This window comes from Barbus barbus (assembly GCF_936440315.1).
Source record: "Barbus barbus genome assembly, chromosome: 13".
Taxonomy (NCBI): domain Eukaryota; kingdom Metazoa; phylum Chordata; class Actinopteri; order Cypriniformes; family Cyprinidae; genus Barbus; species Barbus barbus.
This window is the reverse complement of record NC_136741.1, coordinates 5,686,394-5,830,572: the sequence shown is the minus strand read 5'-3', so window position 1 is coordinate 5,830,572 and position 144,179 is coordinate 5,686,394. Positions and strand designations below refer to the sequence as shown.

The following is a 144,179-nucleotide window of genomic DNA, read 5'->3' as shown; positions in this document are numbered from 1 at the left end:
CTAGAATCTGTGATTGCGAAGTACAGTAAACATCTACACCGGTGCGGTGACTGACTGCCACACATTCATCTCAAAATATTAGATTCATCCACGCTGAAGCCCTGCCAGAGGACATCCCACGCAAGGAAGATAATTCTGCAAGTAACTGCAATTCCAGGTTTTCAAACAGAGATGGTGACAAAGAGGCAAAACTTACGGACTGCAGCTTTAAGTAAAAATCTATTTTACTTAAATTCCTTGGTAACACTTTATTTTAGGGTCTCTTAACTAGTTGCTTATTAGCATGCATATTAGAATATAGAATATAAGCCATTTATTAGTAGTAATTAAGCACATATTAACGCCTTATTCTACATCCCTAATCCTACCAATACCTAAACTTAACAACTACCTTACTATCTATTTGTCACGAATCTGGTCCATGCTCTCCCTGTCAACCACCACTAGAGGTCACCCGTTCACCACAGTGACTTTTACACTCACAGCACATTGGACTCCATTTCCCACAATCCATTGCACAGATCACAGCTGTCACCATTCACACATCACACACACCTGATCACCATTTTCCAATCACCACCACACACCATATAAGCCTGGGACTTGCTCTTGCTCAGGGCCGAGTACTGACCTGCGTATAGTGCTCTCCTAGCGCTAGCTGCTTTACCGTGCCATTCCGTGTTTCTGTTTTGTTCCTGTAATTGTTAGCGTTTATCACTCCCCAAGCGATAGCAACTTTACAGAGCCATAGCCTTGCCTTGTTTTCCTGCCGTGTCTGACCCTGCCTGTGTTTACTGGATTTACCCTTAGCCTCTGCCGTTTGGACTCTGTTCGCTCCCCGTTTGGATTTATTGCTCTCGTCTCTGGATTCTCTCTCTGCCTTGCCCCTTTGGATACTGTTCGCTCATCGTTGACCCACGCTTGCTCCACGGATTGCTCTGTCTTGCCCTTGCCATACCTGTTTGCCCCTGTCTAACCCTGCCTGTTTTCTGACCATGTTTAGTAATAAAGCCTTGCATATGGATCCGCACGTCTCACGTCTCGTCAGCCCCGTAACAGAATACTCGGCCACACAAGGATCCAGCAGCTTTTCCAGAGGACATTGGCCAGGTATGGACACTGCACGACTGTTGTTAACCCTCGAGCAGGGTTTGAGACCGCTCGAGGAATACATACAGGAGTACTTAGACCTCGCCTATTTTTCTGATCTGCCAGACTATGCACTAATAGACTTTTTTTGTGAGGGCATTAATCAGCCGCTCAAGTCTCAGTTAATCCGCGAGGGTCCCCGTTCATCTCTCAGTAAATTTATGGACTATGCTTTGCTGTGTGTGGGCTCTCCGTTCACTGTGGGTGTCGCGGAGGAACACGGCACCGCACTCACTCACAAAATGGCGGCAGCAACAGCACCCCTTCACGTCATTCCTGCCAAGCCAGAGTCTGCTCACGTCATGCCTGCCAAGCCAGAGTCTGCTCACGTCATCGCTGTCAAGCCAGGGTCTGCTCACGTCGTCGCTGTCAAGCCAGGGTCTGCTCACGTCGTCGCTGTCAAGCCAGGGTCTGCTCACGTCGTCGCTGTCAAGCCAGAGTCTGCTCACGTCGTCGCTGTCAAGCCAGAGTCTGCTCACGTCGTCGCTGTCAAGCCAGAGTCTGCTCACGTCGTCGCTGTCAAGCCAGAGTCTGCTCACGTCGTCGCTGTCAAGCCAGAGTCTGCTCACGTCGTCGCTGTCAAGCCAGAGTCTGCTCACGTCGTCGCTGTCAAGCCAGAGTCTGCTCACGTCGTCGCTGTCAAGCCAGAGTCTGCTCACGTCGTCGCTGTCAAGCCAGAGTCTGCTCACGTCGCCGCTGTCAAGCCAGAGTCACACCACGTCTCCGCTGTCAAGCCAGAGTCACACCACGTCACAGTGCTCCAGCCAGAGTCTGTCACACCCAAGGATTCAAGGTCGGTCCTTCGAGTTCTTATATCCAGTGTGATGGACCCACCACTGATGTCGGTGCGAGTAGCTGGCATTCCCAGGGCCTCAACCTTGGCTATTACAGAGACTGTTCCCCTGACCTCAGTGCTTCCCGTTATGGCGGTTGCCATTTTGAGTGTGTGGGCTGCACACTGTGCTCCTGAGGCCTCTCCTGTCCACGAGTCTGCTCCAGTGCCTCCAGAGGTGGCGGCTTCTGCTGCAGAACCTTCCGAAGTGGTGGCACCCGTCCCTGAACTCGCTGTCTGCCCTGTCACGGCCATGGAGGCCGTTCCTGACGTCACTGTCTACCCTGTCACGGCCACGGAGGCTGTTCCTGAACTCACGGTCTGCCTTGTCACGGCCATGGAGGCCGTTCCTGACCTCATGGTCTGCCCTGTCATGGCCATGGAGGCCGTTCCTGAACTTACGGTCTGCCCTGTCACGGCCACGGAGGCCGTTCTTGAACTCACTGTCTGCCCCGTCACGGCCAAGGAGGCCGTTCCTGAACTCACTGTCTGCCCCGTCACGGCCATGGAGGCCGTTCCTGAACTCACTGTCTGCCCTGTCACGGTCATGAGGGCCGCCCCTGAACTCATTGTCTGTCCTGTCACGGCCAAAGAGGCCGTCTGTGAGCTCACGCCCTGTCCTGTCACGGCCAAGGAGGCCGTCTGTGAACTCACGCCCTGTCCTGTCACAGCTAAAGAGGCCGTCTGTGAGCTCACGCTCTGTCCTGTCACGGCCAAAGAGGCCGCCTGTGAACTCACGCTCTGTCCTGTCAAGGCTAAAGAGGCCGTCTGTGAACCCAGATCCCTGGTCCCGTCCTGCCCTGCAACGAAGACTCTCCCAGTGTTGTCTGTCTCTGCTCTCCCTGTGTTGTCTGTCTCTGTTTCCCCCAGATCTCAGACTCTGCCATGGTTTCCTGCCCAGTCTGCTTCCTGGCTAGGGTCTTCTGCTCGGGTCTGGTGGTCATCTGCCCCGCCGTGGTGGTCTTCTGCTCGGGTCTCGTGGTCGCCTGCTCCGCCATGGGGGTCTTCTGCTCGGGTCTGGTGGTCGTCTGCTCCGCCGTGGTGGTCTTCTACTCCGGTCTGGTGGGCTCCTGGTCCGTCTACTCCGCCCTGGTGGGCTCTAGCTCGGGTCTGGTGGTCGTCTGCCCCGCCATGGTGGTCTTCTGCTCGGGTCTGGTGGTCGTCTGCTCCGCCGTGGGGGTCTTCTGCTCGGGTCTGGTGGTCGTCTGCTCCGCCGTGGTGGTCTTCTACTCCGGTCTGGTGGTCATCTACTCCGCCCTGGTGGGCTCCTGGTCCGTCTGCTCCGCCCTGGTGGGCTCTTGCTCTGTCCTGGTCTCCGGTTCCGCCTGGGTGTCCTGCTCTGCCGGTTCTGCCTCAGTCCCCGGTCTTCCCACTTCCTCATGGACCTGGCCCTCCGTCCCTCCCCCTGTTCCGCCTCCGCTCCACCGCCCTCCTGGACTATATAAGAGCGTCTGGAAGCCGCTCCTTGGGGGGGGGCTATGTCACGAATCTGGTCCATGCTCTCCCTGTCAACCACCACTAGAGGTCACCCGTTCACCACAGTGACTTTTACACTCACAGCACATTGGACTCCATTTCCCACAATCCATTGCACAGATCACAGCTGTCACCATTCACACATCACACACACCTGATCACCATTTTCCAATCACCACCACACACCATATAAGCCTGGGACTTGCTCTTGCTCAGGGCCGAGTACTGACCTGCGTATAGTGCTCTCCTAGCGCTAGCTGCTTTACCGTGCCATTCCGTGTTTCTGTTTTGTTCCTGTAATTGTTAGCGTTTATCACTCCCCAAGCGATAGCAACTTTACAGAGCCATAGCCTTGCCTTGTTTTCCTGCCGTGTCTGACCCTGCCTGTGTTTACTGGATTTACCCTTAGCCTCTGCCGTTTGGACTCTGTTCGCTCCCCGTTTGGATTTATTGCTCTCGTCTCTGGATTCTCTCTCTGCCTTGCCCCTTTGGATACTGTTCGCTCATCGTTGACCCACGCTTGCTCCACGGATTGCTCTGTCTTGCCCTTGCCATACCTGTTTGCCCCTGTCTAACCCTGCCTGTTTTCTGACCATGTTTAGTAATAAAGCCTTGCATATGGATCCGCACGTCTCACGTCTCGTCAGCCCCGTAACACTATTAATAAGCAGCAAATTAGGAATTTATTGAGGGAAAAGTCGTAGTTAATAGTTAATAAGTGTTCCCTATTCTAAAGTGTTACCGAATAATTTCTGAAGGATCACGTGACCCTGAAGACTGGAGTAATGAAACTGAAAATTTAGCTTAATATCACAGGAATAAATACATTTTTAATCACATAAATGCCGTGTTTAGTGAGCATAAGAGACTGAATAATTTAAAGAAAAATATATTTAATAATTTTTCTAATTATTAGAATAACATGGTTGAAGAGCTGAGTTTGATGACCTCTGAGGTCAAATAGGCTAGAATCACAATTATAAGGAGGGAGAGAGAGGGAGATACCAAAGTGTACCCCTCTTGTGAAAAGTGCCACCTACAAAGCTAAGAGGCTGAGAGTGAGAGAGCTGATGAGTAAAATTGCCAGAACTTCACATATCCTTGTTTTCTTGCACCTGCTGTGCTTTTTCAAGCCTTCCTTCACTGATGCTTGCAGGAAAAGAACACTCAGTCCAATACTTTATTTCTCAAGTGCACACTGGCCTTTAAGCCAGATGGGTCCTGATTGGGTTTGTGATACCCTGAGGCCATCTTAATCACTACCAAATACCAAACACACACACACACACACACATCCTAATGAGAAGTACTGCGAGCAGAGTCTTCTGAGAGGGATAATGACCACTAAAAGAGGAGAACAAAGAGATACAAATCACACCATCAGAAATTAGCCATCCTATATGTCCTGATTAGCTGCTCTACCCCAGAAGAATTCAGATATCAGCACCTGGACCTGCTCAAACACCATTTAGAAGTTAATGTAGATGTGAATAAAAAGAACTCAACTTCCTCAGCATGTTAATGGTGCATAAAGTGGAAATGGATCAAAAGTACCTCAATAATTTCTTTCACAGTTTGTTCCCTCAACAAGCTGTCAGACTGTGTTTTAGAGACCATTTATCTGTCAAATTATAGGCTGATGGAGGTGAGGGGTGAGGATGTGTGTGTGTGTGTGTTGGAATGAATCGGTGTGTCTGAACACACTAAATATTGCTGAGGTAACATGCCGTTAGTACAGTTTGCCAAAGCAATGCAGTGTTCACAGTAATTAAACACACAGTCAAATGCTCACACACACACACACACATATAGTGAGAGAGGTAAATTATTTCATAGCAGGATGAAAGGAAAAGGCTGATGTAGTCTTTAAACTGAAAAATCAACAACAACAACAAAAAACGTTGAGTGTTGTGGACAATCATTTTGAAACATTAACTGCAGGTGAGATAGATTTGTTGCGTATTTGCATGTATTAATGAACATTCGTTGAACAGATTCACAAAAAAAAAATAATAGCCTTTTTTATTTATTTAACATGCTATTTGTCAGGGATTCACAGTCACCTCGGTCACCGGCCACAACAATCACCAGATCACCTGTTTATTAATCACCCACACCTGCTGCTGCTCATCAAGATTCCCTATATCTGCACACTCTCCACACTCCCTCCTCATCTGGTCTACCGTTCACTACCCAGAACTGTTTCCAGACCCAGTGTGCACTTACCTGTGTATACTTACCTTTCAGTCTTCCAACAATCTTCCAACGAAGGAGTTCCTGGTTCCCGCTCTCCTCCGATCCTGCAACAAAATACTCTCATCAGTAAACAGCTCAGACTATTTGAACTGACACAATCTCCAAGACTCTCACCTGCCATTTGCTCCTCACAATCTGCTTCCCCATTTCCCTCAATAAATCATCCTGTTATTCTACTTACCTGTTTTTTTCTGGCTCAGTTTGTGGCACTATTCTTGTATATTGTCTAAGATTCTCACAGAAGTGAGTACACACCTCACATTTTTGTAAATATTTTATTATACCTTTTCATGTGACAACACTGAAGAAATGACTCTTTGCTACAATGTAAAGTAGTGAGTGTACAGCTTGTATAACAGTGTAAATTTGCTGTCCCATCAAAATAACTCAACACACAGCCATTAATGTCTAAACTGCTGGCCACAAAAGTGAGTACACCCCTAAGTGAAAATGTCCAAATTGGGCCCAATTAGCCATTTTCTCTCCCGGGTGTCATGTGACTCGTTAGAGTTACAAGGCCTCAGGTGTGAATGGGGAGCAGGTGTGTTATATTTGGTGTTATCGCTCTCACTCTCTCATACTGGTCACTGGAAGTTGAACATGGCACCTCATGGCAAAGAACTCTCTGAGGATCTGAAAAAAAGAATTGTTGCTCTACATAAAGATGGCGTAGGCTATAAGAAGATTGCCAAGACCCTGAATCTGAGCTGCAGCACGGCCAAGACCATACAGCAGTTTAACAGGGCAGGTTCCACTCAGAACAGGCCTCGCCATGGTCGACCAAAGAAGTTGAGTGCATGTGCTCAGCATCATATCCAGAGGTCCTATTTGGGAAATAGACGTATGAGTGCTGCCAGCATTGCTGCAGAGGTTGAAGGGGTAGGGGGTCAGCCTGTCAGTGCTCAGACCATACACCACACACTGCATCAACTTGGTCTGCATGGCTGTCGTCCCAGAAGGAAGCCTCTTCTAACGATGATGCACAAGAAAGTTGTCAAGCGTGTGTGGCGGCAACCAGGTGAGGAGTACAAAGACAAGTGTGTCTTGCCTACAGTCAAGCATGGTGGTGCGAGTGTCATGGTCTGGGGCTGCATGAGTGCTGCTGGCACAGGGGAGTTACAGTTCATGGAGGGAACCATGAATGCCAACATGTACTGTGGCATACTGAAGCAGAGACTGGGCCGCAGGGCAGTACTCCAACATGATAACGAGCCCAAACACACCTCCAAGACGACCACTACCTTGCTAAAGAAGCTGAGGGTAAAGGTGATGGACTGGCCAAGCATGTCTCCAGACCTAAACCCTATTGAGCATCTGTGGGGCATCCTCAAACGGAAGGTGGAGGAGCGCAAGGTCTCTAACATCCACCAGCTCCGTGATGTCGTCATGGAAAAGGTGGCTCCAGTGGCAACCTGCGAAGCTCTGGTGAACTCCATGCCAAAGAGGGTTAAGGCAGTGCTGGAAAATAATGATGGCCACACAAAATATTGACACTTTGGGCCCAATTTGGACATTTTCACTTAGGGGTGTACTCACTTTTGTGGCTAGCAGTTTAGACATTAATGGATGTGTTTTGAGTTATTTTGAGGGGACAGCAAATTTACACTCTTATACAAGCTGTACACTCACTACAATAAATATATATATATATATATATATATATATATATATATATATATATATATATATACACACACACATATTTATATACACATATATATATATATACACATATATATATATATATATATATATATATGTTTTTCTTATAGTTGATTCCGAGAGGTGCTTACTGGGATATTAACAATGAAATAATAAAAATGATAATGGAGCATTCGATTATTTCCTTAGTTCAAGGAATATAGTTTTTTTTTTTTTTTTTTTAGTAGCATGCTGGAAATAGCTTTTTAAAACACCAATTTCGAAAACTGTCATGAAACTGATAAATGCAAATAAATATACACTCATCAGCCACAACATTAAAGTCACTGATAGGTGAAGTGAATAATATTCATTATATCATTCCAATGACACCTGTCAAGAGGTGGGATATATTGGGCAGCAAGTGAACAGTCAGTGCTTGAATTTCTTGTGTTGGAAGCAGGAAAACTAGGTGAGTAAGATCTGAGTAACTTTGAGAAGGGCGAAAACGTGATTGCTAGATGACAGTGTCAGAACATCTCAAAACAGCAAGTACCTAACAAAAGTAGTGCAAGGAAGGACAACTGGTGAACCTGCATCAGGGCCGTAGGCACATGTCTGCTCCGGTCACACAGAAGAGCTACTGTATCTCAAACTGAGGAAACTTAATGACAGAAAGATGTGAAACACAGTTTCCAGTCAGAGTGCTCATGATGTCCACCGCCAAAATTGCCATGAAGCTATGAAAGAAGGTTGCCTGTGTCACACACTGGATGGAGAGGCATACGAGGAAGAGTAAGGTAAATCTGCATCAGTTTGCATTCGGGTGTTATTACAAATCATACAAATTGGCTACATTTTTACCTAAATTTGAATTTAATGTTTTTTTTTTGTTTTTTTTTTAAGTAATAAGCATTTTTCTTACAGAAAGTAATTGGATGGTTTCGGATGTTGATGCAGTGGAGCAGAAATTGGCAGACCCCACCTTCCAGAAACAAGAGGTATGTTCTAACATGACCATTTAGCAGGTTCACAGGGCTGAACGTTAACGGTTTGGCACTTACAGTACTGTGCAGAAGTCTTAAGCCACCATTTTATTTCTTTCTGTTTTTTAATACTGCCTATAGGTTTCTTGTATTTTTTGGTTGTATTCTAATAAATTATAATTATAATAATTATATAGTCATTATACCATTTCTAACACAACAAATATAATGGTGGCCTAAGACATTTTCACAGTCCTGTAGCTTTTCTGCTACAGAGGCGGAACGTTTTTGTACCACAGACAACACAATTGTAGTACAAGTGTAAAATATCTGTTACAGAGGCAACTGCATAGGAATTATAGGAGTGTTCCGTATGCAAACAGTTGTCCATACTTCGACAAACAATACCCCAAATTATGAGAATATGGACCAGGTGCACTGCTTATTTTAATAAGTAACTGTTAATTTGTGGTGTAGCGATCACAAAACTCAGTTTATAATAAATAATAAAATTCAAACTTTATTAAAGACAAGTACACTCTTTAAAAATGCTGGGTTAAATACAACCCAGCGATTGGGTTACTGCTCCGAAGGTTGGGTTAATAAAATAAGAATAAATGAAGACAGAAGATGCAAAAACAGTCAGAAATTTTCTTCTAAAAACATTTTTATCAGGCTCTTATGTTTATGTTCAGTTATTTCACTGTAATGGCAATGAAAAGGACCTATATTTGCCTGATAAAAATTATAATTGTTTGAAAGAACTTCAGATTCAGATTTTTTTACATTTGTAATTAAATGAGGCATTTAATTTGTGTGAACTATGCCTTTAAATGTTGCCCTGTGCCCTTGTTTACACAGAAATCATTTATGATAGAATATTATATCCGATACCATTATTGTATTTCCTGAAAAAAAAAAAAAAAAAAGTAAAAATAGATATGACTGCTTATTTATTGCAACAGCTTAAATAAGGAATTTCATCCAACTTTGCTCTTTGTGTTTTACAGCTTGACAAAAATCTCTTACAAAGCAAATTACCAGAAAAGAGGCAGAAAAGTCACTGTCAAAGTGGTTAATCAGTGACGGGAGGAAGCTGTTCTGCGAAGTCATGTAGTGGAGAGCAAGATGGGTAAGTCTTAAGATATTCTTGATTTTTAAATGGAAATACAATCTTTAAAAAGACAAGAAACATCTGTTTTTACTGAAAAAGTTGCACAGTGGTTGATCATTTGTTGTCTTTTCAAAGGGCCGTTGTGAGAACGAGGAAAGAGGAGCTGCACTGTTGGTTTGTGAAATGCATTTTTTCAGATATGAATATACAAAGATACAAGTTACGCCAAATAATATTTGTCAGGAGCTTCACTTTAACTTTAAGATACTTGTGCTTTTTAAAGTTGTAAATGTACAAGTTATGATAGTCATGTTTAAATTATTCTCAAACTTTGCTTAAAAGCATGAACTACGGTCCTAGTTTCTGTTTATTGAATACCTTTAGCATTTTAGTGGATTTAATATAATGTTTGTGTTTAGTGGTTTACTGTAAAATAAGGTAACCCAAGCAGACAAATGTTAGCCCATGTGAATACCTGTTATGGCCCATAAGAGACCTACATAAGACCTAGCTGGGTCCCATCACTAACCCATGTAGGCACCAAATGGGAGCTACCTGGTTAATCAATATGGGCCCTATATGGAGCCCATCAAGGGCCCATCATCAGCCCATCTGGGTTAACCCATGTAGGGCCACCATGGAAACAGAACAAAATTAGCTGAGTCCCAGTTGGTTAGCCCAGGTGGGCTCCAGATATCGGCCCAATTGCAATCCCTATGGGCCCCACATGGATGTGTTGGCTGGGGGTCTTAGTTTCCCCACGAACGGCGGGCTTGATTTTGGAGCCACGGACGGCGGTTGGCTTGCGTGAGATGGGGCCGTGGGTTGTGAGCGGAGGACCGGATTGGCTCAGGGAGCTGAAAACAGAGGGTGGAAAACAGATTTCAGTGCTGACCGGATAGATGTTATAACGGGGTCTGCAACATTAGCCCCCCAGGTCAGCGCTGTTTGAAACCCACTACCGGGCTCATGGAAACACAGGAGGACTGGTGTGGCCTGGTCCATTGGCCAGGCATATAGATTCTGGACTGATGGGCTTAACAGGTGATGACTTCGGTGAGGCTGGGTTGGTAAACGGCCGGCAGACTTGCCTTGAGATGGATGGGACTTACGTTCCATTCACATGGCAGACAGTAACTCTCCAACAGTGAAGGAAGAATCACTTAGCCACAATGCATGTTCATAATATTTGTTGCAGTTTTTTGGTCTAGTCTTCTGTCACACACTGGATGGAGAGGCATACGAGGATGAGTAAGGTAAGAGCTTCTTTATCAAACAAACTGAAGACAACCCCAACAGGCAAGTGCAATAACTCAGATTTCAATGAAGCTCAATAAACAGGAATTAATCATCCTTATCTTTCCCTTTAGTAGAATCAACTGGAGAAAGACATCCACAGAGCCACTGGGATCCAGCAGATAGGTGATAGGACAGACAAAGAGCTTGTAACCTCAAGACCAGACAATGAGGGAATGGATTGAGTGCAGTCTTATAGGGAGCTTGATTAGTGGCATCAGGTGAGGAGGATTCCCTGATGGAGGTCAGGTGTGAGTGATTACAGATGGAGTGCAGGTGAGTGGCAAGAGGGATGCTGGGAATTGTAGTGCAGTTCGACTGGTGACTGTGACAGCCTGGTTTGTTGAATCACATTTTCTTTTAGATTAGGTTGACATCCAGATGTATGTCATTTACCTGGGAAAGAAATGGCAGCAGGATGCACTATGAGAAGAAGCCAGGTTGGCAGAGATAGTGTTACGCTCTGACTAATGTTCTGCTGAAACCTTGGGTAAATTTTTTAGGAATGGTTTGAGGAACATGACAGAGTTCAAGGTGTTGTCTTTGCCTCCAAATTCCTAATCTCAATCCAATTGAGCAACTATGGGATGTGCTGGACCAACAAATCTGATCTAATAAGGTCCACCTCACAACTTACGCTGAATGGGGGTGGGAGTACTATACTGATAGTATGCAATTGGAACACAGACAAATTTGTATCACCCGAACACTTGAATCATTAATTACCATGCAAGTATTTAATTACACCAGCATATCACCAATGCCTTTATTCGTTATTGTGATTCTTTTTCTTTCTTATGCGTGTGAAAGCACAAGTTATTTTAATGCAGTTCTGACCTTCAAAAAACATTAAACAAAATCTATTAGAAGTCTGAAAAAACCCCCAGCTATGTTTGAAAGTTAATGGCTGAAAGCTCCAGGAAACAAAATCAACTACAGAGGAAAAACAATGAAAACATTCATGAAAGGATTTGTGTCAGTAGGCATCATATGTGTGCGTGGAAAATGCACTGAATCAAAAAAAATAAATAAATACTGAAGAAATCAGCAAAGATGAGAACAAAACCAAACAAATGTAGGTAAGTGAGAACATGAAGTGTTGCACATATGTTTCATCATGTCTTCCAGTATATATTTTTATGAATTATTCATTTCTTCCCTTGCACAGCTCTTCATCTTTTATTTTATGTGGTGTAGTGGGAGTTAAATATTTCTTTGATCGTGTTCTAAATGTGGGCACTTAGTGTGTAATAACATTTTTGGTTCAATTAAGTGGTCAAGAGCTTGATAAAATTTCTCTCTAGTTAATCTTGAGGATGTGACAGAAACCACATTTGATAATGATAGAATTATGAACTACCCTGAAAATCCATCAGAAAATTCTGCCCTGTGGTGCAAACACATGATATAACATCCACCATCACTGAGAAACTGTAGCCATAAAAGGATAGAGATGCACAGTGTCCTTCACCATCAGTACAAATACAAACAATCTAAAGGAGTGTGCAAAGGAAGGCAGAGACATATCTGAATGCTTTCAGAGTAAAGTATAAGACTGAAAACAGGACTCAAACTTGCAGATGGAAAGCTGGAAAATATAACTACATCAGCATAATTTACCCAGAACATTCTAAACATGCTTCTGTTCTGAGGTTCTGAGAGTCAAAATAAGGCAGAAATATTATATGGTCAGCAAAACAATAATAGGTAAAAATGAAATTCCTATAATCATGTCATTCCAAACATGGAACATGAAAGGTGAAATTTAGCAGAATGTTCAAGCTGTTGTTTTTCATATAGAACAAAATTAGATGTGGACCAGAAACAACCTGTGTTCAACATAAGGTGAAGCAAATGATAAAAGAAGTAAAAATTTGCTTAAATTTCAAGGACAAGGAAGGATGTTCTGAGCATGTGCATTTTGTATGTGTACTTGAAATGTTTGTATTCGATCATGTGTGTGTGTGTGTGTGTGTGTGTGTGTGCATGCTTGTGTCCCTGCAGTAAATCATTCATCATTTGATTTTGCCAGGAGGGATGTTCATCACAAAAACCAACTGAGAAAACCCCTCCAAATCAAATAGCTCAGACTCCCCACCTTTAGACATGAATAACTCCATACTGCTGTGACTGATAATATTTTATTTCATTGCCTTTGTACCAATCAATAAATATCTATTTTATGAAATTTAACAAAAAAATATTAATGATGTTATTTAGGGCCGAAACAGAAGATAAATGAAGACATTATTCCCTCATTTTATGAACTGATACAAAATTATAGACTATTCTGTCTCTGTCTTTGTCATTTTCCTTTTCTTTTCAAATAAAAGTAGTTTTATAATTAAAAATGTGAATGTGAACAACTAAGTAGTGCATATAACCTTGAAAACAAAAATCGAAATTCAATATACTGTAATGTTTTGATCAGAATTAACAGTTTACCCATAACAAGGTAATGAAATAGAGTTTTTTGTTTGCTATAATGTATCACAGTGATGAAAGAAAAGGATATAATTAGGATGGAGGAGGAATATTTGATAGAGTGAAGCCTGAATGCTTGTTGCAGACAGAGAAAAAATGAATGTATAGAGACTCTGAAAAGGGTGTATTGTTTCTGTTGGCTCTGCATAAAAACCTACCATATCTTCAAACATGTGATACATTGTTTTCCATAACTGTGATCAGAGTCCTGCACATGGGCAGATACCTGACGGGTGAACCACTGATATTTGATTTGCTGGGTGCAAAAATATTTACATTGTCATTTGCATTGCAGGTGTGGCTTGGGAACCAATAGGCATGGGCGAACTGCAGGTCAAATATAAAAAATAAGTCATATAATGTTTGATATCTTACAGTACATGACTGAAGTTTATCAAGGATGTTTTGATTGGTTTTCCTTCATGAGGGGTCATGTATGTGCATCATTGTCTTAGATGGTATAATTTCCAATGCTGCTACTGACAATGAGTTCCCCCCAGCTCTATTGCATTAAATTGAGATGCATTCAAACAATGGATAGGGTAAATTTTCATTACATGCCAACTTTATTGTTTATAAACAAATTCAAGCTATGAAATTAATATTTTTTATAATGTATAATTATGTAAAGCCAGGTGCACACTGGACAATTTCTAAATTATTCCTCTGATCCTAGATCACAATCGGTAGTATTTGATCGTTAATTTGATATGTTCGTCATCAACTGATTAATGACCACTGAGATCGAATTTCACCTACAATTAAAGTCTGCCAGTGTCAGAAGTTTTGAGGCAGAGTACTGCAGTATGGCTTCTCCCACAACAAACCACCACTTTTTTCAGCTTTCTTTCTAAAGACAATCTATGATCAAAAGTAATGCAATATAGTTTTTGTTGGCTAGCCAGTCGGCTCGCTGTCACAGAAAATAACACAGATTCATCATATAAAACGTCCCAGGTTACATATGTAACCATGGTTCCCCGAAGGGAACGAGACGCTGCGTCGGAGAACGCTATGGGAACGCCTCCAGCGTGAGCCCGTTCTGAACCACATGTGTAAACTCTCCAATGGATGGGCGAGACGTCACGGGCGGGTGACATAATCGACCAGGAAGTTTAAAAGTACATGCGGTGGAACCGGCATAAGCTTCTAGGAATGAAGCAAGCGTTCGCAGGGATGCTGGAAGTGTGGCCTCGAGATGCAGTGTCTTGTTCCAATCGGGGAACCATGGTTACATACATAACCTGGGACGTTCCACTCCAGGAACTTGAGCTGCGTTGGAGAACGCTATGGGACCGAGATGCCCATGCCGCCAGACTTACAAATCCCTGCCTAGTGTGGATGGAGCACAGCTAGGGCGAGAGAAAAAGGGCCACGAGTGGCTAAAGTGAGCGGGGCCTGTGTCCCGAAAGCCAGAAGAAAAAGCCCGAAAGTCTTGATCCCCAAGAAGACGGGAGAGCAGAAGACTCGAGGCTATGGAAATAGCATCCTGATCCACCACATAGCACAAGCCCTCTGGCCTCAGCCTCTGGAGGAAACATGTAACCAGGGGGTGTTTCCTTGTACTCCGGCGAGCAGAGGCCTCTAACTCTCTGTAGCGAGAGGAGGCCTGACGACACTCGCCAAGACAGCCGAGCTCTTAGTGCGGAGGCCTCAGCATGACGATTCTCTAGAACGAGAGGAGGCCTACTATGCTCCGTACTCTGGGCATCCTGTGAGGAGGCTCACCTACCATTCACACAACTGCCCCAGTGGAGCTCCACTGTGGAGGAAATGTGTAACTAGGGGGTGTCTACCCACTGACTGGCCACCGAGAGGGACGCGGTAGGCCGGTAAAGCCGCCACGTAGACCTTCAGGGTGGAGTGGGTTAACTCTGCGGAGGAACAGGCCTGCACGAACTCCAGAACTGTGCCAATCGGGCAGTTGGCTGGGTCGAGCTGGCGACCTCCGCACCATGAAGTGACACTTCCACTTCAGGGCGTACAGTTTCCGCGTGCTCCGAGCACAGCGGAGGTCTCTAAAACTCTCTGTAGCGAGAGGAGGCCTGACGACGCTCGCCAAAACAGTCGAGCTCTTTGGAGCGGAGGCCTCAGCATGACGACTCTCTGGATCGAGAGGAGGCCTCAGAGGTCTCAGTGACTCTGAGAGCGAGAGGAGACCTGACGACATTCACCGAAATGGTCGGGCTCTAGGAGCGGAGGCATGATGACTCTCTAGATCGAGAGGAGGCCTACTACACTTCACCCGGAGCTCTGGCAAGCGGAGGCCTCGAGAAACTCTCAGCAGCGAGAGGATGGCTACAACGCTTGCCATGACCGTTTCAAAGGGAAGAACCCGATATTGGAACGCTTTGCCTCCAAAGCAAACCTCAAAAACTCCCTTGTTTGATTTCCAGAGCTTGCTCGGGGCCCACAGTGTGGGAGAGACCATGTTGAAAGCGGCGACGAAGCACCGAACTGCTTCTACAGTGTGCAGGATCCATGAAAACACATCTGGCAGTAGTTTCCACGCTGCCAATGGATCTGCTAAGGGAACCAGTCTCCCGAACTGGTCTCTGGTGTGCTTAAAGCTGCTAGCTCTGTGCCCTGAAGCGGAGGACCGGGAGGAGATGGCCGAACCAGCTGCTCTATAGACTCCCGGAGGGCTGGCAGGCCTCTCAGCTCCGCTACATTTCCGGGCGGAAGTAACTGAAAAAGCGCTCGCTGGAGACCACTGGCAGGGTTGGCAGACCGATCTCCTGAGGGCACTGAGGAGAGACGGGCACTGTGTAATGCAGTGTACACCACTCATCCCCAAAAGGGCCGGCCCTTAGAAGTCCTGGGCCATGGGCATCAGGACTGCCTCAGTTGAAGCCTCCTATTGAAATGACGGTCCTCAGACCCACGCCATCTGCTAGAAAGACTAGACTGATAGAACCAGAGCCTGCTCTGGCAGGACCCGATGAGACACGCTTGGCAGGGGCTCCCACAACGCCAGGTACCGCACTATGGGATCCAGTCTCTCGAGACTAGCCTCTGAGACTAGAGACTGAGAGAAGTGCTCGCTGGAGACCGCTGCGCCCTGGAACACTGGCAGGGTTGGCAGACCGATCTCCTGAGGGCACTGAGGAGAGATGGGCACCGTGTAATGTGGTGTACACCACTCTTCCCCAGAGGGGCCTGTCCTCAGAAGTCCTGGGCCATAGGCAGCAGGACGTTTAAGCCAAAGATTATCCAGTGAGAATGACGGTCAGCAGATCCGCCTTCTGCTAGAAGCCCGTCTCCAACCTGTCCACCAGATCCACGTGTGATCCCCGCGATCTCAATCACCACCGTGCCTCAGCACCAGTGGGACTGGAACCGCGAGATCACAGGCACAGACACACTCCTTGGAGCATGCCCGGCAGGAGCGGAACATTTGCACAATCAGCTACCTTTTTTCTTCTAGAGCTGACAGCGGGAGCTCCGCTCTGCAAGAACGCTGCTCATAATGATATTCTCATTCATAATATGCTTGTGCAAACAATGCTTGTGAAAGCTCATCGATGTCCTCCACGTCCACCTCCTCGGAGGGAGACAGGCGAAGCGTTGAGCCACCTCCCCAGGGGGAAGAAACCGCAGAGCAGGCTTCCGATCCCAGAGAGCAGCCGCTGGATCTGGTGGGTGAGGAAAAAGATAGGGACTCACCTGTCTCCATTCCCTCCGCCAGATCCATCTGCGATCCCCACGAAAGCAGCCGCCGCTCTGCCTCGGCGGCAGCGGGACCAGCACCACAGGGAACGCTGGCGAAGGCTCCCTCGTGAAAGAGAGCCTTCTGGGAGCGAAGTGAACACAGCGGGGAGACGCTTCCAATGTGGGCAGTCGACTCCCTCGAGAGCCAACTCTGAATAACTTGCTCACAAGCAGACCACACACAGTCTGTGTGGATCCCCAGCAGTGATATAACGTTTGCAGGGAGGAACACACAGTCTGTAGTGCGATCTGCTCTTTTCCTTAAAGTGCAAGTTTTAGATGCACTTTTAGACATAATGGAGCTTATTGTGATGAGGACAGACAACACTAAATAAGACTCACAACAAATAGCGACAGACACAGAGTAGTGGTTGCTGGATGACAAAAAGCTGACACCGGTTCCACCGCACGTGCTTTTAAGCTTCCTGGTTGATTACGTCACCTGCCCGTGATGTCTCGCCCATCCATTGGACAGTTTGGTATGACGTGGTTCAGAGCGCTGGAGGTATTCCCATAGCGTTCCCCGACGCAGCTCAAGTTCCTGAAGGAGAACTTCAGAAGAGTCTTCTTCTGTGTGTCTTTTAGCTGGGATCATGTTCGGAAAGCAACTATCATAAAGGGCTATTATAAACTGTACAATGTTCAGTCTGGAATCTGAAAGAGAGATCAGAACAGAGAGTATGATATGCTTTTACTCGCTTTATGACTTAACGTGAAAATGTATCTTGCAGCCATATGTCATTTTGACAGATGAAGAAGAGGCGTCAAATCCTTCTGTATGGGATAAAGTTCCTTGGTGTATGAATACTATTCAAAAAATGTACAGTATACATTGTTTTTGCAATTTTATTTGCACTTTTATTGCATACTATCTCTACAAATCATTGAAGGTCAGTTCAAAGACTGAGAAAGCTTACCAGAGATAGCAGCAGTTAGACTGTTATTTACACTATAAACTGAAGAGAGAGGGCTAGAAGAGGCTTTTTTAACTTATTGTTGTGCTTGTTGTGCCAGACAAGGATCTCATTTGTGTTTCTTGAGGATCTAGGCCAGAAACGGGAGATAATGCCAGTTTCACTGCTAATTTGCCAGAGTAAATATTGAACAGTGCACAACCACAGATATAACCCGTGTGGTACTCCTTTTTTCCAAACATAGTTTTTTATTAATTTGATTAGGTTTTTAATGCATCTTTAAATTACAGAATATTTCATGCAAGTGTAAATATAATTTTTTATTTTTATTTCACACAGTTTATGATTACATCAATATCTTGCTTGCAAGGGATTTTTTCTCGTGTTCAGAACACACTGTGTCAGCACACTTAGGAAAGTTTAATCATTTTAAATGGCATTAAATTATCCCCTAGCCTCCTTTTTACACAAATGTTTCTGAAGTTGCAAATTCCAAGTTTTCTTTGCTTTTCTAAAGTAGGGCACTGAGCCACTGGCTCCAGATATTAGAAAGCAATCTGAAGAACAGATGCTGAGGCATAATTTGAGCACCGGCTTCTCTCACTGTGATTAGCTCTTTTTAAATATCTCAGCTCTATTTTAGGGCCAGGAATTCCAGATAATGTGAAGTAAAGTTGGCATGAGTGCAGGTGTAACCAAACCCAGGTATTGTCAACCTCCCACAGGAAATTTCTATGTAATTTCTTCTAACTGAAGTTCAAGGTGTGCTAAGTTATTTAGTATGGTCGTGTCGTTGAGTCATTGGGAGATTGTTTACTGAGGCGTATGCACAGCGAGTCCCAGGAGGTTCTATATTGCTCAGCATTTGTCTTGGCATCGATTCTGTGCCTATGCTCTTGTTCCGGTGTGTTATGGTGATCACTGTATACTCTGCTGTGTCTGCACATTTAATCTGACACCGTGGGAGTTCATTAGGAGAGCTTCTCTGGGATCAATTCATCATACATTTACAGTGGTGGCCAAAATGATTAGAACACTAGTAGTTTCACCAACTAAAAAAAATATTTTTAAGTCAGTTAATTCTATCTTTTGCTGTAGTGTGTCAGTAGGAAATATCAGTTTACATTTCCAAACATTTATTTTGCCATTCATTTTAATAATCCAGTGAGATTTTTGTTTGATTCTGACATCAGCCAGTGCTCCACACAGAGATCTGATCTGATCATCATCCAGTCTGTCTGGAATGACATGAAGAAACAGAACAAACTGAGACAGACTAAATACAGAAGAACTGTGGCAAAAAAAATAAATAAACACACAAGTGCACCTAGGGCAAAAGCTGCTTTAAACGTCACACCAAATGTTGATTTAATTTAGTTAATATGTTAATTGATAAAGAAAATCTATGACTTTATTTTTGACAGCATCTTCATTTTACAGAATTTTTAACAGTACTGTAGCTTTGCAGATAGGTCTCTTGAAAAATCTTGGAGACGTTGCCAGAGTTCTTCTGGATTAAGTCTGTCTCAGTTTGTTCTGTTTCTTCATGTCATTCCAGACAGACTGAATAATGAAGAGATCAGATCTCTGTGTGGAGCTCTGGCTGTTGTCAGACTACTGATGCAAACAAAAATCTCACTGGATAATTACAATTAATGGCAAAATTAATGTTTGGAAATGTAAACTGATGACACACTACAGCAAAAGAAAACCATTTTTAGCTGGTGAAAATACTAGTGTTCTAATAATTGTGGCCAGCACTGTATACATTTATACATCATAAAATATATTTTATGTATATATAGTTTTTTTATTATTATTTCCTTTTTTGCACATGCACTGATAAGTTTCTATTTTATTTAAATTTTTTATTAAAATGGAGAATTTTTAATAATATGGAGAACAAAGGGAAATTGTGTGCGTCACAGCATCCTTAAAGTGGGCCCCTTTATTATTTTAATAAATATTTTATACTATTTAGTACTACTATTAAACTAAATTACTACTACTAATAAAAACATTCTTTACAAGACCATTACAGGGAAAATCTATTGTCATTACTTACCCTCCACTTGTCCCAACCCTGTATGAGTTTCTTTCCTCTGCGGAACACAATAGAAGATATTCTGAAAAATGTTGGTAACCAAACAGTTGATGGAAGCCATTGACTTCCATAGCATTTTTTTTCTATACTATGAAAGTCAGTGGCTACCATCAACTGTTTGTTTACCACATTCTTCTTCATACCTTATTTTGCGTTCAACAGCTGAAACAATGCCAAACAGGTTTAGAACAACTTGTAGGTGAGTAAAAGATGACAGAATTTTTATTTTTGGATGAACTATCCCAATAAGGTCTTAAATAGCATTTTCAGGTTCAGAATCTTATAAAAACAGTTCTGATATTACTAAGCTAAAGTATCCTAATCTGACATTGTATAAAATCTAGAGTGTTAATTTTCTAATACTGTGAACCATAGCAACACAGAATAGCAATGTGCTAAAAAACACTCAGAACACCTCACATAGTATTCATTCAGGTACAACCACCTACAGCACCATAGGGGCAAACACAGCTTTTGTTTTCTTCAGAAAATGTACACATGTACAGGGCTCGCAAAATCGCTAGCACGACGTCCCGGGGCTATTGTGTTTTCCAGTTGGGCTACCAAAATGTATCACAGCCCTGCCCGACGGGCTACCTTAAATACAGGGCTCCCACGCAGTGTTCCCTCTAAGCTGAGCGCGCTCTTCTTCCGCCGCGCAGAAGAAATAATGTGCCTCGCGCACACAAAAATTAGTTGGGAAGCCATTTGATTGAATGCCGTCAGTAAAAGGGAAAGAATAGCAATGCTCGGGCAAACCGCTATAGAGCTGATGTCACGACAGAGTTAGAACCGGTGAATGCGGTTTACAGGTTTCATAGAAAGAGAACAATATGCACCAAATGAGTCGCTGTAGAAACTCAATACTTCATTGGTTGTGGTGCGCTCACACGAGAGACAACGCAAACGCAATGACATGTGAAATAAAACGTCCTCAGAAGAGTGGCTTGATTAAGTGCTGGAAATAGCAGAGGATGAGCAAAGAACGGTAACAAAACTCTGAAATATGTACAGTCACACACAAGAGTATTGTACAAACTGTACTTCATAACGATGTTTAGACAGCTATAGAAAAATTCATATGTTCACGTTTTTTATATTTCACTTACAGATCTCAGCTTAAGTTTTGCTTCAGTTTCATTTCATTTCTATTCTATTCTATTCTATTCTATTCTATTCTATTCTATTCTATTCTATTCTATTCTATTCTATCAGTTTAAATAGTTTGTTTGGATAATATATTATGTTAGGGCTATATTATAAACCTGATAAATAATTGACCTTGTTTTTGAGTCTTTGACTTTGAGTCTCTTGCTCATTAAGGCAGTATTCATTTCAAAAATACAGAAAAAACATTGATATAGTGAAATATTATTGCAGTTTCTAATATTGGTTTCCTATTTTAATACCTATACTATAAAATAGCATTTATTCCTGTGATCACAGCTGAATTTTCAGCATCATTACTCCAGTCTTCAGTGTCCCATGATCCTTCAGAAATCTTTCTAATATGATGATTTATTATCAGTGTTGAAACTATTGTGCTGCTTAATATTTTTTTTGGAATCTGTGTTACTTTTTTCTTTGATTCTTTGATTAATAAAAAGCTTAAAAGAACAGCATTTATTCAAAATATAAATATTTTCTAACAATAGAAGTCTTTACTATCAATTTTATCCATTTAACACATCCTTGCTGAATAAAGTTTATTGCACTTTCTTTAAACTTTTTTTAAAGTATCTTTAAAAAAGAAAGAAAAAAATTTCTGACCCCAAACTTTTGAATAGTTTATATTGTAACACCAAATCTCTATTTTGACTAAACACTGTTCTTTTTTTAATATCACAGGTCCCAAAAAATACAGTATAAAAAATAAAATAAAATAAAAAAGCAGTACAACTGTTTCCAACATTGATTAAAAATCAGCATATTAGAATGACTTCTAAAGAATCACGTGACTCTGTAACGGGGTGAACGAGACGTGAGACATGCGGATCCAAGTGCAAGCTTTTATTTATAAACATAGTCAATAAACAGGCAGGGTCAAACAACAGCAAACAGGTATGGTACGGGCAAGACACAGAGCAATCCTAGGGCTAGCGAGAGTCGACGATCGGCGAACAATATCCAGCAGGGCAAGGCAGAGAGATAATCCAGGTATACGAGCAGTAGTCCAAGAGAGGTGCAAACAGAGTCCAAACGGCAAGGCAAAGGGGTAATCCAGGAAACACAGGCAAGAATCAAAACACTAGAAAAACACATAAGGCAAGACTATGACAACAAAGAGGGTTCCGTATCGCAGCTAAAACTAGGAGAGTTATAAATGCAGAACAATACTGGAACTAAACAGAAAAACACAGAATGGCTCGGTAAGGCAGTTAACACTAGGGGAGTGATAAACGCAATACAATACTCGGCAGAAAGGAAGAGGAAGTCCAAGGTTTATGTAGGGTGTGTGATCAGTGCAATCAGCTGTGTGATCAGTGCAATAAGCTGTGTCGTCAGTGCAATGGATGATGGGAATTGTAGTCTGAGGTGGCATGCAACAGTTAGTGTGGTGCAAGAGTCCATGCGGTGAGCGAGTGACCTCTGGTGGTGAGCTAACAGAAGTTCATAGACCAGATTCATGACACTCAGAAAATACTGCTTTGCTTCACAGGAATTAATACAATTTTAAAGTATGTTAAAATAGAAAACATTTATTTTAAATTGCAATAATATTTCACAATATTATTTTGTGAAATAATATTCAGTATTTTTATCAAATAGATACAGCCTTGATGAGCATAAGAAACTTCTTTAAAAAAATGTATTGATCCAATCTTTTGAACTGCAGTGTATTGTACAGTAAAAATGTTTTCTCAGGTAACCTAAAATGTACATCATTTAGTTACATTAAGGGTCAAATCAAATATAAATAGCACATTAAAGTTAAAAGTTACACACTTTTTTGTGTGCATGCTGTACAGGTCTGGTATAAAGAATGCTTTTGCTCAGGTGCCCGGAAATGTCCACCCAATAGAGAAAAGTTTTGCTCAGCAAGAAAAAAAATTAGAGGGAACATTGCTCCCACGGGTCCTTAAATTTGATACAACTAAACTGAAGAGTTTTTAAGGTATAAGAAATAATCTTTCAAATTGCCTTAAATTAAGAATTCTGTAGATATCTTGTAAATAGTAAAATAAAACTCTTTCCTTGATATTCGTGTATTGAAAATGTTTTTGATTGACATTTATGGTCTTTATTTTATTTGGGCTAGTTAAATTAATTTTCGGGCTACCAAAATCTGAAGAGTACCTGCCCGAAGGGCTACCAGGGATTTGCCCTGATGTAGTTCTTTCTAATCTCTTCTTTACCACACATCACACACACAAAAACGCACACACAGACAAACTGCTGACATAGACCATCCTGTTGTCAGTGACTTTCAAAATGATAAATGATAAAAATGTAACCGCAACAAATAAAGAAGAAAAAAATCAAACCTTCTCCTAAACTTTGTCTCATAACAGTTCTTGAATTATACAATGCTTCAGAAGGGGCCAGTGTTTGGAGGAAAGTAGGTCTTAGAAACAAATAAGATGGCAATGCCAAAGTAGCACACACAAAAAAGATGTTTATTCACAGTGATATTTTCATTTTTGAAATCTGAAGTTGTTCTACTGCTACTATCTTATTACAGTACAGTTAATCTATTCCTCAACAGCTTTTGGCTACTAAACTGGTACTAAATTACTAGTTCCCCCTCCCAGTCTGTACAAAACATGATTATGCTGTACAATAACACCACAGTGGAAATTCATTTTTATAATAAAAGTACAATAAATACTTGCTGCACTCAAGTTTTGCCAGGTATCGTGTATTGTCTTGTGTTATATTATCAACATAATTCATCATACTGTATTTTATCAGTGGGAAAAGTTCGCTGGTGATGATTGATGTTTATTAATCTAGCCTTCAATTCAGTCTCATTACATGTCAGTCAGCAGCCTATATTGGGCCTTTGGGTTACTGTGGAGGGAATCAATCTCATTAGACTCAAAATATTTGTTTACTTTACCCTTAATGAAAATCTGTAGCGAACATACATGTTTAGAAAGCCGTCCGTCTCGACTGCAATTTTCTTAAAGATTATATTTTATTCAATTGACAGACAAAAAAATAAAACACAAAACCATACCGCTGGTATATAATGCACTGCTGACTATGTCTAGCACTGTCAGTAGCTATTTTAAACGAGGCGATTATTTTAATTGTAGTTATCATTTAGATTTCAGAAATAGCTAGGGAGATACGTATAGCTGCAACTAGAGGGTCTCAGCCCCTTTTAGCCCACCTGTAATTTGAACGCTCTTTAATAATGTTCTCAAATTGCAGAGAGGCTGAGAATTTGGGGTTAATTACATCTCCAATTCCTCGTCCATCTCTCCATCATCTCTGCCCTCTGACTGCACGGCATAATAATGTAAAGTACTGAAGATCATGATATCATCACCAATTCCACTGCACATTCATTCATTGAGTAACAGATCTGCTTATAATGCCCTGTGCAGTCTCTGGCTGTGACATGCCTACAGCACACCACAGATCTTTTATATAGTATCTCCCTATCAGTTTTGTTTCCTTTCATCTCTTATCTTCCTACAGAGGAAGAAGAGGACTCTGTGTTCCACTCGAGTGCTTCCATATTCTCCAGATGCAGAAGTGTTTTGAGGTGCTCTTAATGGAAAGCAAGGGAGCTCATAATACCTGTCAACTGGCCTCACGGGAAGATGGTTTTACATATGCTCAAGCATCCGTTTTTGAAGTGCTGTTTTATAATCTGGCAACCAGGGGCTGTTTGCTTCATCTGTACTTCACACCTGAGAGTTGGTCATAAAGAGAACCGATCTTCACTTGATCTTAGCCACGGGGCTGAAAATTATATAAAAGAAGGTTCTCGCTCACTTTATCTGGACTCCCATATATTCAAAGAATTCAAAGACTCACAATATTCAAAGAAAGCAGTTTTGCTGTAACTGATCTTTCACTTCTAAAAATAAAGGTTCTAATGGTTTTTTTTTTTTGCAATGATACCATTGAAGAGAGTTATTTTGTATTCCCTAAAGGATGTTTCAGTAAACCATACTTGAAGGAATAGTTCACCCAAAAAGGAAAATGTGCTGAAAAGTTCTCACCTACAGGCCATCCAGAAAAGCATTACATCACTAGCTCACCAATGGTTCCTCTGCAGTGAATGGGTGCCGTCAGAATGAGAGCCCAAATAGCTTATAAAAACATCACAATGTTCCACAAGTATAATCCACGCAACTTCAATCCATCAACATAAAGTCTTGTAAAGCAAAAAGCTGCTTGTTTGTAATAAAGAAATTCATTATTAAGATGCTTTTAACTTCAAACTGTTGCTTCCAGCTGAAGTTGTTTAGTAATAATATTGCTTTCTCCAGTAAAAAGGTAATTTAGTCTAAATCAGAAGAGAAATATGCACAGATCAAGTTGGTGGATTTGGAACTGAGAGGACAACAGGGGATTGACTTTTTCACAGGAGGAAGCATTATTATGAATTATGGACTGGTATTTTGGCCAGATGCAATGGTTTAATGTTAAAATGCCTTAATAATGGATTTGTTTCTTACACAGTTTTTCACTTCACAAGACATCAGTTGATTAACTGGAGTCATGTGGGTTGCTTGTACATAAGTATGATGCTTTTATCAGCTGTTTGGACTCTTATTCTGACGGCACCCATTCACTGCAGAGGATCCATTGTTTAACAAGTGGTGTAATGGTAAAAATCCATTCATCCATTATCTCAAAAGACAACATGTAAATTACTCTATTCATCTCTAATGTGGCTTGCAGTGACAATGTTAGATTGTCTTTTGGAAATGACAAAACAAAAGCAAATTGTGTTGATTTTGGTCCAGATTCAGTTTAAAAAGGAAACGACAGCATCCAAATGCATAATGAATCTGAGCGCTTATTGATTATAAAGAAAACAGACTGTTTGGCTTTGAACAATGTCTGGCACACTGCTGACAGACAGTGAGAGAAGAGGAAAAAGGAAGAGAGAGAGATAGAAAGAGAGGCTTTTACAGGAGAAGACCTATGTACAGCCTCTGCTGATCTCTATCTACACAATTATGAAATCTGCCAATATCTTCACAGTTATTTTACTGGCAAATTAACTGACAAATTAAACTGAAAAAATGGGGAAATGATGTACATGTATTTATTGTGGTATTGTTGAAAAAGCTATTTATCACATTTGTCATGGAGCCTGAAGGCAGAAGCAATTACAAAAAGCTGCACAAAAGTTCATAATGTATTTACAACAGCTGTATTATATCAAAAACACAGCAGTTTCAAAATTCCCATTTGAGTTAGGACAACATAATTTATGTAGTAGAACAGAACTGCAAGGTCTCTTCAAGTAATGTTAACCACAAATCTTATTTTATTCATAAACCCTAAAACAAATTCTCATAACTGCAAAATCGCAAAGGAAATTCTAGAGAGACCCCATGGTTTAAAAATGCTAATTCTCTTTTTACAAACTAAACAGCTACATTAAATTCAGTTTTTTTGTATGGCTTATATGTGAATCATAATATAACTCAATTCTCTTGAATTGCAGTTTAGGCCTTGACCACTTACATTGGAGCAGTTATTACCATATCACTTCCAAAAGCAATACAGAGTGGAACACATTTCACATTTTGGTTTACTGTAAAATAAGGTAACCCAAGCAGACAAATGTTAGCCCATGTGAATACCTGTTATGGCCCATAAGAGACCTACATAAGACCTAGCTGGGTCCCATCACTAACCCATGTAGGCACCAAATGGGAGCTACCTGGTTAACCAATATGGGCCCTATATGGAGCCCATCAAGGGCCCATCATCAGCCCATCTGGGTTAACCCATGTAGGGCCACCATGGAAACAGAACAAAATTAGCTGAGTCCCAGTTGGTTAGCCCAGGTGGGCTCCAGATATCGGCCCAATTGCAACCCCTATGGGCCCCACATGGATGTGTTGGCTGGGGGTCTTAGTTTCCCCACGAACAGCGGGCTTTACTTTGGAGCCACGGACGGCGGTTGGCTTGCGTGAGATGGGGCCGTGGGTTGTGAGCGGAGGACCGGATTGGCTCAGGGAGCTGAAAACGGAGGGTGGAAAACAGATTTCAGTGCTGACCGGATAGATGTTATAGCAGGGTCTGCAACATTAGCCCCCCAGGTCAGCGCTGTTTGAAACCCACTACCGGGCTCATGGAAACACAGGAGGACTGGTGTCGATTGTGAAAGATTCATTGTGCATATGTTCATTGTGTTATAACAGAGCTTTATGAGATAGCGATGAACTGAGATGTCTTACGGTGGCCGAGAAGTGCAAAACAAATCACGATTCTGAAAACAAAATAACAAATTACAAACGCAAATGCAAATCTAAAAAACAAAATAACAATTCAGAAAACACAACAACAATTCAGAAAACATTATAACAATAAGAAAACACAATGACAAATCCCAAACAAATTAACAAGTCAGAAAACAAATTAACAAATCAGACAAAACGGAAGAGGTAGGTATAGTTTGAGACAGCGCCATTGGTTTGGGAATAGATTACTCATCGCTGATTGGACAAGATATCTGTCAATCAAGGTGTACAGGAAGAACGAGAAGAAGAACAGCAATAAAAAAATATTGTAATAAAAAAACCAATATGCAATAATAGCGTATTGAGCGTAAATTATAATTTTAATTCAAATGGATGCCACCCTATTGGTACAATAAAGCTCTCCCTAGACCTACACCTAACCGATACTTTATTTTCAACTTTTGGATTATTTCCTTAATTTTTATTGAAAACTTTTCATTTGACAGCACTAATATGTATATAAGCTGTAAGACTTGAAATTGCCCTCATTCATATCATGGTGCCTCCAATCAAAAATAAAATTCAACATGAAATAAAGACTTTGACAAGGCACCTGTTATATACATATTATCTGTGCTCAGGGAAAAAGTGGTTGACAGATTGTCCTTTAAATCCTCGAAGTGTGTGTCTAGTGAGAGAATATACATGTGATAAGACCACCTGGAAAATCCATCACCATTGCAGATATTCAGGCATGTTAGAGCACAGAGCAGTGCTGTGTTTTAGTAAGATACTGACTCAATCCAATTATACCTCACTCACATCTGGGCTGCTGACAAACACAGGTGTTTGCCCTCATCAATACTACCTTTAACTTTCTGAATTATTTATTGCTATTATTTACTGAATTATAATATGAACTTCAAATTTCAATTTCTATCTTGTATTTGAATTTGAATTGCAGTTTTGCATCCTGTTTTCTTTCCTGATTTTAATTCTGAACGGCTTGCAACCCCACTATATATAATATGTTTATAAGAAAATATTATTTCAATTTCAATTCAAGGTGTTACTCACCATTTCTTTGTAATCATTAGTGAAATTTACTAGCAATTTCTGAGAGAAAATTGTTTCTACAGCTATTTTTTTCTGTGCCTGTTACATCATTACGGCAAGCAGAAAAAGCACAAAAGGCTTACCACAAATGTAACATTTGAAGGAGTACAGTACAACCCTTTTTTAGTACAATGGTTGATTGACAAGCGAGCAGACAGTCATCCGCTGTTGTTCAGGAAGCTTTAACGCTTAGAGACTATGATTGTAGATTGAGTGAACACAGTTTACACCTGTATTTTTTGCTGTCCACTTGTGACTGGATGTGTAAGTGTAAGGTTCATGACACTTCCAAACCTTTGGATGACACTGAAATGGACACTGTTGGACATTCAATTGACACAAATATTCATGGAAGAAAAGAGTCTTTGCATAGTGTTTTGGTTAAAAAAGGCTATTATGATGAATGAAAAAACATGGGGCTCTTTTGAATTCGATATTGATTCTATGAAAAGTCCATAAACACTCGAATCTGATGATCTGCATCCCTGCGTAGAGCAAATGTGCTCTCTCATGTTTGAGAGTGGAGTGATTGCATTGCTTCAGTCCTTTTTATTCTCTCCTGGCCTCCTCTTTCCTCCCTTGAGTGATGATTAGCATGCTCGCTAATGCCTGCTAATGCACTTCTCTTCACTCAAGCCCCTTATCCTGCTTGCTCCTGCGTGGGTCTAAATAAAGATGTATTATTGAGCTCCCAATATCACCCTGACAATCATCGGCCAGCGCTATCGTTCCATTAGCATCAACAACAAAAGACAGGAGCCGTCTAATTCACCAATCGCCAAGCATCACTTTCAGGGAACTTGCCAATGGATCGTAGCCCTAATGGTGATCTCAGCTCTGAGCTCAATATCATCAAGTTGGCATTTGTGATTCAGAGCTAATGGAAATGTTGCTGTCTCTGACCGAGAAAGACCTCAGGAAGCTATCGCCTGCTATCGCTAATGATACCGACGCTAGTTTGTGTAACAAAATAAGGTTGTAGGCAAAAACATCTTACCGATTCAAACTGGTGGACATGTGCATAATTTCAGAGACTTCTTTCAAAAACATACTGACCCCAAACTTTTGAATGAGTGCGTATCTACGCTCCATATATCACGATGCATGCCATGTAAATGTATTATATTATTACCACAGCACACCTCTACTCTATCTTTTACAAGCCCAGTTGAAAAGAAAATTGCTTAACAGACCAGTAATGTCTTAATCGGCTTAATTGGCTAATGACTAAGCAACTGTGTATAGCAAACCAGAACTAAGATAATAGTGGGAACACTTTAAAGCTTAAGTTTTCATTAAGGTTATCCTAGCAAGTACAATCTAGGTAGTATCCATTTAATGTACTTGGCCATTTTGTCACTATAATGCTAGAGCCAAAGGCGACTTTGTCCTCGTCCAGTGAGCTCGGCTGGTAAGTGAAGCAAGCTAATGCAATTATGAACTCAATTAAGTCACAGTAACAGAGTTTCCGTGAATGGGACCTGTTAATCCCCCGAATGAAGTGTCTGATAGTGAAGGGCAATAGTCACACTGAGAATGAGGGTAAAAATGAAGTGTTGTGAATCTGATGGAAGTTTTCCTTTGAGAATCCTTTCTGCAACCTACGGGTAAGTTTACATGACACCAATTGTACTAAAAACTGAAATGTTTTTTCTTTATTGAAAAGTTTTGAGTACAGACAACAGCGTTGTCAAAACAATCCCCATGCACACGAATCTGTGAAAAGTACTAAAATTGCTGTATATTACTCATCCTAGGCCAGTCACTTTTTAAAGAAACACAACGTGTCACATACTGAAAATGTAATGCATATGCGTGAGACTTCATTTTAGCTTGCATAAAGATGATAACGTATCGTTTTCAAAAGCTTGCCTTTCAGGCCCTCAAAATGCTGTTGCCATGTAAATGAATGACCAAAACTCATAAAAGGTTTTGGTTACACTTTATTTAATGTGTACTTGTTACATTGTAAATATACATTTTAGTACTGATTAATATTAATTAACTACATGTACTTACTATATGGTTAGGATTTTGATTTTTCTTAAGGTTTCTTGCATGTAATTATGCATAATTTATTGTTATTATAATAGTAAGTTTATGTAACGTGTAACAAGGACACCTTAAAATAGTTGAAAATTGGACAGTTACAGTTACAGTTTCAAAAACAGTTACAGTTTTTCACTGTTTATGGTAAAGTAACTTATACAGTTAGCAATTAAAAAGAGCTATTTTTAGTTTTATTTTTCTTTCAGCATAATTGAACTGTGAAACGTATTTTGTCTTTATCAAAAGGTGACATCTACATAAAACAAAAGTGAAACAGCTGGACAGAAAAGCCTGGGAAAGATTTATTTAGACTCCCTGCATCCAGAAAACAAAGCAGATGTGACGAATGCAATAGGAATCCTTGATGAGGCACTCAGCAAGCAGACATTTTGCTTTTGTTTATCCGTCCTCTCGTCATCAAACCGAGGCCTTGCTTGAAATACCACAATTTGGGAGATGTGAGAATTACTGCACATCAAATGCAACAGCTTCCTCTCAACCCCCCAAAGATCTAAGAATAGAGATTAGCAAACGCAGAAGACACAGAGCGGATCTTTATAAGCACTTCCTCAAAGTGAACGAGACCCCCAGTGCTCTAACAGACTGGAACAAATAGGTTACTCCATAGCCCCGAGAAATCTCCCATCAGACACCTCTCCCTTGGAGCAGATCACATGATTGGCCACATCTATCACAACGACTATGTTTGTGGGCACAGAAATAGCAGTTTGACTTAATACAATTCAGACCCTTCAGAAAGGGAACAGAAGACACACATGCTCACATACACACTTGAAATTGAACAGATCCATCTACACCAGTGCAAAACGCGGTCATGGGACTGATGCTCTCAAGTCGAAGACAATAGAGAACAGCCTTTACTCTGTCACCGACTACCGAAATACAGCATGCAGAGCAGCCATACATTTTTTGCCAAACCACATGTCCCAAGTCATCAAGACTGGCTGGTTAATGTGACCCCGTTAACCCCAGCTGGCAGATGCCACACTATCTGTCTAAACCCTTTTCTCTATATCACTGTCTCATATCATACATGTTTTTGAATGGTTCCTGAAAGCTCAAAGCTCATTGGATTATATTTTTCCCTGTCTGCTGTCTTTCACCCCAAAACTACCATTTAGATTAAAGAAATGGTAAACCAAAAAAAATTTTAAATGCTGAAAATGTTGTCACCTTCAAGCCATCCAAGATGTAGATATGTTTGTTTCTTCATCGGAACAGATTTGGCAGAAATTTTAGAACAACAGAAATTTTGCATTATATCACTTACTCACCAGTGGATCCTCTGGAGTGAATAGGTGCCGTCAGAATGAAAGACCAAATAATCCACAAGAATCCACATGGCTCCAGTACATCAATTAACATCTTGTGAAGTGAAAAGCTGTTTATAACAAACAAATCCATCATTAAAGCGTTTTAACTTTAAGCCATCGCTTTTGGCCAAAATACAAGTCCATAATCCATAATATAATTTCTCCAGTGTTGAAGAAATGTGTGTTTTCTTGTAAATTTTGATTGATCTGTGAAAATTGCTCTCCTTATTCAGATTATGCAACTTTTTCACAGGAGAAAGCAATATTACAGAGAACTCATATTTTAGTCCGAAGAAAAAGTTTGAAGTTAAAGGTGCCATAGAATGAAAAACTGTCTTTACCCTGGCATATTTAAATAATAACAGTTCTGTACATGGAAATGACATACAGTGAGCCTCAAACACCATAGTTTTCTCCTTCATATGTAAATCTCGTGATTAAAAAAGACCACTGAAAAACAGGCGAATCAGAACATAACACCGACTGTGACGCAACAGTCGGGATCACTACGCCCCCAACATTTGCATAAACCCGCACTTGTTCTAAGCCGGCCGAAGCATCAGAAGCTCTGCAGGTATTGTAAATAAACAAGCGCGGACAACAGCGAAAATAACACAATAAATGTTATGTTCCAGGCTGTGCAGGGGATGTGAAGTGCAGGGATGGGTTGGTGTCTGTATTCAGAAAGGCACAGAAAGCAAATAACGCGAGCCACTAAAGGGACACGGTTAGCTCCTTGCTAGCGGTAGCCTGTTACAGTACATACGATTTCACTCTCAGTAAGGAGAGATGAGGATGATGGCGAATGACTTACAGATCCTGAGCACCACTGACAAGCATCTGATCTTGTGAAATGTGTGGTAAGTACTGTTGCTCCATAATGTAAACATAGTTTGTGTGATCGCGTCTCTTGAAAGTGAAACTATAACGCGATCGATGGATCGTTCAAAAGCAGTTTCAATGCCTCGCATATTAATAACGGCTCCCTGATGCCCGCGTTTTATATACAGTATAATTACCCGACCATATAACTGCGAGAGAAAGTATTTAAATATATATTTTCCTCCCTGTGCGTCCTTCTTGCTGATGAGCCGTACTGTGAAACAGCCAATCAGAGCAGAGCTCATTATTATTCATGACCCTGCCAAATAAGCCAATAACAGACCGTTTCATTCTAGGGAGAAATCCTAGGGTTGTAAATGGACATGTAAAATCGTTTCTGGAGATTTTTTGCCCTTACCTAAGCCACATACCTTCTGTGTAGATATCAGAGAACAATTTAAAATACTGTATTAAATGCATTCTATGGCACCTTTAAAAATATCTTACATACATCTTTTCATTTCACATGACATTAATTGATGGATTGAAGTTGTTTGAATTATTTGAATTAAAGTAATGTTTTTATCAGCTGTTTGGACTTTCATTCTGACGGTACCCATTCACTGCAGAGGATCATTTGGTGAGCAACTCTTGTAATGATAAACTTCTCCAAATCTGTTCTAATGAAGAATAAATGAAGAAACGAACAATCTACATGCTAGATAGCCTGAGGGCGAGTACATTTTCACCTTTTTGGGTGAACTATTCTTTTAATGTAAATGCTTCTTCAGGTATTACAGATCTCATGGCTTGTGCACACCAATAAACACTCATTTATCATAATCAGACTGAGTTCCTATATTTCAAAAGCAGACATTTAGTTATGAAAAATGAACATAAAAATGCACATAAGAAGTAGGAGCTGTGGCATGACTGGTATTCACGATGGACGTTTCCTTCACTCTCATGCACTAGTTAGTTTTCTGTTGGCTTCTTATCTCCTGCAAATTAAAGGCAGATATTAAAAAAAAATAAGTCATAAAAAATAAGTAAAAATATTAATCACAAAAAAACACCCATAAATATAATATCATTGCTTGTTTTGAAAATATTAAGCTTCCTCAAGAGAGGCAATTTATTTTACATGATCAGACACTTTTCTCAGGAGGCACAGATAAATGTCAAAACCATCAGAAAATAAATAATAATAATAAATTAAACATCTGGAAGCCATGGCAACAAAGTCTAAGGCGGTTTGGGTTTCTCGAAATTTCCCTTTTTAAAGTATTTTTGGGTAATTGCAATGTCACTGTCTCAGCACCAAAAACAAAGGGCAAAAAAACTGGGTGATTTCTGTTTTTGTTTGTCAAAATACATGCAGTAGGAGTTGTTTGTTAGCATTAAAACAAGGGAATTACTGGCTGTTTCCAGTTTACTTATGTTACTCATGGGATTCCAGATTGTTCTACCATTCAAGGGTCACAAAGCTTTTCCCTAACACCTGATTTAATTCAATATTATGCATTTCATGAGCCAAGTCGCATATTAGCTGAGCTCCGTGTATATTACCGTCTTTTACTGTTGTTCGTCTTCTTTTTTTTACATTTGGGGTAGTTTTTTCGTTTGTTGTTGGTCTGGAGATGTCACACAGTCGGAAACTTGCTTATCTTTCACCATCATCCTCGGCAATTAAGAAGAAAACAAAACCAACAGCCACGGCAGGCCGAGCCGACATTGAAGACAATATGGTGGTCACTATAAAGCGATTTGAGGACATTTTGAAGGCTGAATTAGCAGCAATGCTAATAGCAGAATTCGCCTCAGGGAGATTGTAGATGGCTGTGATTCATTGTATTGCATTAATAGAAAGCCAAATAATATAAAGATTTGTAATACAAAGTATTTTTCCAAAACTAAGTTTTATTAATGTTTTTGTGCCGTGACGGTGAGGGCGGGAACATATGTGGCGTAGCCACGCACACTTACTAGATCTTCTCATTCTAGAGTTTATATGCCGATGCTCTGAAGGACTGAACTAGGAAGGACGCAACCTCGGTAGGATGCAGCCTTCCGCTTGAGAAACACCCACTCACTCTTTGTCAAAAACAGACACGTGAAAGGGGTGTTACCTCTTGCAGAAACAAGTAAACACCCACCTCTGTGATTGACTAAAACATTGTACCATATCCACGCCCTCACAGCATGTTAAGTGTTTGATACACTGGATGGCCAGTGCTGGGATAGAGCCATATGTGTTTGAACCCCAATCAAATCCAGAGGCAGAAGAAATTGAAGCAATGCAATCACAACGATTGTCTGTGTCATCATGGTAATTGCTTTTGCTTGCTTAATTGCTTAATTATATAGTATTAAAAGTATTATAATTAATTGTCGTGTTACAAAAGATGTTACATGTATGAGGATATGTACTGATTTTATTAGTAGCACTCAATGATACGCTTGGTGTCTTAATAGCCTTAAAAGCTAGCTTGAAGTTTATTAAAAAAATACATAAAAGGTTAAAAATAAATGTACTTACCTGTGTAGTCTCTAAGGATAAAATACTTGAATTAAAAAATATATGATTCCCCACAATGTGAAGAACAAATGAACTCAACTCGTGCAGATTATTAAAAACTTAATAAAAAACTTTAACTATGCATTAATAATTCTCCTGATTTTTAGGAAGGCTGTGCAAAGTTTTAACCTCTTGTATGTGTAAATAAAAACATTTAGATTCTGGACCTTTAAAAAAATACCTAACTGTAAATGTAAAATTCTGTAGGTATGTAATCATTGATCAACCGTAATTATACTGATTATATAAGTTATTAAATTTGCAAACATTATATAAAAATCTATGAATAATATTTAATAATTCCAGTTAATCTATATAAAATTGTAGTGGACAGCACATTCCAGGGCCCAGTTTATGGTAGGGCCCCTCTCTGACCATAAGAGTGGACAACGGTTTGCTACATTTTGATTGGATCTTCGTGGACTAACATAAGCAAACTGTTCAACGCCATCAGATAAAGATGCTAGGACAACAGCCAGACACCTCTTAGAGGGCAAGAAGAAGACCCCGGGAAGGACAGGACTTCTCATTGGTTAAAATGCAGTTTTAGCCCTTCACCCACCAACAGACTGATCCATAAGGTTTTGGCCTGTGACCACCATAAAAATTTCTTAGGACCTCCAGGATGCGGAATCAGTGGATGAAACAAAGAGAGATCTCAGAGATTCATCCAAATCCATTCATATGTTTTCAAACCTTAAAACAAATTGCGCTCTCCTCCTCATCGGGAAGGGATAAAGGTACCCTTCCAAAAGACACTCCTTGTTCTGAGTCTCCGGCCTGCAAAGGTGAGACAATAGTAATTGAACCTCCATTCTGAGTCTCCGGCCTGTTACAGGGAAGGCAGCAACAGACACAACCGTTCTGAGCCTGCGGCCCTCTACAGGTGAGACGGCAACCGATACACTCGTTCTGAGAGACTGTAACAGACACAACCATTCTGAGTCTCGGTCCTGTAAGGAGAGACACTAGCAGCTTGGTAGTAGATAAAAAACCCATCAACAGACCATGCTCTGAGTCTCCAGCTTTGAGGCAGCAACAGATACGACCACGTTCTGAGCCTCCATACTCTACGTTCAGAGTCTTCATCCAGCAAGACAACAACAGATGCAGCACGTCCTGAGTCTCCATCCTAGAGAGACAAACAGGATTGACCAAGTTCTGAGTCTCTAGCCCAAAGAGGAAGAAGACATACAGACATTTGCAACAAGGTTAACCTCCGGCAAGCAAACCTTCACTTCAAGCTACTTTTACTTGTGTGTTCCAGGCAAGGACCTTCTGCATCTACTGCAAGGTCACATCTGCATCTTCCAGATCTTAGGTGCTCCCCTTTGGTGCTCCAGGAGATCAGCATCCTACAGTGCTTAGTGTTCAATGCTGTTGAAACAGATCCCTGCTCCTTTCCCCACTGCATTGTTACCAGCACAACCAGTGGATGAAGTCACCGCCACCGGACTGCTCGCTCAATCACAGAGAATGTAAATATCACTTATCCAAACCTCTTAAAAAGACCTTGGCATTGTTGTGTATTATCAGTATATGATTTTTCTAATTTACATTAGATATTATATAGCTGATAGCAGTTAATAACAAATAATCTTTCATCTATTTGTTTGATGCATAATAAGGTTCTTCACATTATTTGTTTCAGAGTAGCAACAGTTTATCTTTCCAGATAATGTAGCTCTGACATAGCAACACCCAACATAATCACTTGTATCTTATGCACTTTATTCCTTTTTCATTCATGGTATTCATTTAGCAGTTGTTTATTACTCTTGTCTATCTTTTGTTAACAAAATCTATTTTATTACACTTGTGTCTTCCTTGTGTTGATGATACAGAAAGAGGTTCTACAAGTTATCTTTCTTATGTGATATAACCACACCTTAAGTGACACTTGATCCAAAAATCATAACGTAATTGGTGAAGTGAGTACCCATCACTACACTATTTAGCCTCCCTAGGTTGGCGAAAGCAAATTCACTACAAAATCAAATGCATTTGGAGGTTGCCCTGCTCTCTGTACCACAATTCTATTCATCCTGTCACTGCTAAATACAGTATATTAGTTATTTATTCTTAATTAGTATTTATTGTAATTCTCAGGGGAAGGCTTAGGTTTCTTTGTTAGTTTTTTAAGCCCAAATGGTTTTCTCTTTCTTTCTTTCATTTTTGCAAACTGTGGCTAAAAGACTCATGAATATTCTTTGAATAAAAACACAAACACACTCCAATTCATCCTGATATTTCCAGAGGAAGGTCTTTGTACGGACACAGCATGCATAAAGATCTGACAGTGAAAAGCCACTTAAAAATCAAATAACAAAGATTCTAGACTAACTTCTGACTTTGTACTTCTCACACTGCTGTGATGGATATTATAGAGTATTATTTTATCTCATTCTCTTCAAGCCACTCAATAAATATACGCTATATTTTATGAACCGCAATGACAAATGTTCTTCATCCATAACAGAAGATAAACCATGGCATTATTCCCTTATTCGAGACATTAATACAGAACTAAGTGACAACTCTGTCTCTCTCCTTCCTCACACACTTGCTGTTACTCCATTCCTCAGACAGATGAGCCTCTCATTTATGAGCTCAAAAAAAAAAGCCACTTTTGTCTATGAATGACAGAGATATTATTTTCTCTGGGTCTGCGTCCTGCATGCTCTAATCTGCCTTTCTTACCGGAATTGATTTATTCAGATATGTATCAAGCTGAGCCATTTTTGAACACTTCCATATTGCTTCATGTTCCTTCCCCTCCCTCTGCATTTCTGTTGTATTTCTCTTTGTTTTATTCATAAGCAAAATCAGCAGTAGTCATGATCTCAGCATAAATGCGTAGCTTATTCTTTCACCTTCCATTGTACGTTTTTATTTTTTCTTATTGTATCACCCTTTTATGCCTGACCTGCTTTTACGCGGGAACATCAGAGATCTAGATTTGCATTCAGCTTTGACAAGTACCCGTGAAATCTACTATGGCCTTCAAAATCTTCTCATCTTTTTATCTGCTTCAACCCTCACACGTCGGTATGAATAGTTGAATGCTATGATAAATAAAGGACTGTGTTGTGCATTTGACTGCTAAAGACTCATGCTGATCGGCCACTTGTGAATATTATGGACATGTTACTTTTACAACTCTGCACTCCAAAAATACTTGGACTTTAACTTGCTTCAGTTGTGGATATATAAAACAGCACTTAAGTTCAACAATTACATTCTCTATCCAGTCCAAAAGCATGCTGATTAGTGATAACTGAGAACAAAAAGCAATGGTTACGGCCAACAAATTTAACCATATAAAGCCAACAATTTAAAAGTAAAAGGCCTTTTATTGTAATTATAAAAATGCCCACCTCCAGGCCGTGGTACACGTCTTTTTACTGTGAGATTTTTATAAAGTAAATATAAGAACTGTTAAACTGTAAGTATAAAATATGATACATCAGGCTTTTGAGGAACGTTTATATCTCTCACTAATCATTATATTCAATTGGATTATATGTTTTTCCACCTACAAAAATAAAGAAAAAAATATAGCTCTCATCATAAATCAAGACATTTAAATATCACCTTACTAAGAAATATTATTAGGAGACTGACAACAATATTAATATGTATATTATTTAAGTAGTCTGCTATACTTTTATAACCATCATGGATTTACATTACAAGCTATCAGAATTTTATCTTTTTGGCCATATGAATATCAGCAACTGCATAAAATGGGAATTTTTCCTCCCTGAGTATGAGCTCTGTATCTTCAGTATATCATATTGTATGGGCCAGGAAAACCTGATATGTAAAATAGACTCCGCAAAAGCACATATGCAAACTATTTTTTAAAGATTTTAACAAAATTTTCAATTAAAGGGATAGTTGGCCCAAAAATGAATTATTCCATGTTTTACTCCCCCTCAAGGGATCCTAGGTGTATATGACTTTCTTCTTTCATACGAATCCAATCTGAGTTATATTAAAAATTGTCCTGGCTCTTTCAAGCTTTATAATGGCATGGGAGGGTGTTTTTGTTCAACAGTCTAAAAGTTGTCAAATAAAACGTATCCATCCATATTAAAATGTGCATCACATGGGATATTTGGAAATATGGATATTTGTCTCACAGAAACGCATTGATTTGCTACAGGAGGCCTTTATTCACCCCCGGAGCCATGTGATGCATGTTTTGATACGGATGCGTGCGCTTTATTTGACTACTTTGAACAAAAACACCTGCCTATGCTTTTAGAAAGCTTGAAAGAGCCAGGACCATTTTTAATATAACTATTAGCAATGTTGGAAATATTTCTGTTTTAAACCATGAAGGCGAGCCAATGGATATCACACATGCATGCGTTTGCACCAGGGTTTGCACACGTGCAAGATTTATGCTGGTGAACGTCTTAATCTCAGTCAATTCACTATAAGCAGAAAGTGAAAGTAAAAACGTAATGACGGAGCTCTTATTCTCTCAGAGACGACGAGAGTCGAATCTACTTCAACATGCTGATAATGGTATAGCCTATAGCTATTTTCATTTATTTCCTTTATATTTCTCTTGTGGCTCGCACATAGTGGAAAAAATTAAACATAAATTGAGAAGAAACGTATTTCGTGTTAAACAGGTTGTTTTTGAAAGTCGGTGCTTGAAATAAAGCTTTTTATTTCATTGATTTTTATTGATGACTGCAGTGTTAATATTTTAATTATAGGACTATAATTCATTGTAGGTAGCCGTAGCCTATAGCTCAGTTGTTACATGTATGATCTGTTTTAGTTTAGTTTCTATGTCTCCGTCTTCCTGCCTTGTTTGTTTCCATGGTTTTTGACTAATTAGTTACACACCTGTTTTCTGTTCCTCCCTGATGGCGTCCAGTATTTAAAGCCTGTGTTCTCCTCTGTTCCTTTGTCTGCTATCGTTTTGGATTTGTGTTTGGTTGTGCCCTGTTAAGTCTATGGATAATTAAAAGAACTCTTTATTATACTCTTTTGTCGTGCGTTTTGCTGTACACCCCAGACACGTAACAATAGCCTAATAGACCTGTTTTAAAAGATCTTTTTAAAAAAACATTTTAATTGAGGAGTAAATATAATCGTATCCTTGCAGCGCGTCAGTTATGCGGTAGCCTTATTGCGGGGCAAATTAATTGTACTTTTAATTTAATTATAAAAGTAACTTCATATTAATACCAGGCCTAATACAAATAAGAATGTAGCAGGCCTACATTAATTGGAAATACCAAATCCTCTTAATATTGCCAATAATTGATGTTTTGACAATATCTCTGGCTATCGTCATCTTTCGATGCACCCCAGCAAGGGGAGGTTATCGCGGGGCAGACAGCACGTTGCCTGTTACGTCGTTTGGTATTTCACACACTTTAAGCTCTTTTATTTTCCAAAAGTAATAGGATTAGTCCAACAAATCGTTCAGTTTGTAATGCGTACCGAACCGAAAGCCTCATACCGAACGGTTCAATACGAATACGCGTATGATTACACCCCTACTTGATGGTGAGTAAAATATGGAATAATTTTCATTTTTGGGTCAACTAACCCTTTAACTTACTATTATTTCATTTTTCAGATTTTACAGGGTCAAACAGCCTGCAAGCAATGACCAGGGTATCTGCAGGATTTTAAAAAACAAACAAATGTAAGACTTTTTTTGGGAAGGGAGGTGGTGTGTGGCCAAGTATGGTGACCCATACTCAGAATTTGTGCTCTGCGTTTAACCCATCCAAGTGTACACACCGTAGTGAACATACACCCAGAGCAGTGGGCAGCCAATGCTGCAGCGCCTGGGGAGCAGTTGGGGATTCAGTGCCTTGCTCAAGGGTCTCACCACAGTTGTGGTATTGAGGGTGGAGAGAGTGTTGGTTATCACTACCCCCACCTACAATCCCTGCCGGACCCTTCAGGTTACAAGTCCAACTCTCTATCCATTAGGCCACGACTGCCCTTGAGACCTTCACAAATATATAAGTGGGGTAGGGTAATGTCTATGGTAACATATCAAACTGCTAAAATGTATCCACCGGTTCACATTTACAAGTGTGTGTTTGCTGCATCAAAATATCAGTCGATTTTAGTTTTGCATTCTTTCCCAGTTTCCCCAGTAACGGCAGTACAGCCGATGTAATGTGCAGCTCTCATATTTGTTAAATTAAATCATAGTCCTTTGAAGTTTAATTGTCACATTTAGGCCATATCGCAATTCCTGTCTTTCCGTCCCCAAATTTAAGACTTCTTGAAATCATAATTAAGACTTTCTTGTACCATTTAACTTTTTATGGCCTTAAATTTGATACAACTAAATTTAAGACATTTTAAGTACCCTGAATTACGCTGTGACATAATGTGTTGCAGAAGCTTACGGTAAAATGATCAAGAAGCAAAAATCTCAGTTGGACATTGTGGAATGTTGAAAAGCCTGTTAAACACATTTGATGTGATTTTTTAAAATTGAACTACCTTCGAATCCGGTGTCCTTGTGAAGCAGCCATACTGAACGTGCTGGTTAGCAGGTGAATATGTGGGCTGTTGAAGACACAGTCTGTTGTCTGATTTGCCCTTGCCTGGATCCACTCTTCGCTTAAACCATTCATATTTTGTCCTGAAGAGAGAAAGGAAGGGGCATATACGGATAAAGACAAACCCTGAGGTCTACAGGCATGATGAAGTCAAGATTTATAGTCATTCAAGAGCTATATAAAACTCAATAGTCACAGTCAGGTCAAGTTGACAGATGAGAACACAGACACGCAGAATCAGGTTAGATATACCTTGAGGGAGTCATCGGATCGGTTTGTCTTTTATTGCTGCCCTGAATGCAGGCAGAGCAGGGACAAACCACAGATGCACTCTTGTGGTTTGGAGGTGCATGGCCCGTCTGTACAACTGCAATACAATCTAAAATACTATCACAAGGGTAAAATGCATTCCGAATCTTTTCCGCAAGGGTGCATTCAACATTAATTCATATTATATATTATATATTGTCGGGAAAGGCTGACTGTGATTTATGATGATTCTAAATTGTATTTATGACATGTTTTCTTTTAGAAGTAATGTATCTGTTTGCAATGTAATGAATATGTCAAATTATGTTTTATACTTGCAGAGTCATTTATACTATGTAGTACATTTTCATGTGCGCATTATATTAAACAAAATATTAAACTCACACTTGTTATAGATGCTAAATCATATTAGTTAATTTTCTTTAATCATAATATCATAATTAAATGCAATTATTAGTAAATTATTAAAAAAAAATGGTGGATGGTGCCAGTTTTTTTTTTTTTTTTTTTTATTAATTTATTTTATTTAAAAAACACAATTAAGCAGTAAATTACATTTTAAAAATAACTTCTAAAAAAATCTAAAAACCTTTAAATATAAAATGTAACTAATGTGACTTTTCAGCTTTTTATTCTTCAATGTCACATGATCCTTCAGAAATCATTCTCTCATTTGGTGTCAATGTAACATTTCTTATTATTTTTAATGTTGAAAACAGATGTGCTGCTTAACATTTTGTGGGAAACCGCTTTCAAAAAGAAATAAAAAAATCTTACTGACCCCAAAATTTTAAATAGTAGTTTGCTGTTCGACAAACTTTTCCAAATGCAAGTCAGTGTCAGCAAATGACATTTACAATCTATTTTAAATATACTAATATGCAATTATGTGATTTCTGCACTAAATGGAGGAGAAACTCAAGCATTGTCTTCCAATTTAAACGTAACGTTACTGCCCCAAAGCTATTGGCTGCCTCTGATCTGCATAAAGTTTTTGTCCCTCCCACCTCTCTTTCTGCGCCAGTGGACACGTACAGTATAGTCAAGAAATGCATTCAAGTGCGTGACTGTAAATGCAGCCAAGCATCATTTAGTAAAAGTTACAGTTCAAAATGCACTGCATAACAGAAGCGACCCTGTAAATATTCCATTTATATTCACCAGATAACACTAATCTTTCCGTTCATACCGAATACGAGCGTGCTTCCCAGAAAAACGTTTTCTTTATGCATGTGTTGCTGTTACTTTCATAGCAGCTTTACAAAAGTTTTCAATTAACCACATGACTCTAAATAAGTACTTTAAAGGTCAAGTTCAGCCGACCAAACTCATTCCAGTAATGAAAGCAAATTTCTTTCCAGTTAAATTAAAGAGATCTAGATGAAAGCTCAATTAAAGGAGCTCATCTGAAGAACACAATAGGAGTGCTGACAATGTGAGATGAGGACACCGAAGCGCTGTGTGCAAAGGAAAGTGTAAGACAAAGGCCTCTTTAGCCATAATTAGAATATGGCCTTCTTGGAGAATTAGTGGAGGAGAATCTTTTAACGGACTACATTCTACCATTGGCAGTCATATTAGTGCTGCAACAAAGACAGTCTTGGGAGCCCTATTTTCAGTCTGTTAATTGAATTGTGTGGGAATTGTTTTGCTGAAACAGTCTTGAAATAGGCAGCTGGCGGTGTTAGACAGTAACAGACATGTGAGTTGACACTGCGGATTACACAACAAAAGAAAAGGAAAAATAGCTTCTTGCTCACAAGCGTCCAATCATACACAAGTCTGCATGCTTACATTCCCCCGTCTGCACAAACACTGACACACACCATTAGCTCAAACACTCTCCTGTTCTTTGTCTTCACCTCTGAGCAGTCTCAAAGAACCGCGGATTCCACTCCTTGCCGAGATCCTCGTACAATCCCAAAAAATCCTGCTGCTATTGAGCAGAACTTCCGTCCAATCCCACCAGCTCAGAAGTGCATTACTGCACAGCTGGATGGAGAGCAGGGAACACCGAGTTCTCTAACAGGACGTGCAATGCCCTGGTCTGAGCTGTGAGCCTGTCGAAACGTCTACAAAAGAGACAGAGAATGAGAAAGAGGATAAGTCTGAGGCTTAATGCTAATGAAGGATTAAATACAACCATTGACTGCTGTTAAAATAATTAGAAAAAAGTCAAATAGAACATAAAGTGCAGCAGTAATCTGATAAAGCAATGCCAGCTGTACTCTGATCTCTGTAATCAGGTTGTGTCAGTCACACCGAATAATATTTTATGTCTTTAATAAAACCAGGTCATTTATATTTTAATCAATGCCACACAAGGTACTTTACAAAATATTTTTTGCACTTTGAAGTAACAGATCACTAATAGTCTTATATGATCAACTTAAGTTCACAATATTTTTGGGAAATGTGGCCAAGTCACTGTATTTAATCACAAAAGACTGATTTTGTGGTTTTATGATTTAACGGATGCTTTTTTTTTTACATTTAATTATCATAATTTAATGATCATATATTTTGAAAGAAAAAAATTGTATGACTAAGACTTTTTTAATAAACTTACAGTGATCATGTTTTCTTTAATCTCCTTAATTCTTCACATTTTCTTTAATCTCCTTAATTCTTCAATAACTTTTTCATCTATTGCTTTTCTGCCCCAAATAGAACCAGCCTCTGAGGATTTAGACGAAAACAAGTTGACACTATAAGACAGTGATTCTCAAACTGCGGTCCATGAAGGATCCCAAATGTTTCATGAGTTGATTGACAAATTTGAACAAATCCACTGATTAATAAACTCATAACAATGAATTAACAGGTTATGTGACCATTAATCTGTGATAAAGCATTTCTGTTTTCTCACTTCACTGTAAAAAAAAAAAAAGTTGAGCCGACTTAAAATTTTAAGGCAACCAGCTTCAGCAGATTTTTGAGTTCTCTCAACTTATTTTTGTAGGAGATTCTCAACTTTTTGTTGTATAAATTTAAAACTACAAGTTGAGAAAACTCAAAAATCTGCTGAAGCTGGTTGCCTTAAAATTTTAAGTTGGCTCAACTTTTTTTTTTTTTACAGTGTTCAATAATCAATAACTCACAGTTAAACACAACTGACTGTATTTTAGTGTTTATTCAATATTCTTATCTAGCGAAAGTAGTAGCAGTCTTAATATCAAATAATTTCACTACTTTGCATTGAGTGGATGTTGCCATTTACTTGTTTGTCTGTTTTATTAAATATCATTGTCAATTATTTTAAGAATTTGAGTTATGGGAGTTGCCATGTTTGATATTTTCTTACTGTCTGATTTTTTTTTTTTTTTTTTTACTGCCTCTGGTTACATGCAAGAAAAGCAAAGGGGCTTGGTTTTATTTTTTATTTGTTCATGCCAGACTGTTATATGAAGAGGACAGTTTGTGAATCACACCTGATATGGTATCTGATACAGACAGTACCCGATATGAATATGAAAAAATCTGCTCAATACTGTCTGCCACTTTGGAGGCATGTCTGTAAAATGTGCAGTGAGTGTGTATAGTTTATGATTGCTTTCAGTAATAAATGATCATAAACCTTTCAATGGTTTGGGCTTGGTTTTTATTTATTTCAATTTTTTTAAAGAAGTCTCTTATGCTCACTAAGGCTACATTTATTTGACCAGAAATACTGTAAAAAGTAATGTAATGAAATATTATTAGAATAAAAGATAACTGTTTAGTATTTAAAATGCAATTTATTCCTGTGATGGCAAAGCTATTTTAGACATTGGGTATCAACGAGGGATCATTTGGACACTACTTACTGTAAAACTATCGTTTACTGTGGTAGGTAAGGTAAGTGGTCAGCAAGTTGAAAAAAGTATAAGAATCACTGGTCAAGGATATAGCTCTTTATAATGATTGCAATACTTGTCTGAAAGTAACCAAGAGTATTAGCCTAAGTCAACAGGGTTATTAAAAACAAAACTGAAGGAACATCTAGAGAACACAAATAATGCACATCTGAGTGGCGCTTAAGTGAATAGATGGGTAACGAATTTAACTGACTTTAAAGGTTTGACAGAGTCCTGTGTCCTTATCCTGAGAACAAACAACAACTGGGTGTGACAGGAGAGGAGAGCTGTGAACAGTGTGTGCTTTGCTTATTCTGTTCTCAAGCTGACGGGCAGATAATTATGAATGACACGCCGCTTCACTCAGCACTCGCTCATGAAATGAAACACAGAGAAGCACGCAAGCTCATGCGTGGCAGTTCATTTAGATGTTTGACAGCACACACAGGGGTGAGAGAAGAAAAGTACCTATGCCGGAGACCGGAACCTGCACTGTGAATGTTGATCGGTAAACCGCTGATGCAAAACAAAATAATAAAGCAAACAAAAACAATTATGCTGCAACACACCTGAAATAAGTATAACACACACAAATATTTTGTGTCCCTGTGCTCTGGAAAATGCATGACTTGTTGGGTTTCCAACAATGATGCCTTGCAGTTGCATGCAATATAAGTGACACACAGGATGATGCATGTTTTCCCAGTATGCATTGCAATTGCTGGTTTTATAATTAGTGGTGCTTGCTAAGGCAGTTATCAGTATTATTATTGCTTACCCCTGCGGGATGACCCAGAACACCCTAGAAACAGCATACATTAGTTAAAAACCCCTGAGCACACCTTAGCAACTGCGTAGCAACACCCTGGCAAGCACCCAGACCATGCTAACAAGCACACACAAAATATCGTTTTATTGTGACACTGTTTAAAATGTCTTTATATTTTATAAGCTATGTAATCTTTGCACTAAAAAAATAAATAATAATAATTATATGGTGTTTGCTCATTTTATAGCCTACCCATGATGATTGATTACTGCTCCATTACAGGTTAAACGAGTTTTGCAGACATGTAAGACTACCAAGATTCGGATATTAAACATATGGCTCAAATGTCATTTGTTTTGCCTCGCACGCGCTAAATAGGCCTATCACTGCTAATATGTGCATTAAATATGAACAGTTCTTTGGTAGAATTCTGTCACATGAACAAATCAAACAATTTTTCACAACGCTTCAAATGACAAAGCCAAAAACGTATCAAATTAATTTATTTTAAGAAGATTAAAGTTTACATGAAAGCTCTTCAACCTTTTGCGTGTTCCAGAGTTTTTCTCTTGTGATTTGATTCAGACTCGCGATTCACAAAACGAATTGTTCAGACCGCTTTGCGAACCCGCATGACAGGTAAATGTAAAAGAGTCGACTCATATGATTCATTCAAACGAATCGGACATCCGCGAGCAGATTATATTTGTGTTATTCAGGCACAAAAGTAAGAAGTACGTCTGGAGAAACAAGTTAACGTATTAAATCGAGTAAAAGTCAACAGAAACATTTGTACTCAAGTAAAGTTAAACTGTATTTTTTGTCAAAGCTAATGACTTGAACAGTAAGTAAACATTGTAGGCTATTTCCCTTTACCGCCCGAGGTACTCTTGATATCTGCTTGTGATGCTGTATTACACGGCTCGGTACCCGCTACACCCTCTACAGCCAATCCGCGCCGCCGAAGCGTGTGCCCACCTCTCACCTTCATCATCCTCATCCTCACAGTCAGAGCCAGACAGTAGCCGAGCAAGACACTCTCAGACAGACCTCATATTTCCTCTCTCTAAAAGAGAGAGAGCGAGAGACAGCCTACTGAAGCCTCAGCATTTTTTTCTCTTCAAAGAAAGGAGTGATGAACATGATCAACTAGTGGCTCCGGACAGCTTTTCCAGGTCCATGCTTGGATCTTTATATCTTTTCATCTCAGCTTTGAGTTTCATCACTGCAACCGGACACTTCCACTTATCAAGTCAGTCCAACCGCACCGGTATCAGAGCACATACATACATGGGGATCATCGCAGCATTGCCCGGAAGATGTGTATCTCTGCCCCGCGGCTGAGATCTGTGTCGCCTGCGCTCGTCGTGGGATCGGATCCCTCGGTTCATGTCCCCGTGTTATTCCCGGTGAACTGAGATGGCTCTTTGCGCTGTGCTGCGACAGACACGCAGACCGCGGCAGGAGAATCGGGCACATGTAGTTTTAATTACAACCTATTGCTTTTTATGTATATTGCCAGTGAAGCAACTTTGCGCGTTCCCATCCTCGCTGAGCGACTGTCAAACACCCACCGGGTGGAACTGCTCCGGTAAGAGACCTCAACACGCTGCTCTCTTAACTCCCTCCAGCGCCCGTGCGCCTTATTTGCGCGCTTAGGATTCTAGCAAGTTTATCTTTTGCTAATTATTAATTGAACTGAGGCTTTTATTCAGAGTAACTCAACGCACACTTATTAGACGTTGAGTCTGTCTTCTGCAACCTGAGGTGTCTTGGTCAAGATTTATCACCCAGGAAAAGTAGCCTATAAATTGAGAGTTTGTGATGGAAATTGATTGTAATGAGATATAATAATAATTGCAAGAAACCCTCACCGTCATCAAGCAAAAACTAACATGCAACACCTCAAGTGTGTTGTCCTATTAACGAACAAATGACTCTTTCAATGAATCGCTCAAAAAGACTCACGAAACAAGTGTTATCGATTTTGCTCATCTTGAGTAAACTCACTGAATTGTTCAGAGCAGGTACAGAGTCAACATATGACTCACTCTCTGAACTGCAAGTGATTTAATTCAAACATAATTAGCACAAAACGTGTGTATTTATGATTCCTGACATTTAAATCAATATTGTTACTGACTGCAACATGTAGTAGATAGGCCTACATAGAGGGTGTCTTGTGTTTTTGTGATAATTCTATTTGAATTAAAATATATTAGAACTAATATTCTGCAAAAATAGAATTCAGTTCTGGGATCTATGCGATTTGAGCCCATTATAAAAGATCTACCTATTTTAAAATTACAACATTGGTAGCACATCTTATCAGCCTACTTATGTGTACTCTGTCAAGAATAATAAATAGCATCTTTGAGGCTTGTCACTATGTCAGTATCCTCAAAAGTACATCTTTGTACCTGTTTTAACCCTACATGGTGTAGACTGTATTAATAGTCCACCTTGAGAGTGCATATTAATACCTTAATCTGCTCATATGAATTCTTTTAGAGTAGAAGAGTGCTGTCCCAGTGATTAGCTACAGGTACTATTTTTAGTGTGGATTGGTTGTTGTAAGAGGTATAGCTCAGATTTTCAGTAGACATGCATGTTTTGAGTTAATTATTTCCAACCCCTATGTTTTCCCAGTAGGCATGTGTGCATGTGAAATCGGTGAGGGCAATTATCTGGCCCCAAACAAGTACATCTGGTGCTACTTTACACTATATCAGTGGAATAAATGTGGCACTGAAAGGGAGCGCTTGTCAGAGATACTTTGGGAACAAAGGGCCCCGCTGTGCAATTATGCTTCTCTTTAAATAGCTGTAGGGGGGCAACAGTCTACAAGAAATGACAAGAAACTCTACAAGAAACTTTAAAATTGGTAATCCAATTGAAAACCCAAATATTATATGAATTAATTAATTTAGAATACAGTGGCATTTTAACTAGTAACCTTTGGATTTCACTTAAAACAACCCACATTATCTTACACATTTTTTCCTCTCATGTAAATGTTGTTTTGAAGATGATTACATATTTTTACTGGAAATCAACACAAAAATATAAAAAAAGAAGATGATTTTTTTGCAGGTCTATGTAACTTCTATGCAGGAGTAGAGCACCTGACTTTGTGGGCCTTTCATCTGCAAATTTCTCTCTCCTTCACACTGTGAAAGACCATAGGGATTAGTTTAATCCTGCACCTCAGCGCTTTATTTCTCATTCCTTAGACACTCTGTACACTAGAGCCTATTTTGATTTTTGGTTGTGTGTGTGAGAGAGAGGGAGAAATAGAAAGACTGCGAGAGGGGAAGGTCTTCTGGGAGAGCTTGTCTGAGCTCCTGGGCTAATGAGGAAGTTGTGGTGCCCTATTTTGGGTTTCTTGGGGTTTTCCGTTCAGCTCTCTCTGTTTTATCCCACCTTTAATGCCATTATTGAGATTTAATCCAGTAGAGCACAGGAAGGATGCCACTACACAGTCAAGAAAAACGAGAAGGAAGAGAGTTCTCTCCTCTATTTATCTCGGTTCTGCCATCATTAGTTGGCTCAGAGGAGGCATGACTAATGTATGCCACCAGGAAGATGTTGCCGGGCTAATTGAATGGCTAACGCAAGAGTGTTTGTGATAAAATAATAATGCCGCTTGGCTCGTTCAGGGAGATAGAGCGAGTTGGTATTGAATGGTCGAGTGTGAGTTGTGTACCTGGAGGTGAGCAGGAGAAATAAAGGACAGTAATCAGAGACGTCCCTCCAGAGTGCACACTCATAAAGCTGAGTGGTTAGGAAGAGCACCATGTTTAAATATGCATGACGGCAGATGTTTCTGTTTTTCATTCTGAACATTGTTATTTCCTCTGTTCTACAATTCCTACACATAGAAAACAGGCAACGGTAACATGCTCACACACCTCAACAACATGCAGATGTAGAAACTTAGACATTAACAGGGAATCGAAATCTAAACGTGTAAATAAACTATTTTTGGTATCGTTATGATGTAAAATAAGAAATATTTGAGATTTTGCACTATTTCTATGTACTGTAACTAATCAAAATGATGATGTTAACCATGAGCAATCTTCTGTAAAAGTAGATATTTTCCGATCAGTTTGCTGGATGACTTTCCTTTTAAACCGAATCTATTTGGGCCCAAAGCCACAGTTTTATGTTCTTCAGATAATTACAAAAATTTTTGATGTATTTGCGCCAAACAGTAGGCAGCTATGCAGGATATCCCAGGGGTGCGAAAGATTGAGAACACAGCCCACAAATTTGGATGGGGCTGGAGTGGCCAGCTGCACAGAAACAAACACCAAATTCAGTGTTTGAACAATGATCCCTGCGCACAACAAGCAATGAACAAACACAGATGCATTGGTGCATTTCAAAACTCGGATGATCTTTTAATGGAAATTATAATAAATTACAAACAGACCTGAAACAATAGTGACTGTTATTATGGTATATTTAATGTATATACAGTAACCTACCTCAGTTTAAAATGAATATGCATTGCACACCCATTCACAAACTTAGGCCGGATCTTCCGAGGAGAAGAGTCACAGCTTCACTGAGACGATTTTTGTGTTTTGGGTGTAAAGCTTGTCGATGCATCTCAATGAGAGATTTGATGCTTGGCGTAGCTTTAAAACACAGTAAACTGTCAAATCACTTGCCTTGTATAGCGTTATTCTCAATGGCTCACACTTTGCGTAGTAAAAAGGCTGGTTGGCGTAAGCTCCTGGCAAAACGGTTAGAAAGTAAATGAATAAACCTCAAAATATTTATTTTAAGGTTTATTGCAGTCATGTTGCATATTTATGAAAATCAGCTAGACTTTGTGAGGCAACAGTAACACACTGAAAGTATAATATTTAAGTACACCAAACACAGCTTAATCAAAATGACAATTTAAAAATATGAATTATTCCATTGCTCTGACTAAAATTGTACTTTTAATGAACTTGTAAATTCACATACCGACATGCAGGCCCAAAACCTGCAATCTTTTGCTCTGATTTGGAATGAAAATCATTGGAATGGTAATTGCATTGTAAAATCTGACAGTGCTAAGCTCTTATTGGTAACTGTTAGCATGGTAAAATTAGCCAAATATCTAAACACCTATTTGAAAGGCTAGGGATGTGTAGAAGTTTGAGAATGATGGATTTGCCAGCTTTCTGTGATGTCCTGTGGGCACAAATTCAATTTGGGACTGATAATATCAGGTAGGTCAGGTTTGGATTTGGACAAGATTTGTTTCATAATAAAAACAGAGGTTTTCTAAAGCAGAAGTGAGTGAAACCAGATGAATAAAAGGGGAAATACCTTCCAGTTGAAAAACTCATCACGTCTTTAAGGTCAGAGGCAATGTTTTCTCTCCATTTTCAATGTGGTAAAAAGATTACTCTGCTTTGGAATGTGTGGGATTCATGTGGGCGTCTTCATTTGTTAAATTAGCACATGTAATAGAATTTTATGCATTCTGTGAAACAAGTTATGCCATTGAAACGTTTCAGATATTAATTAATGTGTGTATTTTTGTCAGCGCATGCGCTCTGCCATCCGAACTCACAATGTGACATGATTCTCCAGATAAAATCTTGAGCGAATGTGATTTGTCTGGCTACACGAGACACACAGGAAACGCTGTTCATTCGATCGGTACTTATGGGCAGCTGCCACATGCAGCCATATGGTGGTGAAAGCGAGCTCGACTCCCAGGAGCTTTGGGTCGTTCCTCCACAGGTGTGCCAGAAGGTGCGAAGTTCAGTCCTTATTAACCTTGTGCACACCAACACGGTACTCCAAGGGTACCTCCAAAAAAGTCACAGACAGAGTTACGTCCTTCATTTAACATGGGTTCTGCTCCTGCTTGTCTATTTTGGAAAATGAAAGCCAAAGAGCTCAATGGTAGATTAATGATGAGAGTATAAATACTACACTAATGGCCGGGCTATTCTTACTGGACCATCTGTTACGAGAGACAGGGTAGTGCTCACTTACATGCATTTGTTACCAACATGGCTAGAATCAACAATCATCAGTGACTGACCCACAGCTCAAAAATCACTTCTGAAATAACGAGATGTTACTGTATGTGAAAATTTGTTTAGTACAGTTACTATTTCTACTAATTTGCGGACAATATTCTTTGATGATCGTTGGGTATTGGCTCGCATAAAAGCCTGTGGATTCACCTAAGCGGAAACATGGTTAGTGTAACATTAGCAACACATTATTAGCTGTTTGATAGCGTAGTCAAGCCAATGGGTAATGACAAAGACTAGAAATACAAAGACGGTTCACTCCTATACTTATGAATGGGAGAAACGAAGGAAGCTGGAATGTGCGGCTTTATACCTTGTTGCCATCTCCGTTACGTCTAAAACTCAAAGAAATACGTGTACTAGCAGTATATTGTGTTTTTCCGCTTGACTTGCACTTTGCAATGACACAAGCTTGTTTCTGCAAAGATGTTCAGCATGTTTTCTGCAAAAACGTCTGATATGTTTACGTTTTACGCGGCGTGAGGACGTGAAAAAGCTTCGCTAAATCCGATCTGACAGGTCAGACTGAAACGGATTTCCAGAAATGCGATTTGAATAGGATTCCAAACCACATACGAATGTAGCTCGAAACGGATTTGCGCAAATCGCATTTCATGTAGTTCGTTGCCGTTCAGACTATCTAAATAGGATTTGCACAAAAATCGGATTTGGGCTGACAGTATGAATGAGGCTATTAGTGCGTTGGAACTACGCATTCACATTGGCTGGTCTAGCCTGAAAAAATAGCTTTTTAAATGCTATTTTAGCATAATAAACAATATTCAGGGAACAGTTCGTTTCAGATTTTGTTGCTGATTTGAAATATGTAATTTAATCGCGAGTTCAGCGAGCAGTTTTTGAGATTTCAGGATTCCCCCATTTATTTAGATAAGACTTGGTTTTGTTTGAGCTGACCGGAGGCTTTCCCTGAAAGAGACTTTGGTAATGATGTCAATTATGTGCCAGATGTTGTAGAGAGCGATACATAAAAAGCATTATGATAAGTAATGAAAAGATGCATGGGATATTACATTTATTTCCATGTAGAAAATAAATCTTTTTAAATGCTTTCTTTACCCTCCATTTATAAAATATTGCACATTGCACAGCGTAATATAATGTCTCTGTTCATACAACAGCGGTCTGCTAGCAGTAACTCACATTAGTGTGAGCTTTAGGTAATACTACTGCAGATGCTCAGTAGCTTTTGCACCCTGCGGGTTAACGATACTCAACCCATTTGCATATTCATTTATTCATTTAGCAGATGTTTTAGTTCAAAGAAACTTTGCCCCGAGTTCATTAGCACAACATATGCAAGCACAGATTTCTTGTGATGTCTTGTTTGTCAGCAAATGTTCGGATATCTCTGGTGTTATCTTTGGTATACTTTCAGGTCTGTTGTTGTCACTATTTCCTATGCCACTTCCTGTGTGATGTTCAATGTTGGTCAACCTATAAGCAATGTCACGTGCTAAGCTACCAACACTATTTGTTTCTTTGAAGAAAAATGAGTTAAGCTAAGAAGAAAGCTTTGCAGAAAGTTGCTAGTTAGGTTGCACTGTTGAACTGTAGCACCACAGTAAATAAAAATATGTTAGCTATGTGCTTGAAGGCTGAATTAAGACAACAAGGCTGCAGTTTAAACTGAAAGTTAGTTCTTTTTAACGAGTCAATCAAAATGAGTCACACACAAACTCTAAAAGGTCTCACTTACACACTGAAATAGTCAGAGTGGTTACAAATTAACATCTGACTCACTTGCTGAACCACAAGCCATTACTTTCAGTCATATTCGATTCGAAATAAGAGATGCAACGTACCCTAATGGACAAATATGTTCTTCTGCTTGTGAACATTGACCTACAAACAGAATATTGACAGCTAAAGCTTGTTTCTTTTTCTACTCAGTGCTGTGTAATTTCTTTTATCAGCATATATGTGATTAATCATTCTATCATGTAACCAATTTTTTATTAGCCGTGTTTACAAACTCTCTCTCTCTATATATGCTTCTTTATAAAACATAATAAAAAGCTAAAACATTAATAAAAAGTAAGCTTGTTTTGATCCTGCTAAAACTGTGTGATTTGCATAACGTAATACACAACATAAGTTTCAAATATTTTGTCTGTTTTAAGCTTTTCTCATATTTACTGAATTGTGCTGATGAGAAAACCATGCTATGCTTTGACAACAACAACACAAATACTATTAAAATGGAATGTTTATGTTACTGATTATGCAGGATTATTCAAATTATTTTAAAATGAAGGAAAACCTTGTAAAAGATGCATAATATATAATTTATTTATATGTGAGCATGGGTATACCACACACACACAAATACACACACACACACAGTTCCATGCTTTCTGGGGACATAATGGGGCGTAATGATTTTTATACTGTACAGACTGTATTTTCTATCCCCTTTACCCTAAACCTACCCCTCACACAAAACTTTCTGCATTTTCAGATCTTCAAAAAACATCATATACTGAATGATTTACTTGTTTCCTCATGGGGACCATATATAGGGAATACTAGGCACACACACACACATCTCAAAACTACTATACTACATTATGGAATCATTAAGCAACCGGAATCAAGAGACATTATGTTTTTCATACATTTCTCTATAGTAAATTGTGATTGTACTCAAAGCACAAAATCTGAGAGCTGATTTTTTCAATTGAACCACTGAATGTGATGAATGGATATGGAAGTGACCCCAGTGCTGGAGTGCCACAACTCCTACTCTGAAATTCTCTATTGTGTTTGCGTTTGCAATGTCATATGGTGTGTGTGTGTGTGTGTGTGTGTGTGTAGTCTTCTTCTTCCACTCAGCCTGCTTGTCTCTGGTTCATTATCATTCCTCACAGACTTACTTATCCTGAGACTTTGGCTGCTTGTCTTGTTTCAGCACCGCTGTATCACTCTGTGCCACCTCCCTCCCCATCTCTCCCTCTCTCTCACACACTCGCATACCCACTCGTTTGTCTCGGCTAGTAGAAGTAGTCTGCACCATCACTGATGATGATGGACTGCACAGCCAGACACGACTGATCCGGCAATATTTAAATTTTATGCATCTCTCATCTAAGCACGAGAAATCATACTGCCCATCTATTGATCTGCGCTCACTTTCTTCCTTATGTATCTTATTTTCTATTTTTCCTCTTCTCATTAATTTGGGCACAGGTCAGTTTGTCTATATGAGTTTTGTGTATTTATCTGCATCAGCGTCTTTTGTTTTTCTGGATCTCACAATCGTTCCAATAATTCTGCACAACCAACCAGACAAAGGTATTCAGTTATTTACTGTTTTTTGGAAAGTTTTGAGCATAGCATAATTTTCTCTTGAGAAGTATTCAGTAAATATAAGAAAAAAAGTTAACTATACAAAGAAACTTATTTGTGATGTGTATTAGACTTACATAATGTTTTACAAATCACACAATGTCAGCAGGATCAAAACATGCTAAAAATATGACAGTTATATATTTATTTATATTTTCAGGGTTCATACTTTATGCATACAATACCAAAAGTTCAAAGAAAAAACATCTCTTATGTTCACCAAGGCAGCATTTGTTGTGTCAATATGTATTGCAGCTTTGTATTTAAGGACTATTTAAATAGAGTTGAAATGTATCTTATGTGTAAAAGTTTCAACTTCTGAGTGCTTTTTCAACCCACTTCAAGTAAATGTATGTAATTTGTAACAAATTACAGTGAAGCTTTAAGAGCCCCTTGTGAGTTTCTGTCAAAATAAAAGTTTGATGAAGACATTAATAATAATGTAATTTCACAGATATAAACCAAAATTATTATTATATTAATTTTCTTAAATACTCAATATTTTGATTTAGTAATAACAATACCCCCCCCCCCCCCCCCCCCCCCCCCCAAATCATCCAAATCATGCATCGGCCCATCCTGTTCTTTGATTTGCAGATGGTGGAGCTTATGAAATATTCATCCTGGATCATCCTGTACGTCTTTGTGTTTTCTGGGAGAAGCCTTTGAGTTCAGTTTTGGCTTAAGGCATTGTACGTAATAGACAGATATGGAGGTGTATTTGTGAGAGGTGTCACACAATTAAGGGTTTTGGAACTTGTCTCATTCCTAATCATGCTAATGGTATATCTGTCTGGGTCTTACTTTTATTTGTAGGTATGAGAGATTTCCCTTGGAAGACGATTCAGCAATATTGTGAACAGGTTATTTGTTGTATGTCTGCATTAACTCTCCATTTATGTTGACAGACAAGGTAAAAACCTCAGTCCATTAAGAGACATCCTGTCCACATTCTATACAGAGGGCTGTAAGCTTCATACCCTGGGCTGTTATGATCTCAAACCAGAGACACGGTCTATTTTATCAAAGCAGCTTTTATAACAGAGTATCTGTTGTTTGCAACTGCAGTCATGATAGGCTTTAGCTTGAATATCCTCTATCCAGCTTTGAACCAAAAGTCCTTTTGTCCCGAGGAAGTAATTCTGTGAGGTTGTTTCACACCAATGATGTGTTTATTCAGTTTTAATGAACTACAGTGCTTCATCTGACCGCTGGTGCACTTAGGGAAAAGACTGGAGATGTTGAACTGATATGAACCAATTATAAAACATTCAGTTCCATTTTTGAGACATTACACGCAAACTTGGCCGCTAAACAAGATCCTGTGAGCCGATTTCACTGGTATGGTCAAATAATAACCAAGCCTAAATTTGTCTGGAAAATTTGTTTTTAAAAAGATAAAATTAAATATGTGAAATGCTAATTAATAAAATGAATGATGAATGAAATGTTTTACAGTACAAAATTAACATTTGAAATGTATACCCTATACAGGTTACATAATGTTATTATATTTTTTATTTGTACCAAATGAACACATTACACGTACACATTATACACACCCACACAAATATACATATAGTGTGTATCTAGATTTATATAGATATCTACACATTTCATATATTTATTATCATATTTTAATTATTTTTGTAGTGTGTGTATATATATATACATATATATATATATATATATATATATATATTCATATTAGTAATATGTGCAAATATAAAAAAGTGTTTATTATAAATTGTAAACGTATTTAATGCTTACCAAGGCTGCATTTATTTCATAAAAACACAATAAAATATATATATATTTAAATTCATGAATTGTTTTCTATTTTAATATATTTTCAAATGTTATTTATTCCTGTGATGGCAAATTTTCGGTAGCCATTAGTCCAGTCTTCAGTGTGACATGATCCTTTAGAAATCATTATTATCGTAGTTATGTATAGATATATACATTCTTTGATGAATAGAAAATTCAAAAGAAGACCATTTATTTGAGATAGAAAATAAATCATTTTGATAATAATTAAACAAAAATAATTTTTGACGGCAGAACTACTTTTAGTATGTAGCATGTTTTGTGCGATATCTGTTTGTAATCTATAACCTATACTATAACCTATATTTGTGTTTGTTTCATGACAGGGTTTGAGGAGCAGGACACTGATCTTTTTCTGTGCGACACCAACACGTGCAAGTTTGACGGCGAGTGTCTGCGAATAGGGGACACGGTGACGTGCATCTGTGATTTTAAGGTAGGAATCAGTGCTCCACACGCTTTATTAGCACCACATGTTGAATGTGTGACCTTGTTAAAGGCATTACCACACGCAGAGTAAACAACTGTCACAAATTAAAATACACCTCCTCATGCCTTCTCACAGAAAACATTCTCTCGCTCGGTCAGAGTGCTCCGCTTCGCTTAGACATCGTGCATCTGTGTCTTGTTGCAGGCCAAGCTGCATCACTCAGGTAAATAGCATTATCTGTCTGCTCGCACAGCAAGCGAGGGGGAATTTCCTTTGATGCATCTGCTCATTCGCCCAGCCTCGCTCGGCACAAAGATGCCTTGTGCACTTAAGAAGGGTCACGCTGCTTTCATTTCTGCCCTTAATACAATTGAGCGGCACTAACGCTAGTCTGGGGCCATGTGAGTGCCTCTAGCTGTGGTGGGGAGGGTTATCGGTTAAGTATCATGCGCAGCGAGAGATGGTACCCGGGCATGTGTGGGGATGCCCTACTCCTGCGGTTGGACGCTGCTGCCCAGAGCCCTGCCCTGCCTCCAGACTCCCAAACAGAGAGTGGAATGGGAGAAGTGTGTGTAAGAGAGAGATGAATGGATGTGATTCGCACAAGTTCACTTACTGACACACTATTGATCCAACTCTCATACTCTAAGAGAGAGAGCGAAGGACAGAAATGGAAGGCGGTCAGTCTCTTTCTGGACCGCTAGCAACACAAAATGGAATTGCAATCTGTTTGTTTGAGTGACCCGACTGGGCAAAGCATAAAAAATATTTGTTTAATTTCTCACAGAAAACAATATATTGATTTACATTTTTAAAGACATATTTTGTGATCGAAAGCCTATATGCGAGGGAATAGCAATGTGTTTGAATATTAAGTGATTTTCACCTGAGAGACAAAGAGCCCTACCCTAATGGCCCCATAATGGCCCATCAGTGTGACTGTGACTTTGAGGCAGGTAAGAGAGAATGTGAGGAGATTGAAAAAAATGTTTGTTTTTTTATTATTATTTGTATTTTATTTACAACACAGTATAATCAAATCATACATAATGAAGGTCATAGTGGTAACCACAGAGATGTGAACAGACTTTGAGTCATTCCTGCAACAGATTCTGTTCAACAAGTGAAACAAGTAAATCATACCTGATATTTACGTGTTATTTAAGTGTTTCTGCTTCTTTCCATAGATTCATGAAGAAAAAACATAATCAGTAGTCAAGGATCTTGTTTTACCATAGAATATCAATGTAGTTGAACATCTGACGTTGGTACAGTGCTCTCAGAGGAAAACAGTTGGAAGAGACTGAAAGTCAGCAGGGTTCATCTGTGGTGCAGGTATCTGATTCAATAAAACACACACAAAAAAAACATTTGTGAGCATGTTAATATCAGGAGCATCTGTATATATGTACACACATGCTTTGTACTATCGTAAAAAAGACATTTTATATCTGAGATACTAATTATTGTTTAGTACATTATTAAAATCTATTTGTGAACAGAGTATTAATAATAAACATGGTCTAAATATTCTTAGATGCGTAGCATTCATCATGTTGTCATTTGGGAAAAACCCAATTAGTAATGTGTTCAAGTTTATGTCACAATAACAAAGGAATTACCATCCATATTACAACGTTATTGTTTCGTTGGACTAAAAGTGCTCTGTGGGATGTTGTTCTGTGGACCCTTGCCTTTCTAACTAAACCAGGATTTCAGCAGTGGATGCGTTTGTGACTCGTTGTTAAGACGAATCTGGTATGTACTGCATTTTTATTATGCATGTTTTGATGTGTACTGCTTACACAAATTTAGCAAATACATTCCTTAAAACTTTTCAATCGAAAAACAGCGATCTATCATCAAAGCTTGAGGCTTAGACCTTCAAAATGATATATAGTTTGTCAAGATTAACTTTGTCCCGTTTCATTTATTCTATTTGTAAACAATGACACGTGCAAACAAAGAGCGTTCAGTGCGCCGGCGTCCTGGTGCGGGTTAACAGGTTTTAACTAATGCAAAAAAGAAGCATTACTTACTCGTCAGATTGATTTTCTCTTCTGGGTGAAATATTGTTCTTTTGAGGGAAATCCAGCCTTTACTCAGCGCGTCTTCTTCCAGAAACGAACAGTATCCGCGATGAACAACCTCTTCAATCTTTGTTCTTGTAGTCTATGGCTACAAAACCTATATATATACAGTGCTCTCCAAAAGTATTGGAACAGTAAAGACAAAATTGCTCTGTTGGCTGTGGAGTGAAGACATTTACAAATATGATTAAAAGAGTTAAAAGAGTAAAGGCAGAAACTCCCCAAAACAAGCAACAATTGGAATTGGCTGCATTAAAGGCTGGGAAAAGTATTTCAAAGAATGAGACCAAGAGTCTGGTGATGTCTATGGGTCACAGACTCACTGCTGTGATTGTGCGCAAGGGATCTGCAACTAAATAATAGCTTTTAATCTTTTATATCTGCCTTATGTTCAACTGTCCCAATACTTATGCTCACATCAATGAGTGGGATGAACTCTAAAAGTGCTGTTCTTTTTATTTTGTAAAACATATATGTGTTGAAACTGCTAATAATAAAATGTGACATTCTGTAGTTTTGTCTCATATTCATCTTTTAATCATATTTGACTCCACAGCCAACAGAGCAATTTTGTCTTTACTGTTGCAAGACTTATGGAGGGCACTTTATATACAGATGCTCCTGATATTAACATGCTCACAAATGTTTTTTTTGTGTGTGTGTTTTATTGAATCAGATACCTGCACCACAGATGAACCCTGCTGACTTTCAGTCTCTTCCAACTGTTTTCCTCTGAGAGCACTGTACCAACGTCAGATGTTCAACTACACTGATATTCTATGGTAAAACAAGATTCTTGACTACTGATTATGTTTTTTCTCCATGAATCCATGGAAAGAAGCAGAAACACTTAAATAACACGTAAATATCAGGTATGATTTACTTGTTTCACTTGTTGAGCAGAATCTGTTGCAGGAATGACTCAAAGTCTGTTCACATCTCTGTGGTTACCACTATGACCTTCATTATGTATGATTTGATTATACTGTGTTGTAAATAAAATACAAATAATTAAAAAAAAAAAAAAATTTCAATCTCCTCACATTCTCTCTTAGCTGCCTCAAAGTCACAGTCACACTGATGGGCCATTATGGGGCCATTAGGGAAGGGCTCTTTGTCTCTCAGGTGAAAATCACTTAATAATCAAGGACATTGCTACTCCCTCGCATATAGGCTTTCGATCACAAAACATGTCTTTAAAAATGTAAATCAATATATTGTTTTCTGTGAGCAATTAAACAAGCAGATTTTCAAATAATTTTGAAGCAAAAGCTCTAGGCTACAAGATCCGGTTCTCTAAAGTCTTGTAAACAAATGTTCTAAACAAATTTTAGTTTTTCACTAACCATGCATAAACGTTGCTTTCTCAAAAACACAATCATGTACATAAATGCTGCTATCATATTTTTGTAGCCCAGTTTTTGCTGTTTACAGTGTTATTAGACTTTAGCCATTTACATTTTTATAAGCAACTGAAAAAAGCACAAATGTCAGGGCATGTCGAAACTTCTCCAGGCCCCCAAAACACCCTCAGACCCCAGGGGGTTAAAAATCTATCTGACACGTGTAGGTTTAGATCAACAATTAATAAGCAATCACAGACAAAAATGCAGTTACATATCTTGTGTGAACACTTAGCTCTTAAACCAAGGCTGCATTTATTTGTTCAAAAATATATTAAAGTGCAATTTATTTCTGTAATGTAAAACTAAATTTTAGCAACCATCACCCTGCACAGTTTTCAATGTCACATGATTCATCAGAAATCATTCTAATATGCTGAACCATTTCTTATTATTATAAATGCTGAAAATAGTGTACTGCTTAAATTTTGTGGAAACCATAGTAGCATTACAAGTAACCATGCAGCATTTATTTGAAATACAAAAATGTCTTTAAAGTAATGTCTGGTTCATTTAATGCATCCTTGCTGAATAAAAGTATTGATTTATTTCAAAAAAGAAAAAAAAGTCACCAACTTTTGAACAGTAGTGTATATGTGAATTTGAAATACCTACCTATGTCCTGTGCATAAAAGTCAAGCAAAATGCTTTTTCTCACTTTAATTTATCCTTGCACTCCAGCCATCTGTCTTGCAGTGTGTGATCAAATGGCTATGTGTAAGTGCCAAAGCACTATATAATATCTGGTCTGGCATGGCTTTGAGTCTGTCATGTTCCAATTTAGATATGAAACACACTGGAAAACATACACTGACACACTTTAAATTACACATCTGTGCATGTAACTGTCATAGAATAATGGATCTGAGACAGGAACCAGTACAAGAATAGAAGTTGAACTGAAGAATCAGTTTTTCTTTTCTGAAATAGGATATTTTGAAATAAAAATGTACTAGAAAACTTTGAAAATAAGATGCAAAAATATCTCATTTAACATTTCCACAACTTCATCGTCATGGTTCTTGGTTCCCAATTTCTGATACTGGAGAGACTGCAAAGTTAGTTCCAACTCTAATTATTGATTAATGTATAAACTAATCAAGGTCTTTGGGTTTGCTTTAAAAGCCAGGTGTGTTGGAGCACAATCAGTAGTTAACTCTAAGGGAAAAGTGGCTCTCCAGGACCAGAAATTAGGAACCCTGATGATGAACCCTTAGATGAACACATGAATTAGCATGTGACCGGCCACATAAACACATCGACAATAACCTATTGGGTAAAAAATAAAAATGGTCCTGTCCAATCAGGGAGAGGTGAACACAATAGAGACTAATATTTCTAAATATTAGTATAACTAACAATAAGAATTAAATATGGAAATGTAAGGAGGTTACTGAAGGATGCTGGGGCAAATTTGTATTTACTCTAAGATTCAGCAAAGCACACATTTCAAATGCAAAAAGGACATTTAACTTAAAACCTTAAAAAGCAAAATAATAAAAATTCAAGGGTCAGAGAAAATATGAAAAATTGTACGAAAATGAAAAAATTATAAATATTAATTAATATGGAAAAACATAAAGGCTGTTAAAAACACTGTTACTCATTTCACAAGCATAAAAGGCATTTATATTGAAGTCTTTAATAGCTAAAATAAATAAATTAAATACAATAAAATAAAAGTCAACTATTCAGAAAAAAGGAAAATAGGAATAAAAATGTAATATAATTATAAAAATTTAATAAAATTAAATAATAATAGTATAAATAGAATAACACTATAAATGGTATATAAATAAAAAAATAAACCATTTAAAAAGTATAAATAATATAAAGGGAATGAGGAAAATGGTCAAAATTATAACGAATGTATTAAATGAGCATTTTACTATTACAAAGAAATACAGGAGTGTTTATTGTTTGTGTGTGTGTGTGTGTGTGTGTGTGTGTGTGTAGAAGTGTGAGCATCAGAGATGCTTAGACACACTGACCCTTCTATCACCTGCTTGTATATATGGTCACTTGGGGCCTGACAGCCACAGTACAAACAACACAAACACACATTTTCACACACGAATGGCTGGAAATTTTTTGTGTTTGATATTCTCTTCCGCCCACCTCTCTCTGTACTTCAAGCATACACTAACACACACACACACACACACACACACACACAACACAACAGACGGAGGCCATCACCTTGGCAGTGTCCTAATGAAGCGATATGAAGGCCTGAGTGCTTTAGCTCAATAATGCTAGCGATAGCTTCCATTAGGAGCCACACACACAGCAACATGCTAACCGACTTCTGCCCTGCCCCTTTCCTTCCTCTCTCACTTTCTCTCATTTTCCATCGCTCCTTTTTAGCTGTTTCTAGGAGTTCTGATTAATTCAAACATTCTCTTATGATTCTTTTTTTCCAACATATCTCAGTCAGTTAATGTGTATGATTTGACAGGTGTGTGTGTGTACCTGGTAGTCCCTACTTTATAGGGACCAAATGTCCCCACAAGGATAGGAAAACCAGTAAATATGACCTTGTGGGGACATTTTTGAGGACAACAGCTTATAAATCATACAGAAAGATCTTTTTTGTAAATCTAAGTATGCAGAAAGTGTGAGAGGGGTAGGTTTAAGGGTAGGGGATAGAAAACACAGTTTGTACAGTATAAAAACCATTACGTCTATATGGAATGTACCCATAAAACATGGAAACCCAATGTGTGTGTGTGTGTGTGTGTGTGTGTGTGTATGTGTGTGTGATGGTTTGTATGCAGCAGTTTCTCTGGAGGCATGTGGACTTCTTCCTATACTCATCTCTAATGTATGAGACTTACAGTATATCAGAATCGGTTTTCATGCAGTATCATTTTAATGGTACAGGACATGTTTTGTGCTCGTTTATTTAGGAGGTACAGTGATCCCTTTAGGTAATCATAGGAACTGCACTTTATTTAATGTTCTCAACAGATGCCCTACGATGAAACAGACGAGTTAACATCCTGTATGCAAGTCATGTTTGACACTTTTTTTGACAAAACACTGTGATACACTAAAATCTGTTAATGTTTCCAACAAATTCAGCTTTCTTTAAAGAAATATGCTTCACCAAAATAAAAGTCTTGTAATTATACTAACCTTTTTTTTTAATTATACAAGATTCAGCTTGATTCTTTGAAGTTGTCAGTTTAATATCATTTAAATTAACTGGAAGGAGTTGAAATGAGTGGAAATGACTTGACTATTCTTTAAAATTTAAAGCAACTGAACTTATATTTTTTTAAAGTAGGCTGATTTTTTAAAGTGTAAATGACTTTCTTCAAAAGGAAAATATTAGAAGAATGTCGGAGCTGCTGGGCTGCCAAGCTCTAAAAGGAACGATACGAAATCAGGTCCATTCAATCACTCTGATCAGCAGCACAAGGTTTTTGAACTCTAACACAAAATGACATCAGATGTGTTTTTGCTTTATGGTTTTTATTTAATTCATGCTGTATATTAAATTATGAGTTTCCCATGCAATTATAACATTGTGGTGTCATTTATCTCATAAATATGATCTTTCCAATGTCACTTGAACACAACATATATAATTCTAGAATGTCTAGAATTGACATGCAGGTGTGCAAGTGTGAATATATCATCTGTTTAATGTTGCTCGTTCAGTCATAATGTATTACTGTTGAGTCTTCTGTTTTTTAAGTGTTACATAATGTCAAGCTGTTCGGCACTGATGCCAAGCTTATCATTCATTAGTTATTAATAATCTTATCATCTGATTTGCATTCACAAAGTGAATCTAATGAGTTGGATCTAATTTGATTTATAAAAAAAGATGATGAGATGAAGTCCCTTTCGTTTTTAAATCATTCAAGAAAATACATAATACATTGAAATATACATATTTAGGGGTTGGATTTCCAGAAACACTTGAAACTATACAGTAAATTGTGATATAAACTATTACAATTCACTTTCTATCCTCATGCACACACACACTCAGTCACTCTCTCTCACTCACCCACACACACACACACACACACACAGCAACTGGCAATACTTCAGTTGTACTTCTGGAGATGATTTTGCATTCAAATAAAATGTTTTAGACCAAATTACTCTCCAAAACTCTCTTTTTATTATTTCATATTTAATAAAAAAACAAAAAAAAACTAAAATGTTTATAGTGTAACTAGATTTCTCTTATTTAACTTAAGGCCAATTTACACCGCAAAGACAAACGCCAACAAACTAGTCTGTTTGGAGTTTGTTGGATCAGTGTGTTACCCCTGTTGGCGTTGGTTGGAGTTTGTTTTCACCCGACAGAACATGCTTATAGATATAGAGTTGGTCGGTGTCTGCTGGTGCAGTGTGAACATGACAGTTATTTTTCATCAGATTCTAAATCCAACAGCCAACTTGTTTGTTGGAGTTTGTTGCCGTTTGTCTGTGCGGTGTGAATTGGCCTTTATAGCTAAATCTTCTGTTAACATTATTAATGCATTACCTAATATGACTAATAAGTAGGTTAATAAAATTACAGTTGTTCATTGTTTGTTCATGTTGGTTCAGAGTACATTAGATAATGTTAGCAGACAATTTGACATTTGATTTGAATAAATATGACATATTCTAAATGTTCATTGCTGGTTCATGTTAACTAATGTTAACATATGAACCCTTATTATAAAGTGCTACTGCTTTGCCCAACTCTGCTGTTCCTGTAGTAATTATATAATTATAAATGCTGTTCCTTTATACAGTACTGTATATGATGCATACAACGAGACTGGTTGGTAAAAGATGTCTGGTTGTGGCTGTGCTCTGGGTGCGAGGACACAGTGAGGGATGCAGTTCTGCAGAGCAGGAAAAATGATATGAGAGATAGATGAGAGCAGTTACAGTAAATGGAAGAACAGGAAGAAAGAATTTCTCTTAATGACATGTTTTAATATCCTCGTCAAAAAGCGGCTGCTGGTTGAAGATGTATGAGGAAACAGCAGTTATATCATCTTTCCTTCCTCTCTATTCATCTTTCACCGGCTATAGTATCCATTTTCTTATTTCAGCCTTTCAATTCTTTACAGCTTTCTACTCAGTGTTTCATTCTTTTCTCCATTCTGTCAATTGCTCATCACATGTTGGAGCTCTCTCTCTTTTTCCACTAATATAGATAAATGTTTGAGATGATGTGTTTTCTTTTAGAAAATCCATATATTTGCCTGATTGACTTGCCTGATTGTTTGTGTGTGTGTGTGTGTGTGCATGTGTGTTCAAGTTAAGTGCAGTTGCTACATATCCACACACACCTGTTGAAATCATGTAGTATTTGCCTCCAACAGCAAATCTTTTGTCTTTCCTCTTTCTCATATATTTTGTTAATTTATACTGTTTTTACTTCCTTTGACTCACGCATCTATATCAAATTACACAACTGAGATTTAGGTATATGGGTATTTGCATAGCAAATCATGTAATTCCAACAGCAATAATTCAAACAGTTTCATAAATGAAAAGAAAATATATTGTGGGGGTCCAAAAGTCAGAGGTCAAACACATCCTCAAATACAAACAGACCTGAATTTACTAGATTAACAAATACATTTGTGATATTTGTGAAAAAACTTGAAATAATATGAAATCATCTTTGAGTGAGCCATTTTTAGTAAGCACTTCATTTACTAAAGGATTTGACTACAAGAATTACGTTCCTAAATGAAAGTGAATATTAATAATAATAGTTCAGCTGAAGTTAGTAGTTGTAAATAAAAGCTACACAAAATATGCTTTTTACTGTATTATAGTCGTTTCTGTATTATTTTTGAATCAATACCAATCCATAAATGAAATGCAAAGCATGATGGAACTTTGTCAACTCAGGATCATTGTAAAAATTATTTCTGCAAAATTATATTACATTGGTTCTTGCATATTTCACAAACCTCTTAAAGTGAATTGCGCAATAAAGTGCCACAAAAATTGTGGTTAGTTTTGTCTAAAACACATAAACATGAATCTAATTGAATGTATCAAGGCAGTTTCGAATAAAATGTTGCTAAAAGGTTAATGCCCTGTTGCATTTAAAGATAACGTACCGCCCTACATTAGCCTAACTGATAGTATTAACAAAAGCAAACGTGAGATAAAAACACATTTGCTGAAGCATCCATGCCATTTTAGTTTTCTTCTACAAATCTTTGAGCTCTTTTGTCGCTACTCGTGTTTCACAGGACTCATTCTCACAAGTGCACTGCTGTACCAGGTGGACTACAGAGCAAGTTTACTTTATCAGAAATACCATACATATGGAGAAGATTATGTGATGAAAACCTCAAAATATATTAGTTCAGAAATAATGCACTACGGTAGAAGTGTTTTGTGGTCATAACATACTATTGTGCATGAAAATGCATTAAAAAGTCTTTATTAATCAATAATCTGCCCCATAATCATAATTTGTGTGAAAAGGAATAAAAGTTGTTGCCATTTTACTGCCACTAGTGTCCAATCAAGATGGAAACTGAATATACTGCATAGTTGTGATTTTGGGGTTTAGCACAAAACAAAGCGAAGCAAATGTTGATAGTTTAAGATAAATTATTTTACATATGCACTTAACTGGTGTAAACATGAAATCTTACATTCATGAATTAACAAAGATATAAGTATCAGTGGACATTTCAGACAGATTCACTGTGTTCTGATTCATTAAATCACCTTCTCTGATATTTATGGCTGGCTGCCTGCGATTTATAAATCACACTAGAGATTTAAAACTTTCAAAGAGTCACCCTCCCTTCTGTGTCTCTGTTTTGTCCTTCTCACTTTTGCTCTCTTTTACCCTCAGGCCGTTAGTCAGCAGTTCTGTTTGGTGTGCGTGTGTGTTTCCACTGATTTTACAGTGTGTTTGCTGTGTGTCCGTTGTGTGTATTCAGATAGATGGATGACCTCTTGTTTAATGGCTGATGTAAATAACCTCTATCTGTTTCTGTGTGGTTGATATACGAGTGAAACCGGTTCACCTTCTGCGTTCTTGCCTCTGGGTAACCTGTTTCCTCCAGACACCACACCACAGCTGGCCATAATGACACCAGTGGTCTTCTGTGTGTGTGTGTGTGTGCTCTAGGATCATGGTCGGGTGTAATAGCAGCCATTCTTTCACTCTTCACTACCTGCATGCAGGTACACCTGAACAGGTGTCTTGTGTTTCAGAATGCAGATGTAATTAAAGTTTGTCCTCATCTGATCCGACCATTAAACATTTACAGAAACATGCATCTGTGACACCTGTGCCTCTTTCTCTTTTTACAGTGCAGCAGTGACTATGCTCCAGTATGCGGATCTAACGGCGAGAGCTATGAGAACCATTGTCTCCTGCGCAAAGACGCCTGTAAATTGCAAACAGAGGTGTTGGTGGTGTCAGAGGGCGCCTGTCCTGTCGGTATGTCCCTGTGTCGTAGAAGTGACTGTCCTTCCTGTGTGTGCGTGCGTGCCGCTGAACGTCTCAACGGCACCTGTTAAACTGAAGTTATAAAAATCATTAACACTTCACAGTAAGGTTCTGTATCACATATCATGAACTAACAATGAACAATAATTTAGTAGCATTTATTAATCAAAGTTAAATCTCAAATCTCTGCATACAACTGGGTCAGTATTGCACAAAACAGAATAGTTTGTCTTGTATTTCAGTATAGATAATATCTATAAAATATATAAACAACCTTATAATGTTTTTTACCTCATTGCTTTATAACATTTATTTTTCTTGTTTAAAAGCATAAATTTAACCGCTTAAACTATATGTAGAAAATACAGAATAAATTGTAAGAAAAATGAATTTAATTTGAGATATACTCTCTGAAAACATGTGTTTACGTATATGATAGTGTTGATTTACAAATAAATTGATCTTGTTTTAACGATGTTTTGATAGCTTCACTAAACAACAAAAAATGATTATGACTTTGTTTATTTTCTAATGATTTGCTAATACTACAATCAGTGCTGGGGAAACGCATTACAAGTAACACAAATTTCATAATCAGATTACTTTTTTAAGTAACTAGTAAAGTAACGTGTTACTTTTAAATTTACAACAAAATATCTGAGTGTTGGCGCCAATAGCCTAGTGGGCAAGTGAGCCGACATATAATGCCTTTGCGTTATGGGTGTCCTGAGTTTGAATCCTATATATATCTGAGTAACTTGTGCTGACATACAGTATATATATACACACACAGTATATATATATGTATGTATATCTGAGTTATTTTTTCAAATAAGTAATGCTTATTAATTTCACTTTTGGTGTGAAAGGGACTTTACAGTTGCCAAATATATATATATATATATATATATATAATATGCAAGTAATGCAAAAGTAATGTACCAATGATGCATTAATTTCAGTAAATATTAACCAAGGAATGCAATTAGTTACTTTTTTATAGAATACATTACTTTTAAACGTAACTTTCCCCAACATTGCCTAGGATAAGGTATAATTTGTTAACAATTGTTGAAGAACAATATTTTAACAGAATATGTTAATCTAGGTTTAAGTTAATTCATAAAAATATTAAGATTTTGGTTATCTAATTCTTTTTATAACACTACAATAAGGTAAAATTTGTTCATATTAAACCATTTAAAAACAAAATTCATTAATCTATGAATAAGTTAACTCATAAAAAATATATTTTTGTACTACATAGCTAATTTGAAATGTAAAAAATGTATGTGTATGTCAAAGAAAGAAAGAAAGAAAGAAAGAACGAAAATGTTAGAATCATAATCACTCCATGTTCACACATAGACATTAGAACTTTGCCTATGAGTAGCAAACAATTCAAAGATAAATTAAACTGCAAACTCCCATTAGCAGGGAGCAGTGATATGTCCACATGCTCTCGATGCTCAGAGGCTCAACATTCCACAGTGAAACATCCAGCGGGGTTCAATCTAAATGACTTGACTTGTAGCCACGCCGCGGAGGAAATAACAGTGATTATGAGCTAAAGTAACGATCATTCACTAACGCCTAATGACTCTGAGAGTGACGAATGCACCTGGTGTCGGGTGAAATACAGAACGGCACAGTTGGCTCAGAATGTTAATGGAGATAATGAAAATTATATTTCTATGACATACAGCAGAAACACATTAAGAAAACTCAACACTCTCCTGCTTTTGCAGTTACAATGCGTGTGGTGTGAAACAGTCATAAGGATTTAAATGAAAGCTAATGAAAAGCATGAAACGTAGATTTAATTTTTTTTTTTACTTCTGCAAAGACATTTTATGCAGGTTACAATTTGTTTTGCTTAGGGAGACAGTTTAGATGCAGGTTTGATAGACGTTCTGACAGTGTGATGGAAGCCAATTCCAGCCTATCTCACCTGCTGGTACAATATTAGAGAGAAAGAGAAACAGCACAGCGCTGACAGCAGTCACCGGTGAAGATACTGATACTCTGATGTTCGCTGAAATTGAATCTTTAAATAACATTTAATACCAGAAACCATTCTTGTTTGTTTCCCTCCTTCATCCATTGTTTTTCTCTCTCATTTCAGTCTCTTTCTTTCGACTTTTCTTCATTATCTGATCAATTATCTGAGGTGTAGAGACAGCTTTAGGAAGACTAGGCCTATTCAGAAAAGCTCAGGGGAATCACGATCAGTCTTGTGTACTGCTATAATGGCAAATGACTTTGTTCCACCTCTTTGTGTTTTTCTCATATACATGCATAAAGACCCACTTCTACTCATTAGAGGTGACTTCCTGTGAGGACACACTCGCACACACACACACACACACACACACACACACAAAGTATTTTTGTCCAGTTTCTATGTCCTCTTTTTGTCCTCTGTCTCTAGATTAACCCACTTTTTGACATATTTTGTTAAATGAGGAAAAAGTCTAATTCAATCCAGAACAAAGATAAATATATATTAATAAATATCTAAATATGTGCAATGAGGCTTACATTCAGATGTAGTTGTAGGTTATAGAAAATATATGCTTTTTAATATAAGAATAAATTAGCTTAGTGTGTGTCCACAAAGATAAGCATCATTTATATGGTAGTTTAAGATCAATTATTGGTTTGTAATTATAGGTCAGTAACATTTTTAAAAGAAATTATTACATTTATTTAAAAAAACAAAAGTTTATAAAAATAGCAAAAAAATAAATGCAATTTTTAAAATCTTTCTATTCATAAAAAAATTCCTGAAAATAGAATCACAGTTTCCACAAAAATATTAAGCAGTACAACTGTTTTCAACACTGATAATAATAAGGAATGTTTCTATAAAATATATTGAAATATATAAGCGTTTGGCAATATTACGGCAATATTTTTTTGCAATACCTTGGGTAATGTGGTTATATGAGTCAACACTACAATTTGTGTAACAATTGAGAATATAAAGTAAGATCATTTACGTTCCTGCCATGCTGTAGAGTCCAAAAATGTTATTGTTTTGTGTCTCGCAATTTTAAAGATCATTAAATATTTATAATGGGGAAAGAGAATGCAGAATGTTGGACACATTTAAATGCAACTATTAAAAATTGGCTATTTTCAACAATGAACTAAAGCGATTTCGAACAGGCCACAATTCCAATTTCAAATGGGGGACGTTAGATATTTACAACAAACTACTTTTCAGGGAAGGTAATGTTTATGTTTGTGAATAGTTTTACAAGCATATCTAGCAAAAACAGTGCAATGTGAAAAATGAAACGAGTCCCCACCATTGTAGAAAAACAGCCATCTGTGTTTGTCTGTGTGTGATGCAGAGATGCGGGGTTGTTCAGAGGCAAAGGCAGTAATCAGTGTCAAGTAAAGTGGGCTACATTTCCTCACAGACCACAAATCATTGTGTGTGCTATATGGGGGTACACAAATCTGAGTGTGTGTTTGGAGACAGAATAAACACAGGTCACACTGCTCTCAAATTGATCACCCATTGCTTGTAAAGAAGAGAAAGATAGCGGAGTGTAGTTATAAATCAGACCCTCTGTGTATATGTGTGTGTGCCGGGGAAGGGGCAACGCTGCAGGAAGATGGAATCGGAAAAGTCATCATTAGTGTAATCCATCAGAACATCTAGACGCTCCCCACAGAGCAGTTTGAGAGAGAGAGAGACGGGCAGAGAGAGAGAGAGAGACAGTCTAATGTAATACCAGAAGGACAGACCCAGACAAATAATTTGGCTAATTATGGAAGATCATGACTGCAGCGGGGATTGGGCTGATCAGCAAAGGGAACAAGGAATGATCTGGAGAATGAAAACACGGATTGAAGATGAAGAAATGAGATGCTGAATACATGCAGCCTCTGTCTCTCTCTTCTATTTCAGACAGCAGAAGCGTCCCAGGTTCAGAGTAATATGAACCTGTAATTGAGTCCCTCATTAAAACCACAGCCTCATGAATATGAATGACCTCAGCCTCATCTGCATAGCTAACTATTTGTGTTACCTGTGACCCAGCAGGGGACACAGAAGTTTGGGAAAGAGAACATGAGAAAGTTAGAAAGGTTGAGGAAGAGGACATTGCAAAATAGCTCGCTTAATCTGTTCTTTTATTTTGTCTTGTTTTTGAAATTAATTTACATGATTTAATCATGTATATTAGTTCCTCATGAATCGACACAAACATAATTTGTTCACGTAACTGTAACATGAAGCATTGAAGTTATTTTTATGTGACCCAATTAGGCAAAAGTGTCTCAAAGTGATTTTCTATGCTTCCCTGACAGGATTGATTTATTCAGGTTCATCTGTTTTGCATCACATCACTGAATTACAACATTGTTCTGGCTAGCTAACAAATTGTTGGCTCTTTTTTCTTAACTGTACCCTTCACCACAATGGTCAACCAGTCCCAACAAATCCCAACATAACTGAACATTAAACACCATTATGGCTTTCCATTTTCTAATTCCTCTCAAACAGTAAATAGTACTTAATTTCAACATTTTTACTCAATAAGTTCCATGCAAAGCATGCTGTGAACTACAGTTTCACTACGAAAATGCTGCTGAACGTGATTGTCTCACATTATCTACTAGACTGCACATTTAAGAGTTTACTGTTCTTAGCTGACATGAGTGGCCTTCTGCATGGTCTTCTGCTGCTGTAGCTCATTTGCTTCAAAGTTCAACGTGTTGTGTTCAGAGATGCTGTTCTGCATACTTCGGAGTTACTGTTGCTTTTCCATCGGCTTGAACCAGTCTGGCCATTCTCTTCTGAACTCTGGCATCAACAAGGCATTTGTGCCCATAAAACTTCCTCTCACTGGATATTTTCTCTTTTGCGATCATTCTCTGTAATCTTAGAGATGGTTGTGTGTGAAAATCCCAGTAGATCAGTGAGTTTCTGAAATACACAGACCAGCCACTCTGACACCAACAACCATGTCACGTTCAAAGGCTACGTTCACACTGCAAGCATTAGTGCTCAATTCCATTTTTTTTCTCAGATCTGATTTTTATATGGCTGTTCACATTGTCATTTTTAAATATGGCCAATATCAGATTGCAGTGTGAACAAATGACGGTCCTCAACTGAACAGCATGCACAAAAGAATGATAACAAGATGGCATGAAACACGCTGTCATATGGAAGGAAACTTGGAGGCCACTTAAGTTAGCATTAATGTGTTAATTTATATGCTGATGTGCTTCGAAAGCCAGCGAATTCATGAGCAGGTGATAAGGAGGTCAAAGATGTGGAGAAAGAGTGCAAAGTTTTTAAATATTTATTGTATGACTCCTTAAGTTTTGCTTGTCACTGTAATAAACCGTAAAACATCACCACACTGTCTCTTCACTCAACTGACTCCTTACTCAACTGTTTGTCACATATTCACAGAGTGATCGAAATACTACCAGTGTGTAAAATCTCCTATCAGAACGGAATAATGATGAATGTTGATCTAGAGTGATGCAAAAGTCATGTGAATTCAGTTTTGACTGTTCAGACTTACAAAACATTTGACCCAAATTGGATTTCACATATTAAAGTGGACCAACTCAAAATTGAAAACATGAGATTCCATGTGGTTTGTGCTCTTAACACTGTCATGAAATAAAAACGAGTCACACATAACTAAGGTACATATAAGAGAAAAAAAAGAAAAAGATTTGGGCCACATCTTCCTGCAGTGTGAACATAGCCAAAGTCACTTAAATCACCTTTCTTTCCCAATTCTGATGCTCAGTTTGAAACAGCAGATCATTTTGACCATACATGTCTAAATACTGCCATGTGATTGGCTGATTAGGTATTTGTGTTAATGGGCAGTTGAACAGGGATACCTAATAACTTGGCCAGTGACATATAACGCTGACCCCAAGCTTTCTACATGAATGATCACAGAAAAAAAAAAAACAGTGGCTGTATTGGCTCCATTCATGTATGCTTATTTTTCTATGCTCTTTAAGGTGTGATTCCATTAATTAAAATTAAATGGTGGCCATCTATTTTATATTATTATTTTTTTTGTCTCCCATCTCTAGAATACATTTTATTAATAGAATAATTTCTATTGTTAAAATTAATTATTTTGTTATACTGTACATTATCCCTTACTTAGTGGGGTTGAAATACTTTTACTAAAAAACAAGACAAAAAGGCTTATTAAGAAGAGTACTTTTGCAGAGACGCAGGAGAGGCACAGTTTGGAATTAAAGGAATAACACATTAAGGCCTTACCGTCCTGTGGCCATCTCAAACGAAGATTTATATTTGTTCTGGGCGGGGAATAATTGGTGGGGTGATTGATGGGAGGGCACAGAGCTATAAGCTGCTCCTCTCCATCATAACAAATTGATGAATGTCAGATTTTCCCAAAGCTGCCGTCAAGCCCAGGGGCGGATGGCGAGAAAGACTGAGAGCGAGAGAGCACGGTACAGTCTAGTCATAGCGGCTGTGCCCTTGAACTTGAGAGAGAGAAAGTGGGGTTATCTGGGGCTACTTTTTGTTTTCACCTCAAATGAAACCACAAGAACGCCATTATTTATATTTTGAGAGGTACAGATGCAGCCGAAGGGCAGATTTATAAGTGTTAAAAATGGGAAATGAGGTGACAGCCAAGCTCTTTTCCACCCTCCCTTTCCACTCTAATGTATACATTTCCCTTTTTCTTTCGCCCACTAGTTCTCAGTTCTACAGATTTAATCCATTGGGCTCATAAAAGCTCAGTTTACGTCCCAGGAATGTTCTAGAATTAGAAGCCTCCAGTGCACGTTTGTGTTCCATAAATGCCTTGTATAAATAGGGCTAAGAGAGAATTGCACGTGCCATGCTGACTTTCATTTTGCATGACATCTGTGATCGCTTTCTGTTGTTCTCCTCGGCATCTGTGTGGATGCTGCAAAAAGCCATAAAGATAGGAAAATGGTATTAGATATGAATATGTATTTCTAATCTAAGCATGCACAATTGAATGACATAGACGACAGCCCACATTCTAGGCAAAAATCTGAAGATTCTTCTGGCCAAGAACTGTCCAGTTACAGTGACTGTCTGATCTATAAAGTGACATTTTTACATGAAGTATATGCTTCCTTCTTTCTGCCGTGTTCGATTTGTGAAGAGATTTTTCATTTTTGGATGCAGTATCCCTTTAGCATCAAATTGCACCTGTTTATTTGATTATCACTTAACTAAACAACAGCATTTATTTATTTTTTAACTATTTTTTTGTTTTTTTATAGTGAGCAAAGAGGGCCAGTGTTCAAATCCCATTATAATTACTTTTAATAAAGTGAAAATGTAACTGAACTTGTCAGCCAGTAATCAGTAAGCATTTTTATTGAATGGAAAACAGAAATTTTGATAAGACTCATTTTGTGTTCCACAAGAAAAATAAATCATGCAAGTTCGACACAATGTGAGGCTTGGTAGATGAAGACAGAATTTTCAATTTAATGCAAATAATCTGCAGAAGCAGCGACTTGTTTGGCCAAAGGGGTTTTAGATGTGTGAATGGATGATTTGCCACAGTGCTGTAGACAAACATATTTTGTGTCTATGAGTGTGCAATCTAATTATCAAATGCATAGTCTTTTTGTTTGTAAGGTGCATCTAGAATAGGTTCAAAAATAGAACTAAATCCATTTGAATGAACATGACGCTTTTGTTCCTGACCGTCTGTTTTCTGCTTTGCAGATGCTGGCTCTGGATCAGGGGACGATGGTGAGTATTTTCAACTCATCTCTAATTAATACAGAACATTACAATAATGATCTCATATCTCGCTTTGTCTGTTCACATCCGAACACCAAGATGCTCAAACTAAGTTCGGATGACAGCAGCTTCTGTCTGCCTCTCCTGATAGATGTGAATATGCCAGCAGTACTTATGAAGTGAATCCAGGATGAAGAATTTCACTCTAGAGCAGGGCTAATAAAAAGAGATTCAAGATGGGGTGATGGGAAGATCAAGAGAGAGAGAGAGGGAGAGATGTTCTGAAGTGAGGGATGATATATCTAATCTGAAATATGAAAGTTCTACTGATCAACTAGGAATGAATTTGAAACAAGGAATGGAGACAGAGAGAGAGAGAGAGACTATGATTGGAATGGAATATGTAGTGGCCTAGTATTTAGTCTAGTATTTAGTCTAGTATTTAGTCTAGTCTGTCCTATTATAAGTGAAATAGTAGGCATTTCACTATATTGTTGTCACATGACCTTACCAAGTTGCATGTTTATATCAGAAAGCAACATTTAGCATTTTAAATCCAGTTAAATGTAAAAAAAATTCTTCTTTTGGGGAAGTCATGATGAGACACAAAAAGTCAGCTAAAAATGGCACCTGATATTAGTTCCGATTCATTCCTCAAGGTCTAGTTAGAACATTGGGTTCTGGGATACAGTTTAAATGCGGTAAACTCTATGTTTGGAATAACAAACACTGAATAAAACTGTTGTAAAGAAAAATCACTCAGAAATTGCTAGTAAATTTGACAATTATTTACAAAGTAATGGCAAGTAACATATAATGCAAAATAGTAGAAAGAATGAAATACTATTTCTTGCAAAACATATACAGTCATGGCCAAAAATGTCGGCACCCTTGGTAAATATGATCAAAGGCTGTGAAAATGAATCTGCATTGTTAATCCTTTTGATCTTTTATTAAAAATAAAATCACGAAAATCTAACCTTTCATTGGATAATAAGATTTTAAAATGAGGGGAAATATCATTATGAAATCAATGTTTTTCTCTAATACACATTGGCCACAATTAACCGCACCCTTTTATTCAATACTTTTTGAAACCTCCATTTGCCAGTTTAATAGCTCTAAATCTTCTCCTATAATGCCTGATGAGGTTAAAGAACACCTGACAAGAGATCAGAGACCATTCCTTCATCCAGAATCACTCCAGATCCTTCAGATTCACAGCTCCATGACGGTGCTTCTTCTCTTCAGTTCACCTCACTCATTTTCTACAGGGATCAGGTCAGAGGACTGGAATGGCCATAGCTGAAGCTTGGTTTTGTGCTCAGTGACCCATTTTTGTGTTGTTTTTGAGGTTTGTGTTTGGATTATTGTACAGTTGGAAGATCCAAACATGGCCCATTATAAGATTTCTAACAGAGTCAGTCACTTATAGATTTTTTATCTGTTGGTTTTTGATAGAATCCATGATGCCATGTGTCTAAACAAGATGTCCAGGACCTCCAGCAGAAATGTAGGCCCACAACATCAAAAATACAGCAATATATTTCATTGTACACATGGGGTACTTTTTATCCCCGTGTGCACCAAACCCATCTTGAGTGTTTGCTGCTAAAAAGCTCATTTTTTAGTTTCATCTGACCATAGAAGCCAGTCCCATTTGAAGATCCAGTCGTGTGTGATAACTGAATATCCTGGAGTTTGTTTTTGGATGAGTGAGGAGAATGTTTCTTGAAACCCTCCCAAACAACATGTGGTGATGTAGGTGCTGTTTGACAATTTTTTTTTTAAAGGTTTTCTGACCCCGAGACTCAACTGTTTTCTGCAATTCTCCAGCTGTGGTCCTTGGAGAGTCTTTAGCCACTCAAACTCTCCTTTTCACCATGCATTAGGACGATATAGACACATGTTTCGTATAATTTTATGTTGATTGGAAATTCTGAATTATTGCCCTGATGGTGGAAATGGGAATTTTCACTACTCTAGCTCTTTTCTTAAAGCCACTTCACTTATTTGCGAAGCTCAATTATCTTTTGCTGCTCATCAGAAATATATTCTTTGTTTTTTCTCATTGTAATGGATGATTAAGGGAATTTGGGCTTTGTTTTCCCTCCTATTTATATTTCTGTGAAACAGGAAGCCATGGCTGGATAATTTCATGTTCATAATCACCCTGGAGTGCTCAAAATTGTGAATATGAATCGGAATATACTTCAGAGATATTTTACTTATAAGAATTTGTAGGGGTGCCAATAATTGTGTCCAACGTGTATTTGAGAAAAACATTTATTTCATAATGATATTTCCCCCCATTTTAAATTCTTATTATCCAATGAAGGGTTAGATTTTTGTGAATTTTTTTAATAAAAGATCAAAAGGATTAACAATGCAGATGAATTTTCACAGCCGCCTTTGATCATATTTACCAAGGGTGCCGATATTTTTGGCCATGACTGTATATATATATAATATATATATTAGGGGTGGCACGGTACATGTATTCGTACCAAACCGTCACAGTACGGGCATCTCGTTTCGGTGCATGAAGCCTTACAACGAATACAGGCAATTCACCCCCAATCCAGAAGGGGGCGCCCGCAACAATGCAACGCTGTTTGATAACCACCGGCAGAACAACAGTGAATGCCGTGATTTGCGCGCTTGAAAACAAAGCCCACTAAACAGTGACCATGTGCTGATTCTAAACATGTCTCTCACATAGATTAACAAAGGAGTATACTTAAAGGCTTGTGCACTCAACTGTTTGTGAAATGGAGCTTTGTGCACGTGTATCCTACCTCTCTCATTCGGCACAAATCCAAATATTCCATAATATTTCCATATTTGCGATGTAACGTATCTGAATACTAAATTATTTTTTATTTTATCTATGTCTTTTTATTAAAAAATAACAATATTAATAATAATTATCTGTACTGCGTTAGGCTAACCAAGACTTGTAATAGCACTTGCACGTTGTTGCTCTTTTGTTGGTTTTGATTGCTTCTTATGTCCTCATTTGTAAGTCGCTTTGGATAAAAGTGTCTGCTAAATGACTAAATAAATAAATAAATTATTATTTATCATGTAAATTATAGGCTTTGTACTTCAGTCGCATTCCAACGGTGACACAGAGGCGGGTGCACTGATGTTTGTATTTTATTTTGAAAAAGTACCAACTTTAGCAATGCTGATTTGTTGTGTTTCCTTATACCAGCAGAATCAACTTTAAACACTTATCGTCTTAATAATGCATCACTGTATAAAGGTCTGCTTTTATTTGTGTACACTCACAATGAAATCAAACAGTTTTTTCCCTTGTTTATCTGTTAACTAAATCAATTATATTTCAAGAATTTATTCCTTGTGTGTATATATGTACTGCAGATTATATATATATATATATATATATAATGTAATATAATATTTAGTATTACTAATGTACTACTCTCTGTTCAAAATTAAATGAAAAGAAACCGAGCATACTAGATTTGTTGTTTTTTTTCTGTTGTACCTAAATCGTTTCGAACCGTGACCCCCGAACCAAGGTACGTACCGAACCGTGACATCTGTGTACCGTGCCACCCCTAATATATATATATTTACATATACTATATATATATATATATATATATATATATATATATACACACACATACACACAGACACACATATACAGTGGTGTGAAAAAGTGTTGGCCCCTTCCTGATTTTTTATTTTTTTTGCATGTTTGTCATTGTTTGTTTCAGATCATCAAAAATTTTTAATATTAATCAAAGATAACACAAGTAAATACAACATGAAGTTTTTAAATTAAGGTTTTTTTATGAAGGGAATACAAAATCCAAACCCACATGGCCATGTGTGAAAAAGTGAACATAAAGTTAAAACATAACTGTGGTTTATCACACCTGAGTTCAGTTTCTCTAGCCACACCCAGGCCTGATTACTGCCACACCTGTCCGCAATCAAGAAATCACTTAAATAGGACCTGCCTGACAAAGTGAAGTAGACCAAAAGATCCTCAAAAGCTACACATCATGTTGAGATCCAAAGAAATTCAGGAACAAATGAGAAAGAAAGTAATTGAGATCTATCAGTCTGGAAAAGGTTATAAAGCAATTTCTAAAGCTTTGGGACTCCAGCGAACCACAGTGAGAGCCATTATCCACAAATGGCGAAAACATGGAACAGTGGTGAACCTTCCCAGGAGTGGCCGGCTGACCAAAATTACCCCAAGAGCGCAGCAACGAATTATCCAAGAGGTCACAAAAGACCCCACAACAACATCTAAAAAACTGCAGGCCTCACTTGCCTCAGTTAAGGCCAGTGTTCATGACTCCACCATAAGAAAGTGACTGGGCAAAAATGGCCTGCATGGCAGAGTTCCAAGACGAAAACTGCTGCCGAGCAAAAAGAACATAAAGGCTCGTCTCAGTTTTGCCAGAAAACATCTTGATGATCCCCAAGACTTTTGGGAAAATACTCTGTGGACTGACGAGACAAAAGTTGAACTTTTTGGAAGGTGTGTGTCCCATTACATCTGGCGTAAAAGTAACACAGCATTTCAGAAAAAAAGAACATCCTTCCAACAGTAAAATATGGTGGTGGTAGTGTGATGGTCTGGGGCTGTTTTGCTGCTTCAGGACCTGGAAGACTTGCTGTGATAAATGGAACCATGAATCATCAAAAAATCCTGAAGGACAATGTCCGGCCATCTGTTCGTGACCTCAAGCTGAAGCGAACTTGGGTTCTGCAGCAGGACAAGACAACACACCAGCAAATCCACCTCTGAATGGCTGAAGAAAATCAAAATTAAGACTTTGGAGTGGCCTAGTCAATGTCCTGACCTGAATCCTATTGAGATGCTGTGGCATGACCTTAAAAAGGCGGTTCATGCTCGAAAACCCTCCAATGTGGCTGAATTACAACAATTCTGCCAAGATGAGTGGGCCAAAATTCCTCCACAGCGCTGTAACAGACTCATTGCAAGTTATTGCAAATGCTTGATTGCAGTTGTTGCTGCTAAGGGTGGCCCAACCAGTTATTAGGTTTAGGGGGCAAGCACTTTTTCACACAGGGCCATGTGGGTTTGGAATTAGTTTTCCCTTCATAATAAAAAACTTCATTCAAAAACTGCATGTTGTGTTTACTTGTGTTATCTTTGATTAATATTAAAATTTGTTTGATGATCTGAAACATTAAAGTGTGACAAACATCAGGACGGGGGCCAACACTTTTTCACACCACTGTACATATATACACACACAAACATACATACATATTAGGCATTATACATTGTATACTGTGCTGTATTCAGAAAATAGTATGCAGGTTTTCAATTTCATACATCAGCTTTTCATATGACTCACATCAAGGCTTCAATGCAAGCATCATGTGCCCTTTTGACCACCACATGAAAAGCATTGCAGATAGAGTTACGGAAAGCCAATTCTATGAGGCTGTTACTGTATGTACCATGAAAGCAGGAGTGAAAACATGTATTTAAGCTTAAGCTTAGAATATAAACGGGGCATGGGAATTGATTTAATACACTGCAGAATGAGAAAAAGTAGAAAATTGATTCACATGATTTTACATTTACATGAATTGGATTGTTGTTGGAAATATTAAGGTATATATAACTGAATTAAATGAAACTGAGGAATTCAAGATCTCCTCAAAGTTTGTGAAAAAATCTGTGAGGCTTTAAAAACTCTGAAAGGTCTCATTAGAGATGCAAAAGCATGTGCAAACATCTCATACTTCAGACCTGTAATTGCATTCATCATGTGAATTTTCCAGTAATCACTGGCTGTACTTTTAAAGGTCACACACTTAAACATTTTTTTGAACTTTGAGTGACGCATTAACAACGCTTGACTAGCACACAGTGTGCCGCTGGAGGTAATAGCTCCTAGAGTTCAACTTACTGGGCAAAGCTGATGTGAGCCATGTGAAAGGGCCTTTACTGCCAGACTTTAATATGCAATACAGCATGCTTCTAGAATGCTAAAACGTATTATGCTCACCAACGCTACATTTATTTGATAGAAAACAGAGTAAACAAGAATATTGTGGAATATTATTAATATTTAATTGAAATTTCAGCATCATTACTCCAGTCTTCAGTGTCACACGATCCTTCAGAAATCATTTTAATATGCTGACATGGTCCTCAAGAAACATTTGTTCTTATCAGTGTTGAAATCAGATGTGCTGCTTAATGTTTTTGTACAAACCATGATACATTTTTTAGTATTAGGTGAGTAGAAAACTCAAAAGAACAGCATTTATTTAAAATGTAATTTTTTGTAACATTATATATCTCTTTAACGTCACTTTTGATCAATTTATTATATCAATTGAATAAAATCGTAATTTCTTTAAAAAAAAAAAAAAAATCAGAATTTCTCACCAATGTTTTTTTTTTAAAGTAGTGTATTATTACACAAAAATAACCACATTTATGTATACAACTATTGTTAAACAGTTAGCCATCCTGCCCATCCCCATAAGTGATCAGGAGGTGATAAACATAAAATGAGGGGCTGGGGGGAAAAAATGGAACAGAAGAACGTGGCTCAAAGAGCAAAGAACAGGAAATTGAGGATGAGAAGAAAATAAATTAAATAAGAGTGGATAAAACCAAAGCAGCATCTGAAAGCATTATAACATGACACAGGAGATAGATAGCACAGAACATGTGAACAAATGGAGCCACTGTGGGAGAGAGGGAGGGAGGGTAATAGAAAAGAAAAGGGCAAGAAGAGAGAAGGATGGAGGGGTGCGGGCGCTTAGAGACAGATCGGTGTGGCTCAAGAGAAGAGTTTAGCTTGAGGAAAGCATTGCCCCTCTTCCAGTAGGATCAAACATGTTTTAATGTCTGAGTGTAAATCATTAATGAGCTCTGGCTCATACATTCTAAATCGCACACATACACACACGCACTCAGAGTCAGATATGTTCTATTGACGAAACAACACTTCCTCCTCACTCTCACAACACTGAGAGCCTCATATAAGTGAGCAAAGAGTCTTTCAACACACACGTAAATGTACAGTAATGACAAAAAACACAACTAACGGAAGGCATTTCTTCCATTCCTACCATAGAAAAAATGAGAAATTCACTGTTAGATACAAGTGGGGCTTTTTGAACATACAGATTCTAAATCAAATGCAAGAGAAATAGTATAGTGAAACATAAGATCTTATGCATCCAATAGGGAATGACACATGAGCCAAATCTTACAAGCTGTTTTCCAAAATCACACATATATTAAATAAGAACTTACTTTGCAACTGTTAATAAGTAAACTCTGTATAGTGAGAATATCTGGAGTATGAATAACTCTGGATGTACTACATTTGCCAGGTTGTCACTGTCATTTGACATTTATTCATTTATTTTGAAAAATGGCTTTAAAGGGATAGTTGACCCAAAAATGAAAATTCTGTCATTGTTTACACACAAAATATGCATTGCTTGCTGTATGATGAACAGTTTTGGTTACCATTGACTTCCATTGTATGGACAAAAAACACTGCAGAAATTTCACAAAATGTCTTTATGGTTTATGCCATGCAGGATGAATAAATGATTGCAGAATTAAAATTTTTGGGTGGACTATTCCAAAAATGGTACATGTAGTAATGCCTAGTTTTGAATAATCAAGTGAATCAAAAGGACTGCTGTTTTCATTTTTTTTTCTTTAGAAATATATTTTTGAGGAAATACATTTACAAATCAGCATTCAAAACTATGTTCTTACAGTACCTACAAGAATAGCCTACAATAATGATGTATATTCCTAGCTGTTGGGTTTGATTTGGTTGGAAACTTAAGTGTCATGTCATTTGTTCTTGCATGTTTAAATCATGCCCAGAATGTCCAGCTATGATGCTACTTGTTTAGAAGACATATATTTGGGATAGACGTCTTGTAGAACTTTCTTCTCACTATCAGAGATCTTTGTGTAGCTTGTCAGATCCACTCTGATATACAGTAACAATCACAGGAACCTATGGTAGCTACAGCTCAAATTTACCTCTTGAATCATTACACAGTATGAAGAACTGATGTAAAAATGTGCTTCCTTAAGTAACTCACAGTGGATAATGCTTTGTCTAGCTTTTATTAGCAACACTACACACTATCCTTGACTCCGTGAATCTGACCACATTGCAGCAGCTGACACTTTATACTCCATGATGTGTAGAAAATCAGGCCGTTCCTTTAAACCCACTCAAACCAACTATTTTTTAAGCAAAAAAAAACTGCTGCTTGACCCATATTTAGCCTTCAGAAACACTCACATGCTATGTTTATCTAGACTCTTTCATTTACTGCCAGTAGCTTCTCAAGGACTGCAAATTTGCAATTAGTACTGTCCTAATTGAAGTGTTTTAGGAAGGGGCACTATTCAAGTTTAGATTACATTGCAAACACACACTGAACAATGTTCTTCTTTTAGCATAAAACCACTAAGGTGAGGTGTTTGCATCTCTGTGGTGATGAACTTGTGGCAATGTCAGATTTTCATGAAGGCAATGGCTAACAGAAGAATCTCTGGCTCTTTGCCATCAATAACGCATCAAAAATCACTTTTATGGTTACATTTTTTTTTTTTCGTTGAAGGGCAGCTTGGCTGATACTGCAGTCAGTCCCTAGCAATAATCAACTAATTATATAACCATACACCTGATGGCTGTTACCATTGTCTATGGTAATCTAGAACCCACTTACATTCAAATATTCACTTCCTATAGGATTACATACACTTCAAATTATAGAAGGAATATGGTTGGACATTTTCATGGTACAGTACAGTATATGGGTATTACTTGAACTATGTAAACTTGGTCAAGTTGACTTTTAAAAATAATCTCTCTTAAAACACACTTCACATTTTCATTTATGTTGTATACTGGCCATGTAAAGCAGTCTTTTCCACTCATTTCCACCACATCTCACAAAAAAAAAAAAATATATGTTTTTTTTTATTATTATTGTTGTCAGAAATGTACATTAGGAAGTTTTGCAATGTTTTCTCTTTTTTTTTTTTTTTGCATTATTTTAATGTCATGATTTTTGTTTTGACACTGTGGTTATTTTTATGGATAGGCCACTTATGATGCAGTCGGATTCATAATGTGGTTTTCTAATTTACAATATGTATTATAGTGGTTATCCATATATTCTAAGGTACAAATAGACTCTGGTAGTTCAAGTGGACTGTTATATTAACATTATATCACTTGATGAAATGTACAGTTATAATCTCTAGCACAGCTGCTGTTTTTTTAGGACCCAGTTTTTACCAGTATTTTTTAATGTGCATGAATTATGTTCTATAATGTAATTCTGTAATGGAAATTAAACAAAATGGCCAACTTGTTTGTGTTGCCAATGAAAACTTTACAGCTAGCATTGTAGCCTAAATAATTCTGAATAAATACATTTTGAAACTACATTTATAATTACTTGATTGAAAATGAAGCACATTTTCATGAAGCACAATAAAACATTCATTTCACAAGTGGCATTTACCTAGTTTTTTTCCCACACATCTCATATTTTATCTCAAACATGTTCTTCACTTATTCTTTTGACTCCTGTAAATCAAATAACAGCAGTTTAGGATTATTTCATAAAAGAACACTGAGCTCTTTTATCTGAACAGATACAGGAAAATTTGATTCCTCATAATATGACCCCTTTAAGTGCAGCTCTCAAGATCTCTCATCTCATTTGCTCTCTCTCTCTCTGCAGTTAACGAGGGCTCAGCAGAGATCAGTCAGAAGGAGACATCAACGTGCGACATTTGTCAGTTTGGGGCCGAGTGCGACGAGGATTCTGAGGACGTGTGGTGAGTCACAAAGACACGCGACAGCTTTTCAGGGTCCTGATGTTCTGTTCTTCAGAGAGCCAGAGGGCTTGAGGAATACGGGGGTGTGTCTAATGGCATGTATCTGATGTAGAGTCTTCTGCAGGCCTGCTTCTTGTGAGTTTCTACTCTTCCTGGCACTGATTCTGAAGGCTGATAAAGTCTACGCCATTTCACTGTGATACATTACAGTGCATCGCCGAGGGTGCGTGCTGTACGGAATGCGCTGCAGTAAATAATCTCTATTGGATTGTTCTTCTCTCTGGCTTCCCATCTCTTTCTTGCTTCCTTTCAGCTTTGCAACCTCTCTTGTGATATCTGTCCCTTTATCTTTAGTGAGGCTTATGATTAAATCTAGAAAAACAAATTACCAGTAGGGTAAGTAAAATAACCTTAATTCAAGATAAGCTAATTCATCCTGTTTTGAGGATGTTTAGCTATGTTTTACTGGAAATCTGGACAGAAGTACTGATTAAGACTGATTTTGTGATGTCAGCAAAACTAATTTGGGAGTCAGAGCAAGTTATTACATTTTGATGAAATATTAATTTGCAAAAGTCAATTTTGATGACTTTGCCAACCTCCCATCTGGACACATCTATTCCAAAAATAGATTCCTGGTCAATGTTCTGACCCGTTTGTAATCACTCACATGGACAAGGCTTGTTTTTTACCATCAGGTTTCTCTTTCGTTTCAGCCTTGTAATTTATTTAACCCATTGACTAACATGTTGCACCATGGCATTCTGTGGCATTCTGAGCAGATTGTAAATGTTAATTGCATTGTCGCCGGACTGTGAGGGTCTGTTCTCTGTCAGTCTGGAAGGATGATGGATTATTTCCTAGTACGAGGCCCAACGTTCAGGACAGCAGACTGGCAACCCAAGAGATGGAGGGGCAAAAGAGTGCAGCTCTCCGCTGCAATTCCATCTTCAATTAATAGAGTTCCTCTTCCCTAGCAGACAGATTAAAACCTCAGGACCATGGGAGGGCAATTACCATTCAAATATCCCTCACGGTAATACACTAACCAGACAGATCAGAGGGAGACCGAGGGATGGAGAGAGATAGAGATGTGAAAAGGAACAGGAACGAATGAGGGAGAAAATGTCAGAAAGAGACAGAGATGAAAAGAGGGAAATGAGGCATCTCAGCGGTTAATGTGTGTGAGTGCGTCTACGTTAAGGTTCATGTGGTCGGTTAAAAGCAGGTGTGGGGGGCACTTTCAAAATACGATTGAAAATAGGCCCTGGATTTTTTAATAAATCTTTTTTTTTTTTTTTTCTAACAAATGATCAGTGAAAGGAGGTGCTTAAAGGAATAGTTCACCAAACAATGAAAATTTAGTCACCCTCAGATGTGTTTGTTTCTTCATCGGAACAGATTTGGAGAAATTTAGCATTACATCACTTGTTTACCAACAGATCCTCTGAAGTGAATGGGTGCCGTCAGAATCCGAACAGTTGATAAGTTTTTATTTTAGGAAACCTGTCATCGAATTTAAAAAAATGTCTATTGTTTACACTAAAACTAAAACCCTGATTTGCAATAAACAACATACCATTAAAATTAAATAGTATATATATTGCTTACTGATATCCCCATAAATGAAAGAAATGTGCTTGATCGTTGCTGTCACCTCTACCATTTGTATAAAATGTTGCATTTTCTAAATGCACACAAATTGTGGGATAATTCATTATATGTCTAAATTATGACATTAATTTTATGTAAGATATCTAACATATCTAATAGTTCTCAATACAAAAGCATGGTATATGTGCCACTAATGGTTTAGAAATGTCATGGAAAGTGCCAGGAGCTACAAAACCATTAAGTTAAAAAAGTATATAAATTTTGACTCCAGTTTGACCCCTTTATCATCACAGACCAAAGATAATGTCATTTAGCAGCACTACACAATGATCTGTGCCACACCTGCCAATTACATGTTAGAACAGCGCTCTGTTTTTCACCGTGAAATCAGAGGGTTATTCTTCTGCAGTCACACCTCTGCCTCATTCTGCTGATTACTCTGAAAGATGTGTTCTCCTTCTTCTGTTGCAGGTACACAATGTGTGGAGAAAGTGCATGCTTCTTTGTTTTCAACTTTTTAGTTTTTCTTTTTCATTTTTTCAGTTCACTTAAAAAGCCCTGTGTTAAATTATTATTTCTTTTAATGTACTCACAAGATACAAACATAAATAGTACCGTAAGAACAAAAATAAATAGTACCAAAAGTCTGGGGTAAGATTTGTTTTATTAAGATTTTTTAAAGAAATTACTTTTATTCAGTAAGTATGCATTAAATTTATCAAAAGTGACAGTAAATACTTTTACATTGTTAGAAAAATATATATTTCAAATAAATGTTCTATTCATCAAAGAATCCTGAAAAAAATCTGCATATTAGAATGATTTCTGATGATTACACTGTAGCGACTGCTTAAAATTCAGCTCTGCCATCAGAGAAATAAATTAAAATTGGAAAATATATTTAAATAGAAAACAGTTATTTTAAATTATAATAATATTACTGTTTTTTTACTGTATTTGTAATCAAATAAATACAGCCTTACTGAAAATAAGAAGCATTACAAAATCTTACCGCTTTTGAACGGTAGTGTAAACATACATAAAATGAGTAAATTAATTAAAAAGTAAATTTTAATTTAACAAAAAAAAAAAAAAAAAAAAATATATATATATATATACAGTATATATATATATATATATACATTAATTTTGGCTATTTAATAAGGGAGAGAGAACCTTATAAAAAAAAAAAACCTTATAAGCAGACTTAATCATGGAAAAAGCTACAAATGTGTAGAATATGGAAGATATTTGTGTGTGACATTCGCTGTAGGTTTTGTGGTTTAATATGCAGAGAATCTTTAAACCAAATATAGCTGCTCCAATTCCACAAGATTAAGTATATCTTTGAGAGTCATGAAATCCCTACTGATCCTTTCTAAGTTGCTTTCATCAATTATATTTTTGGAAAGCTATGAAAAATGAGAAAATATAGTTTCCATCAGCCACAGCGAACAGTGAGTGTGCTAGATTGATTTGCAGAGCTGAAATTCCAGACGTTATAGGACTCCTCTCTCTCCGTCACTCTCTTTCTTTACCTTTCTTCCCCTTGAAATCTATTTGTATGTGCGTGTTGTGTCTGATAACCAATTAGCAGCTACATCTGCGAGCATTGATGCGGTCAAGCCCTATAGAATAGAATCCAGCTCAAACTAACAGTAATCTATTTATGCCCTCTAATCACATTTACTTCAGCTCAGTGAAAATTCAATGAATCTGCTGTTTTCATGCTAGAAGAATCACATTTTGCGTGCATGCCTGCTTGTGCGTGTTTTTTGTCACATGGATGTGTGAGAACACGATAAGTGTGGATAAATAGAGTCAGACATGGTTCATATTGCTTTGTCTCGTGCATGTCTTGCCGAATGCTGCCAGGTCTGGTCTGTTATCCTCTGGGCATATATGGAGGGATTAGAAATATTACAGCAGGGTTTTATAAATCAATACCAGACTCAGAGATGAAGTGCTCACCAGTAAATATATTAGACAGAGGAGATGCAGCAAATAGATCTGGTCTAAGAGCGTTCTCTCTTTCTCTCTCTAAGAATTCGTAAGTGTGCCTGTATGGCAATTACTGTATGGTTCTAGTTAGACACTTTCCAATGCCAGACAACACTTTCATCTTGAACTAGCAGTATGACTATGTATGAAGTTCTTTGATATACATTGTTATGAGTAAAAACAGTGTGTTACAAAAGCCTGAAACCACATCTGGGATTCATAGTTCAAGTTTAAAACCGAAAATAAAAAAGTATACATGTAGGGGAAAACTAATTCTAGTATTTTTGAAATGTCGCCAAAGAAATATCTTGACATAAAATGTCACTCAAAAAAAAAAAAAATGATATATATATATATATACACACACACACACGCACACGCACACGGACACACACACGCACACGCACACGTACACACACACACATATATATATATATATATATATATATATATATATATATATATATATATATATATTAGTGCTGTCAAACGATTAATCCAAAATAAAAGTTTTACATAATTTATATGTGTGGACTGTGTATATTTATTATGTATATTTAAACACACACATGTATATAATTAAGAAAAATATGTTATGTCTATATATTGTGTATTTATATAATATATTAATTATATAAATATATACATGTAAATTCATGTAAATATTTTCAAAATATATATTGTATGTGTGTGTATTTATATATACATAATAAATATACACAGTACACACACATATATTATGTAAACAAAAACTTTTATTTCGGATTATTTTTTATTAGTATTATTATTTTTTTTTTTTTATTCAATTAATCATTTTGTAGCACTAATATATATATATTATATACACACACACACACACACATATATAGTGTTCATATTCTTATATATTTAAATATTTTCAGATTAATGTTTTAATTGTTTTTTTTTTATTTACTGTAATCTTAATTTTAGTTGAAGTTTTAATGCTTTTTTTAAAAATATGTCTATTTAGCTTTATTTATTTCAGTTTTAGTCATTTTAGTACTTCAACTTTATTTTATTTCAATTAGTTGCTAAGGAAGCATTTCTTTGTTTAAGTTTTTCATATAATATTTAGGCCTATATTTTAGCTTTATTTTAATTAACAACAACTATTTTCAAATATTTTGTTTTTGTTAACATCTTCATATTAATATTTAATTTATATTAGTATTATAATATTTGGAAACAGAACGAACAAAACATAATGATTCCTTATCTAATTATATGTAATTAATACTTCCAAATGATTCATTGTGAGAAATTTACACTGTAGTGGTCACCATTCAACAGAGGTTTAAATGACAAAAATGCTAAATAGTAACATTTCCACTAGTGGAGACTTATTGACTGCAGATATATCCATAAAGATGCATTGAGGCATCTTTATATATATATATATATATATATATATATATATATATATATATTTAATCTGACTCCACACAGGCAAACAGATGGCAATATCGAAGCTCATCCAGATAGATAAATATCTCAGACTGCAAGTACAAGAGAGGGAGAGACAATGCTCATTCTGCCAGGATAGAGTCAGTCTCCAGTAATGGGGTGTCTGGAAGAAGTGTGCGTTTAGATAAATGCATGAACAGATAAACTGCAAGTGCAATGCAAAATAAACTGAAAGATACGGTTGGTGAAATAATGTTTGAACGAATGAAGAGTCTGTGTGCATCTATTCATTAGAGCTTATCTCTACTCGTATAGGAACATCAAGAATAGTGATGAAATTCTGACTCTGCTTTAGCCTAGATCTAAACTCCTGATTTTGTCTGGCCAGAGGAGAATGACACTATTTCGACAAACCGTCTAAATACTGTAAAGCTGATATAAAGACACCCGGCTTTATATTAAGCTGATGTAAACCTGCTTAGACATAATTTGCCTTGTTAAAAGCGCTATACAAATAATAGTGACTTGACTTGACTTCTGACAAAATTTCCACAAAATTGGTTCATTTCGATGACCTTTTTTTTTGTAGATCACATGGTGTCTGACATCCTAGTATATGTATTAATAAGGTGGTTTATAATGTTTCCCAGTTCAGTTTGTTGCAGACATATTTAACAACCATGTTTGAAGAGTTTATTTTTTATTTTTTTTCAAAAACCATGCTTTTTATTATGTTATCATGTTTTTATTGTGTTAGTTAGCTGTATTTTGTCATTATTTTTTAACCTAATCAAAATAAGTTTGATTGAGATTAATTGGAAGGCACAATGAAAAAACATGATTTTTGAGAATTGTTAAAAACAGACTTATCTGATTTTGCCAATGAACTCTTAATTTATTAAAACCTGTTTGTATGTTGATGAAACTGTCATGCAAGCATACTATATGTTTTATTTATTATTTTTTATGCTTGGCTATTGAATTTTAATTATTGGCCTAAATAGCCAAAACAACAGCAAAATATGTTATTAAATGATAGTCTGTTGTCTCACAGTTGTTTCCAAAGCTACATATTTCTTTGTTGGAAGTTGGAAGTCCAACACTAATCAAAATCCAACTCCATATTTCTCTTTTTTGAAAGTTTCAGAAACCAATTATTATTATTATTGAAAATATGTTTGTTAATTCATTTAATAGTTGGCATTTAATTTGCTGTGATTTGTTTAAATGGCTTTTTCTTCGTATTGTGCATAATTATTTATGGGCATTTTTTCAACGGTGGGCACTCTGGGCCCTGTGGACTTTTGGAAATTAAAGTACTTCATTAGATGTCCAACAGTGGATATACTATACATGCATCAACTGATCCCTTATGAACAAATGTCATCACGTCTCATATTTCAGACCAAATTGGCACACTGACATTGTAACCAAGTACACTAACTTTAATAAAAACAACAAAATTGTTGTTTGTGGCGGAAGGGATGAGTTTAAAAATTTAAATAAATAATTTTTACACAATACGTATTAAAATGTTTTTTTTACCTTTTTGTTTAGATCATTATAGTTAAAAAATTAATGTTATGATGGATTTTCTTATTTTAAGATGAAGTCTGTATATTGGAAAAAAATCGTATTTCTTATTTTCATTTAGTTTAATGTACTAAAAGTAATACAAACTATATAGACATTAAAAAAAGACAAAAATAAAAAAAAAAAAATTTTTTTTTAGCTAAAATTAAAGTGAAAAAAATATTTAAGTGAAAAAAAATAAACTAATTCAAAATATCAATATAGTACACTATAGTATATATATATAGTATCTCATGATACTCAAATAACAGTGGTCTGGGACAAGACTACAATAAAGTCTGCACCAAAAAATTATGAAAATTAGTCAAAAAATGAAGGCATTTGAAGACTGTTTAAATATATATAAAAAAATAAAAAATAAATAAAAACCAAGCCCTGGGACATGAACATGATAATTGCTAAAGAAAAAAAAACCTCTTATATGGAATTTATTGCCTGACCCTTCTTTCTATGAGCAAAACCCAGACATGAATCTCCATCTAGTATGAACAGTAAAGTTTACTCTCTCTCTCTCTCTCTCTCTCTCTGCAGGTGTGTGTGCAACATCGATTGCTCCCACATCAGTTTTAATCCAGTCTGTGCATCAGACGGCCGTTCCTATGACAACCCCTGCCAGGTGAAAGAGGTGTCATGTCAGAAGCAGGAGAGGATTGAGGTCAAATACCTGGGACATTGTAAGGGTCAGTCTCAACTCTCAATTTATTTATCACAAATGTATGCACCTCTGCTCCAGCCTGAGAGTCTAATCACATTCATTCTGCTCACGATCTGAGGAGGTTATGAGGAAGGTTCACCCTCACACACATCTCTCTCTCACACAAACACACGTACAAAGGCTTACTATGCTTTGCTGATGGTTTTTAATAAGTGTAACTAATGTAGTCAAATAATTTGACAATTTGACCCAGCCCAGCCTCAATCATAGTCATAAATTAAGAACTCCTGATCATAATTTTTTATTCTAATGTTTTTGTCCCCTTCCATCCAAACACACACCACTTTTTGATGCATTTTAGCTAAATTTGAAATAAATGAAGAAATCAAAAATAGCTTTTATTTGAAGAGACGTGTGTTTATTCTGAAAGGAGGACACATCCAAATGATAAAAAGTGGCGGTATTACATTGTTACTAAAACAAAAATCATATTTATACACTGTTCTTTTAAACTTTCTATTTATGAATGAATCCTGAAAAAATAACATTCTTTTCACAAAATTATTGGGCAGAACAACTGTTTTTAGCATTGATAATTATAAGAAATGTTTCTTTAGGGCCAAATCAGCATATTAGGAGCATGGCAAGGATCATGTGACACTGAAGACTAGAGTAATGATGCTGAAATTTCAGCTTTGTCCTCACAGGAATAAATTATATTTTAAAATATATACAAATAGAAAAAAGTTATTTTAAATTGTAATAATATTTCACAATATTACTGTTTTTATTCTATTTTTGACCAAATAAATGCAGCCTTGGTGAACATAAGAGAATTCTTTCATGAACAATAAAAATCTTTTTTTTTTTTTTTTTTCACATTCGCTAAGGCCTGGTTTCACAGACAGAGCTTAGACTAAGCCAGGATTAGGCCATAGTTCATTTATGACATTTAAGTAAGTATTTTTTTTATAAATGTGCCATATATAAAAAATTTTTAAAAAACTTACAGGTGTGCATCTTGAAACAAAACAAAGGCACTGAAATATTTTAAGATCAGTCAGTGCAAGTTTCTTTCAGTTGAAACAGCTCAGACTTACATTTTAGTCCAGGACTAGGCTTAAGCCTTGTCTGTGAAATCGGGGGTAAAAGTGTTAATTGCATTAAATAAAACGGCACCAAACATAAATGTTAACAGCTCTAAAAACAAAGTGTCGCTCCTTTCCTGTGATAAACAGAGCGGTGTGAAGGAGCATATCGAAACCAGTGAGTCTCTGGAGAACTAGCCTGCTTTATGTGTCCTCAACAGGCCACCATACCCTGATACCTCCCAGTGTGTGTGACAGTTTGACTGAGTACTGTGACCTGCTTCACAAACAGTGTCAGGAGAGAGTTTAAAAGTGAGATAGACTGAGAAGAAAAGAAGGAAAGAAAGATTGTGATTAATTGAGTAAACAGAGGAGGGTGTGGTGTCACTGCTGTAGCATTGATCCCTCCATTGACTTAACACGGATACCCTTCAAATGCACTCTTACACACACACTTTCTCCTCGCCGTTTAGAGACTAAACGCTGCACTCTGTCCTAAATAGACTTTTAAAGGGCTAGTTCATCAAAAAAATAACGATTCTGTCATCATTTACTCACCCTCATTGTGCAAAGTCCATATAATTTTAGAACGGTCTGTGAGGATCAGACAGAAATTGAAGACCAAATCGTTTGCTGAAACGTTTCTTTTCCCCACAGCTCTCCAATTTCATTCGCATTCACATATAGAGTCCTGCAGGAATGAGTCCTAAAACCTGGAAACAAGTTAGTATTTTTGAACTTCCCAAAAGTCTCAAAATCAGTGTATTTTGTTTAAATATGGTGGGTAAAAGAGGCTCAAGATATTTTCACATTTTATTTTACAACATCATGATTTTGCGTGTCTTGAAAAAGACAGCTAATTTTATTTTATAATGTTCCTGAGGTGCACTTATAATCTCAGAGTTTAATTTTTTTTCTTCATTAAAAAAAATCGTCATAAATTTAGATACAAATGGTCATTTTCTACCCTGAATTTAGCCTCTGATTTGAACAGTCCATTGGAAATAAAGAATAGGAGACACGTTGAGCAGTGTAAACTGTGTCATTGATTATGATTAGGAGTTTTGAGCACTTTCTGTATTTAAAATAATCCCAATATAGATAACAGATGGTTTACTAACTGCTAACAATAGTGTGAAGTTGAGCAAGGCTTTAAACTTTTATTTTGAAGTCGCGATAAATAGTTAGCATATTTACAAAGATAATAATATATTCTCCTGAGTTAGTGTAGATTTATAAATGATTTAAATCCTTATAAATCTGATAGATTTAACTCTACAAGCAACTCAGACTGGAGTTTGAGACGGTCCGTGCATGGAAATGATAATTATTTGTGTGGAGCAGCATTTACTGTGAACAGAGCCGCTCTGAGATGCGCATAACCCACACGCATATAAATAAAGCATATATTAAACCCACAGCGCATATATTTATTTAATTGAATTGCAGCCTTTGTGAATTCACAATAGCACTATGCTTTATTAGGATGGTTTTATTATTTTGCGCAGCCCTATAAAACGGTCTAATAATGGTTTTCATGGATTCTTGTGTGTGGAACGCACCACTTCCGGTATTTTGACACGGTCAAAATGCCTTCGGGGATTTTTTATAATGAGTACTCAAATTTAATCAAGGAATCATGATTTTTATTTGATGTTTCTCAAGGTTCATTTAAACAAAAACAAGCAAACTTGTACCAAAAAAGTTTACCTTACAGCAGTGTAACGCTTGTGATTGATGGAGAGAGACATGACTTGTTCAGAACAAATCCTGATTACATACGACGATGACACATGTTACGGGGCATGTCGAGAGTAAATTGTGACATCACAATTCTCCAGACTTCAAATCCTGGCATTTTAGAAGGGTAGAAAAGAATAATTCATATGTTAAACTGGGCCAGTATGTTTTTATTGCAGAGTCTGCAGGCTCTTTTATTGCAAGCTTTCCTGTAGCTCAAATAGTAGAGCATGGTGCTAGCAACGCCAAGGTCATGGGTTCGATTCCCAGGGAAAGCAAGAGCTGATAAAGTGTGTAAAAACTGTAACTTGAATGCAATGTATTTTGCTTTGGATAAAAGCGTCTGCTAAATGCATAAATTAAATGAGTCTCTCATTTTATGACCTTTTGAAGCAAAGCTTTTTTTCGCAAAAACATAATCAAATGTGTTGCTTTGACAAGAGCGAGTCGTTATTATATTTGAGCAAGTTACTTGCCAAGTTGGCTGATTGACTGCAAACAAATACCTGCATTTGGCTGGTGGTGGGTGTTAATTTGCCACCATGCAAACCACTTGTGATGTTTGCAGTGGTTCTGTGTATATTTTTTTATTTTTTATGTGATGACACTTTGTACACTATATTACACCACTTTCAGGATTTCATCACAAACTGACCCTTCACAAAAACTAACCTGACAACATAAACCAGTTTGTAGAATTACAGTCTCTCTCTCTCTCTCTCGTTTGGGGTGTGTTTAGAGGAGAAAGACCAGGTGATTGAGGTACCGTGGGGTCTTTACATCCCGTGTCCAGAGCGTTACAAGAACTACTGTGTCCATGGAGAGTGCGAGTATCCTAGCAACCTCTCGCCCCCCACCTGCAGGTAACCACACGACACAGACAACATATCAAACTCTTCCTTCTCCCTCACTCACGCGCCCACAGACTCTTTAAAGGACAGTGTGAGATTGATTTTGGAGAAGCGCTGAGAAGACAAAAGCAGGGGAGAGAACGAGAAATGAGAGAAGATGAGAAGTGATGAAAGATGTGTAAGAAAAAGTGTGAAGGAAAGAGAAAAAGAGAAGATAAATTGTGTGTGTGTCTCCCCCTAAAAGATGACTCATTCCAACCAGCTGTGCATGTGTGTGTGTGTGTGTGTGTGTGTGTGTGTGTGTCGGCTGGCAGGTGTCCCTTTAACCGCCTCCTCTGAGAGGTCAAGGCTCTAATTAAACAAGACTATGTTTTTCCTAGTGTGCACCAGCTCCCCGCTGCACACTCACTCCCACACACACACACACACACTTCCACTGCTTTTTTGCACCTATAAACAATGAATGCCTAGTAATTATCCACAAACAATGGCATCAACATCCTACTGCCATGTGATTCTGCACACTGCCCTCTATCATCACCTGCTGAAAGTAGTTATTGATTATGGTCTCCCCATCTTTCCTTTGCTTTAAATTTTAACATTGTTTTATCTTGTCCGTGTGTGTGTTTTTCAGTTGTCATTCGGGCTTCATTGGGCCACAGTGTGACAGGAAGGATGATAACGTGATGTATGTGGTACCTGGTTCGGGAAAACTGCGTTACGCTCTGATCGCATCCATCATTGGGGCTCTGCAAGTGGCCATTATCTGCCTCGTAGTGCTTTGCATCACACGGTGAGCTTAAACACGCAAATCACACAGATATGCTAATTAAACACACAGATATGTGGTTTCTCTAACTTCACACATGCACAGTCACACCTTTCTGATGACAATCATTTTGCAGCTGGAAATGAAATCCAAAAGTTAAGGGAATAAGTCAGGAATGTTGGAGCTAAATGAACAGAAATGTTTAAACAGGAGTTTATCCGCATGTGCGTAGTTTTTTCAGTATGAAACTGAAGCTGTAAAATTTTATTTTTATTTGTTATTTCACAAGAGTATTAATCCGCAAACAGAGATTTTAAAGTTCAATTTTTTCCTTGTTTTTGTGATCCTCATAAAATAGGTTTTATCTCATAAAATAAGTTTCTATCTTTTCTTTTTTTGTGAAAACTAACAAATAAACGGAATTATATTTAAAAATGTATTACCTATTCAATATATATATATATATGGGGAAGTCGTGGCCTAATGGTTAGAGAGTCGGACTCGTAATCCAAAGGTTGCGGGTTTGAGTTGCGGGCCGGCAGGGATTGTAGGTGGGTGAATGTACAGCGCTCTCTCCCCCCTCAATACCATGACTGAGGTGCCTTTGAGCAAGGCAACGAACCCCCAACTGCTCCCCTGTGTGTGTGTGTGTGTGTGTGTGTGTGTGTGTGTGTGTGTGTGTGTGTGTGTGTGTGTGTGTGTAATTCCGAGTATGGCATATATATATATTTTTTTCCTGAATTTACATTACATTTAGTCATTTAGCAGACGCTTTTATCCAAAGCGACTTAAACCCAAAGACTTGTCAGATGAGGTTAGATAATCTGAAGACCCAGGTAAACAATGAATTAATCCTTTCTGTTTCTTATAGCATTATAGTTTTGTATTGTTTGTAGTGTGATCAATGTTTGCTTTAGTAGACGTGTTAGTGAAGTAACATGTTACATTTTAATTATATTTTGCTAAAATGAATGAAATGACCCCAAAAAAGATTTGTTCATTTTTCTGAACGAGACTCAAAGGTCTGAGTCGGTAAAATGATCCCAACTTCCATCACTAGCTCCAAACTATAACAAAACATATTTTTTTCTCTAAAAAGGTTACATTAATCATGTTTCGTATATAATTTTTAATTAAAGTGGAAATCACTTTACTAAATTATGTTAAGTTGACTGACTGCTTCACTTCCACTTTAAATTAATTTTTTGATGTACTGTTTATTTCTTCTGTTTATTTATGCATTTCTTCTATTTTTAAGTTTATTCTGTTATAAAACTTTAATTCTTTGTCAAATTATTGAGTTGTACTGAACTTATATTTTTGACATGGATAGCCATATTTATATCACTGTATAGAACCAAACTGCCTGGACATTCTACTAGTTAACTCTACTCTTTATTTTTCATAGAAAAAAATAACACTATATACACACTGAAAAGTTTGAGTCAGCTTGTTTTATTTTTTATTTATTTGTTTGTTTGTAAGAAATAAATACTTTTTAGCACTTATTTGCCTTTATAATTTTAAGTGAGACTTTAAGTGCCCAAGTTTTTTTTTATGTAACTATGAACTGTGTACAGAAACACACACACACACACACACACACACACATGTAGAGCTGCGGTCACAGCTTTGCTGATTATAATGGGATAGGAGTGTTCGAGCATTGTCGCATTGCACAGTTCCTCTGTATAATTTATTCAAAATTCAACAGTTTTGTTTTTCCTGTGGCTGAGAAGGACGGTGTCATTTCATTGATTATCTGATGCATAAAGCAGCAAATTAATTCAGTAACAGTTCTCAGCTAAATATGAAGCCTACATACATAAATATTATGGCATGCAGTTGCAGACACGCAAGTTTATAAATGAAATTTCTGTAAATCAGAACAACTCTGATTGCAATATCCATAGAACTAACTATCAATTATGAATAACGATCATATAAGGAAACCTGACCCGCACGCATGCATAGTCATGAAGTGTAAGGTGTTTCAGAAGTGCACAGTGTTCACCGCAGTGCCCTCCGTCACCTTACAGCCCGCAACCCGTTTCTATAGCAACGCACTTTCTAACTGCAGCAGTGACTTAGGAACGTCTTTCTCTTATCTGTCTCCTCTTGCTTTCTCCCCCCTTTAATTTTCTCAAGTCCTATCTTTCACTGTCTCGCACCCTCGCTCTCCTGTCTGTCGGCGTCTTTCACTCTCTGTCTTTCCGTCGAGCTAATCAAAGATGCTCATACTGAAGCACATGTTTAATCAAACACACTCCTGCTAGGGCGCAGAGCCGGCGTAGTGATTAGGGGATTGTAATGATTCTCTGACGCCGCATTGCATGCAGAGTGTAAGAGCTACTGGGAGGTAGCAAAAGTAATGGTTCAGAGAGTGAAAATACAAAGAGCGAGGAAAGAACATCAAGCTCTCTGATGAGCGATCTTTCAGTCTCTTTGACCTTTTAAAAGTTTACGACGCTCAGTACGGCTCGTCTGTTTTTCCTCCGTGCTCCACCTGGGACGCGTGGGGCGGTGGAATGGACCATGTTGTCGTAATGGCTATGTTACCCTCAGTGTTTGCTCCCAAGGGGGAAATTGCCACCTCACGTATAGTCAGCACAAATGGGCTTTGACTACAATCCATTGAATATAACTCTCCAAAAGTAGCCCTGTAGGATTCTAAAGGAGAGGGTTTATTGATTAAAGATGGTGAAAGATTTGAGACACAACACAGCAAAAATGTTTTGCAGGGATTTAACGTCCAGCTTTTTTTGGAATAACTTTCACCATTGTAGTTTCAGAGGGTGGACAACTGGGCTAAATGGACATCAAAAATGGGAGGGTGCTACAACTATCGTAATATCATTAGGAAGAACAAACCCTTAGTAAAAGAATAAAACGAAACAAAAAGTGGCGCAATTTGGTCTGCCAGTCATATGTGCAAAAAAGATGGACAATGTGCGCCTATTTCCTTCCACTGTAGGAAATTGAAGCCAAAATGTGACCCTGGACCACAAATCCAGTCATAAGTAGCACGGGTATATTTGTTGCAATAGCCAACAATACATTGTATATGTCAAAATTATCGATTTTTCTTTAATGCCAAAAATCATTAGGATATTAAGTAAAGATCATGTTCCATGACGATATGTTGTAAATATCCTACCGTAAATATATTAAAACTTAAATATTGTCCTATCTTAACAAACCATACATCAATGGAAAGCTTATTTATTCAGCTTCCAGGTGTATAAATCTCAATTTCAAATTTTGCACTGATGCCATCATTTGGAGCCAAAGTCTGTGCAGTAGTATCAAAGTCCCACCAAACTCCCGCAGAGCCAATCACAAGCTCACAATCATGAGCCACACCCCATTATTATAGTGTCTAAACTAAAACTTATTAAAAAAAATGAACACTTGAACATAAGTTAAAATAATTTTTTTTTTTAGATATTTAAAGAGTAATTAAATATTTATTTAAGGAGTAATTTTATTTTATTTATTAATTTTTTTAATGAAAGATTAAAAACCGGAAATGATTTCATAGAGAGGACCCCTGCAGACCCTCCTTATTTAGATATTTAGTCATTAATAATTCATTATTTAAAAAAAAAAAATACTTGATGACTGTAGTGCGTTTTGATTAAAGGCTATAAAAATACTAGACTATGTATAAAATACTAGATCAGTATCTCTGTCTGTCAGATGTGACAATTACATTTTTTATACTTTCCTTTTATAAGAAGGTATGCACCTTCCATGCAGTTAGTGTGATTTAAAACGGCTGTAATCATAATGACATAATATTTTTGGAATCACATTGCTGGAACTTTTGTTTTCCAGCTGATGAATGATAAAAACATTGACAGCCAATCAGAATTCATCAGTCTTTAAAGTGCCTGAGTATTTAAAACTGAAAACTGCACTTATAATAAACAGAACATTATCCTCAGTTAATGTGAACGCTAATATAGCTATCTTTAGTTATTGTGCTTGATCTAAAAAGGACTTTATAATGTTACAAAAAAATGTATTTCAAATAAATACAGCGCTTTTGAACTTTCTGTTTATCAAAGAATCCAGAAAAATGCATCATTGTTTCCAGAAAGAAAGAAAAAAAATATTAAGATGCACAACCGGCATGGAATGTTTTCTGAAGGATCATGTGACAATGAAGACTGGAGTAATAAATGTTCAATTCACATCATAATAAATAGACCTATTTTACACAACTTTAAGAATTCTCCTATAAGTGTATTATATATCACTGAAAAAGGATGAATCTCACCTTTAATATTGTATATGGGCCATAATCTGGATTATTATGGTTCAAATGTTCTGCGGTTTTAACAATAAGCTTGTCTTTACATTGGAATTCTTTACAGAAAACACGATTTTCTGAGCCCGTAGTTCAGCAAATCTTTGACATTCCTTGCTCAATCAATATTAAAGATATCAAGGTTATATTTTCTCAGAATGATTTTTGGATTATGTAATGATTTTATGTAAAAAAAAAAAAAAAGAAAAGAAAAATAAATTACTTTAGCTGGGTTTTCATAGACCAGCTAAAGGTCCCAGGGTCACTGCTTTCAAAAATCTTAACAACCTCAAACTTTTGATCTTTCAGCAAGAGAAACTGGTTCAGGCTGTCACGAGTGAAAAACAACACAGAAAAAAAAAAAGAATAAATAGTTTTTAATAAAAAATAATGCACAAAACCATAATGCACAGCCATTGGCTGTCATGGCAAAAAGGCCTCAAATTCACATTTGAGGCTGTGAATCTAATGCTTTAAGACTTGGTGATTAGTTTTCTCAACCCGTTCAGGCAGTGAGTTAAAGGTTCTCTTCACTGTGTAAAACTTGATGTTTGAGAGCAAGAAGATGGAACGAATTAAAACAGGAACAGCTTTGGTCTGGTCAGGAATCAGTGTCCCTCGCGTACCCTGCTGCCTCCGAGCCGATTTAAGAGCCAGGGGCGCACTCTGCCCTATGCAAAACATGACATTTAATAAAGCAACGAGGAAAATATAATAAAGATTTCCTGTAGTGGAAAGTTTCCCCTGCCAGGGAAGAGAGAGAAGCTGTTAATGAGACAATTTAAACCACAGCAAGTGTCTGTCTGTCGCTATCTGATCTCCATTCGTCTCTCTCTCTCTCTCTCTCCCTCTTTCTGTGCATTTTATACATTATGATTAGAGCTGTCAGTTTAACGTATTAATGTAGTCAAATTAATTATATAAAAAACAACCTGTTCAAAATTGAACGCATTTAATCAAGCCCACTGAACCCTATGTAAACGCTGTAATAAGGAACATAAATCAATAATATAATAAAAACAGTCCTGTGTGAAAGTCTACCTCAGACAGACTTACAAAATACAGTTGCAAAGTGGATCACTATTTAGACTGTAGGTCAGTGGCAGGCTTTTTAATGATAGAAAAAAAACATTGTATTGACTGCTAAAGTTTTGTTAATGTAATGCTTTAAACTTGGTAGGTGATTTGTTCTCTTAACCTGTATAGCCAATTAAAGGTTATCTTCACTGTGTAAAACCTGATGTTTGTAAGCAGGAAGATGGAACTAATTAAAACAGGAACAAATATGGTCTGGTCATAAATCATTACGTCTACTTCAATGTCTTTGACTTCTAAAGTCAGTAACTTTATAGTTTTAGGGGATTTTTCAGAAAATATTGATACATGTAGTTGTGATTTAATTGACAGCCCTAGTCTATAATCTAATTTCTCTCTCTCTCTCTCTCTCTCTCTCTCTCTCTCTCTCTCTCTGTCTGTCTGTTAAGAATAAAAATAAAAGCTCCTGGTTTGCAGTGCTGTTTGTTAATATTCAATTATTATAATTATAATTATTATTATGTTGGTAACCAATTTACACTTTACTCCTTAAAGCCTCTCTTCTCTTGACAACAGACAGTAGTAAAAATAATAATAATAATAAATTATTACTAAATAGAAATAAACAACAAAATAAGAAATATTACTATTGCTAATTATTTTATGTTTTAAACCCTTAAGCATCTCCTTTGTTGACAACAGATGGTTATAATTATTGTTATTATTATTAAATAAAAATGATATAATGTAATACAGAATTCCTATTACTATTGTAATATTGCCCTCTATTGCCAATATACACATAGTTTTACGATTTACACCTTAAAGTACATGCAGACATGAAATCATGTTTAGCAGCATTTACTGCAAACTGAAGCACTCTGAGACTGGCTCATAAGAGACTAAAACATATTGCGATTTCGGATTAATTTTAAAGGGGTCCTATTATGCTTTTTCACTTTTTGAATTTTAGTCAGTGTGTAGTGTGTATGTTTGGGCATAAAAAAATCTCAAAGTCCACTCCAAAAAAATATATTTTCAAGAACTACAACCAACGGCTCGTTTGGACTACAGCGTTGTTTTCTGGTGTTTGTGACATCACAAAACGGCCCATTAGAGTATCATTAAAATAAATCCCGCCTACGGAAATTTGAATGGTTGGTGGATGGGGAGAACGCTTGGTTGAGCACTGCACGTTTCAAAATCAAAACCCGGTGCGGGTGTTTTTATATCACTGTATTTCTGAAGGAAACCGACTGTCTTCAGAAAATTTGGGATGTCAGCTCTGCTTTGTGTACAGCGTTACCCGGGAAACCTCGATCTCTACCACTCCAACAGCGCCTCCTGCTGGCAGATAATTAATTTTTATATATATATATGCCGCCACAAATAGTGTAACTGTGTGGGACTATGGTATAAATAAATTCAGCTGTATAACAGTTTCACTGCAATTCATGTTATAATGTTAGAATTAAAGAACAATAAGCATAATACATATTATCGTTGCACTTATCTAAAACGTGATTTAACCAAAATAAAACACAGAACAACAATAACATTACCACTTTAATATGTCTTGCAAAATCCGTGCGTACAAAGGTTCTGCGCGATCTTCTTGTTCAATATTCTCGTGGTCTGAATTGATATGGCAATAATGACGAACTTGCTGCTTTGGCAAGGGGCGGGGCAGTACTGAAACACAGCTAACCAATCACAACATTTCGTTTTTTGGAAGGCGGGCCTTCATCAAACCTGGAACTAATCGAGCCGTTTGTTCCAGGCTGGGGATAGAGGTATTGTAATAATGTAAACTATGTGAAAAATAATGCGTTTTTCGAACCACCAAGCATGAGAGCATTTTCTAGTACACCCCCAAAACAAAATCAAGACTTTGTAAAAGAGCATAATAGGACCACTTTTAATTAATTGTGCATCCCTATTAAATCAAAGAGTGAGGAATATAAACTTCCTTCTTTGTGTGTTTCCAGAAGGTGTCCACGTGGGAATCGTATAGCACGGCAGAAACAAAACGTTCCACACTTCAACTCGGAAAACACCCTGCGGGCCTCCACCAGACTCATCTGACGAACCCTTAAACTTAGCGTGACATGTGCTAAAGACAGCAGAGAAAAAGGCCCCAGGGAATTGTGGGAACACACACCCCTCCAGACAGGTGTTGCTGGGTGTGTGTAAGAACTGAGGCAGGACTCCTGGCAGTGTGCAAACCTTATCGTCCCTGGATTCCCGTAGGACGCATACAGGGGACAGCCTCACGGGACGGACCTGCAGTGGTTTTTCCACCTGGCCTGCAGGCTGGAGTCAGACTCAATGGGAAAGAGAACAGTCTGCTTTGGCAGAGCATACAGCCAAAAACAGCCCTTCCCTGGGGTTGCAACAATCTGGAAAAGAGAAGTGCTTGTGGATGGATGGATGGATGGATGAATAGATGATGGATGGATGACTGGAGAGGTGTGCCACATGTTGCCTTGTATTTGTTGTCAATGACACCATCGAAGAAATTAGCTCTCCAGGGCTCCCTTTGTAATGTATTATATATTTCCAATAGGTTAACATACTTGTGATGTTTTTTTCTTTGTTTTTATTTGCTGTAATGTAAATAAATAATTTATATCATGTGAATTGATGCATCGTGTATGACTTTCCAAAAAATCAGGTAACGCTTTACAATAAGGTTTCATTAGTTACTTACATTAGTTAACATAACTATAAAGAACTATACTTCTACAGCATTTATTATAACTCTTAGTCATTGTTAATCTCAACATTTACTAATATATTTTTAAAATCAAAAGTTTTATCCATTTGATATTATTGCATCTTTATTAACTATCATTAACAAAGATTAATAAATGCTGTAAAAATACATTGCTCATTGGCGGTTTGTGTTAATGCATTTAATAATGTTAGATTAAAATTATTGTAAAGTGTAACCAAAATTAATTTGCTTAATTGGTATTGTAGGTGATGCACAATATATTGGTACCATATGGTTATCAATTGATATTAAATATTTAATTGTGCATGCTAATTTGCAATATTTTTTACATTTAGATTACCTTTACCATCTTATAAAGGTCACTTAAAGTTGATCTTTAAAGCACTAATAATTTAATATTTATTAAATCTCAAAATTAATATTAATTTTGATTCTGCACATTAGTACATTATGCATTGCTAAATTGACTTTAGAATGATGGATAAAAATGAATGATTTCAGTTTTTAGTCTATATGTATAATGTCTGTATACACACACACACAATATATACTGTATATTTATATTGCTCACAGCTACTAAATGACAACGTTTCACAGTCTTTTCAACAAAATTGTATTTCAAAAATGTCCTTAACTTTGCTACGGTATTCCTGCCTGCAAATCTCCTTAACCTTCCAAGTTTGAAAGTCTTGTCACTTGTCAAAAATATCAATACTCTCACATAAGTAGCCAGCACTCTGTTGATTAGCTTTAGGACTGAGATACATCCTTTTTCGTCACCTTGTTTCTCTTAGCACAATCTGACACGAGCAGGAAAGGAAAGTCTGTCTGTCTGCCTCCTTCGGCCCAAAGGGAGTTGTAGGCGGATGAAGCCCAGCAGCCGGTCGATGGCTGTGAGCTGCACCCATTACCCAGCAATCAATGCTGCCACAAGATCCGACAGCAGAGAGACTGTCACAACCTCAGTCCGGCTCTCTCCTACGCCTCTGAGCTGTCAAATACAATCACCGCCAACAAGTAGTGTGTGTGCGTGTGTGTTGTACCGATACCAATGCCCTCTGTGACCTGAGGTAACTTGTGGAACCAGATCCAACAGTCCTTGGGAGACAGAATGGCGAGTGTGTGAGCAAGCTTAGTTAAATAAAACTACAAATGATGCATGAAAGACAATGTTTTATGATTCTCATGTCTCTTGTTGCCATTATGATCAATAACCACACGATGGCAGTGCAGAATCGAGTGAGTATCTCAAATGGATCATTTACTGTTCATGCCTTCATTCATAATGCAAAGACATTAACGAGTCGCTCTGTGAAAGGGTGTCGCCTCCATGTTAAAAAGGTAATTTTTTAAGAACATTTCTGCAATTCTGCAAAATTTCATGTCTGTATTATGTGATGAGCCTGTTTCAAAAATTCATAAAAATGATGTAATTTCCTCTTCATAGTGACACTTAAAATTACAGTTCACTATATTGTTACAAAACTCGAATTTAATTTAAATGAAAGAGGACTAGTTATTTGGTGTGAATGATAAAATAATAAACTTTGTCACAGCAGACGTTTGTTAGCACTATTTAATTATTAAGAAATATTTAAAATTTCGTTTGAATTGCATAGACATGTCAAAATGCTGTATATAGGTCTGGAATGTGTCGTCAAAGCACAATGCATTCTGGGAATTTAGGACATGGGAGCTACAGAAGAGACTGGGAAATAGTGGTGGTTGATGTTGAAATCTATAACCTATTATACAGTTAAAAACAAATTAGAATGGTGAATGCTTGCTGGTAAAGGCAAGAGGCCGCAGGCAATCACAGCATGTCGATATAAAGCCATATCTCACGTCTACTCGTGTGATATTGCATTTATACAACAGTTTGACAACAGGAGTGTGTAAATAAACTAGGAACAACAACAAAGTGTCTTTAAAAGCCCTCTTTTTCTTTCCTATTACTAAATACTACTATTATTTATAGAAAACATTACATAATATTTAATAAACAACAACAATAGCCATCATAAAAGTTGCTGGTAATTCAGTCAAAAGTACAAAGACAAAGATATGCAGCATTGAAGTTATTATAACGTGACATAACATGACACTCGCTGTGAGAAATATGGCAACTTCGGCAAGCGGAGTGATACAAACGGTGAAACGGCTGATGGAGTTCTGCTGCACTCTAATATCGCACTCTTATCATCCAATCAGATTTGAGGACCAGAAAGGACTGTTGTATAAAGCTTGTTACAATCACTCTCCGTGTTTATACAGGAGCGCTCCTTTGATTCATTGTTCAGTTTCTCTCGGTAAGCAATTCTGTATTTCGGTTCTGTATTTTTTAGATTTAAGTCCAGAAAAACTTACTTGGTGTAGCACTTACACAATACAATTCATTGCATTACAGAGGACAATACAGTTATGTTATCCTATAATACTTTAACAGTAAGAAATTAGGGCGATATAATATACGTACAGTATGTTGATTAAATACATGATCAACCGGCTGAGATCCAGCTATATTGTGTTTATTGTTTTATCTATCTTATTAAAAACTGCAAAACAAAATTCACTTTGGTCCCGTGTGTGGTACGATAGAAAGTGGCCGTATGATTTCTATGAGTGTGTATGTGTCATGTCCTGGCCACACGACTGAGCGCTCGAATGAACACAAGGGATTCAAATATTAGTCCATTTATTCTAAGCAAGCGCAAGCAGCTCTTGAAAAATTTTACGTAAATACAGTAGTTTTTTCCTTCAGTGATTTGTATTTGTTTTCATTGTACACTACTTAGTGTGTACTTTTCAGTGTTGCGCTCGTAAATTTTAATATTTGTGCACAACATTTGAATGCATGTCATTTTTGCATTTAGTGAATTAAATTATATTTCTTTACATTATCTTTTCATGTTAATGCACCAGTGCAGTTAACACACAACACAATTGTTGCACAAGTGATGTTGCAGGAATCAGTCAATCAAAATATTTTTGTTTTTATCAGGATGTAGATATTTGGCCAATGAGATTTCACTGAGGGTGTGGCTGCTTATTGATGCAAATTGGCAGAATTGGGAATAGTATTTTAGCATATTATTTATTTTTTGAGGACAATGATACGTACATTTGATTTTGAAGTTAAGTGATATTTCTAATAATTACGTTGCCATACACAGATGATATCCCTCTGCATCTTAAAATAGTATGAATAGCCATAATTAATGACCAGATTTTAATATACATATCTAACTTTGTTTAAAAAGTTTTTGTTGCGACATTCATTTTGAACATATTTGGAGGACACTCTGTCTGCTTTATACTTTAAAACTATCTTTCTTTAAAATAAAGCCTACTTTCTTTAATATTTGATAATCTAATGCTATGATATTCAGAAAATTTTAAGTGGCTTTAGTAAAACACTTTTTCAGGCTTCTATATTCTCATGAAAACACAAAAGAAAGACTGCCAAGAGCCTCAAATAATGAGCAAATTTGTATCTGTGAAGAAGTGTGAAGCCTTATAAATAAGCCTGGCTACCACGGGCGCTTTTCTCTCACAGTTATGAATAATCTACACCAGGGCTGTGTGTGGCTGTGGAACGATGCGTGTTTGAGGGGAGTTTGCGGTTGTAAGGCAATCAATTACTTCCATGACTTGTTGTAAGTACTTATTCCCACCTTCCTCCCTCATGGCAGTGCCAGGTACACCAGGATCCCTCCCTCTCCACAGGTTTCCCAGAGTCGGGCTGTCAGCAGGGAATCTCAATAACAAGTACAGCAGAAGCTCAACAGACAGAGACAGCAGGGAGGTCTGCTTCTGGGGGTTGATATAAGACAAGAAAGGGGTGGGGTGTTGGACTTCAAGAATGAAAAACTGTAAAGGGAGAATCATGGGGTCGAGGTCAGAAAGAGAGAAAAAGGAGAAGGATAGAAAGTTGTTAATAATGAATGAATCCAAGGCAAACAGAACAAAGCCATTTTATGATAGATCAATAATGCAAAGATTAACTTTAAACCCATCGAAATCTGTGCAAATAATATTTAACACACTAGTTAGTTCACCTGGAATACAGCAGGCCAGTTATAAATAATTCCAAAAAATAAATATTTCAACGGGTGAACGTTGTTATGGTTGGTATGGCCATTAGCTCCTTTTGCTACAGTACATGTTAGCAAAAAATGTTTCTTTCCTTATGACCTGTTCGAAAGTATAAGGCAGCATAGGCACTGCTATGTATTGCAAGGTATTCTCTGTTAAAGGTGAGGTATGCAATTTTTCAAAAAATGCTTTTGAAAACTGAGTCGGGCCAGTATCAAAACAAACTTGTAGCCAATCAGCAGTAAGAGGCGTGTCTACTCATAATGCAGAGGAGAAAGCGCTCAGTGCACATAACGGACATTAGCCGAGCGACGACAGAAAGATAGAGATGGTGGATAAAAAACAAAAGAAAAAAAGGTCTGCGGAACAAAGGAAGGCTTACACCGGACACGGCCTGTCTACACTGGACGTGACAAAGTGACCATTGAAAATCATTTGAAATTTGTGTCAATGTGTCATAAATAGAACGCAGCAGCAGTTTACTGTTGGGCATTTGTCGTGTCGCGGCACCGCATCCAGTGTAGACAGCATCACTGATTATAATGAGTTCTATATACTGATCTATAATTATATATAGATCAGTGGTTCTATAGTATTTTGTCATGCCGCGCCGCTCGCGTCTGGTGTAGACACCGTGTTACGATAAGGCAAGAAGTAGGACCCGTGTAAATATCGGATCAGCTTTTCCAGCGCTGGAGAGAACTCAAGGAGCAGGAAGGCCTGTGATCGGGTGCCGAGGTTTGTTTTTTTCTCGATAGGTGAGTAACATTGGTTTTGCTTTGTTTCACAGAACTAATCGTTGCCGTACGTATGTGTGGGGCGGAGCTATCAAAATAGGGGCAAGACCTTTTGGGGTAGGGGCGTGTTTGTTTTGGTGATTTCAAATGTCAACATTGGCTACCAGAAATCACTTACCCCACCTTTACCTTTAACCAATAATAAAAAAAAAATCAACTGGGATTTTGTAAGTAGAAAACACCGGCAGAAAATATATCGTCGCCTATGGAAAGCAGCCATGGCAATAAGTGTCATGAATCAGGTCCATGGACTTCCATTCGCTCGCCACCAGAGGTCACTCCTCTATCACATTGACTCTCACATTGCACTGTTTCACATTTACCCCAGACTACATTTCCCAGCAGCCATTTCACTAATCACAAGCTCACACCTGAGAACTATCACACAATCACACACCCTACATAAACCATGGACTTCCTTGCACGGAGTATTGTTCTGCGTATAGCACTCTCCTAGTTTTAGCTGCGATACAGAACCTGTTTCTGATTTTCTAGCTTGTGTTTCCTGGATCTACCGTTGTCTCGCCATTTTGACTCTGTTTGTGCTTCACTTGGACTATTGCTCATGTTTCTGGATTGCCCCTCTTGTCAAGCCCTCTGGATAACGTTCGCTGTTGACTGACTCGCGCCTGGTTTGGATTATTCTTGTTTCTCGTCTGTGCCATACCTGTTTGCTGGTGTTTTGACCCTGCCTGTGTTTTGACCACGTCTCTGTATAATAAAGCTAGCAAATGGATCCGCACGTTTCTTGTCTCGTTCGCCCTGTTACAGTATACTCGGACACACAAGGATCCAGCAGCTGTTCCAGTGGACACTGGCTAGGTATGGACACAACAAGAATATTATTCGCCATTAAGCAAGGCTCATGATCGTTGGAAAGCCATATTCGAGAATGATTAGCCATTGCTCACTATTCAGATTTACCGGATATTATTTTGATAGAGATTTTCTGTGATGGCATAAATCAACCTCTTCGGTCTAAGCTTAGATGCAAGGGTCTGCATTCATCGCTCGCTCAGTTTATGGACTATGCTTTGTTGACTGTTGGTTCGGCGTTCATGGTCGAAGGAACCGTAGATGAGCACTGTACCCGTCCTGTAAATGAACTCTACCTGTTTCCTGATGTTACCACTGTAGAACCTCCAGAGGTGGCGGCATCTGCTGCAGAACCTCCAGAGGTGTCAGTGGTAACCCTCTATGAATCCTTGTCCTGCCCTGTCACGGCTAAGAAGGCCGTCTGTGAATCCTTGTCCTCTGTCTGTGAAGCCTGAATCGGTCAAAGAGGTCGCTTATGAACTTTTCTACTGTCCCGATCCAGCAAAGGAGGCTACCCATGAACTCTCAGTCCTGTCTGTCACAGCCAAGGACGCTGTCCGCGAACTTCATGACTGTCCTGTTACTAATGAACTTGCTATATGCCGTAGTAGCCTTGTCACAGCCAAAAAGGTCACCTGTGAACTCTTAGTCTTGCCTGTTATGAACTCTGAAACCATGAATGAAATCTCTATTTGCTCCATTACTTCTGTCTTGGCCAAAGAGACCACTGGTGAACTGTCTGTCTTACCTGTTTCCGTCAGGGAATTTAAACTTGAGCTATTTGCCTGTGCCAATGTTGTTGTTGTTGTTGAGTCTGAATTTGAACGATCTGTCGGTCCTGATTTAGTCATTGAGTCTGTTGTTGAACTATCCATCTATTCAGTTTCTGGCTCTGAGTATGATTTATCTGTCTGTCCGATTTCAGTTACTGAATTGTCTACCAGTCCAGCTTAAGTTAATTCATCTAATTTCAAACTATCAGTCTATCCTATATCAGGCCATGAATCTGTTTGTGAACTACCTGCCAGTCCAGTTTCCCTCAATGAGCCTGATTATGAACTGCCTATCTGTCCAGTCTCAGCCAGTAAGCCTGTTTTTGAACTGTCTGCCCTATCCAGTTTCGATCAGTGAACTTGCTTATGACCTGTCAGCCTGCTCAGTTGTCACCAGGGGGAAAATAAGTGCATACGGTGTGGGCAGCTTGCATGTTTTGGAAGGAACTATGAATGCTGAAATGAATGGAATATAAAGGTTTTAGAGCAACATATGCTTTCCTCCAGACGACGTATTTCAGCAGGACAATGCAAAACCACATACTGCAGCTATTACAACAGCATGGCTTCGTAGTAGAAGAGTCCGGGTGCTGAACTGGCCTGCCTGCAGACCAGATCTTTCACCTATATAGAGAACATTTGGTGCATCATTAAACGAAAAATACATCAAAGAGGACCACTAACTTTTCAGCAGCTCGAAAACTATATCAGACAAGAATGGGACCGAATTCCAACACAGAAAATCATAACCTCGATGCCCAGACGTCTTCAAATGGCTTTGAAACGAAGAGGAGATGCTATACCATGGTAAACATGCCCCCGTCCCAGTGACTATTTTGACACCTGTAGCAGGCATCAAATTTTAAATGAGCTCATTTTGTGCCTAAAATTGTTAAATTTCTCAGGTTAAACATTATTTAACGTTATTTATGTTCTATTGTCAATAAAATGTTGGCTCATGTGATTTGAAAGTCTTTTTAGTTTTCATTTTATTCAAATTTAAAAAACGTCCCAACATTTCCAGAATTCGGGTTGTACAACTCTAGGAAGCTCTACAGTTGAAAGAGGGTCCATGAAGAAAGTTATTAGATGGTAAGTCAAAGTCCAGAAACCCAGATGTTAAACTAGGAACATCAAAGTTTCTTCAAAAGACAAATGGCATGCAGTAAAAACTGATGAGCAGAATATTTAAATGGCAAAACTTACAATATAAATTAGGCTTTCTTCTACAAAAAGGGCACTTGGACCAATAAGGATGAAGGGGTGGGGTTTAAGTCACAACTCTGTAGAGACGTTAACATGAGCTTTAGGTGCCTCAAAAGTGTAATAATTAGAAAAAGTGTTAAGCATTAGAAACCGTTTGAATGATAATTGACAGCTAATGGTTTCATTAGCAGTGGGGAAACTCTGGATTGCCATAAAATGGTAAATGGAGCCTTGGCTTTGAAGGTCTACAGACAGATCAAACAGATTGTGCATTATGTTCTGCAAAACATAAAAGAAAAATAGCAAACACTGGTAATAATAATTGGTGCACCAGGAATAATTAATAGGATTTTTTTTTTTTTTTTTAAGATGCTTATTACGGTTTATTTGATGGTTGAGAAGGACATGAGCAAAAGTAAAAAAATTAAAACATGCATATACACAAACAATATATTTATTATATACAAATATAAAAAAGAAATGAGCAGTGAATGTATTAAAAAGAAACTTTGGGATAGGATATTTTTCCCCCCTTTAGTCAAAAACTAACATTGAATCATGAAACAGTATTAATACTGAGTGTGCAATATAATATGCTGTAACTAATGCCACACTGTCTGGCGATTTTTTTTTTTCTTCAAAATATTACAGTATATTTTTTAATTATCTTGGTAAAGTAATCTATCATTCTCAAAATAATCTACTATTACCACATGCTATCATGTTTCCACAAGTTCGTGTCATGGCCACAACAATACTAAGTGAGACAAACCAGTACCCAGTACTTTGCAGTGGGAGGCTATACTTTGTATTTAACCTGGAACATTTCTTAAATTTGACGTCTGTTAAAGTTTATGTGGGTTATTTGGTTAATAATACTACTGACTCCAACTGGTGATACACAACACCAGCCTCTCTTCACACATAAATTGGATAACTTTGTTGTTTACTTCCTCAGCTCCCAGTTTTTGCACAATGCCACATTAAATTACATCACAATTTGGCATTTCATTTTGGGATGATTTCAAAGTATCTTCCTAAATGCTTCAAGAACTCATAAATACTCTTTGACTGACTAAAAGGGGAGTTCATATATACTGAACTTGTGTCACTTCACTGTTAGAGTTTCCAAGGAAGCAGCTGTGGTATTCCAGACAATCTGGTCTTGTTTGTGCTGCACTTGATGTTGCAATTACATAGGGTTTTCTTCAGGGGGCGACAAGTCATTTCTAAAAGATATGCAACCTGAGCTATATGCCTTCAAGTCTTTTGAGATATTCCCATAGAAAACAAGAGATCAGGATGCGAGTTCACCAGAATGAGAACAATGGAGATAAGAAGTTGATAAGGCAGGAATCCCCACCCTTTTAATGTAGTCCTAACAGGCATGATTACATTAAAGGATTACATTTCTCACTCTTTCTCTCATCCTGTATCTTAATTCCTCTTTATACTGTCATTTAAATGCAGGTTTAACTACTATTTGCTAACTGAGGAAAGGTTCTAACTCAACATGTTATTTACTACTGCGTGAGCCTGGCGCTATACAAGCACACACATGCCTGTCAACTCTTTTCCATTTAGAACACACAGTTTGAACTTGTGCCAAAATTCATGTATGCTATGATAATGTGTTATGTAATCAATCTGAGCATGTAAAGTATTCCCTGAGTAGAGGTCAGAGGTCCATGAATGGACTCTTTTCCGCTCTCAGAAGCCTGTGTTCCCACAGCCATTACCCTGCAAAGGAAAAAGGAGGGAAAATGACATCATGGAGGCATGTAAAACAATGCAGAAAGAAGGAAATGGAAGCAATTAAGACATTCTGTGTTTGCGTGTGTAAGAGGCAAACACCCAAGAAAATGACAAGGAGGTTCCACACAATTTTTTAAGAGTTAATATTTGATTTCAGGCTAGCAGTGGTTTTATTGTTCACTATATTTCCCTGCATACTGAAACGTAAACGCAAAGTTTTCCAGTTCTGCTGCTTAATTTCGCCATGCTCCTGCTACAGCTGGAGACAGGAAAAATAACTCCACTCACACGGCCTGAGAAATGTATGTGACATTTTTTCCAGAATAAACTTAAAATGGCTACAACTGTAAAAAAGACTCTTACAAAATATATACTGGCAAACATATACACACATTCTTCTGCACATCTACCCACATAGAAAACTCCTCTAGTGTTTCTTAGCAAATCTTTATTTTAGGGGAAAACACAAACCTTTGTTCTATCTCTCTTTCTGTATCTCTTTTACTATCTCTCTCTTTATTCACAGATGAGCTCATTCTTCAAACATGATTCTTAATATACGTTTTCTCTCTTCAATATAAACAGAACAAAACCTAGGGAGCCAGAGAGAGAGAGTTAGGGGGAGGTTCTACATGTGGAGAGAGTTGCTCATGTTCCAGCGTACACACCCACACACTCGCACTTGACACATGCAAACACATAACTCCCTCACCAATGGGCCAGGCTAGCTGCTATGGAAACCAAGCTCCACCCCATAGGGTGTGGACAGGCTTTTTAAGCTGTGGGGAAGCCTCTACACGGCCCTTCTAATCGCACCAGAGAGGGAGGAAGAGACAGAGAGAGAGAGGAAAGATTGAGAGTGTGGCTATCTTCAAAAAGGGGTGGGAACGTTGAACCTGGAAGCTGAAAAGTTCTTCCCAAGCCTGTAAACAAGAATCAAAGCTGTAAGAACGTGGTGGCACTAAAACCAACTCAGAGGGAAACACGGTATAGCAAGACGAGCGCGCTTAAAGGTAAAGAAAGTTAAAGAACGAGACCATTTTCCTAAGTAAAGTTATCCGTCGAGACCAAGAGCAGCCTCAGAATGGGAGAAGATGCAGTGCAAGCAGAGAGGAGCAGCATGGCTAGCACACATGAGAACCAGGAGCTGGTGGTGCCAAGCCCCAGCCCCACTCAGTCTTCACCCACACATAGCCTCTCACAGCTGGGCACCGTCGCAACCAACGCCCCTAGCGGAGAACCTAGCAGCCCTGGGCCTCTCCCCAGAGATGGAGCTTCACCTACAGGTCAAGTGAATGCCATCACTGTCTTGACACTTCTAGATAAGCTGGTGAACATGCTGGACACGGTGCAAGAGAACCAGCATAAGATGGAGGTGAGACAGGTCGAGATAGAGGGGGCGGTGAGAGGCATCCAGAACGATATGACCAAGCTCTCCAAGAGCCACACTTCCACCTCCAACACGGTCAGCAAACTCCTGGAGAAGAGTCGCAAGGTCAGCGTCCACATGAAGGAGGTCAAGGACAAGATGGATAAGCAGGCCTTCCAGGTGAAGAAATTGGAGGCTAATCATGCTCAGCTGATCAAGAGAAACAACTTCAAAGTGCTCATCTTCCAGGTAAATGTACAGTGTGTGTAATGGGAAGCAGTTGGCGGTGGGGTATTTGATGTGCTCAGGTGAGGACGCTGAATGATTGCATTGTGCGGGTGATCGTTGCTGCATGTCGGTGTGCGCTGAGCCAAATTCAACTGTCTCCAACTCTGATAACAATAAGGGATATTGCTGTCTTCCACAGCTGAGTGGAGTCTAATTAATCTAAATGTCATTTGACTAATTTAAAAGAACAGGTCACATGCCTCCTTCAGGGTGAGTCCATTTCTGAAGCAGGGAAGAAGGGTCATAGTTCAGAGTTTAAAGATGAAAGCAATGCTTAAGAGGGTGTGATGCCACTTAAGGTCATTGTGAGGTGGGGTGGAATGAAAGCAAGATCTAGGTGGTTATTTCTGGCTCTAATGGATATTGCTTTGGGGTCAAAAGCTCAGACAACAACCCAAACTGTCGAGTGAATTTTGGACGGTCAAATCAGTGGCTTTATTTGTGGATGTTTGAGCACCTGAAAGCAGAAGTCCTAGCAAGTACATGAATTAAAGTATTAATCTCAAATACCCAGGTAGAATTTCAGATATCCCTATATTTCAGGAAGAAAATCAGCAGGACTCCAAACTAAGAGAGAGCTAGAGAGCTCGAGAGAAACTCAATAGGCGAGGCTTGTTTTGAAGCTTAGCCAAAAGCTATTATTTAAAGCACAATAGCCTTGAATAGAAGGTGTGTCCCGAGATCAGCTACAGCGCAGTGTAATGTGTATCCTGTTGTCAGAAGACCTGTGCTGAAATGTGCTATGCTACACCGGCTATCTGCTGTTTACTGCAAGACCTGCAATCAACCGAAATTTCCCCTCTCTCTTCCCAGCTGTGTGGTTAGAAGTACATGATGTAGAGAATGAGAGAGGGCCTAGTGAAATGCATTTTTAGAACGTCAACTTTCCATCTCTGTTCGAAGAGAGTGTTTAAACTAAGATGGGAAGGTAAATTTCCTTCAATGAACCAGTGTGAAAACACCCTGTAGCTTTTACAGTTGCCATCACAGTCATAGAGCTGTTTGTTAAAGCTGGCCAAAAATGTTGTGCGCGTGTTGCTATGGCACCTACCTTGTTTATTTGCAGGGAAATCTGCTTGGAGGGTATGGTAGTTGAGATTTCCCTCTTTGTCCTAATTAATTTGGGCTCATTACTTGCAGAAACGGATTTGGTTTGCTGTGTTTCATTTTAAGCATTTGCACAGCAGTAAAGGCATGTCTGGTCAGTGTCTAAGGGAATGTGTGTTAATCCATACATTAATGGGGTTCTTGAGGTCAAAATGTTCCTAGAGCTTTAACATTTCCAACAAACATACCCAAACAAACATTCTTGTTTACTTCAATGATCCTTCATTAAACCCCCCTTCTGCTCTCCCTTGGGGTTGCCTGGGTTTGTTTCTAAGGAATGATAGGATCTGAGCAATCCTCAGCTCATTAAACAAACACGACTTACCAAAACTTTTTCAAGCCTCTTCTGCCAAGTGTTTCATATACAAATGTCCACTGTTAAACAAGCCTGACAGAAAAAGACTTTCAGGTGAAGTCTTTGTGCTTTCACCAATAGTCTGTTTGTCTTTTCACATTCTCAGTTTTATTTCCTCATCTCTATAGCTACATTCAGGTGCTCACCACACCCTGCCTGCCTGTGTTTTTCACTTTTATCTTCCCCTGCTGCTGTTGGATTAGGGGTGCTTGGCTCCCCCCTTAGGCGGACGTACAGGCGGGAGAGGGAACGCTGTTCTTGCATAAGCAGAAACGCTGGCTCAAACGCTTAAATTCCAGAGGTGGAGCGAGTCTCTCCCACTTTCAAAATGATATAAATAGGCCAGTAACCACAATCAGTTAGAACTCCATGAGACTTGGATCAAGACACTGGTCACCACAGCCATAAAAGAGAAAAGGAGGACAGAGCTTGTAAAGTTTGTTAGCTTATGAGGAGACTTCCTGGATTTAGCCAAACATCATTCCATTTGCAATTATTTTGCATGATGCAACATTCAATGAACACGTTTAACTAATTGTCCCTGTGTTTCTCAAAACTTAACATATGGATTGTGTTATAGCTGCACAACATCTCCAAGTTCCCATTACTTTCAGTGCACAATACTTCAATTTTCATCATGCTGAAAGCCAAATCTAGAGCAGCACAAGATGAAATATTTTTACAACTAGCCCTTCGCTATCACCTAATAAGGCTATCTGTGCCTCTCCAGAGAGAGGGAGAGAGAGGGGGAGAAAAAGTGTGAGTGCAAGAAGGCCTGTAGGCAGAGAGAAGGGAGACAAGAGTGTTTGTTTTCCGTTGTCCATGAAAAAGGCATTATCTTTCTCCAAACTCAGCTTACTGTTAGAGTACACCAGTCTCACTGGTGTACTGGGGGTAAGATGAAAATGATACAAGACGAGAAAAGTGCTCAGTGCAACTTAAGATTTACAATATAGCTGTTGCTCAGTGATATTCCTAAAACAATAACATGCTGAAAACACACCACGGTAATGACAAAAGTATAAAAATAGTGAAAAAAAAATTTAACTAAACAAATTAAAATTGCATTGTGATGAAATAACACAACTGTAATTAAAAAACAAGAACAAAAATGTACAAGGAAATATTTACATCCCTAGCGGGTAGGCAGCCTCAGGGTCTGACCTGCACCATTCCACTGTACAGGGTTAAATACTGGATGAGCAAGTGAAATGTGTTATATGAGAGGAATTCGACATGTTTTGGCACATGAGACCAGTAACAACTACTAGGTGCTGATAAGAATCACTTGTTTGGGGAAACAAGCTGCACTCGTCACATTATATGTTTCCGATGCACTAAAAAGTTTTTGAAATGGACTATATTCATGATTAAAAGAACAAAAATCTGTATTTTTACCTAACTCTATTACACTAACACACTGAGTCTTACTAGTGTCAAAAGTATGAATAGACATAAAAAATGATAAAACACTTCTCAATGTAGTGCATTTAAACACGCAGCATGTTTGTAGTTATCCTGACAGCTGTCTAATGTACTGCCTGCAGGTGCTCACTCCCTTTTTTCAACTGCCACTATGAAATCAAATGAAATGCAAACAAATCATTTAAATCCATATTTGACAATCAAATCAAAATTGAGCACAAGCATACTGAACATGTATACACTAAGAAACACACACATACAAAGAAAAGAAAAAGCACAAAAGCACACCTGTGATAGCACCATTTCCTAAATCTGACCCTGGACCACAAAACCAGTCTTAAGTAGCACAGGTACAGTCATGGCCAAAAATATCTGCACCCTTGGTAAATATGATCAAAGAAGGCTGTGAAAATTAATCTGCATCTTTTATTTAACCCCTTTTATTTAACCCTTTGTGGTCACAGGGTCACACATACTAAATTATTGAAGCAGATGAAAGAAATTGATACAGTATATTCTCAATATCCAACAGAATTGTAAATTAATGCTGGCTGGGCCTTCCTGAGCTGGACATATACTGTAGTTATCTATAAAACAGACATCCTTTTGCACTAGGGTTATAAAAGCTGATAGAACTCTGGCTCTTTGGTCCTATCTAAATACACACACACATACTGAAGAGACAAAAGCTGTTATTGTGTGGGTCTCGTGACAGGGAGCAATAGAGCTAATGCCAGCATAGAGGGGAAACTATACGCACTCACAATGCCATGGGAACTCATGGGGACATACATGCCGAGACAAACCAGCCCTGAAACAGACTACACATCAGTAACAAAGGAAACTGCAACAAAGCCATACCCTTTCACACTGATCTTTCATCAACCTCTTCTTTTAGAATAAAGGTTAAGTAATAAATAAAACTATTAGGCTGATACAAGACCTCTGATTCACATCAGGGTCCTGAATACCCTGTTGGAGTTTATTTTGCAATAATGACTGACTGCACATTATTCCACTCATTACAGTGACCACTAAAACCACCATTAAAACTAAAACTACCACATAAGTGGAATATTCAGTATATGTTGTGACATATTATACAACATGATAATGTTTTTGAGGAAGTTCTGGAATTAAGTTGAAGCTCATGACAGAATACTGTGACTGTGTTCATCAGAATAACCATTGTAAAATGTTAGGTAGTTTTAATTTGCACTATACAGGCACAGGATTGAATGACATTTCTCAGTGAATAAAGGCAAGTCGCATGCTTGAAGAGGTTTGCTCATGTCATGTAAACACCTTAATCCATGTAATTCCTTACTCTGATCGCTGCTAATTATCACACAGTTGGTGTACATGTAAACATGGCCATTGGTGCTTGAAGTTTTTGCGGGGCTAATTTTTTAGAGGGAAGCCCTCTTCCACTCAGCTTTTGCACCCTTTCCTGCTCCAATAAACAGTGTTAAACCTATCAAGCTACAGTAAAAGTTACTCTTACTGTATATGTGTTCAGAATTACCTGCCTAGCTATATAAGAGAGAACATATTTGAAATATTTATAATTATCAGAGTAGACAAAGACTTCTAAACAATGTTCATTATTTCCTTAAGAGTTTTTTGACCATGTCAAGTAATAGTTTACCCAAAAATAAAGATTTGCCGAAAATGTAATTTCACCTGTGGATCCTCTGCAGTGAATGGGTGCCGTCACAATGAGAGTCCAAAACGCTGATAAAAACATCCATCCACAAGTAATCCACACTACTTCAGTCCCTCAGTTACATCTTGTGAAGTGAAAAGCTGCATGTTTGTAATAAATAAATTCATTATTGAGACATTTTTTACTTCAAACCATTGCTTCAGAGTCCATAATCCATAATAACGCTTCCTCCAGTCCATCCCCTGTTGTCATCTCACATCAAAACATCACAGACATTTGTTTAGAACTGATTTGGAACTGGTTTAGGGCTCTGTTCTTTACTTAAACGTAAACGTAAACAGTTTTTGATCTGTGCATATTTCTCAGCTGATTCAGACAAGATGAGTTTTTCACTGGAGAATAATAATACAGAAGAAATGGTTTGAAAAAATGTCTTGATGGATTTGTTTCTTATACAAACACACAGTTTTTTCACTTTACAAGATGTTAATTAATGGACTGGAGTGGTGTGAATTACTTGTGGATTATTGTGATGTTTTTATCAGCTGTTTGGACTCTCATTCTGACGGCACCCATTCACTGCAGAGGATTCATTGGTGAGCAAGTGATGTAATGCTAAATTTCTCCAAATCTTTTCCAATAAAGAAACAAACTCATCTGCATCTTGGATGGCCTGAGGGCGAGTAAATTCCAAGCAAATTTTCATTTTTGGGTGAACTATTCCTTTAATTAAAATGAAGCATCCAATGAACTAACTAGCGAAACCATCATGCTATTGCTATAAAAAAAAAAATAATAATAAAAATAAAGTTCAGTTAGTAGTTATGCTACTTCTAGTTAGTTACTGCCCAACACTCCACTTCTTTTCTCTCTCTTTCAGTGTGTTGCAAAGATCCCTATGTATTTGATAGAGATAGAGAATGTATACGAATAGTGCCTATTTCTCGTATGACGCAAAAGCAGAGAACACCCGCAAGTGTATGAGGTTAAACAGCTGCTTCCTGTCAGATGTGATGTTAATGGGCAGCAGGAAGAGGAATGTAAGCATTACATTTTTCAGAGAATTACAGAGGCTGGAGGTCCCACTGCATCGCCAAAGATAAAAAACATACCATGAGCTTAAATCCCCCACCATCTACAATACTTTCAAACTCAGCCACTTACAACTCTCTCTCTATTCTCCACACCCCACCCCTGAGAAAATATTTACCCCCAATCCTTCATAAGTAGGCCTCAATGTGACACGTAAGTCAAGTGTGTTTAGAACATGAAGTGAATATTGGGAAAACAACTGGACAGCGTCTCTGATAACGCTATAACTGATAGCAAAGAGAGGCGAGAGCATGGTGCGGAGATGTGTTTGTGTGTGTATATCTGTGGACATACTCATGTCAAACATTTGAACACATCTAATAAATGAAATATGTAATATACAAATAGATCTACAGGAACTACATACTGACCAAACAATGTTAAGTCAAAACAAATATTTTAGCTTCTTTAAAGTACAAGTGAATTACTGGGCTGCTTTTAACTAACAAGTCCATTCATCCCTTTACATTTTTATTTTATTTATTTGAAAATTCAATGTATAAAATAATACATTTTGTAAAGAAATTCATAAACCGTATTAGTGTGAAGTCATTCATAATTATCAATATTTAAGCTTACGGATCTTTAGATCAAATTCGTCATTTAGATAAATTCGTCATTTATTCACTGTCATGATGTTCAAATCTTTCTTCTACAGAATACAAAGGAATTTTTACATAATAAATGAATTAATGGAGAACAGACTTTTCAAGCTTCAATCATTAAAGTAAATTTGTCTATATTATATTGAAGGAAGAAAAAAAGCCCGGGATATTATTTTGCAACTTTTGTCATCTGTAAAAACTTTAAGACTATGATTATAATCTTTAAGTATTGTGGGCATAAAGTAATGCAGGCATTTTTGTGTCTATTAGGACTACATCTGGTCAAATAAACATAAAATAAAACCAGTCTTTTTTTCCTGCACAAAGAGTGCAGGCACAAAGCATGCATTGTATGCAATGACTCAAGCTCACGCTGTTTACTAAAACATTCTCTAAAAATGGATTCCTTTAATAACCATAAACTTTAACAGAAACTGTATTTACCCCTTGTGAAAGCTCCTTATATTCTCATGCATATATGAGAAAACATACATCAACTCGGCTATCATAAGCGCTACATTGCCTGAGGCAAGAGGGACCGGTTTAGTATGCAAATGAATCAAACCGAGAGTATCATTTGACAGGCTGCTCAACATGAGGTAATCATGCTCTGTAGTGACAAAAACATATTTTAAGAGAGTCCAAAAAATTTGACCACAACTAGAATATGAAGACAATGCATAGGAGGTTATAATAATTTACAAGTCATTTCCAGATCTCATACCTAAAAGGCAGAATGCATGGAATGATCTGTCTGGTTCCCCACTGAGAAAACACCAGGAACTTGTGTCTCTGGAGGCCAAAAGGAGGAATTCTTTAAGCTGTTTGTAGCTGCTGTATTTATTGCTTAATTTGAGGGGTGTATGTTACTTTGTGTTTATAAGCATAAGCTGATCATCTTAAGCCGTTTAAAATGCACAGGTTCCGAGGACAAGCCTGAACATGGTTAACCAGGTTAGGTCAAGAGGAACTGTTCACTTTAAACAGTGCAATTACGCAAGCTGCTTTCAGAGACAGATCAAAATGTCAACTCTCTTTCTTATAGAATTTCCTACATGCTGGGGATTTGTGAGTTACTGGCGTTGCTGTGCTATCTACAGTTATGATTGAAAAAGTGATTTAATGACTGTTGATAGACACTCTTCTGGTCACACAGGCTAGTCCAGTCACCTTTTTCCTCTACCTTTTCAAATTGGCAATTTGATTTACGGATTTCCAGTACTTAAAAACATGCAAATATAAACAAATGCAAACAAAGGGCAATATCAGAGGCATCCAACCAATGCAGCAACTCTATACACAGCACTGACTCCTCTGAGTTGAGTAAATTGTACCATAAAACCTATTTCTAAATCTTTGCTAAATAAATACATAAATAAACACTACAAAAACATATTTACTTAATTTTTTTAGGGTTATCTCGCGAATCTCACAATATTCTTATTTCACCACAAAAAGAGAGAACTCAATAAAAAACAAGAACTATCATTATTTTAATTGGAAAAAATTAAATTTTTTCATTCATTATCCTTATTGTATTTTATTTACTGTGATCTGGGGAAAACATTTTTATCTAAATTATTATTATTATATGTCATGGTATTGCCTTTAATATATGTAATCATTTAAAATAATGATTCTATTTTAATAATGTTTACAGAAACAATGTCACAGTGCAACAATTTCAATGGTTCTAAAAAGATTTTTTCATTTTGTGGTGAAATGTGACCTGGCAATTTCGTAATAGGTATAAAAATTACACATAGTATTACTTGTATTTCTAAATATGACCCTGAAGGAGGATAACTTGTGTTTATTTGTTCTTGCTATGGTTACAATTTTAATTTGGTGCATTCATTATTGTCTAATTCATAATCTGTTGGAGCTTAAAAGCACATTTGCTGTGCCAAACATCACAGACAATATCACCTATACAAGACTTTGTATATCTGTTCTTTGTGATAATCAGGAGGTTCATGAAAAACTGCACCTGCCAAAAACCGCCTCTAACAAGCCCATCACAACAAAGCAGCTGGAGGGAAACCATACAAACCGACATACAACACTTTGCTTTCATGATCCTTAAATACAAATATACAATTATGGCCAATGTTATGTCACATCGTTTTCTACAGATGTGTTTCCAAGTCCAAGCATCCAAGTTAACTAATTGTTAACTCCGATCAGACTGATGGAGCATGGCAATTCTGTGTTAAAGTTTGCAGGGAGTTGGCCAAATTCATTCTCAAACTGTGCCAGCAATATCATACCAATACCTTTGATCCATATTTGCGGTCCAAAGTAAAGCTCTTTCGTGGGTGGACAGATCCCTGATTTAGCGCGTTGCATATATCCACAGGGATTACCGTCAGTCATCATGTATCCTTTTTTGTAAGTTCTCTTCTCTTTGGTCAAACCTATTCCTCCACTTTGACAGGCCAAACCCGCATTCCCTCGCACACAGAGAGCTTCAGAGGCCAGACTTACAACAGGGGGGTTCAGAGGGGAACACAACCTTTCTATCGTGTTAGAGGAGCTAATGTGAACGTTAAGGCCCTTTACAAGCTGTATACAGTGATAAGCAGCATCAAGGCATGTTCAATTTCAATGTTTGCATAATATTCTACTGAGGTACCTTCGCTTTGCTTTTTGAAGACAGCTTATATAACAGCTTATATATATCCTTCGCTGCCTAGTATATCTCAATTCTTTGGCGGTTGATATAAAGAATAAAATAGAACTTGATGGAGCAAATGAGAGTCATTACTGATCATTTAAAAGAATATCACTTTAAATGTCCATGATGCCATTTCTACTGAGAAATAAGCAAGTGTAGTTTACATAAGAAAATCTATTAAAAATAGCACAATAATGTTTCCTTCATAACTGACCCATAAGAGAACATATGCCCAAAAAATAGGGTATTCATATACGTCTATGTGTGCTTACAGAAAACAGCACAGTTAAAGTGATTAACTGGGAAGTTTCCTACGTGACATGACCTCACCCATATTAGAATTTAGAGTCTTGTCGCTAAGAGAGAGGCTCTCCTGTGCATTTCTGAGATGCCGTGGAACTTTCTGATGGGTGGGGGGCAAACAGGGCTTCTGTCCAGGTTTCCCTATTGCTGCAGTCCACCCCAAATGCTTCCTGAACCTCTTCCTCCTTTCAAAGCCCTACACCAGACTTCCCTGCTTTCTGCTTTCCCTCTTTTTCCAGTTACCCAGCTCTCCCTCTCTTTCAGTCCAGGCTGTCCTCCAAAACTCAGTGGAAACTCTGAAAGGAGTTGTGTAGGGTCATGCCTGGCCTTCCTTCCTATCGTCTCACTATTCTTCAGACATTATGATTGTCTCCAGAAGGGAAAAGAGGGTCGGTACACAATGTTTTTCACAGCAGATGTTCTTGACCCCTTGTGTCATTTAAAAAAAGCATGCATCCACATTGCACATTGCATATAACAATTCAAATGACAAGCTGAGCATAATGACCTTGATGTTTGCAACACTGTATAATCTTTTAAAAGACAAATTCCAGAAACTATTAAAAACGTTCAGGCTCACCGTACTTCTAAACCCCTTCATAATGACCTCTGCAAAGCCACAGACGAATCTCTCGCTGAAGGTGTCCTGTTGTAAAATTTAAGTAGATTTATTTTTTTCACAGGGATTTTAATTTGACCAGGATACTGGCTATTAGAGATATTTCAGAGAACCATAGACAGTGACTTTTTTTTTCATGTTCATTTGAAGGACTTCATTAGATTCATGTAATTTGCTACTACATTTACATTTGCATTTAGTCATTTGGCAGACACTTTTATCCAAAGCGACTTACAATTGGGGAATACAAAAAGCGATTCATCTTGAAGAGGCAATCAGACAGAGGAAGTGCTCGTAACACCAAGTCTCAGTCATTGTTCAAATAAGTACAAGCTAGTAAGGGAGGGAGAGAAAGATAGAGGGAAAGAGTGAGTGCTACTAAACTATGGACCTCACCCTAAAGCTTTTACCCTTTTCTAAAAGGCATTTTGATAATCTTAAAACCTTCTGAAAGACATTAGTATGATGATATGTAGAAACTATAAAAAATATCTCCCACAAACACATGACTGCTCTATGTATCATCTGCATTCTCGCACTCCAGTTGTCAAGACAACCAAATACAAATCTTGTAGGCAGCAATTTCAGCACTGACTTTTACCACCGAAACCATTGCCTAATAATAAAATTTATGAATTCTGAGTACCAGTATTGGCAGAACTGTATATAGTATAGGCACTCATATGTGGTGTGAAAATAATGCTGTATGTTCACTGAAAAATGTATAAGATATTTTTCATTTTTTCTTGTGCAGGAGGAAAATGAAATCCCTTCAAGTGTCTTTGTGAAGGAACCTGCCCCATTACCTGAAGTGGAGGAGGAGACCCCGGCCATTGATGCCAACCGCTCTCAAGAGGAGGGCCTTCAGACCATCGCCCTCTCCTCGGATGAGGAGCAGGGACCAGAAGAGGATGAAGATGAAATTTTGGCCATTTTGAACCTCGAGAGTGAAAGCAGAGTTGAAAAATCTCGAGCTGAGAAGATCAAGAGCTCCAGCCTGAAAAAAGTGGACAGCCTGAAGAAAGCTTTCTCCAGGCAGAATATTGAGAAGAAGATGAACAAGATTGTGTCCCAAGAGAAGCGTGAGAAAATCAAGAAGAGTCTGACACCGAACCACCAGAAGAACCCAAGTGCCAAGAGCTCCTCTTTCAAGGTCTCTCCTCTCACCTTTAACATCAAAAAGAACCGCAGTGGGGACACCGACCCAGAGGCTGAGGCCTCAGCTCAATCTGAGAGCGCCGTTGCCTCCATCGAACTGGCCCCCATTGAAAGCCCAACTGAAGACCTGTCCTTCAGAGAGGTCCACTCCCAACTTGCACCAGCACATGAGGAAGTAAAGGCAGCTGTGGAAGCAATGGAGAAAGATGAGATGCCTAACATCCTGAATGGCACAGCCGAGGTTGAGCTGTCCATCACAGAAGATGTTAGCGAGGAGTATGCTCTTTCTGCGACCCTGCCCCAGGACGCCTCCCAGATAGAAGGGTCCTACAATGCTTTACAGGGAGAGGATGAAGAGGAAGGAGAGGAGGAAAAAGGAAAAGAAAGTGAAGACAGCCCTCTAGCAGAAGCTGCAGCTGCAGGCCAAGCAAAGGGTGTTGCTGTAGGACAAGCATCCTAATGTCCTGACCCTCCATTCCAGCCCCAGGACACCCTCCTAAGCTGAGAAAACACTCTCTCCCTTATCAGTGCCAGCCATCCCCGCCATGAACCCAGGCATCTGCCCTGTCCTCAAAGAATACACTTACAATGCAGTCTATTCAAAAGGCAAAATTCATGAACTATGACATTTGCTTTAAAATCCAATATCACTGTTGTTAGTCCCTAGTCTTTTAGCAGAAATGAATGTGAAAGCAGTTTTATCAGTTCATCTAATCCAACAGTCTGTTACAAACCTTCCGCTTGTGAGAAACCATTCCAGCTGGTATTACTGCAAACTCTGTCTTCCTCTGGTGGTGCCTGCCTGTCAGCTGAGAAGGTTGGCAAAGGAAAACAAATCGCTTACAGCCAAAGGAGTCAACGGTCGCCAAGTGCACTCCATCTATCCCATGGACACTTTTTTTTAACAGTAGCCTGGTTTTTATCCAGTACATTTCTTCTGGAACAGCCTGTGCACAGCTGAAAGTGATACTGATTTCACGCAACCTAGATTATTTCCAATCTTGATCCAATTCGTTTTTGTTTTTGAGATTAAACAGCACATATATACTGCCATGTGCTATGTCTGTGTTTATCAAAAATGTGTAATGTACTCAATTTTACATTTTGGTTTTTATCAAGTCACACTATGTATACTGTGAACTCATTAATACAGAGACCTAAGGATGTGAGAAAGCAAGTTGGGAAGTGTATTGTCCTAAACTACACTAAAAATATAATTTCTGAATTCTAGAATTTTGCTTTGTAGTGACTAATAAACATTTAGATAAGCTTTTTCTTTCCCGAGAACACACCATGCTCACATATATTTGCTTTGAATCTGGAATGCAGTTTACATGGGGGATCCTGGTCTTCCCTGAGCTTCACATACCGTATGTCTCAGACCATAGTCAGAAAGCATTCCTGCTTTTGATATACGGCTCTTTTCAGAGACCATTTCTCAAGCTCCCGTTGGCATGATGCTGGCTGAGAAACACTGTGAGGCCAGTTTAGATTACAGGCATATTTCTGAAAGTGATGGAGATGATCAGCCCAGCTGGATGCAAATAAGCCAGAGAAGTGTGGAGATCTAAAAATGTACAAAAACGTCTGTTTGGAGTGTTGAACTGATGTTTCGAAATGTTAGAACTGACTAACACCAAGAGCAAATACCCTCATCATTTTAGAATAAATACATTATACTGATATTTGTGCACACTTTGGCAAAATTTGTCGCTATCATTTATCATTATCATTTGAGAAACGAAAGTACTTTTTCCTGAAAGTTGCATCCCTATTATAACATAAAACACACAAGTAACATGTATGTCAAATGTATTTTTAATACAAATTTTGTTGCTTTCTGCAAGTGACTAGAGCATATTTTTAATCTCAGTATTCCAGTGCTGATCAAAAACTTAAGTATGTGTCTTTGCTTTGGTTGGATGTCTTTTTTAGATGTGAAAAGGGGTGAGGTTTTACTTTTTTTGAGTTTTTAAAAAATATAACAAATTTGACCAAATTTTTGCTGATGCTTGTAATCCCTAATCTTTATTTACATATCGTTTAAGAAATTAATTGCGTCAATGTCTTCATAATATATATGAGAGCTATATTTTGTCTTGGTTATCATATTTTAAAAACATTATGGTTCATGCCAAAAAAAAGGCTCAGTTATAGCAGAGATCTCATAACGTTTCTGTGACACCTGTTTACCAAGTTGTTATTTTTAGCACACTCTGTTTAAAATATTCTTTTAATGCAAATAAATAAAGATTTTGGACCATGGTTTTTTGTGTCTGTCTTGTTTTTTGGAATCTTTAGTATCCTTTTCAAAGTGATTTTTTAAAGCAATCTATTTTCATCTGACAGAAATAGACTTGACTTTGATCAACGCGTTCTCAAACATTGCATGTCCAATTCTTAGTACATCAATATATAAGTGTCTAAAATGAACATGACATGAGTAATTAGGTGGCGTTACAAACACATGCTTTTTACCTGCATTTTTATAGTAATTTGTTGATTTATAACGTCCTTGTCTGTGCATTTAGGATATCTGTTTCAGAACATTCATATTAACTCAATTTGTTATGTCAAGGTCAGTTTTGTGTAATAATCCCTTGCACCATGTTTCAATGTGAAGAATGGTTCAATCAAACGCACGCCCTCCATGACAAACTCCTTAGGCACTAGCGCCATCTGGCGTTATGATGACTCCAGGAAAACAAGAAAACAAAACAATCGTTGTATAAGTTTATAAGAGACCCAACTTATTAACTAAAACATCTTTCGGAATATTTTGTTTATCTATTATATCGAATAAAATGCTTTATGTTGTCCTCTGTTTGATTATTTGCATTGAAGTGATGTCGAGAGGCATTCTAAATACGAGTACGAATAGCGTTAGAGTTCTGCCTTTTTATAAGAGTTTCACTTTTAATATATTTTTTTTAATTATTATCTAATTCATCCACCTCGCTAAAATTACATTTTCAGAGAATGATCAATAGATGGAGCTGTTTTCACATGAATGTTTCAGGCAGTCACGGTGGCCGAGAGGTTAAGGCGTTGGACTCGAAATCCAATGGGGTTTCCCCGCACAGGTTCGAATCCTGTTCGTGACGATCTTTAGTTTTGACAGATTATTATTTTATGAAGACGTAAAACACACTAAACGTTCGAATAAACTGCTGCATGAACATGCTTAATTACTTCCGTTCTTACAAGGAAATGAACATATTCATTCGTTTCTCTGTTGGGTGAGTTGTATTTCAATTTAGGGGGAGGTTTCTGCCTGTGGATGCCTGGCACAATCAAATTAAACACAAGGTGACTGGCTTGAGGTGGCTGGCAGTCTCAGTTGGAGCAAATTTGAATTTAATTGTTTTTTCTTTGGCGTGTTTTAGAATGGCAAACGCGTCAAACGAAAACGTGTGTTTGATTAAAGACCTTAAACCTGGATTAAAAAATATTAATTTGGTTTTTATCGTCCTGGAATCTAGTAAGTCAAACTTGTGAAGCAAACGCGGTCTACATGATTGCTGCTATCCTCATTTTTTATTATATTGTTCTTTATTATCTTTTTGGTGTAAATATTTGATTTCAGATATGCATCTCTCTTCAAAGGCTGTTTTACACTGTATACTTTTTTTTAATACGTTTAACTGAATATTTCTGTTGCTATCCGTGTAATCTAGTGGTTCAGAATACTTCCAAGGGGGGTGCAAGATGGTTTATAAATAATTTACAAATAAGACAAAACAAAGTTTAAAGTTGGCATGAAATCAAAATGGACTTTATTTACTTTACTATCGCACATTGCTAGTCTTGATGTTAACAATTAATCAGTGAAAGATAATACGCTATAGAGTGGTGGAACTATGATGTCACGTTGTAGGCGGAAACCCGGAAGCGAGTTAGCATTTTAGAACTTCCGGTTCCATCGTCCCAGAGTTAATGGGGTTTTTTTTAATGGGATTTCGGTTAAATCCCTTAAATAAGGTCAGTGGTTCACACAGGCTCAAGATACTTTAACGTTTTATTCTACTATGTTTCTTAAAAAAGATGCTCGCTAACAAGTTGCTAAATGGGACTACAGGCGCTGTCGGAGACATTCTACGTCATCACATCAAAGTTGATCAATTTACAGTATTTTCCAGTTGTAGTATAATTTGTAATTCAATTAATTGTAGAATTACCAATGAATAATTTCTCGCATTTTATATTGTTGTTCGACAATGTTTTTTTGCTTTGCCCCGAAATGCTACACATCTTCGGAGAAAGATGCTCGTTTTTATGAGGGGCCGTACAAGCCATAATTCATTCTGGTGCTCTCACACACATGCATTCTCCTTTCACATACATACATTTCTATTCTCACACACATGCATTCTCCTTTCACATACATACATTTCTATTCTCACACACTCTTATATTCTATTTTCACATACATATATTTCTATTCTCACACGCATTCTCCTTTCACATTCATATATTTACCTCTTATATTCATATGTTTTACGCACACATTTACACATTTTGCTCTTATGCAAATGTATTCAAAGTATACATTTAATATTATAAAAAAATTAATGTGTGTAAGAAGAAAATGCATGTATGTCTAAAGAAAATATGTATATGTCAGAGAAAAATATATGTATGTGTGAGAGAGTATAGTGGAAACGGAAGGCAGGTTAGGCGCAGCCTCAGCCGTGTTGCCAGAGACACTTATTATAAGCGTCTATGGATTTTTTACACTATGTGACAGTTTAGGAAGTGAATAAAGTGGGAGGTGGCAAGTTAAGGTCAGCGATATTTTTATATGATTTACTTCACTCAAGATTTGGACTCATTGCGGTTTATTTCTTTTTAGATAGTTTTGTTTGTTTTTGTTTTGTTTCGTAGCAATATCTGGCAACACTGCATCTCCGGCATTTAAACTGACACGTGTCTACACCATTGATGTCTGCACCTCATGCAAGCGGCCCAGCGTGATGCGAAAAAACACAATATAGAACCTATTATAATGATGCTGTCTACACGGGATGCGGCGCAACATGACAAATCCCCGACAGTAAAACTGATGCATCATTCTATTCATGACGTACTGACACAGTTCAAATGATTTGCAATAGTTGCTTTGTCGCATCCAGTGCAGACTACTAGACTGCTGCAGCGTGGCGCGTCCGGTGTAGACACCATATTACAGTAATAAAAAGAAAAATGGCCCATATACAGCGTGGGAAGGTTATTTCTTATAGAACACCATTCGGTAAGACAAACATAGTGATCATCATGATATTACAAAGATGCACTGAAGACGGACACGAAGAGGAGAGAATAGTCGCGCAAGCAGATAAAATACTGTACCAGAGAACAAATTCATTGTTTGAGATACTCGAAATACTGGAAGAAGCATAAATATTGAATTGGGGTGGGTGTTATTATGAATGTATTTCTGAGAACTGTCTTCAGAAAAGTTTGGATGGCATTTTCTTTTCCTCTTACCTCTGTAAAATACAGTATTCAATGAGTGTTTGTAAGTGCGGAACTGTACAGTAGTGGAAACGCTATATTGCTATTGCTGTTCTATAAGCGCCACCTGCTGTCAGAAAGAGAATTTGCCTTTTCATCAGAATCAGAAAGAGCTTTATTACCAAGTGTGTTTGCACACACAAGGAATTCGTCATGGTGTCAGGAGCTTCAGTACAGAAAGTACAGACAGTGCAGACATGCATATATGTTATACACACACATATATATATATATATATATATATATATATATATATATATATATATATGCAGTTGCTGCATGTTGCAGATATTTTTGTTTAGGTTAGTTTGACCAGTAACAGAGCAAAATAAACAATAAATGAATAGGCAACGAGTATGGGAATCGGCCCATTTTAATGTAAAAAAATCGGCAATTGGAGTTGGTCACGAAAAATCCTGATCAATGCACAGATCTGTAGAACAAGTGGGTTACATAACGATATTTTAAAATTAAGATAAATAAAAAAATGTACTTGAAAAGAAAACAGAATGACTTTGAATAGCATAACTATAGTTGTGTTAGGATGAGCTGAGCAAGTCAGCTCTCATTTTGTTAGGGTGGTTACACAAAATTTTATTTTATCCTTGCTTTTAGGAAATCCTCAGTCTATATGCTTTCTAACAGCTTCATGTGGCCATCAACATTTAATTTTAACGTGGCTTTAAGCACTATGCATCATTAAAGTTTCACTTTCACCAAGTAAAGCCGGTAAATGTTGTGTTTACTTGTAATAATCGTAATATGAGTTTACCTTATGGTACGACCCAGAGTCTCCGTGTCAGTAAGCGATAAAACAAGAACAAGCATCTTCCATCCGAAGACTTCTCCGCATTTCGCCAATAGGGTCTGGCTGCAGACTTGCACTTGCACTCTCAGACTTGCACTCTCAGACACTTGCACTCTCAGTACTTGCACTCTCAGACACTTGCACTCTCAGTACTTGCACTCTCAGGCACTTGCACTCTCAGTACTTGCACTCTCAGACACTTGCACTCTCAGTACTTGCACTCTCAGACACTTGCACTCTCAGTACTTGCACTCTTAGACACTTGCACTCTCAGACACTTGCACTCTCAGTACTTGCACTCTCAGGCACTTGCACTCTCAGTACTTGCACTCTCAGACACTTGCACTCTCAGTACTTGCACTCTTAGACACTTGCACTCTCAGACACTTGCACTCTCAGTACTTGCACTCTCAGACACTTGCACTCTCAGTACTTGCACTCTCAGGCACTTGCACTCTCAGACACTTGCACTCTCAGTACTTGCACTCTTAGACACTTGCACTCTCAGACACTTGCACTCTCAGTACTTGCACTCTCAGACACTTGCACTCTCAGACACTTGCACTCTCAGACACTTGCACTCTCAGTACTTGCACTCTCAGTACTTGCACTCTCAGGCACTTGCACTCTCAGTACTTGCACTCTCAGACACTTGCACTCTCAGTACTTGCACTCTCAGGCACTTGCACTCTCAGTATTTGCACTATCAGACACTTGCACTCTCAGACACTTGCACTCTCAGTACTTGCACTCTCAGACACTTGCACTCTCAGACACTTGCACTCTCAGTACTTGCACTCTCAGTACTTGCACTCTCAGACACTTGCACTCTCAGACACTTGCACTCTCAGTTCTTGCACTCTCAGACACTTGCACTCTCAGTACTTGCACTCTCAGACACTTGCACTCTCAGACACTTGCACTCTCAGTACTTGCACTCTCAGACACTTGCACTCTCAGTACTTGCACTCTCAGACACTTGCACTCTCAGACACTTGCACTCTCAGTACTTGCACTCTCAGACACTTGCACTCTCAGTACTTGCACTCTCAGACACTTGCACTCTCAGTACTTGCACTCTCAGTACTTGCACTCTCAGACACTTGCACTCTCAGTACTTGCACTCTCAGACACTTGCACTCTCAGTACTTGCACTCTCAGACACTTGCACTCTCAGACACTTGCACTCTCAGTACTTGCACTCTCAGTACTTGCACTCTCAGACACTTGCACTCTCAGTACTTGCACTCTCAGGCACTTGCACTCTCAGTATTTGCACTATCAGACACTTGCACTCTCAGACACTTGCACTCTCAGACACTTGCACTCTCAGTACTTGCACTCTCAGTACTTGCACTCTCAGACACTTGCACTCTCAGACACTTGCACTCTCAGTACTTGCACTCTCAGACACTTGCACTCTCAGTACTTGCACTCTCAGGCACTTGCACTCTCAGTATTTGCACTATCAGACACTTGCACTCTCAGACACTTGCACTCTCAGACACTTGCACTCTCAGTACTTGCACTCTCAGTACTTGCACTCTCAGACACTTGCACTCTCAGTACTTGCACTCTCAGGCACTTGCACTCTCAGTATTTGCACTATCAGACACTTGCACTCTCAGACACTTGCACTCTCAGTACTTGCACTCTCAGACACTTGCACTCTCAGACACTTGCACTCTCAGTACTTGCACTCTCAGTACTTGCACTCTCAGACACTTGCACTCTCAGACACTTGCACTCTCAGTTCTTGCACTCTCAGACACTTGCACTCTCAGTACTTGCACTCTCAGACACTTGCACTCTCAGACACTTGCACTCTCAGTACTTGCACTCTCAGACACTTGCACTCTCAGTACTTGCACTCTCAGACACTTGCACTCTCAGACACTTGCACTCTCAGTACTTGCACTCTCAGACACTTGCACTCTCAGTACTTGCACTCTCAGACACTTGCACTCTCAGTACTTGCACTCTCAGTACTTGCACTCTCAGACACTTGCACTCTCAGTACTTGCACTCTCAGACACTTGCACTCTCAGTACTTGCACTCTCAGACACTTGCACTCTCAGACACTTGCACTCTCAGTACTTGCACTCTCAGTACTTGCACTCTCAGACACTTGCACTCTCAGTACTTGCACTCTCAGGCACTTGCACTCTCAGTATTTGCACTATCAGACACTTGCACTCTCAGACACTTGCACTCTCAGACACTTGCACTCTCAGTACTTGCACTCTCAGTACTTGCACTCTCAGACACTTGCATCCAACATTTGCAGAGTAACCAACATTTGTATTGTTGTATGTTATGTTTTCAATGCATGCCTTATGATAGAATTATTATATAATGTAACCTTATTGGTACCATGTTTGATATCAAAATCCTTGTTTGGTCCACAATGGTGCATAACACCTCCTCATAACATGTGTTGTGTGTTATATTAATCAGCGTATAAAGGAACATAAAACTGCCAGCCCACTCAGATCATGCAATAAGTCAGCTTGCAAACTAAGAGTTGTAAAATTTCCCTCTGAATGTTTAAGTTACCATTGGCTCACTGACTCCCTGGAGGTGTGACCTCCAGAATTTCATATCTTTCTGGAAATGGCTGGTTATCATGGGTTTCGTGCAAATCTATTTGCATCTATTGTGGCAACACTTGACTCTGGTCTTTTCAAGTATCTTTTGAGTGGACCACAGTTTCTCTGCTGGCTAATGCTCACCAGACTTTTCCCCTTTTTTTACCTTTCTGTGTAGCTGTAGATGCCAACAAAACTAAAGCTGGGGCTATTCCTTTACAGAAATGTCAGGTTGGGATAGAACATCCATTCCAATTTGTTATTTTTCAAAATAAATAAATTCAATGTACATCAGCAAGTTTACTCTTTTGTAAAAGGAGGATCTTTGCCTCATCTTGACTATTCAACACTTTGACGTTAATCTGGGATTGTCTGTCAATCCAATTGTTGTGTGTCCAGACCATATGGTGTTTTTTACATTGAATGACAAAATTGTAACCAGACAATGATGCGGTGGAGTCTTATTGTACAACCATTTTCTATTGAAATTAAATATGTCTGGGGAAGTGAAACATAATTGCTGAAGCCCTATCTCGAGCATAAAGGTTGCATATTCGTATGTCTCCTTTTACCCTCTCTTCTCTTTCTATCCTGTTTCAGGGCCCAGGAAGCAGGAAACGATTGGAAGTTCTAGCTCATGTCAGTTAGTAACAAATAATCTCTGTTTATTTGTTGAATTTAGAATAAGGTTTACCTTATTACTTCAAGAGAAACTAAAGTGTATCTTCCCATAAGATAATACGTAACTGCCATAAAATCCAACTCAATAACTTGCATTTATCAATCTTTTGCACTTTATCCATTCATTGTATCCATAGCTGTTAGTCACTCTTCCTATTCTTTTGTTAATAAAACCCATTTTATATCACTTGGGTCCTCCTTGTGTTGATAATACAGTAAGAGGTTCTATAAGTTAACGGTATCTGACAAATCCTACAGATTGGTCAGGTGAATTTTTATATAACTCTTATTTATTCATCAATGCTATATGATTGTTCTTTGTCAATGCGAAATTCCTTGGCTGGTGCCACGTAACAGAAATACATTTTCTCACACTCACCTTATGTGAACCGATGAGTCCAAAAACTTGATATTCATATTAATAACAATACTGTGTTAATGTTAATACTTAAGCCAAATTCATTACATTATTCATTATTGTAGTCTTCACTTCTTATTGCAAGAACAGAATTTGATGATGGAAGACAATGAAACTGACCCTTTTTCATGAGGGTCAGGAAGCGAAAAAGGACATTTTTTATATGAAATTCCACAGCTTCTTCTGTAAATGAGGCTTTTGGCAATAGCCTCAATTCATTGCTCGTGATGAACAGGCCAGGGTGAAGCGCAGTACGTATGCAGTTCAGTTTAAGAGCATCTGATAAAGGTCACATTTAAAAGTCATTTGAGGAGAGCATTTCGCCCTCATTCATCAGTTGTGTCCAGGGCCGGCGCTCCGCACACGCACATCACGCACTGCGCGTAGGGCACCAAGTGCTTGGGGGGGGCACCAAAAAATCTGGGTCGTGAAAATATCATCACAATATAGGCTACTAGTATAAATAATAAATAAAATATTTCTAGCATGTTAATATACAAAAGCAATACAAAAGTAATATAGGCCTAGACCAAATTAGTCGAGAAAAAGGTGAATCTCTGTGCCAGTCTCCCTCTGGTGCCCCCCCCTTCCCCACCTCCCAGTGGTCTGTTCAATTATGCTTCAATCATTTTCAAATTTGGCCGACACCGACCTCAGACATGGCCTCGAAAAGGCACCAAGAGTCGGGGGCAGAAAAAAGAAGAGACAGCGGGATGATGCTCGCGCGTCGCTTGCAGGTAAGACAATGTTTTAAATAAAAATGTTAGTTTTGTGCGTGTAGTATGCATGTCCAGGGGCGTCGGCGCGTCCGCGTCGCTAGTAGTGCAAAAGATCCGGGGCTTTAGCCCTGCATGTTGAGTCTTTTATTTTAACGGGGTCCGGGGGTTTCTCCCCCGGGAAATTTTGAAACTTGGGCTGTTAAAGATGCAGTTTGTTTGAGAAGGAAAGGAAGGCCAATCGTTGGGGTCCTCATCGTCATATTTGAATGACAAATAAAGCTAATTTTCCCCCTAGGTAGGCTATACGTTACAGATGTGTGTGCATATAGCTATTAGTGCAGAACGTTCCCTATTGTAATTTCTTCGCTTCAATATAATGCCTATCTGCCTCTTGGTAAGGTGAACTTTAGAAAAACCCTGCAACTGAACGTGATGTGATTTTGCCAAATTAGACCGCTTAGATAAAGTTTTTTCGTTGTTGTTCTATGCGGTCATTTTCAAGAGGTTCGGCCAAGGGCGACATCTGTTGGTGAAACTGAAATTAGAAAAAAAAAAAACACAATCTCAGTGTTTGTATATTCTCATATTCACAGAGTTGTCAAATTATTAGGTCTGGGAAAAGATTAATCTCGATTAATCGCATCCAAAATAAAAGTTTGTGTCTACATGATATATGTGCGTGTACTGTGTATAATTATTTTGTATATAGAAATTATATATACAAAATTATATATACAAAATAATTATACAAATTATATAAATTATATATACAAAATAATTATACACAGTACACGCACATATATCATGTAGACACAAACTTTTATTTTGGATGTGATTAATCGCGATTAATCTTTTCCCAGCCCTACAAATTATGTACAGAATTATTATATTGTGCCTCATCAGACCTCTTTTAAAGGTAAAATTTCTTTGGTGGTTCTTTGGTGGTGGTGGGGGGGGGCACCGCCAAGCGTTTGTGCTTAGGGCACCCAAATGGCTAGCGCCGGCCCTGGTTGTGTCCAAACGTTTAATTGTAGTTATTTTTTAGTTAGTTAAATACTGGATCTGTATCTAAATGTAAGTTCACTTACCATCAATGAAGCAAACAAAAAGTCACACTCAAAACCCAAAGATCTCTGCAGATCTGTACAGCAGGAGGTCTGGTGTGGAATCTCATTCACGACCATGAAGTTCATCATGAACAAAAAGGCCACTAATTTCCTTTAACAAGTAAAATGTCCTCAGTAGTGTTTCCTCTCATTAAAAATGCCATGTTTGCATTCTGTTATACTAATTTGCCTTAAATCATATTATGCAACAAGCCTTTTGCAGATATGGAAATGGTGTGGTATCAAGCAGATTAACACATTAAGATCTCTGTTTGTATAAACCATACAGCAATTACAATGAGTTCTACATGTCACTTACCTGCGTGTTTGGAATGATGTATGTATTTGAAGCATAACATCTCATCTCATAACGTAACTCATAGTCAGGTTTTCACAGAGGAGCCGAGCCGGTGACCAGGCCGCTCAGTGATGGTATAGCAGCTGTGGCGACGGGACGTGACATCTTCGTTCCCTCCTTCAGGGAACAAGGGTTACATACGTAACCGAGATGTTCCCTTTCAGTCAGTCACTCCGAGTCACATCGGTGACCGACGAAAAATTCCTAACAATGCGCCATGGATGCTGCCCCTTCCAATGTCTTGTGCGAGCCTCCTGTGCCCCTTTTTGGTGTAGGCCGGGGCCCGCAACAAGAAGGCCAGTCACTGTTGTCATAGCACTACCCACTCAGTGAGATTGGATAACACTGGGAAAATGTACACATTCCACTTTGGAACCTGGAATGTTGTGGAAGCCCCATCCTTCCCGAAGGAAGTTTCAGAAGCTCTTATGCATTTTAGGTGCAGGGAATAGCACATTTCTCCTTAAGGTGTGCCTTTAGGCCCCGTTGTACCCTACATTTACCGACTTTGTGAACTGTCACAAAGGAAAAACTGGGCATTATACACAAAAACGACTGAGGATCATACACTACCAGACTTTAAAGTGGTTCTGATCACAACAAACTCACACAGAAAGGTACGCCTTGTGAAATTAGTGAAAAATGAAAACCATATGTGTTCTGAAATTGTCTGAAAATATTAAATTTGTTTGATATGTTTGTGCCTCCAACTGGAAGCTAAAGAAATCAGAGTTTGTGACCATCATACACTACGAGATTTTCTATTAAATCTGTCACCTCAAATATGCAGACTGGCTCTGACATTCGGCAACAAGCGTCAACTTCTTCAGATTGTAAATCAGTGGAAAATCAGGACAACAATCATGTAGTGTATTCTGCAGGCCACATAGTAGTATTGTAACTGTCACCTTGACAATGCCTTAATTAGTTAGACATTTGTGCAACATTGAATGTCAACCCTCATTGCTTCCTTTTATTCTGTTGCAAATACAGAAGAGACGTTTCCATTTTTTCAAATAACTTTAATATTTACTACAGAAATAATACAGTATTTATTTTAAGCAGAATGTATACAGTGAAAAATTTTACAATACAGCACCCCTCATATGCCAAACATTTTTTCCACATAACAATGGTTTAATTTGATTAATTGTATATGCCTTGATTTTCTTTATATATAATTATTAAAGGCAGACTCTATGTTTTAATTAATGATATTAAATTTAATACACAGCAATAAAAGGTACAGACTGTTTCTCTGAGAGAAATAATTAGCAGAAATATAATCAATCCCAAAATGTCATTAATTATTCAAGTTCAGAATGGCCAGATAATTAACAAGGATGATAGTCTCCTTGATGAAAGAATTCTCCTCTCACACCCTCTTTATCAGAATCCCATAAGGACGAATGGACCTCTCCACGATCTCCTTCTCTTTAGCAGGAGAGGTGCCTTCAGGAACCTCAATCAAGAAGTAGTCCTTTCTTTTGCACACTTTCCTCATCTCTGGATTGATCCTGTTCTGCATTATGACTCTGAATCTTTTGCCGTTCTTTTTGGATGTAAATTCCTTGCTGTAGCCAGAAGCCTGATCGATGTTACTTGTTGAATAGATTCCTCTCCCATACAGTTGTCCAGGACCTGCTTTGTAATGGGATTTGATGATACCTGTAGCACCCTCAATGCTGGTTCCATGATAGGAGACAGGCCACTCGCCAGCCACGGAGCGACTCCTCCATCCATTCTTACCCAGCCAGGTGTTTCCCTCAGGGTACTTGTTCAGGACTTTGAGAGCAAAACGATACCATCCATGTGGGCGTTTGTATGGCTCATCACCCCGCGTGCACGCTGACTTGTCACGTAAATCTCTGAAATCATAATCAAAGCGTGGCTCAAAGAATTCATCAATGTTCACAAACATCTCTTTGTGTAAACTCATGTGCTGAAAAGCATTCAGTATATCATCTCCATCGTCTAATCTATCTTGGCCTAAAACGACAGCACGGATAAGACTATATATATCGAGTTCAGGACTCTTTGGTCTCTTTGATCCAGTGTAAGGCTTCAGAGTAATTCCTGTGAGAACAGAGAGCGCCTCCAGAAGAACATCTCTGTCTACTTTACACATGCTTAAGACAGGTTGCACACAACGGATAGTCGAAAAGTTGTCTTCTGCTCTGATGTTTTGGTGGCAAACTGAGGGTTGCTCTTGTATTTATATGATGAGAAATGAGTAGGCGGATATTTGTGCTTTCAGACCATGGAATGTAAGGCATGTATTAAAAAAAAAAGGCTATTGAGTTTCCAATGAATACTTTTTTTCCTAGGAAGAGCATGTCAAAACAAACAAAAAAGGGTTTAGTTAAGTCTATTTAAACTTTATTGTTCAGCCTTTAGCTGAAAATCTTCTCGCTGTACATACACAACATACACAACAACCAATACGTACTCGCCAACATTACTCCATTCTCTATTCAGAAGGCCTATAGCGTATGGTACAAATGTTTGTTTATATATTGATTTGATATATTTTGGAGTGCTATTATGCCAACAGATGGTAATAGTTCAAAGGATAATTAAGGGGGTGACTTATGTCTCTTATAAGAGCTTGCATGTAAACTACCATATCATATAATTTATATATTGACAATTTTGCTCAGATCCCACAATTTTACCTTCCATAATTATAATCCTAATCATTTTTACTTAATTTGCAGATGTTATTTTTCAAAACCAAATGATTATGTTACACCATAAAATACTCTCAACTATGTAAACTCTTTGCAAAGCACACTGGCTAACAAAATGTTCTCTCAATTTCCTTAAAAGTTAACTCTGGTTTGCTTCCTTACAAATAAGATCCACTTTACCGGAAAGACTCCATTTTCAAGTACCTAAAAGTCATCCTAATTTTCACAGGCTGCTCTCATGACATAATTCCAGTAAAGTGCGCTGAGTGATTTAGGATTCGTTCATACTTGCAGAACACCCCAAACAATAGTTGTGTTCGACTTAAAGCTGCACTGCGCAGACCGATCGGTCATCGCTGTATGACATCAAAGTACTGCGAAAGGAAAAATATAGATAGATAGATAGATAGATGGATAGATAGATAGATAGATAGATAGATAGATAGATAGA

At 37.9% G+C, this 144,179-nt stretch overlaps 2 protein-coding genes across 2 annotated transcripts; both read left to right on the top strand.

The window, feature by feature from the left end:
* Window positions 1-47,583: 47,583 nt before the first annotated feature.
* On the top strand, window positions 47,584-106,640 carry LOC306879305 (tomoregulin-2-like). The gene is made up of 9 exons (XM_079432133.1): window positions 47,584-48,261; window positions 58,246-58,355; window positions 69,154-69,283; window positions 77,031-77,057; window positions 86,823-86,919; window positions 94,084-94,232; window positions 97,775-97,898; window positions 98,521-98,679; window positions 105,991-106,640. Exons 1-9 carry the CDS (start codon window positions 48,090-48,092, stop codon window positions 106,085-106,087), a joined length of 1,065 nt encoding a protein of 354 aa, XP_079288259.1. The 5' UTR covers window positions 47,584-48,089; the 3' UTR covers window positions 106,088-106,640.
* A 10,213-nt stretch (window positions 106,641-116,853) lies between these two features.
* On the top strand, window positions 116,854-131,110 carry LOC306879041 (caveolae-associated protein 2-like). The gene is made up of 2 exons (XM_079431726.1): window positions 116,854-117,799; window positions 128,442-131,110. Exons 1-2 carry the CDS (start codon window positions 117,266-117,268, stop codon window positions 129,303-129,305), a joined length of 1,398 nt encoding a protein of 465 aa, XP_079287852.1. The 5' UTR covers window positions 116,854-117,265; the 3' UTR covers window positions 129,306-131,110.
* The last annotated feature ends 13,069 nt before the right edge of the window (window positions 131,111-144,179 follow it).

What these genes read in the sequence shown, in the direction of transcription:
- LOC306879305 (XM_079432133.1), top strand. Translation starts at nt 48,090, where the DNA reads ATGGCTCTTTGCGCTGTGCTGCGACAGACACGCAGACCGCGGCAGGAG. An exon ending in GAGGATTCTGAGGACGTGTG is followed by an intron (nt 86,920 to 94,083) that starts GTGAGTCACAAA and finishes CTCTCTCTGCAG; the next exon opens with GTGTGTGTGCAACATCGATT. An exon ending in CTCTCGCCCCCCACCTGCAG is followed by an intron (nt 97,899 to 98,520) that starts GTAACCACACGA and finishes TGTGTTTTTCAG; the next exon opens with TTGTCATTCGGGCTTCATTG.
- LOC306879041 (XM_079431726.1), top strand. Translation starts at nt 117,266, where the DNA reads ATGGGAGAAGATGCAGTGCAAGCAGAGAGGAGCAGCATGGCTAGCACA. An exon ending in TCAAAGTGCTCATCTTCCAG is followed by an intron (nt 117,800 to 128,441) that starts GTAAATGTACAG and finishes TTTCTTGTGCAG; the next exon opens with GAGGAAAATGAAATCCCTTC.